The following is a 144,179-nucleotide window of genomic DNA, read 5'->3' as shown; positions in this document are numbered from 1 at the left end:
CTGCACATGCCGTCACTCGCCGAGGAACCTAAAGCACCGGCTTTTATAGGTTAGTCTGACACAGTTAGTTAAATCTCGGTCTGGATCAAACCACTTGCTGTTGTTTGGCCCGGGCAGATAGATTGTGATCTTGGATTATATGGTTCCACCATCATTACGTGTAAAATATTGAGTTCTGCAGCTTACAAATCCAAGACAAGAAAAGTGCTACGTAGGGTAACTGTTCTAGATACGCACTGTAGGGTCTACACAAAACATGGCAAAGGATCAACACAGAGTAGATGTGGAGGTATACTTACTGTAAGGCCCATAAAGTTTGAAAGTATGATTGTAGAGGCTCTTTGCAGCTGTGCATCATCTGTATACTTGTAACCATGCCAGCAGCACTGCTCCATCAATGGCAATGTTGGTCCGGACTGAGATATCTAGAAACCCAGAATATGACACTAAAACGGACTAAATGACTTTAGTTTTGAGAGATCATTTTGATTTTTCTCAAATGGAAACCAATCAGTTCTCTTATTTTCTCTTTGTTTATATATTTACTATCGCTCTCAATAAACTAAAGCGTTTTTTATTTGATTAAGTAGAATACTCGATTGCTAAAATAATAGCTGCAGCCCCCGTTGAGGGATCGTGATAATGGTGATTTGTATCGCATCATATTTTCTTGACTGACCTTAATTAACACACCTTTATCATATTGAACATTTCCTGTGTGGACCTCTAACATTTCTATTTAAGGTGCCCTTGCGCTAGATGTCAACAACACAATGCACATGACTCCATCAACATCAATGACCAACAAAGACTTTTCTGTATTCGTATAATAAAAGCCATTTGCCACTCAGCCCCGATGTTGCAACTGTAATGTCTTGATCTGGTTTCTGTTGCTCTCATGATATAAGTTACCCGACCATAATGAGTCACTCTCTGCAGCACAGCCTGTTCAAGCATGTGAACCAAACAAGTACAGTACGCCTGCATTTTGTTATGGAGGGCCTCACTCGTCACGTCTATGAACCATTGTGTTTTTGTTTGACACTCAGTGCTGAGAAACGCAACTTCCCGTCCCCTTGAAACGGGATTGCCCAACAGGATTATTTCATCACCAATTTATTACCAACCAATCCTGTCTTGGCGTGGTGCTCCTCTCAAACAGACAGACAGAAGAGCGGCGGACATGGGGCGCTGGCCCCTGACTCATCTGCTCTCCTGCCGATTCATCTCGTGGAAATGGGACTCTTCCTCATCATCGCCGCCTTTGATTCGTACAGAGGACAATTCTCTCGTAAGGGGTCTGTAATTAGGGCATTGTCTTTGAGGTTTGGAGAAAGGAATAGCGAAAGGATGCAGTCACAGCAGATTCAAGACGTTTCTCATGTTCAGGATGATTACAGACAGTGAGAAGGACTGCATGCGGTAGAAAGAAGAAGAAAAAAAGGCCCCATATTGTAATCTTTAGCTCCTATGAAGAGGAGAGAAGACATGATATCCTGAGATCAGACAGGCGAGGGAATACAAAAAGGAGTTATCACCACGTCGAGACGAGTGGTAATTAATTCATTTTAACATTTACTTTAACATTAAAGGTAAATCTTGACCCTGGAAGTAGTTTAACAACAATCCTGATGTGTAGTTCACAGTTTCCTTAAAGGAGCTTTCAGCCTTCACACACTCGTCTTTCTCAATGGATGAAGTTCAATCCAGCTCAGTCACTGATTTCATCCGTCTTAAACCACCAGGACGCCCCATGAAAGTTCACACCTTTGCACATCACATCCTTCAGGGCCAGCGTGAAAAGGAGCAATGAGGAATTCATAACTCGTCATGAATTGTAGAAAGAAAGACTTGAAGCACAAATTACAAACTTCTTTCTCTGGATGAATCGTAAAAAAACTGAACTGTTACAAGAGTGAGAAACAAAATTCATTTGTGCGGTACTTATTGCTAACGCTAAGACTAATATAGATACAGAGGTGAGCTCCTATGTCGTCAGGCTGATGAGCTTGTGGTGAATAATAGCTCTCAGTTCGCATGTAGCATACGCGCTAACAACTGCATCAGACAGAGTCCAGACCGAGAGGAAAAACCTGTGAGTGGAGGGACGTCATGAGGAGCCAGGCAGTAAAAAAACGGCGCGTATGTGTGTTGGCCAACCTCACAGTCTCATGGCCATTACATACTGATGAAGAGCTCTGTTGGGGTCAAGTCAGCAAAGCACAGAACACAGTGTTTGGTCAACAAAAAAAAGCTGAAATAATAATTTGGGTTAATTTAGCTGAAAAGCCTTCCTCAATGAATATGTTGGATGTGACTCAGGTAATTGCCATCCAAGCATAAGATGTTCTTGGCGCTCGTAGGAGCGTTTCTAGTGCGTTTCTAGTGTATTTTTGTTTTTTGTTTATCGTGCTCATGCAACTCTCCTATTCGAGACCGTATTGGGGCTTTATTTGGAACTCTGAAGTCGACTTTTCTCGATTTACTCAACGTGGCAATAAATATTAAAGCCAGTAACTTTAAACTAAACATCCATTTTTATATTTCAACTTCACAGAGTCTTTCCAAAATAAAATACGCATCATTTACACGGCGTGACAGGCGCATAAAATGAGACAGGATTGAAAGTAGAACTGGTGTTTGAGCATTATTGAAGCCGATAGTCATTATTGGCTCCGTATTTTGCAATATGGCAACGTGTGGGTGAAATATTGAGCTGTGAATGCAAACAGAGAGGATGCATGTTTGCAGAACGGACGGAAGGGGAAATAAAACTTGATCACAATGAAGTGAAATGACCTCGATTTGGGATCACACCACAGTGAGCGGAGCTTGTTCTGTATCCTCTCCAGTGATCACTTTTTAAATGCTTTTCCACGACATTTTTCCTCAACATTTAACAGATTTTCCACCTTCTGTTGCACGTCGGAGACGAGGAATTCCCAGACGAAAAAGTATCTGGAGAAACATGAGACATCTCTCTCCACTCACATCTGCATCCCCACATAACCCAGAATCCTCCTTGGTTCCATGCGGTAGCCTGTATATCACACGGTGCTTTATCGAGCCCGACCCCCGTGTGGGAGCGGGAACGACGGTCTCCAGTTAGTGCGGAGATAAAACTTCACAGCCGAGGGCCGGAAAGTTCGCCGCTGCGATTCGGTGGCCTGCAAGACGTTACTCATCATGGCTGGGGTGAATAACAGACCTCGTCCTTTAATGTGGGCTGTGTGATCGCGCCAAGCTGCACAAAGCAGCCGTTCAAACCCCGAGCAAAGTGTGGTTTCAGAGGAATCCCTTTACCCCGCTACCCGTAAGCCTCCCCCCCCCCCCCCCCCCTCCTGGATGCTGCCTCGCCATTTTATTTTTTTTAGGGGTACTGCAGATGTGGAGTTAGTGGCTGGCACAAGTTACAGTATAGGACTTTGTGGGCTGCGAAGCCTCACTGTGGCAATCAGGGGTGCATTGGACTGGACTGCAGACACTAAGTGGGCCGCTGCCAGTGCTTTGAACTGCGAAAATAAATACTGAATAGGGCTACGTTGTGCTAGCCAGGCTTTGAGTCCTATAGTCATCTGTCTTGGTGTACACACCGGTGGGAGTGTTTGCCTTGGACATCAGCCACCGCATGTGGTAGCTGATGTGTTTTTTTTTTGTTCTCGCGCTGGATCACGCTTTTTGAGGGCGCATTTAATAAAACTGTGCTGCCGAATATATATTAAAAAGAAGGGGGCAAGAATTCAGACTCATTCTGCACATGTGATAACTTTCCCCTCATCTCTGCTCTTGTCAAGGATGAGGTCTGCACGCACAAAAAACAGCCAGAGAAAATCCCTGCGCCTGGTAGAGACGTTTGTTTGGCCAGAGGATGTGGGCCACTCAGAGGAAGGAGGCAAACGAAGCACCTGGGACGGGTCGATCTGGATGTTTGGACGTTCAAGGGGAACTTGTTCGCCGGCCAACGCTCTGTTTCCTCACAGGGACGAGGGGAACTGACAGTGCTGCTGCTGTCCTGCAGCGCCGTGGTTTTTAAACAGAGAGGGGGATTGGATGTCGGAATGAAACCATTCGGGGGGGGGCGGCGTTTTGGAGGATCGTACACTTATAGGTCCCCCGTTACCATATAATGCTTCTTCAGACTCCATCCAACAATCATAACATGTTTGAGAAACAGCAGGAGCGAGGGGATTAAAATGGGAGCCTCTAACAAGGAGTCTTCCTTGTTAAACGGGGGTGGTGTTTGGGTTTAACGAGGTACAGGGAGGATTATAGTGTATGCCGTGCATACTTTGCACTCAAGACCCCGCTCTTAGTTTTGATTGGAATATCCCTCTGCACTCAAATGTTAGTTTATTCAGTTTGGTAGCTCTCCACAGGCTGAGAAAGTCTCCAGCATGTCACGTTAAGTGCATACATCGAGTTTGTGTGAAGGGCTTTGATTCATGCCATGTTACTGCGCTTTTTAATTCGACTGCATTCTGCTGAAAGACATTCGCAGTTGGGAGTCAGCCAGTACGACCACATTCTTCTACCGTTGGCAACTAAAACGCGGCTTCGCCCGAGCAATTGGAATAATCCTCAAACCCAAGTCCTCGCAACTGGCTTCATTTGAATTCAAACTGCATCTGGATATTCTGGCAGTTTACATGATAAAACTTCTACCGGTTAGTTTTTGCATACTCGTGTTTTATCACGTTTTCTCTCCAGCCGAGCTTTTCTTCGCCTCGTTTTCTTAGTTTGTGTCTTGTGGAAACATCATAAAACATTTTAATTGTTTAGTACAGTGTTTTTGTCCAATTATGGAACAGGCATTTTTGGAAATAGCACTTTTAATCTTAAAAAAAATAAGTTAAATATGGACTATTATCCCATTTTGGGTAGTTATTGTGGTCCAACTGCAAACAAAACAAGAAAAACAAAACATACAGTGTCACTACAACTGTCCCTACATGCATCAACTGCCCTCTACAACAAATACCCATTTTTTTTCAAGGACCTGAATCTTATCCAGAGCAGCAGGAATAAGCCATTCTGTTTTGTATGTTTCCATCCGACAACAGACGACCCCAAAAACTCGCTACACTGCAAAAGCGTGCTGCCACAGAGCTCAACGTGTTACTTGAGGATCCTGCTTTTACCGTCATGCCAAGAAAAGCCATCAGGTTCAATCAAACGCTGACAGAAAACAGATCACATCAAGACCCTGGTGACATTTTACGGTACGGAAGACGCCTTGGGCTGCTTTCAGAAATTTGCCCGTTTTTTGCTTTGGTGCGCAGATCGTGATCCAGAATCTGATTATTGCAACTGGCATCCCTTTTTTCCAGACTTTGCTCTCTTCCATCTGTCTGGAACAGACTTCATCCTGTTTCTACCCGTGTGCCATCTCCTGCTGTGGGTGGAAACCAAAACATGTTGGATACAAAAAAAAAAGAACCTGGAAAGATAAGCATTTGATAGGCAGTCCATCTTACGGAGAAACAGGTGTGGGAATAGTTTTACAGGCGTCTCTGTATATACATTTTGGAGGATCTAAGTGCTTCTTGTGTCTGCTGTTAAAAAGAATTCATGGCAAACCATCACAAAGAGACATAATGCTCATATCTCTGACATCAAGGTATTATGATCGGGATAAAAGAACCAGATGTTGATAATAAATCTAGATACCGTCAACTGTTTCAGCAGCGGAATTTCATGAGACTGATTTTGTAGTTTTCTCAGGAGGAACTTAAAGGGAGCATACTTATGTGCAAAAGATATTACTATCAATGCAACTCTCAAACATACCACTGTAGTGGCATGCAACGAGTGAATGCATTGTCTTAGCACGAGTGGGCCAAGAAGGATAACAAAGCCGAAAGAACTTTATGATTCGTGGTAAAGTTAGTCAACTTGATTGAGTCCACGCTGTTCATCGTAGTCGTCTCCACCTTGCCATCTACGAGAAGATGAGCCCAATGTGGTTTACACTTTCACATCACACTCAATGGCTCAATGTGGTTCATTAAAGAAACGGTGATGGCTGGAAGACGGGGGGTGACTGAGAAACCTGATTCTGGCAGAACAGTAGTTTACCAAACCCTTCTTGTCTGTTTGGAATTGAATCAGCGAGCAGCTGTTCCCGTGTTGAGTGACTGCTCCTCAGCAGGCCGTGGTTGTTCTGCCCGGTACAAACAGCCAGGCAGCGTTTGGCCGTACCCGGAGTGCCGCTAACCCTCTGCCACACACGTGTCTTTGATTCCTCTGCAGGGCTTGAATAGCAACATCTTCCTGACGTTGCAGATGTTGGTCATTAATAGCATATGTTTGTCATCTTTTTTTTCTTCATCCCGTATCCTAAAAGCTCTTGAACCACCTATTTTTTTTTATCACTTACGTTTCCTTCGTTTCTTGGAGGAACATCTGAGGGAGCGTTTTATGATTCAGTGCCTTGTTTAAATGAAGCTCACACGAATATATAGGGGGTTATAATATTGTCCTTGTGTGGAAGCTCTCGATGATAACTCGCGTTACAAACGGTCGCTTTTTAACTTTCTTCCTTGAATAATTAATGACAGAGACAAATGATGGGATGCTGGTCAGACTTCATGCCACTGCAAGGCTCCTGAGACGTGCTCAACTTGACTCTTGTGTCTAATTGGTTCATTTCGTTGTCTTTTTTTCTGTCTCTGCACATTATATACATAGGACAACAGGTAGACTTTTAGGATATTTATATCCTTGTCCTGTTTAATATTCACACAGTTTGAGGTTCTTATTCTTGAGTTTGTTGTTCCAAAGAGAGCTAAGGGCATATTTTTCCTATTATCATGATCCTACTGGTTGTGTTTACAGCTTTTGCATAATTGGCATGACGTACGGTTACTTGAGACACCGGCAATCTGAGAAACTCATTCACCGTCTGTTTGGGTCTCAGTCGGGGAGTCGGAGCACACGACTGGATTCGGTGTAATGAAAGCGGCACAAAAGTAACTCTGGCGCATTTATTTACTCGGGGTTGAAATTAGACATTTTCCAGAGGAAGGAAAGAGCCTGGAGAAATCACACAACAGATTCAAAACACATGCTTTGCTGCCCGAAACTCGGACAGTTGAAGTGGTTTAGAGGAATCGTATCCGTTTGCCTGAAGGATGCGAGCAACTGTAGATGACTGGAGAAATGTAGACACACTACTCAGACCATTCAGAGTACCTTTTATTTTAGTTTTGTTACGCTCCACTCTGTGTTCAGTAAATGGTCATAATGTACAGTATGTTATTCTGGATACTAATGCGTAACAATTATTCTCGTCTTCTGCTGTTTTGACACTAATGTACCTGTGTGATGTCAGTTAAGTGTATATACGGAGAGGCAAAGACAGAAACGATCGCACGGTGCTCCCCGAATTGTTGAAATGACCTTGTTGAATAGCAGCGAAACAAGTAACCCTTCATTACAGATTCTCTCTGTCGCACTGACAGACAAACGTCCCCCCCCCAAAAAAAAATGTTTTATTAAGAATCTCTTTTCTTTTCATGAAAGTAACACCCGCTCTTGACCAAACAATGGGAATTTGGTCGGACGAGAGCGCATCGTTACTATTGGGCAATCACTTAAAACCACATTTGCATGGAACTTGGACTTAAAGGGATTTCTCATAATTGCACTTCTACATTAATTGAAATTGGTGTAAAAATCTGCAATGTCAAATTTTGTAATGTTCCCTCTTCAGCCCATGTGTATACTGATCCCAGTACAGTACTGATGAATACCAATTAAACTCCCATATCAATCAGATGTGACGTTGAGTTCAGAGCTTTGTGGTCAGACCGGTTTTCAGTGGCCACATGTGATTTCATTGGACCGTCTTGAATGTTAATGTCTGTAAAACTGACAGCACTGTGAATGACTGCAGCGTTGGAACAGCTCGAGCAGATGCCACTATGACAATAGCAGAGCTTCTGTGGCTTTTTAAACACCGTCATGGTGCATATTACTGTTGTTTAGGAGTTGAGCCGGATTCTTGGCCGCTTCTCTTCCAACATTATTTACTGGCTACTGACAAACTCTGATTCGACTGTTCAGTAACAAGCTGCATGTACAGTAAGTTACATGACCGGAACTGGATCGCTGCTCACTCTGATTAAAAACATCAGAGCTCTGTCACATTGTGAGGGGAAAATGAAAAGTGAGCCATTTTATGAAGCAGTGTAACCCGAGAGCTGTATTTACATGGATTACTATTTTTCATTTCCCTTTCGCTTCATTTTACAGAATGAATCCATTCAAATCGGAGCACATATGATGATTTATTGGGACACGAGGCAACACAGAACCTCAAAGCTATTGCAGCTATGATAACGTAACATCCGATCCACAACACAGAGGCTGCAGAGAAATCCCAGCCACCATTTGAAAGCTTGCATCGACTTTTTCATCAAACAAAAGCAAAACAGTTAATCTGCCAGCTGTGAAAAATGGATCAGGTTTCATTCATCACAAGATTCTGTCTTTGGCCTTGAACCTGCGTTGGTAACGAGGATAAAAAACACACGCTTGGCTAAACTCTGCAGGTTGAATCCAGCACTCGTAGATATAATGCGCCGTAAATCTCAGATATCCCACTAAATATTTTAGTATGGCGTGCAGATAACTTTGAACGAGGAAGTATAAAGGCCACGCGAGCAGACACGGGGCGGGCGGGAGGTGGATGGGTCCAACAAACGGTGATCTTTCAGCCAGCTGACGTTTATTTATTTGTCACGTAACTTGTGTACTTCAGTAACGGCACTACCGTGGTTATTTAAACCCAAATGATCATATTTTCATGAACCTAACTAAGTAGTTTTGTTGCCTAAGTTCATTTTGAAAAGATCACGTGCATGTAACGAGCAGAAATTGACACGTGTTGCTGGCTTTTGTAGGAAAATGCACAAAAAAGTAACGAAAGTAACTTTTTGTCAGATATACGAACCGTTGCACGAGGCTACGTTGATCTCCGTGAACCAGAAAAGGCTGTAAATCAATGGGTTCTCAGCAGTGCTATATGCAGTCCCCGACAATGCGATTTTAAGACTGCTGAATGAAACCCACAGTGCTCACAGAGTGGAGGTGCTCCGAGCATTTTCCCAGATGCATCAGGTTTCACGACAAGGGCTCAACCTCTTCTGACACTGTCGCTCTGAACTGCACCGATGCACCCAACATAACGCCCGTTTACATCCTCATTTACAGCTTCTTTTTTCTCCTACCGGAAACCAGATCAGTCAAGCTCAGGTCAATTTCATCCTACCCCATGTAAACGAGAGGCAAAAAAAAAGGTAGTCCACTTCCTGTTTATAAAAAATAAAAAATGACCTTCCATTTTCCCACAAACCCTCTGTTTTCTCCAAGGCAATTGGCTTTCTTCACTTCCTGTCTGAGAAGCTCAATCCTCGACTGCAGCCTGACTAGCGGCGGATTATCGTCTGTATCTCTCTCAAATTAAATTTGCTGAAAGGAAGCGTCCGACAAATTAAGTTGGAAGCAGCTGGCATTGTGACGATGAGGACGCTGGCTTCCTGCCCTCGTTGGTTTGAGCGGGCTTCCACCGGCACCGGGTGGGCTGTCCCACCGCTAATAAAGCAAAGAGGGGCTGGAGGCGAGAGGAGGTCACCGAGACCCGGAGGAAACGGGGCTAACAAATGGAAAATATGTCTGTTTTGAAACAATAGTTTGGCTCAAAGCCCTCTCCCGTTGCTTAAAACGCTGATTTAGACCGTCTTTGTCGCTTTCTGGTTTCACTTTTTCTTGAAAGCCGTCTCTCTCTCCCCGTTTGGTCTCTCAGAGATTGAGTCCTCAATGCTTTTCCAGCCGCTCGACACACGACTGCACCTCACTGTTAGAACCTTGACGTTAGAACAACATCGGGGGAGTTATATCTGCCGCCATGCGTGAGCTCTGTGCTGTAGATCGCCAAAGCCTGCTGTGAAACCAGGGGCTTGATCAGGTAGTTATGTGGGCTTAGTTTAAATTAAAAGCAAAATAAACACTCAGAGCGTGAATGGCTGTATTTTGAAGCCAAACCAGGCGTGATCCCATGAACTCATTATTCACAAAACGCATGCCTGCTTGCATGCGATGCCACGGGGACACTGTGTGCGTGTGTGGTACAAAAATAAAGCTTCTAGTCGCTCTGCTAAATAGGAGTTGTGCGCTCAGGCTCGCTAGGGATTTCCTGTAGTCTAGTCTCCCAATATTGCAGGCCGGGCGGGATAAACCCCGATCAGGAGGCCCTTACTCTGAAACATGTGAAATCCTTGGCACGTCGGCTAGAGAGCCGTGTCAAAAACATATTGTTTGGCTCCGGCAAAGACGGCAATAAAGACGGGCGCGTTACTCCAGTCGTACAGTAGAGATGCATCACGTGCGACGGGAAACACCTGGTGCGTTCAGGCTCCCTGGAGAGAGGACGAGGCGAAGAGCGGCGCCGGGGTCAACAGGTGGATGCAAATACACTCCAGCAGAGGCCATCCAGGGTCGAGTGTGAATGAGAGACAAGTGCTTTTTGTTGTTTTCTCCTCCGAGTGTCTCATCTTGAAACGGTCACTTCTGGTTCTCATTCCAGCCGAGCAGTTAACCCTTCCACGCGTGACCTGTGCACCAGGGGGGGTCTCGCACAGATTTTAGTTAATGGCTTTCGTCTGCTTTCTCTGTGATTTTAGTGCTTATTTGGTTTGGTAGAGTTAGTCTGTGCTCCCATGAATGTGAAAAAAATGTAATAAAAAAGATGTAGCTGAACTCTTTCAAGATTTGCCCGTTCATTTTGAAATCAACCAACATGATGTCGCTTTGTTGGACGTCACGAGAACCAATACTTCGGTACCAAGTCGATGCCAGAATTATGAAAATGTGGCTACAGTACGATAAATACAGCTGCAGGATTCTCTGGACAGTTGAAGCAAACACTGTCCACTGAATGGGATTAACAGAGTTTTCATATCGGGTAATCATGTAAGCCGTTTTATTGGACAGAGCCTGAGTACATGAACGGCACAGAAGGAACATCGTGGTCAAGGGTTCTTCACACCATAGACTTCTTGGACTTAACCAACACGCTACCTTCGGATGTGGCTGCTGTCTGACAAATGTTCAACGGCACGACAAGCAAACGCACGCGATTCGACGTGAAAGAGGAGAGGTCCCCTCCCCAAAGCGATATAAAACAAACCTGGTGAAATGTTAACGGCACATGACTTTTCGTGCACAGACTTGGTTGAGAATCCACAGTAGGCTACTGTACTTCACAGTGGGACCCAGTGGGACCGCTGCACTCCTGGGAGTTGTTTAAACCGTCCCATGTACACTTCCTCTGTGCTGGGTCAGTTGAGCGTGAGCCGATGGAGTTTTGCGGAGGGCCTTGTTATTCCCGCTGTCATTAGTCTTTGCTTTGAACGAGGAAAAAAGAATGATATAGAGGCTGAAAGGCACGTGTTTGCTTTTGTATGCCACATGTCAGATGTTTCGACACGTACTGTGCATCGGGCACGTTGCGGTCACTGCAGAGTTGGTGGAGCCGAGGCCGCAGCGGTTTTGTCTCCAAGATGTTTGGGACGTTATATGAAAAAAGAAAATACGACTTTTGCATAAACAGGGTGCTATAAACCTGTAAGTTTATATTTGTCATTGTAATAGTGAGAAAATGTTTGCAAACCCAGTAAAAACTCAAGATTATAGATATTAGAACATTGTTAATGTGATTACTTAACTTTAATGCATTACAATGAATGTAGAAAACTCTACAAGATTATTATGGATATAAACTGCCCAACACTTGAGGCATTTTGAGGTTTATTCAACGTAATTTGTTTCTGTTGAAAGTTATTTGATCGGTCTTATTTGTTTTATTAAAGATTTTAGAGGTGGCGAGACACAGTAGCATACAAAGTCAATGTGAAGATGTGATTAAATGTGATTTTGTCCAGGGCTTTATGACTCCACTTCATACATGTACAGATCGAGAGGGAAAAGAAAGGACAGTGGAGGGAAGCAACAGAAAGAACGGAGCTTTCTGGTGATTTCTCAGCTGAAGTTGTGAGGTTGTGCGTTCGTTCTTTGCTCCTGTCGAAGTGTCCTTGAGCGAGACACTGAACAGCAAGTGGCTCCTCGGGTGTTTACAACAGCCCGCTGGTCCGAAATGATGATTATGATGAAATTCAAGCTCAAGGTTACTAAAATCCCACTCATCTTGTGTCTGAAAGCACCTTCGGACTGTCTTTACGGTATCGTCTGGTTGTGTCATCTTTCATGCAGTTCTTATCAGTCGTTTTATGAGTGAACCATTCCAGTTATTTTTGTTACTAGTTTATAACTCATTGTTGACTCTGCCTATCTTGAGCAAGGCACTCCTGAAAAGGAGACGTTTTAATCTCAACACGGCTTTTTTAGCTTCAACGTCAAATATTGTATGCAACTTTCAAAAGTCTTTAAAGTCTTGGCCTGCTGAGTTTCACAAGCCTAATCTTCACACACACACTGAAGACCTTTCCAAACAACACCACGGCGCTCTGAATCAATGAATGGACTAGTATTACCCCACACGACACCCACAGAACCCGAATGGAGGGGTTGCATGTCAGGAGCAGCTGGCGGTTTACAGAGAGACACCTGTGCGGATTAAGCTCCGGTGTCGGGTTGGGTTTCGTTCTCCCAGTGGCCCCCGAGCCGAGACTGATAAATGACTCCCGGCTCTCTGGACGCATAGCTTACTGACACACATCTCACAGACATGCAGCTCTGATTTCACAGTGGAAGTGGTCTGGATAGACCCAGATTCAGAATAGAACGCTTAGGTCATTTTGCCCATCTAGGAACCAGGACGGTCTTGGCTAAATATGGATTTGTCGCAGTCTTTTTTTTTTAAAAACTGGACCTCTGGAGGCCTCAGACGTTATTAAATGTCTTTTTTCCATCCATCTGAAAGTCTATACACTGCTGATTGTATCTTTAAGTGACAGAGTATGTTGTATGAAATGGTGCCGAAATGATCACTCGATTAATCAGTTACTTTATCGTACAAAATTGCTATACATTTACTCAATTCAGATTCTTAGATGTAAGGATTTGCAGCTTTCCTTTGTGTCGTTATGAATAAAATACCTTTCGATTGGACGAGGGATGTCCAATCAAGTGTTTTGTTGTTGTCCCTGAAGATGATTAGTAGGTCAACACTTATATTTAGAATAAGTTGAACTAAAACAACGCGACTCCTGAAATTGATCCCGCTGTTGGAACTGAACAAACGAGTGAAGCTTCCGTTACCTCAAAATGTATTGTTTTGTGGGTTTTGTACATGCTGCGGCCGGTAGCTCCCATGAATTTCTGCTACATTTCTGTCTTAATGTGTTTTTGTCTTTATTACTGGAGCACTTATTGAGAAGGAAGCGAGGGGATTGGATGCATTTGTGACAATAAATTATCCTTGAATAAACAATGTTTTACGGTTATATTGTAAAGGACTTCCTGGATGAGCGTCATTCATTCACCCTACTGTAATTCAGTACAGCATTTTTCACCTTATTTTTTTTATCGTCCTTATTAATTAAATACGTAACGATAAAGAGCAACAGGAAATATGGGAAGGTTGACGGGCAACAACAGCCCGTTGAACCCAGTTCGCTCGGGTTGCATGGCATGCGTTTTAAAGCGCTGGGCCTCCCGGATGACGCTTTTAATGGTTTTCTAGTTGCAAAGGAACAATTTGTGCTGTGCATCTTTGATGATTTTGTGCTGTGGCATCAATAATGTATAATAAACCACGGGGGTGGCATCTCCACATCATTTCCACACAGGAAGAGTTAAAAACCCCCGAAAAAAACAAACATAAAAACAATACTGGGCTGAGCACTCAAACCTCATTTAGTCTATGAACCTGTTGCATACCATGTCAACTGTTGCATATATTTCACATTATGAAATGCAGATCCTCCCGTCATTACGTCATTCAGAGGCCAAATAAATGAAAAGACAGCAGACCGTGATGGATTGCATTTTAAACCAAGTCAATATGTCTTTTCAACTCTTTTGCCATCTTGTGGTGATCACAACTGCGTCGACTTCCTGCACTTAATCCCGACATGAAAAGTTACACCTTTTGATTTAGTTGAGGACTTCATGCTGGCAAAGAAAAACAGGATGAAAGAGAGAAGACGGAGCTCGTGGACCGCTGAGAGACGACGACTGAGCCTCAGGAGAAGTCTGTGGAAAACAGACAATAAAGTAAACACGCTACACAGCTGTAAATATCACTCACACAGTCTAGGTTATCAGGCCAACTACACACACACACACACACACACACACACACACACGCGCCAGAAAGTTGTCCATCATGAAGAGGAAGCTCGCTGCCAAAATGTAGAAATCTGACCTTGAAGCCAAACTGCAAAAGCAGAGAATCGTGGAGAAGAAAAGAATGCCGTCCAACGGTATTACTGCTCGGTCAAACCAGAGCAGGTCATTGAGCGTCGAGTTGTGTGGCTTCCTTCATTTTTGATGACATTTCTGTCTAATGATCCCATGAAAGCAAACGCTACATACAGCATACACACTGGCCCTGAGTGAATGCACTCGCCCTCACACATGCTGGCGTGACCAAGCCCTTCAGGTGTTCAGGTAGCAATCATGACGAGATCGTCTCTCGTGTTGCGTCACGTAGGGTTGTCATCGCCGACGGCTTCTTCTCAGCTTAGAACACTGTTGGCCTTCGTGTTGAGCGTGGCTCGCTCTACTGGTCAGTGGTCTAGCGGGGCACTTTGTTTAGGAACCGGAGGGTCGCAGGTTCAAGTCCACGCATGGACCAAGTACGGATTTGAGGAATGGCATACTGGCGCTCCAAACACGAGGAAAGGTCAAATGCAGAGGCCTAAATATGTTGTGTACAATACAATCTGTGACATAACATGATTATGATATCCTGGGATAATCACTATTAGATGATCTGGTGACAGTTCCATACGTTGTAGTGTTCGTCGATGGTGCTAAATCTTTTGAAAACTACCCTCAAGTAAAAGCATTGGAGGACTTTATCTCCATAGCTTTGTGTAGAAAACACTTGCATACCAACCCTAAAGTCGACCCTAAAGTCGACCCTGAAGTTAACCCGATGCGTTTAGTCACAGTAAATGTGTCCGTCACATCCTATAATCCCATAACAAACGCAATAACAAAGTCTATTCTTTGACTTATTTTTCCCACAATGCAAACTCTTTGTTTCAGAGCTCCAGAAAATTTCACAAAAATGTTGCTTGACGGTGGGGTTAAAACGGTGGGCGCGGACTTCTTTGTAGTGCTAGCAGGCATTAAAGACGCCTCGCAGCAACACAACCCAGTCAGCTATAAAATAAAGAAAAGGATGAGGAGGGGAGGCGAGGGGTGGAAGTCCCTTGACTAACTGCATTACTGCACAGTGAAAGGAGTCAGGTGAATAGTTTGGGAGGACACATGTGAGCTATGCAGTTCAAGGCTGACGCGCTGTAAAAGGAGACATGTGAGACGGCGTGCGTCTGCAGCGGTAGCAAACACAACCGAGGAGACTCGCAACATAAATCGAGTCCACGATGATGTCTTCGGATTCCTGCCAGAGCAACCCCCCCCCCATGAGAATATATTCCTTGTGCAACGTCTTCATTTCATGTTCCCAACGTGAACAGACAGAACCGTCCTCCTTTGGGGGGGGGGTTGGTCCTGCTGGATCGACTGTTCCAGCATCCAGTTAGAGCACATCTGTTTCAGATGCAGAGCTAAGACTGTGGCCAATCATGGCTCATTATCATTTCAAATTGAATTCATGCTAGACCGTGTTTATTATGCATTCAGAATGTTTATGATATAGGCAGAAATAAAACTGGAGCTGCACTTAATTCGAAAATAAATGACCCAAAGCAGCCCGGTTGTGCCCGTGTATCACCTTACTTCTGAATTGGGCCTTACTTCGAATGGAGCATTTTAGGATTACGTCGTGTGGGATATTCGGATATTATTCAGGATTTTAGGAGCATTCTTTGGACACACGGCCCGTTTCCTCTTTACGACCAGCTCTGCGCGTTGTACACAAACCAATACTTGGTGCATGTAAACGTAGTCGTGTGAAAACAGAATCAATATCACTTGAATGTACAGTTCTCCTCGGCATTATGGGGGTTTAAAGTTACTGTTTTGGTTCACTCTCACAGCAGCCTTTTCATTTTTTTGGCCACAAAAAAAAGCTCTAAAAGCCACTTACACTACCTACTCAGCACCAACTCAGCACAGGATTTATTGACAAGAAGAAACTGAATATCACCAGACTAACTTGTTTGAAAATCAGAATTAACAGACAGGTGTTGTGGTTCACCACAGGTCCAAACAGCTTCCTCTTGGTAATGTAACAGCAAAGTGATGCATGTGAATAATTCAAACACGAGTCATCCGCTCTTCTTTTCGGCTCACAATCGCTAATTAGAGGAAGAAAGAGCCCTAAAATGCATCTTTTTATAAGTTCCAGTAGAGCAGACTTAAATTTTTGCCCGAATGAACCCCTCTGCTTGAGTTAGACGTCAGTGCACAGTTCAGAGGCCGAGCCCAGCGGGTGAGCTCCCGCCACAACAGAGTCTGGCCTTTGAAAGGATTTGAAACAGTTCAGATGGCGAAGGGGGCAGGAAGTAGAATAGTGATGGCAATGCTCTTTAACACTATAATCCTATTGTCAATTTCAGGGATTATTGTTCCTTCATTAGTGTTGTTTATATGTGTGTGTGTGTGTGTGTAAGTGTACAGGGTGAATGAAGGCCATGTCTAGTTAACGGATGAACCAAAAGAATAAGAGGCTCACAGTCAATTGCAGGTCAGTCCCTCTAAACCTCTGACAGCGCTTGTTGCTGTGTGGGACATTTTCTTATGTTTCACCAACAATCCTGTGAAAACAGGAAAGTGCAAGGAGGCCAAAAATAGTGTGCAAGGACCAGATATGACCCTGCAGGAAATTCTTCATTTTCCTCCTGTGGAGGTCCAGCGAGTAAACAATTAAAAAAAAGGCATTTTCTTTAGGAATTTGAGCATTCGTTTTACTGCAAAAATCTTTTGGACGCAGAGTTGCATTGTAGCTAGAAAGGAAAAATAAATAAACAAACATGATGTCAACCTTGTTCAACTGGTCGGTGCTAAAAGAGGAAGCTCACACTGAGGAGTAGAAAGCCGACACTGAGGCCAACCTGCACTTGAGGCTGAAGCTTAAAGGAATTAAATTCAATCAAAAGTTATTAAAAAAGGTTTTGAGTTTGATCGTCCAGCATGAGTTTAAATGTCCAGTGTCTGCGGTTACTGTTGAACTGCAGCTTAACTTGTCAAGTTAACCTTTAAAATGTATCGCCTCACTCGCTATGGCTTTTCAGATGCAATAAGCTAGTTCGTTACATATCGATATTTAAAAAACGCTAAAGCTCAGTTTCTTATTTCTAAATAATTACAATACAATTTTGTCCAACGTGACACCAACCACATTAAAACATCAGCAGCTTCAGCTGTGATCTAATGACAAAAAAGTCGGGGTTCATTGAGGTGAACAAAAGGAAAATAGTCGCCTTTGTAAGCTGTGAGCTGAACCAGGTGGAATACAAACTCATATTCATTTCCTTTTGATAAGCCTCTGGAACACATTAATATCACTGAGGTCTAAAGCCTCCATTTTACAGACCGTGTATCCATACTTTAACAACAGCCATTGTTTCGGGGGCCAAGTAGCCAAAATAGCTTCTTCCTCAGTGGTCCGGACGGGGCTGGGAAACGATGGCCCCGTCTGCACGCAGTCAGCCTGCCATGATGAACGTCACGCAGATGAAAGAGGAGGGAGCTGTGTTTGTCCTCAGCGAACAGGTGGAAACATTAACTGCAGTTGGCAGGTTGAGCGAACAAGCTGCAGGGCGTTTGCAAGCTTTCTGGGATGTGCGTGTGTGTATATGTGTGTGTGTGTAGTGTGGCTAATTAATCACAGAGTACTGACGGAGTTAAAAGGAGGTAAATGACTGCGCTTCTCCAGGAACAACAGAAATAAATGGGCGTGAGCTCCGTAATTGATTCCTCATTTTGACGGACTTCAAAAAGCAGCCGAGAGTTGTTTTTTTTAAAAATCAGATCACAGTTCTGGATGAGTCGTAAAATGTATCCGACAAAAATTAAGAAATGTTAAATGAACTCCTGGAGGAGCCCAGATTCTCCCATTAACAATGTGGGAATATGATAGCGTATGCTCATTAAGCACATTGAAACACTCGTAGAAATGCTGTTTTTGGGTCGGACGTTCCTTCGTGTCTTTGGGTTTGTTTTACATTCATTCAACAGTAACCAAACTTTTGGAAAGTGGCATAGTCTCGCTGAGATGTAGAAAAAGTTAAGAAAAAAACTGGGGAGAGGATGTCTCACAGCACTTATTGAATTCCCACTTTATTCGTTTACATAGTTTTTAAATAGCCACCATGGCAAACATCCGACATCCATTCAAACTATTTAGTTAACCAGGATGTCAGGCTAAACAAAAGGAGGCGATTGGATGTCAGAGTTGGTCTTGGAAGTATGAAGTACGTGTCACGCGTAAGCACTTTATTTAGACCGTAGATATTTGACCAGATATTGAATGCCCGTGTTTGAGATAAAGCATGTTTGCAGTGTTTATGCGATCTTTAATATCCGACCTGTTTGTTTATCGTGATGGGATTCGATTACCTCGCCGAGCTTTCACAAAGCGAGCCCTTTGTTGATGCTGAGCTACAATCGGTGTCCAGTTGTACCGGCTTTTACATCATCAACAAAAAATCTTTTTTTTAGCATTTCAGTTGAGAAACTTTCCGGCTTCAAGGGCATGATTAATGATTAAGAAGGAGAACTTCTCATCTTTTGAAGCTCTTAGAGACATCAAAGCTATTCAGCTCATTGTTAAACTCTGCTGTGCTTTAGGATATGAACTAACACTCCGACTGCATTAAAGAGAGTTTCATTGAATGTGGGGAGTGAAGAAAACTGGCAAGTGAACTGGAAAGCTGTCAAGAATGCATTTCATTCAAGTCTATTTACACTACGAACGTGTATTCAGTTGGGTTTTAATGGAGTTTAATCCTGAATTGACCATGTAAATGTTTATAGTCACATACAGAGTTTCCCTAAGAGACCATTCATGTTTGAACTCATCTTAACCAAAAATACAATTCATACAGCATCATGTGGATCATAACATATGAACTGAAGAGGGTGCAATGTTACAGCAGCTTTTTACCCCAAAAACTGAATTTCACTGTATTCATGGAGAAGAGTGACCGGGTGTCGTGTATTCGCTGAGGAAATCCTAACAATAAATCCATAAGTTAAAAATGAGTTCATATGGGTCACCACAGTAAGAATACGATGTTTAATCCCTCAATGGATAAATGTTAGTCCGTCACTAACAGTCCAGCTGCAAAAAGAAATACACATGTTTCAGCAAAGTGCAATAGAGTTGTTCATGACCACTGTACATAGAACTCACTAGTTTGATTTATATTAAGGCTTAAAGTGATACATAATTAAGAGCGGGGCTTCTTTGAGTGACGGGTGGCGTCTCAGGTCGCTAGCTGCATCAACCTCGGCTCCACCTACAATCCACCTTTGGATTAGCTGGGAAATAGTGGTGATTGGAGAGAGTTGGACTCCTGGTTGTACCGACGCCTCAACATATTTACTAAATTGTTTTCAGTAATAGAGCCTAATAGAGTATCTGAGGAAGCATTATTTTGAACTTCATGGCTGACCTGACCTCCATGTCCCCCTGTCGGCCCAAACCTGCTGAGCTTTTCAGACTTAACATTCACATCTCCTGTAGGCTACTTTTGTTTCGTCTCATTCACACTCACACACACACACACACACACACACACACACGGTCTTCTCCCAAACCCACGCTAACAAACAGAATCCATTCAGTGTTTCTCTTCTAACTACATGGTGCCCACAAGCATCCACTCTCACGATGGAATGTGCTTTTAATCCAAAACAAAGAGTTCAATGAAGGTCCCTGTCTGATAAAGCTGACATTTATAATAAGCTTGATGGTGGCCTAAAGGTTAAGGACTAAGAGGTCAGGAAACAGTATGAGCTTCATCTGACCCCACCATAAGAACCACCAACCAGATAGGGGTCCTTGAGCAAGGCACTTCAAAAGGAAAGCAAGTTGAAATAGACCATTTATCTCATCAGTACGTCCATGGTAGGTTTCAACAACTGCCAAGCTCAGAGCAATTCAAACGCCACAGTTTGGCCTCAGTCTTCTCCCAAAACAATTTTAGTGATTGAGATCTGAACGTGTAGAGTTCCAAAAAAAGATCCTAAAATTGCAATCCACTTTCTTTAAAAAAAAACAAGCACAGACGTTTGTTGGAACCAAGCGGCTTTGAGTTTACTTTGGGTCAAAAAGTCAAGAGATTCCCGGCACCGTTCAAAACTTACCGTCTGAACTACGGGTTCGGGGACGGGATGAGAACATTTAAGAATTCGGGCTGAACTGATTATTTTTGCCGCTCAGACAAAATCCATTTAACTGCTAATTGGCCACCAGCAGTAACCTGATAATCAGACTAAACTTACATTTGTGTCACCACATTCATCCGGTCTGACATGTTCATGTCACCGGATTTAGTTTGTTCAGAGGCAACCAAGCTGGGGACGAGGAGCATCAAAGAAAATGTGCCAGATTAAGTTGTGTATTTCTAACACCTTGTTCAACTGCCTCACCATCATCCATGCTTGTTGACCTTCGTCACTCTTTTTGAATACAGCTCGGTGACCAGTTTCCAAACTCAAACCAACTGGTGGGAATAACCGTCAAAGGGCTCAACATCAGATCCATTTGGAATCGGAGATGTTGGTGGCGATTTAGAGGTCTACAACACACCATTACGTTTGCTAGTCCTGCATCAACTTTGCTTTTCTGCTGCTATAACGATGAGTAGATAATTATGTACTGTAATATTACCTGGGCCCGGCTTGAGATCACTTCCACATCGAACATAAAAAGTGTCTGCAGCTCGGTTACGATCATATCTTCCCCGCTTTTCCACTATTTCTTTCTGCCATCGTGAACCAATCTAAACCAAGCTGGGGAATGTTCCGGGAATGACGATTAAACGAACAAAGAGCAACCTGTGCAATGATTCAAAACAAATGGGCAGAGTGAGTCGTTGCCAACATCTATAACTGTGCAGGAGCATTTAATGTACAGTAAAAAGTTAAGTCTGTTTTGCACGACGGAAGTGCACCTGTATCTCTCCCCACAGGTCACTCAGCGATGTGACAACCATGGGCTTGTTTTGTCTCCAGTTTCCCGGAGTCCTTAATTAAATAATCCAAATGGGATTAGTATGGAGGTCTTTGAAGTCACGTGTTCTCTGCCTCGGGTAAAAAAAAATATCGAGACACGGTGCTTCTTTTGATCAGTGCAATCAAAATCAACTTCGGAGTGGTCGCTGTCTCAGATTTCGGTCCCGGAACAGAAGCTTCCGCATGGCTTCATCTGCGCCGCCAAGGCCCAGGGATTCCCTTACGTGCCGCAAAACGCGTTACGAGCACGTAACTGTAAACTGTTCATCTGTTCCATGTCTATGAGGTAATGCGTTCTTTAATGAACAAGTTTAAGGAAATGAATGTATCCGAGGTAAGCTCGATCGTGCACTGAATTGAATGTGAAACTTAACATCCTGCCTTTGAGAATGCGCAACAACAACAACATCTTATTTCCCAATCTCCTGGGGTGCAGCTGGGTGTGTATTTGCCCGGACATCTGAGCTAATTAGCACTTTCTTCCTGGGTGTGTGTGTGTGTGTGTGTGTGTGTGTGTGTGTGTGTGTAAAAACTTGTTTGGAGGAGAGTTCAAAGTTATTGAGAGGAGACGGCGCTTTGTGTTGCCTTTCATCGCGCTGAAGAGGCTGAAAGGAGTGAAAAGCGTTGCCATGACGAGCTCAGTCATCTGCGAAAGTAAGTGCCCGTGTATTCTCTCTGTAATTAACATGTAAACACACGCTATGACGCCGAGTAAGGCACTCACACAGTCTCGGACGATGAGCTGATTTTGTGAAGTTTATAAATACTTTATTTATCTTTACCAATAAAACTACCAGTTGAATCGTTAATTGATACATTTTATTACGTGTAAAAAATGTCCACGTGTTTTGTCTAAAACCCTCAGACAGTCAGTTTACAGTGATAAACAGATAAAAGCAGCAAATTCTCCCGTTGGAAAAGCTGCAACCAGCAAAAGTTTGGCTTTTTTGCTTGATTAAAATTATTAATTGATTACCAAAATAGTTGCCAATTAATTTATCAACTGTTCCAATTTATGGACTATATCGTTTCAGCTCTAATCTGTATATAGAAACGGAGATATGGGGCTAATCTCACGACAGGATATTCAGATTAACACCTTTGTCTGTAGATGTGTCAAACACTTCCCACTCGTCTGATTTGAGTCTTTATGAAAACAGTGAGGATTTAAAACAGATTTGGACAGTCGAGTGTTACACTTTCTTCATTTCGGTTTCATGACAGAAACGTCTGGCACGAAATGAAACAATGGCACGAAGACGTTGGCCATAACGAAACGCAGTGGGCCCAATCAACTGTTCCACAATCACACGCTCAGGTTAAGCAATGTGCGACGCATCAAAACGAGACTGCTCGCACATGGTGGAGTAACTGTGGTAGCTTTTGATGTCCCGAGCGCCTCACAAGCTGATTAAACACAGCGTTTATAAAGCCTGTGAAACACTGGAGATGTCTCTCCGCAAACCCAGCGGCATGTGGCGTCGCAGTAATTAACTTATTAAGTCCTTAGTTAGATGTCCATCCTCTGTGCAAGCTGTTGCGAGGCAAATTCATGGCTCAAATTAGATCCACGGCTTATTACAGCCGGAATGGTACGGGGCTAATTTTGCATGGCGAGTACAAAGTCAACCGAAATGTTCTCAGCAAGTGTGTTTGTACACATGGACCCGTTTAAGGCTGAAACGTGGTCCTTACATAGCGCAGCGCTCAAGGAGTTATGGATTAGCCTGTGACATGCAAACAGGTGCACACTGCCAGAAATATCCACCGGCTAAGCTAATGTTTACACCCGAGTCACAGCAGGCGTAATGATTAGCATTCCACACCCCGTCCAAGTTTCCTCCGACTGTATTAGCAACATTACCAATCCCAATGTCACGCTTTGTGTTGATGTCCAATCAGCTCCTTTGAATAGCATCAAGATGTGTTGATTCAAGATGCTGGGGGGGGGGGGGGGGGGGGGGGGGGGGGGGGGGGGGGTCAGACGGTGAACTGAAATCAAAACTTCGCATGATCTTCCATTTTGTTCCCTTTTATGAAAATCAGATTTATTTATTTTTTTAAGACATTTGGACAGTTCGGGTCTTTATAGCTTTGGAAAATGTTGGTCAAACGTGAAAAACAGGCGGTTATTTGCTACATTAAACATAATTTGCAGCAGAACTTCCTTTATTTATGTAAAGCAAACTCATCCTGAGAGTGAATACAGGACTTGAATTCATAAAGTGGGAATATGACTCCAATCCATGAAAATATGCCCGTAAAACAGAACACCATCAGCCCCAACAACACACGGGTCAGATGAATATATATGAATCAAATATAATCTTTAAGTTGCTAAAAGGATATTGACTTTGTGTGTTGATTTTGGCGGCCCCTGTGGACGAAAGTGGTAATGCTTCCAAGCACCAGACTCCCTGGAAAACCTTTCATTTAACTGCAGGGTCCGACAGTCTGACCCCCTCAGTCCTGTTTTGGGACCAGTTCTCCCGTGCCTCCCGTTCTCGGTGGTGGCTCCCAGCGGTGACCGGAGGATCAGCGAGGATCAGCTATCCTCTATCTTAACTGATGCAGGTCATATAGAGGCATCAGGATTAAATTGAGACGGTTTCATAAGCAGTTAAAAGTTCCTCACAGTAACCTTAAGGAATAAGTAAAGAAGCCAAATCTGACCAAGCATTCGACTGCAACTTTGTGATGAGTTTCATTCTTTGGTGTAATTGAGTAAAAATAGTTAACCGCAACATGATTTCCGGTAACAGATATTGCTGCAGAGTTTTTATTTTATTGGCGCTTTGAGCACCACAAGCAGAGTGCCATCCAGTTCCATAATGTTGGAGAGAAGAATCTAAGACTACTCATCATTTAAGTAACGTTATCGCTCTCCTCTGCTCTCTCAGGGTCACAATTAGCCTCGTCATGTGTGGACGTCACGTGAAAGCAAGCTGCCATGACGCTGACCCACTAACCCAGACCCGCCCTCGGCTCAGCGCCAAGCCACATGGTGAGACCTGCTGCAGCCACACACTGGCCGGAGCTTTCAGTTCAACGAAGGAACCGCAACTCCCCCGTCAGTAGAAACGCGCCTCTGAGTTATGGCCAAAAGACACGCATCTGAAAAAGGTTTTCCTCTTTTATTTTTTAAGTCATACACCTTCACGTTGTTTTAAGAGGACTTGAATGCCTTGGTGTCATTTTATAAAACTTTAAATTCAGAAGAAAAAAACCCACTAAAAACTTCAATTGGATGTTCCTGAAAAAGCAGCAGTGCACATTCCAAACATTATGTATGAATGCTTGAACATCCATCCTCATGTAAAGGATACTGGGAGTAGAAGAATGCTCGCTTGTGTCTTTCCATTTGCTCTTGACCTTATCTGCCATGCCAACATCTTAATATACTTCTGCACAGCAGGTGAAGCTGTTTTTATGCATGATTCTGTACAGGTTCCCTGGAGATCGGGTCGAGGAACACTTTTTCTCCCCCCCATTTAAAGAGAGAAAAATAGAGTTACGGATTTAGTCTTAATGCACAATTACTTGGTTGTCTCGCAGTAATTTGACAGAATGCTTCTGCAGGGGAGGAATGCAAAAAGCAGCACTTTCACAGCAACACAGGGAGAGTCTTCAGGCACGCTACGGTCATCACAAGCGTGGTACTTAACTTCACGAGGGAGAGAAGTGAATTTTAAAATCCGTGAAATCAAGGAAGTAACTGATTTATCGTGACAAAGACGGAGGCATCATTGAGGAATGTGAAAGAGAGAGAGCGGTTGTGCTGTAAATACTCTGGTATCTCTGCTGTCGGGTTAACACAGGGCAGGAGGTTAATCCAGATGATGGAGTTTTACAGATTGCTGTCCAAACATTGGATTGTTAGATTTGCTTTGTATCTCCAGCTATCTCTACCCACACACCAGGGGTTGGGTTTTTTTTGTTTCCACCACTTTGGCTACTTGTCACAGCCAACAGCTAAGTAGAGTAGCTTCCATTTGTCTTGTTCCTGGACTGAGTGAGTGAATTGGTTATTGATGCAACAGAAACTCAAGAGAAAATGTGACTTTAACACACTTTGACAGGCTTTAAATTACTCAGGATTAGACTGCCAATATTAGCAAAAGTACTGTCAAATACACTGCAAGCACCAATACGATGGAAGTACAGATGAGATTTTACTTTTTGAGATTTCATTTCAATCGTTTCTTTTGTTGCCAGTTTGTAAAGCCTTGAGAAGTGGTTATCCCACCAAAAACAACTGCATTACTTTGGTTTTCAGCTTTTTAATGACTTTTCCATCTTCCCAAGAATAAAATTCTGGTGGAAACAATGGATCCCCATAACTTTATTTAAAAGTTTGTGGCAGAAATCATGGAGAATTTGGGCACAGATTATAAGATCTGGCAGCTTCAACCTGAAACCATCAACTGTATCTTCTTTCAAAAGCCATGGGTTGAATTACTCGGCCTGGCCTGTACATACACTTTCCTGGTACTCTTTTCTATTTCGTTTCATTATCACAGTTTGGATGTTGGACAAAGAGCAGAGCGAGCACATAAATGCTGTTGGCTGGTAGCAGAAAGAGCTTGCGGACTGAGTTTTGCCACTATTTCAGCTTCCATTTATAGTGTGGCAGCACTTCCTGCTATTGTGTGCCAGGAAAACCCAAGCCCTGTTGGCTGCTCTCTAATGTCCTGCCTCTCTTATCCAGCCTGAAAAATCACGCACGCACACACACACACACACACGGGAGGCTGCTTTCTTGTGCACACCTAACAGTGTTTTCTCAAGTTGACAAAAACTGATGCTGAACCACTCAGAGAGTGGTGTGTGGCCGGTCCTCAGCAGAACACCCGCAACAGCAGAACACCCGCAACAGCAGAACACCCGCAACAGCAGAACACCCGCAACAGCAGAACACCCGCAACAGCAGAACACCCGCAACAGCACAACACCCGCAACAGCAGAACACCCGCAACAGCAGAACACCCGCAACAGCAGAACACCCGCAACAGCAGAACACCCGCAACAGCAGAACACCCGCAACAGCAGAACACCCGCAACAGCAGAACACCCGCAACAACAATATTTGGTAAAAAGGTGGAATGTGTGTCAAAACACCATTTTAAATGAAATATTGCCGTGCTGCAGAGATGTGCAGTTCTACACATCAGATTCAACAGATTCCCACAAAACAATAAAAATGTTTTCATTAAAATGAGAATAATAAAGCATGAACATTTCCTCTAATATCTCAAATCATATTGCAATATCAGTCAAAAAGAATTGCATTCGACATGCAATTACAAGAGTAAAGCAAAGTGAAATATAGTTCTGTAATGCTCTACTGAATGTTAGGTGGAGAAAATAGTCAGCAAACGTGTCTTTAGTTATGTTGATTTGGCCAAAAAGCCAAAGAAATATGTAAATAGGCAAACGTTAACCTTCCCAAATCCACTTCACTGTTTGTATTTCGCTAGATTGAATGCACCAAAAACAACAGTCGAAGTCAAAACACTCATTTAAACACCATTACATCATGACAGCATCTTAAAGCAGGTAGCAGCCAGCAAGCATGAGGCAACGAGCTCACCCACATCAAGACACAACACAGCACACATGGAAAAGCAATGCTCATAGTGCACATACGAGGACAGTAGCGTAACAGCAGGGGAAAGCAGCAAACAAGCCTTTAAGTCTGTTTAATGGAGGCTAATTAATCATCAGCAGCCTCGTTAGTGGACCAAGCACACAAACACCACCTGAACAGAGCAGACATGCCTGTTAGCATGACACATCCAGTTTACCTTGCTGAAGTGGAGCAGAAGCCTTTTAACAGAGAAAGTGTTGAGCTGCCAACCGGAAGGCCACCGGAAACTCCTCCGTCTTTGTGGGCGTTTGAGGCCAACAGGTGATCCAACAGGTGATTCAGGACACTGACGATTAAACACTCCGCCTTTCTGGAGAGGTGCGTTGGATTTACGTCGCAGATAGTCCAGTCTGTCATGTGTGGGTGGAGCAATTTTTTGGTGCTGAGGGCAAGGAAAGAGTTCGGACTTTAAAAACAGGTAGTGAGACGATGCAAAGTCAGTCACCTGACATCAGACAGGTGTTAGACAGGTGTTCCACTTCCTTAAAACCAGACTGAAGGTAGAAGTTTAATAAAGTGTTTGTGTCTGAAGTGAATGGATGATAGAACTATTACACGGCTCAAACGTTTATAGAATGTGTCAAATAGTCTACAATAATCAAACTGTTTAACTTTGGCTCGTGTTTCATACATTATAAAACATTTTGCTGCTGTGGATGAACAGATTGTCCTGTGTTTCTACACATGGCTGCCATTGTGTGTCCCTAACTTCACCTTCCACGAGACAGCAGGCCCCTGAGGACTTTAATGGGACTTTCGTTGAGTGAAATCCACTCTTCTGGCCTGCTGTTTATGGAGAGTAAAGTTTCCCCAGAGGTTGCTTTGATGGTAAAGCGATGAAACAGGGTCCAGGTTGGAAGTGGAAGCAGTCAGACGTCTTGGTGAATAAAGGTCATGCATGCTGAGCGAAATCCTTTTCGGATCAATGGAGCTTACGGACTTAAAAAACGGTTCATTCAGCTCCTTGTTCTGCAGAACTTGACGCAGTAATGCTGACACCGGCATCTACTGTCTCCAACTTTGATGACTTAAATATCTTCATGTCTCTGATGAATCATTTTGCTTTTGCCAGCAGAAGTAGCTTTCCATACTTATGGCCAGAGGACTTTTGGAGGACCAGTAAACCTATCACGATGCATAATATACGCCCTGACTCAAGATAACGGCACGAAGCTCAGGAATTTACTGCTATCTAATAACCCCGGAGACACCTCCGGTTGCTCAGTCGTAAAAAGAACTAAATGTAGACCATCCTGACTGAGACAGATGTAAATCCAGGCCCGTGTGGGTTTCTGTATCTGAGGTATCCATCTGATCAGATACTGACATTGTCCAGGCAAAGACAAGAACCATGTGAGTCCTTTGAACTATCTCGTAAGAATACCTGAGCAGAATAGACAGACGATCGACTTGCTCAAGTCCTGGGTAAAAAGAAGCATAAATAGATCCCATAATTGTTTTTATATGTATAGACTTCATGGCTTTCTGTCTCATTCAGAACTCTTTTGACAGTCCACACCCTGCTGCCAAATCTCAATAAATCTATAAACCAAATGTCTCTCCGGCTCACCTCGCCGTCCCCCCGAAGACGGTCTTTAAGTATCAGCGTGTACTTCATATCTCAAAGAGCTGAAATCAAATAAGAGGACGATGCAGGGTCCAAAGAAAGCAGATTGTGAAGGAAGGAATACGAACCAGCTGCAGAGTTTGGAGGCTCTTCACAAGACTCTCACCACTGAATTTAAGCGCCTGGAAATATTCAAGCAAAGCCTTCTCAGCTGACCAGCTGAACTCTCAGATGCTGCCTCTGGCTTTCTACTCTCAGAGCACTTATGAGCCCATTCGACATACATTTTGTACAGTAGGATATAATTATACCGTTATGGCTGCATATCTGGGCACGTAAAATCAATCATGTGTTTTTAGATGTCAATAACTGCTCATCGCAGGAACTTGAGCTGGAAATTACCTTCAGCTTTGCACACATGTACAGTACATTTGTAGTATTCACGGCAATATGCAATTTTCAACTCTCAAAACTCCGCGTGTTTTGATTTATTACCGTCGTTTTAGCGCGGCTGCCTCTGTCGGGACTCTCAGGAGTTTGACCTGTAAGCTAACTGAACATTTTTCCAACCACTGAGGAAGTTTTTGAGCACGGTCGAGGCGATCATCTGCAGCACATTTGAACTAAACAAACCAGAGCTCCACCTACAAGCAAGGCACCGTCAAATATGAATGTAAAACTGAAACGACAAATTAAAAACTGTTTTAATTCTACAAAAAAAGAAGCAGGTGCTCTTTTATTTGTATATGACAACCATACACATTTGTACTAGTGATTCAATATATATATATATATAAAATATATAAAATCTGAGCAGTCTGAGAACCAACAGCTTTAGGAAACTGCAGAATGAGAACCAGAAGAAGAACCAGATGAGGAACTGATCCACCACTGATCCTCACTGACAGGCTCGTCTCACCTTCTGTCATTCTCATGTCTACGATCATTCTTATATGTTTCAGCTGAAATCAGATTTTGCAGAATACATAGCTGATGTTTAAACTGATGACGATGTCTATAATTTTGGAACTTCAATTTTGGAACTTCAGAAATAATAATTTATTATCCTCATTATTCATTTTGTGGGAGCCTTGTTTTGTATTGTGTCAATTATGTGTCCATACTTGAAGTAATATGTGTTCACTTGTGGTAATTCCCCTTTTCGCACAGTACAGCTGTCCCACTGTCAAATGTTTGAGGTCTCTCTCTCGCAGACATTCCGAGCCCTTTATAAAGACTTTCCGTGACATTGCATTTGTGCAGACTTTGCCCAAGGCAATTACCCACAATTCATAGCAATGTGACGTTAATCACTGGGTTAGCAGCTAAAGCCGGAGACGGAAAAAAGAACCAGGTAAACAAAGGATGGCACATGCGTATTCTGCCTGATAAATCATATTCATACAGAAACATTAAGGATTTAAGATGAAACGTAAAAACACAAAAGCAGAGAAGTCCCTGTGGGTTCATGTGTTAAAACTTGCATTCTCTCTGCTGACCATCAGGGGGCGACTCCTCCGGTTGCAGAAAGAAGTCTGATTGTATTGAAGTCTGTGAGAAAATGGCTCATCGAAAAATGACTCCTTCCCATGAGCTCAAGTTGGCAGCACCTATAGCTGCCAACAGAGCCAGAGAGGAAGTTAGACAGCAGGTTTATAAGAAGACATCTCAGAGTAGCACACGTTAAACTCGGATTACAGCGCTGCATCACGCTGAACCGTACCCGGATTTTGTTTACAACTCATCCGAATGACTGTGATGACTCTCAAACTTTGGATGTGTCCTTTTATTATAACACTTCTCCGGAAGTACGTTTTTTGCTGATAAAAAAGTATCCAGTTGCAGGATTTACAAGAGACCGATACCTTCTTTATTATGGAGCCGTGGAGGGACGAGGCAGGGAGGGAGGTTTTTTAATTCTGGATGTCATTTTATAGATCTTTCCAAAAGCCTCCCCGCTCGAGCAGTCTCGAGCAGTGAGCTTCCCCAGCTGGAGATATAGAAAGGGCTCAATCCAGCAGGACCTGCAGTAATCGAGCTGAAGCTTGTTGTGGCAAACTGTGTGGGCTCGGAGGGGATGCTCAGCAGAGGTGAGCGCATCAGCGGAAAAACCTGGGTGGTACACTAAAAGGGAAAGAGGAGTGCTTGTTCAGCATGGATTCCATCAGTTATCGACTCTTCCCCTAGCTTGACGTATCACATGCAGGAGAGCATTATCATCCCATGCATAAATAAGGGCGCGAAAGCGAACCCCGAAGAGGCATCTGCTTACATTGGCAGCGACTACGAGACCGAGTGGAGCGGTTCAGCGGCGGGTCAGCCGTGATAGGAGCTTTTCTGAAAAGCAGGGCTGAACTTCAGCATCTGCCGAAAGTGGAGAATCGTTTCCCCCCCCCCCCCCTTTTTTTTTTACGCATGATTTCATGGTGGCTGATGAAAAGGGGGGAGCGATGTTTGGTTTTCTTTGATTGATCAACGTCGAGAGGCGGTGTCTTCGACGCAGACATTGACCTCCAAGCAAACTCCCTTCAGCCATGGGAAGCAGACAAAGACACTGTTTTAAACAATCATTCGCTTTTATTTTACTCCATTCTTTCCCTCTTCTTTGTTTCCCTACTCCTCTCTCTCCTTTACACAAAAATAATATATATATAGATGTACATATTAGTAGTATATATTTACACATTCTATATTACAAGTTAGCCGACTTAAAGAAAAAGGGTCTTCTTGTGTCATCTTTGCTAAACGTTAGGGGAGCATCCAAAAAAAGTTCAAAAAGAATGTATAATTTAATTGTATTTTTTGTTTTTATTGTTCACTTCTGCCAGTAGAATATCCTGAAGACAACCTGCACCACTCAAAACAACTCCTTACTCTAATCTATAGGGACACTTATTGGGAATCAGTGTGTAATTTTGGCATTTTAATGGCCGAATGACATCAACAGTGACCAAGGAAAAGATTCAAGATTCAGGACGGGACGTTTTCATGTTGCGTGGGAACGCCATCATTTAACCTCATCATAATCACGGTGAGCTGGTCGGAGAGGAGAGACTATATATCAATCAGTGCGGGTGTAGTTCCCAGACATACAGATTCTGTCTGGATGTCCATCGAGGGTTAATGGTGGGAAGCGGTGGTGAGATTTTGTTTCCATTTCTGGACACCCTGGTTGGTCTGATCAAAAACACAGTTTCAGAAGACGCTGGGAAAGAACCATGATCCAACCTGATCCTCGCCGCCTTGTTTCTGTATTCAACAGTGACTTCATAACCCAAACCAGACAGAGCAGAGAGGCTGCCCTTTATGAGCACCATCACGGAGGACGCCTGGAAAACTGTTCTTAATATTTAGAAAAAGCTAAAATCAATTGAGTTCCCATTTAATTGGCAAACCACCAAGTCAAAAACAAATGTTGGTGGCTGAATAAATGCTGACGTTGATGGCTGTGACATGAGAGGTGAACTCAAGAGAGGTGATGCTGCGTTTACTGTTTCTGTGACGATATCACCATCGTTTCTGAGATAACACATTCATTCTTTTTTTGTCTCCAAACAAAAACAGATGTGGATTCTGTGCAAAAGGGAAATATTTATCCAGCAGTTTTAATTAGCGCAGCAATTTCACTCCGAAAGTAAGCATGTTCATCATGAGTCGAGCACTCTAACACACACACTAAAGAAAAATCCACAAAATGCGAAGAAGAAATGGACCCCCCCCCCCCCCCCCCAACAATGTGGAAGCAATTCATGCTAATTAGGCTTTTATTTATGGTCCAATAATTGGGTGCATTTGAATTGTTGATGTTTTTTCTGCTTATTTTTCTCCCCCCTGCGCCCCCCACCATCGCTCCCTCTCTCAGGGAAGATCAAAGCGTGCGCCCTTGAATAGATGTTAATGGTGCATGGCTGTCGTCTTGGTCCTGAGTCTCTGAGATCTCCAGCCAAAGAAAAACAGCCAATTTGGGGTCTACGTGGACACAATTAGCACAATTTGTGTGCCCCCTTTTCACGACGGCAGTCCCATTTAACCCGCGGGGAGGGGGCTCATGACGTCACTACGATTTTCATAACCTTTACCTCCCTTCGCCTTTTCACCGCGTCCGACCAACCATATTCATCAAACTGTCGGCTGACGCGGCGGAAGCATTCGAAACTAAAAGTAGAGCTAATTCAAAAATAACGCACATGATTCGGTAGCCCTGCCACGACATGATGAACTGTGTGATAAACGTAGGCGTGGAGGGAACTTGGAGCTGAGGAGCGACGTTTTTGTCGAACACAAACAGCAATCACACGCAGCTCGTCCTTCAAAATGTACAAATCAGCCCACCCACAGACAGGGGAAGCGAACAGGGAAGCAAATCATTTTCTTCTTCTTCTTCTTCTTTTTTTTGTTCGGTAGTTGCTTTGCATGGCCGCAGCCCGAGGCATTGCTTTTACAGTCCGTCTCCCTCCTGAATGTAAATGAGCCAAAGTGGTGCAGCCCGGACTGAGCGGAGGAAACAAGGTGCATTATGTAGGTGGGAGGTAACCGAGCCATTGAGAGACAATAAGCATGAAGGCCGGACCTTTGGAAACGACGCGGAGGCTGCCGAGAGCGAGCCTGACAGAATGAAAAGATTAAGACTTAAGAAAAGATAGCAGGGCATGGGAAAATCCAAAGGGAACCGGGGCGACTGAAGTAGCCAATGAGCAAGCGAGGGACAATGAGGCAATGAGCGGTTTTTCTTTCTTTTTCTTGTGAAAATGAATGTGCTCCCATTAGCTGCCAACGCGTGCACGCATTCCTCCATACCTAAAAAGTGTCGTTACTTCGTGCGTGACTTTTGTTTCCCGCTGCACATACAGACGCGAGGCTGTCAGCAGGATGAAAGACGACTATTCAAACTACAAAAATTCCACCAGGTGTTTGCAAAAAGAACGGGGATCGGTCGGGGGATTGCAGATAAATGGCCGCCATGTGCAAACGAGAAGCCCCATGTTGTGCTAAAGGTTTTAATGTGCCGTCTTTTTAGGTGTTGCTGTTTTTACATACATTCAATCTGTATAGTTCTGTCTGGTTTATATACTCAAGATAGTAAAAAGTGATGTGGAAATGGCAGTAAAAAGGTCACAAACTTTCATTTACGCACAAATTTCCTCTCACACCCATTGCTAAATGTTTTTTAAAGTGGACCCCCAGAAAGAAACTTTGGTAAAACACTACTGTAGCTCCATCACAATGCTGCCAATGCTCGAGCCACATTTTATATTTAGGGAACCTATTTTCCACACTGGTGCGTTGTGACATTTAGCCTTTGCCATTTCCTTGCACAGCTAATAACCATCCAGAGTTATAAACCAGCACATGAGATGCAACAGACGGGTCAAAGGCAGCAGTCACAGCTGCTGTTGTGTAGAGTATGTGAGCTGTGTAGAATGACTGGAGAAACAGACAAAGTGTGCTCAACGACTACACAACGTGAAGCTCTGTACGGCCTCTTCAGTCTCTATGGGACTCCTCCTCAGTCCTAATATGTTAACTTCTGTTCAGTGGTTGCAAAAAACAACATGGCGATGGCCGTAATCCAAGATGGCGACGGCAAAACGCCAAACTTGAGGCTTCACAATGGAATGTTTTAACGGGTTAAAAAGCATTCAATGTGTTTCATCTTTATTCTCCCCGAGGGGAAATCCTCTTTGTAGCAAGATGCATAAAAGCAAAGAACACAAAAAACAAGGCGTAGTGAACGACTCAAGACCCATGAATTCTTTGTAACATCTGTAAAGCTGCACTGTAATAAATAAATGGAGTATAACCAATGACCTAACGACCTGGTGATGAACAAATCAAGCAAAGAAAAGAACAAGAGATCTACAAATTCCTGTTTACAGTGAGTGTGACATTGAATTGTTTTGATATGAGCTAAATCTGAGGTATCCCTGTACTACATTACAGTGCAAAAAGAAACATTTGATTTCCTCCTTCTGCTGATGGTTTTCTGATTGTGGTTTGGCTTAAGCAGCAACAACCTCCCTCAGTTCATTGCAGATGTTTGTTATGCTGAAGTAACATCTTGGCAGCATGAACCAGCATTGTTTTCAGCTCTACAGTCGTCTTCTCCCAAAGTCAGCACACAACAAAGACACGCTACTGTCCTGACCAAAAATGTGGCACCCACACACACACACACACACACACACACACACACACACACACACACACACACACAATGTGACATATCCCAGGTAGAAATACACAGCTTTCCTTTATTGTAGGAAAGTACAGTTGATCACGGAGGATAATAAGGCGCTGAGGTTATTTGATGTCATTAAAAATTAGAGAATAAACTCTTTTACAGCCAACATTATCAAACAACATGTGTGCGCTTGTTCTGAAGTGGCGTTTCTCCCCGGCCATCCAGAGAAGTTAGCGAGCTTTAGACAATGAATTAAAAAACTGTTGACAGCATCAAAATGTCTGGTCGTTGCGTATTCGGTTGTCAGAGCTCGATATATCAACAGTGGACTTGAGCTCTACAATTCAGATAAAGCAACAGGTGTTTCAGTTTAATTAGTGACCATGTTAATTGGTGACTTTCAGCCTAATGCGTATTAAAATAGATTGAAGGCTTTTGAGAGGACCCCTTCATGTTCCGTTTGTGTTGCTGCCGTCACTACGCGCAACCGCGACACGTTCAGCTGAGAGTCACCAGTTGACACGGTCACTTGTTGAACCGAAACACCGGCGTCGTCTACGGCAGCAAGTTAAACGCGTCGACTACCACTGGACGGTTTTTACCGCCCGTTTTAAAACTCAATAATGTCCAAACTCTGAGTTTATGTCACAACGTTCTGTACTGAAACAGCGATAACGCAGCTGAGCATCTGGTAACGTTACACCTTAGACTTCTCCACTGAATACAGATTGGGTCACTAATTATTGAGCCACTTGCTAATGTGTTCTGCTCACTCACTAATAGCACACCGATCTGGAAAGGCAATGTGATGATGTTGCATTTGTGATCTTTGGTGGTTATTGTCCCAGTGTGGCTCGACAAGCTGTTGCTGCCCTCCATCGTACTTCTGTTACCAAACTGTGCGCACACACACACACACACACACACACACACGCGCGTCGTCATTGTTTGCAAACTGTTAAAGCAGGGATTCCCAAAGTGGGGTGCGCGCACCCCTGGGGGTGCGCGAGCTGCCTCTAGGGGGTGCGCGAGAGGAAAAGTGTAATGGCGGTCTGATGGTGTAATAATATTAAATATAAAAAAAAATGTAATTTTAATTTAAAAACTGTCAGGTGGGACATCTGAAGCTATCAGTCGTAAAAGAGGAGAGGGACAGAGAGAGAGAGAGAGGAATCGGAGGCGAGGGGAACGGAGAGGTGCGTTGGGGGGAGAAGAAATCGAGCCAGAGTCAGAGGAAGATGAGACGGCGCAGACTGGGAAAAAAAGAGGAAATATGTTGAAAAGTATCTGTGTCTGGGCTTCACTTGGATTGGCAACGCAGATTCCCCAAAGCCACAGTGCGTGGTGTGCAGTGAGGTTCTGGCTAACAGTCTGAAGCTCTTATTTACGTCGCCACCTGAACACCAAGCATGCCAGTGCAAGTCAAAAGCCCCTTACATATTTTAATATCGAAATTGGAGGAGTTACAAACCAGCCAAAAACAACTGGAGTCTCATTCATGTGTTGGGTCTATAAATGACGCACTACGGGCTTCATATCTGGATACAGAATAGCGAGAAAGGGGCTACCGCACACAATCGCCGAAGACGTGTGTTTGCAAGCTGCCAGAGAGATGGTGGAATGTATGATTGGGGAGAAAGAAACAAAAAAGTTGGACATGATCCCGGTGTCCAACAACACTGTGTCGCCGCATCGATGCTTTGTCCGAAGACATCCTGGCTGCATTAGTCGCTCATTAATTGTAAATTAAATGTGATAATCTGCCTCTGAGCCTGTGCGTGTGTGCTCGCATCCGTATTGCTCTTTAAAAGTGACGCCTTGTGTCACTGAAAGTTATTGAAACTTTGTTGCAGTGTTTCAGGGCGTTTTCACACCTTCAGTTTGTTTGCTTTGTTGCAGTTGCTCCTTTGTTCGGTTTGTGTTCACACTGCAACATTTAACAGCGGACTAAATCTTGTAAACAAATGCCACGCGCGAGCAAACTGTTCTCTCATTGGTCCGATTATTATGCGGCTATGGAGTGGTCTCGTGTGACGTCACAGTTTAGCTGTCGGCCATGTTGGAGTACACACAAAGCCACTGGCATGCACGGCTGAGTCGCATAACCTATCGGTGGTGAACTTTTGTGCTGTCTTTGGTTGTGGCAGCAGAGCTGATAGAGACAAGAAATCATTCTTTCGTTTGCCAGCGGTCATTACACATCAAGGAAATGACACGAAGGAGCTATCCAAGCGGCGTCGTGAGAAATGGCTGTCACGCATCTCTCGAGATATAAAGGAATGGAATTTGGCGTACACTCGAGTATGTGCGGATCACTTTATAAGTGGTACGTGATTTTATATACAAATTCGTTTGTGAACAGTATTTAATAAAGGAAATATAAATTAAACTTTGACATGAGAAGGTTACCGACGCTTCATCGGCCCGTGACAGCAGTCGGTACCAGAGACGTGTGGAGCGTGTACAACAGGCGAAACACAGAGATGCAGCCTCAGCATTGCTTGATACGAGTTTAACGTCATATATATATATATATATATATATATATATATATATATATATATATATATATATATATATATATATATATATATATATAATATGTGTGGGGGGGATGAAGTTAGGAGTTAGTTGAAAGTGAATTCCTACACACACAATGACGTGCACGTACAATGTAAACAAACACACGTGTCTGTTTGCGCTGAGTAAACATTGAATATTGCTAAATATCTGACCAGATCTGTATATATTTACTCTTCCAATGACGAGATGAGAATTGTCGACGACCGTTGCTTTGACGTCTCGGACCCATCCACTGACAAACTGATTATAAGCGTCGAGCCCTTTGTAGCACTCCAGCTCGTCTTTTGTGTAAGGACTGGGGGTGTTCACGAGATACGTGTAGATGTTGGCGTAGTTTACAGATGGAAGATAAGTAGGATCGGCACTGAAACCATCTGCACTCATCGTATAGGGATCCAAGTTACCAATAACCTTCAATTTGGCCAGGTAGCGAACCTTTGATGCACTATCCAGTGATTCAAATTATTGTATTTTCGCCGCACTTCCTTGTTTACGCGCCGCCATGTAGGATCTGTATGTACTCCAACATGGCCGACCGACCTCGTAACTAAGGAGATCGTGACGTCGGTGAGACCACTCCATAAAGGCTTAAAAGGCTCTGTTGCTTCTTTTTTTTTTATTTTTATTAAGGGGGGGGGGGGGGGGGGTGCGCGAACCCGGTCGGGATGTAGAAGGGGGTGCGCAGCCTAAAAAGTTTGGGAACCGCTGTGTTAAAGGGTTTATTGCAATATTGAAGCATTTTATTTAATTCCCGTAGCGAGTGTAGTTGGAAATAGTCAAGATGTTGATGCAAGTTGCAGAAGTGCAATTAAATAATCCACTTCCTCAATCAAAGACCAATCTTGACTAATCATGATTGCTGTAATCGCAGTTATTCAACCTTGTAGCTTAAAGCTTTCTAAATAGCTGCTACGCTCTTAGTTTTTTAAATTCTGTTTTATATATGTTGCAGAAATACACCCTTTTATTTCCTCCATAAAACTGCGGCGGAGGCCTTTAAAGCGGCTGTTGCAGCAAATCAGTGGCCGGAGGAACGGTAAACATTTAAGTAGCCAGTCCACCCACACCAGGAGTATTTGGCCACATGGAGACTTCTCTGTGTGTGTGTGTGTGTGTGTGTGTGTGTGTGTTGTATTCTGGTCTTGGGCTTTTGGCCTCGCCTGTGTGATTTGCTTGTTGACCATCATTTATGCAATGCGTTTGTGTTGTAAGCCATGGATCACGAATGATACGTACCAGAACCCTCTTGGAGACGGTTGGACGGAGTTCTGGTCCAAACTGAACCCCAGTGTGACTAAAGACCTGCAGCCACAGAGTTTAATTTAAATCCTCGATACGAGCCGAGTGCAACTGCACGGACTTGTTCGCTGAGCACCGCGTGGACATTTGCTGCGATGCGTCTCAAGCGCTCACCGTCTTCTCGTCAAGTCTGCGAGGGAGTCGAGCAAAGACGGGATAAAATGTTCTTCAACAGGACTTCAGACCCCAATACCTTGTAATCCTATTTCTATAGCACATTTCTGAACAGACAAGGAACAGATTAAAAAAGACAAATGCCAAAGACAAATGTGAATTTGGACATCTATTAGTCTAAAAGTGAGAGAAAGTCTGGGCATTCTGATTCAGGAGTTCTGTGTCTTTCCACACATTGGATAGCAGAGATGATTCAGGAAACGTCCACAGTAATGAGGACTCAAATGAAGTAGAGACTCCCACGGCAAAAACAATGTTTCACTTGGTTTAAAATAAAACAAAAAACCGGCACACGATCGTACTGAGAGCCAAAAAACACGGCTCTAAAAGCAGAAACAAGCAGCGAGGCAGTGAGCTGCCGGTGGAGGAGTGTTTATACAGACAGAGGCTGATGACAAATGTGGAGCAGCTGTGTAGACAGGTGAGAGTTCAGGTGTTTTAATGCAGGAAATACAACACACTGAGGACAACCAGTGGCCAGGTGAGGAGTAGCAGGGTTTAAAAGGAGAGAGAGAGAGGTTTGTGCTGAGTAAATTGAGGGATTACAGTCAGATTAAGAGGAATCTGATGAAGCTTTGAGAGGATGTGTTGAACAAAGAGTGCTTCATTTACCTGGTTTAGTTTGAAAAATACTAAACCAGATGTAATGTAATCCCACGTCACGTGACTACCTCCTTTTAGAGCTGTTTTGGCTCAGTCAAGGTGGTCAGTAAAGTTTCGGGCCATTGAACCCAAACAATGAGAGAAAAGATCTGATATGAGGAAGTGCAGAGCCGCTACCAGCGACGCCTTTCACATTTCCGTTTTCATTTGATCTGTTGTTGATATAAAATATATTGCTAGCGCAGCTTTAAAGTTTTGTCGCTGCAAAATGAACCCACAGTTGATCCCGGCTCGTACAACCCGCCGACAGGGTAGAATTCAACAAGTCATTGTCCCAACATCTGCTTCGTCAAAGCAAAAGAAACCAGAAGGACCAACTGAGGGAGAATCCTCTCTCCCCCAGCGTAGCGGCAGCTGTGCTGGTTGCCAAACACACAGTGAGTCAACCAGCACTAAAGTCAGCAGCACCCCCCCCCAACCCCAAATTAGAAAACAAAACTCTGAAATGGCTGAGGCAGCAGAATGTCACACAAGGGATCAGGAACAGATGTGCTGCCTCTGCGAAGCCTGACGGAGCGACTCCCTGACAGCGCGGCGACCCTCGAGCCAGGGGTCTCATGATGACGGGTTAGCCTGTTCAGCATCCATCGTACACTTCTGTAGATGTTCTCAAGATGGTGGCGAACCAGAGCGACGCTGAATCCAAGTCCCGCGATGCTGGAGGAAAAAAGAAAACCCCACGGAGTTTCACATTCAAAGACGAAGGAAAGGCGCTTTTCCCAAAGATAGGACCGCCATCGTCTTCCTCACACACACACACACACACACACCCATTGTTCTCTTTCATTTTCCCAACGGTTCCGACTCGCTGAAGCTTTCATGTGTGTTGAAAGGCATCGGCTGGCTGCAGTACACACAGCATTGAGGAGCACTTAGCGAAGACGAGCCTTGCAGCTTTGATGCAGATGTTGGAAAAAAGCGGAGAGCGAGCGCTGGGATCGGGCGATAATTTGTGGAGCGTGTTGATGTTGTTTCACCGGGGCGAGTTGTCCATCAAGCTGCAGAGACATCTGAAGACTCCGCTAATGAGGGGAGGCACACTGAGCGGTCTGCTGGCAGCTGAGGATGTGGGTGGATATTGTTCAGGGGAGGGCAAGAGGTGAACACTGAACACTGTGACCCCCTGACACCTGGAAAAGTGACGTTGAGCATTTAGTTTCAATGATTGGCGGGAGTACAGCAAGGCACATGTATAGGGACACTGATTGTGACCTTAATTAAAGCTTCTAAGGTCCTCGTTGACTGTCGTATGAGGAAGATACAAGACTACCTTCTGGATTTTTCTGAAGGTCATCTGTGTTCATGTACAAACACCACGACATGGACTCTGTGTTTGGACTTTATTGAGTTTTTAAAATGGGTGCTACAAGCAGTCAACAGTGGCAGTCAACAAGCTAAGAGTCCTGCAGGAATGAGTCAGCAATTTAGCAATTCCGGTTCCTTTATCTCAAAGTCAATGTTTTATTTTTGTTAGATGTCTGAAATAAAGTCGTTCACTGAAGCTTAAGGGACTTCAACGAAAGTCTGCAGTCCTCTCAGGACTTTTTAAGCTTTTACGTGTCAGTTGCTAACAAAGAGTCTTAATGAGACGACTAAACGTCCTCACCAGAACACCAGTCCTCCTTCAGCTTAGTGGTGGAGATGTGAAGTCATGTGACCGTGGTGCGAGTCCTTTATAGCCTCATGTTGGGTTTTTACTTCCGGCGATTGCGGTCACATTTCAAAGATCATAAAAGTGGTGTTTGCCACATCAATCACATCGGCTGGGCGATGATGCTCACTTCCGGGTTCCATGTGATGATTTGCTCCTTTTTTGTTTTCTTTTTATGTCACTTGAAAATATGGTAAAACAATTGACAGATTAATAGATAATAAAAATGAGCGTGCTAATAATTAGCTCTGGACCTGCAACCATCGATGAAGCGGTGAGAGATGAGTTTTTTGTTTTGAATATCTGGATCTTACAGTTGATGAAGTTCACTCTCATTCACGTTTTTCTTTAAAAACATTCACAAACCAAAAGTCTCTTAAAGTCAACAAATGAGAGCAAGAGTGAAACATGTTCTTTGTTCCAGCAGCGAATGCGCTTTTAATTATGAGTCGTTACAGTGAACCTCTGGGAGGCGCTGCAGCTGTTTGAGGACACTGAAGCTCAGAATAATCAATCTTTATAAACAAGCTTTCGGGGAGATTTTTCTCTCTCTGTTTTAAGGAAGTCACTCGCAGCTCAGTGCCACATCCCTTTATAAATACTGGGGAAACTCTTGAGTCAACACGGAGATCATCTTAATGGGAATTATGTTTTGATGACATTTGTGCACTCAGAGGGAGGAAAAAAAAACACACAAAAAAAGTCAATACTCTGTGGGAGCTCCGTGGGAAAATCCAACCGCGGCCCTTTCGCGCCTTCATTCAAGATGAATACGCTCCGTTTGGGGATCTCCAGAACACATTACGTCCGACTTGTTGGTACCACAATTTGTTCAAATCTCATCTGCTCGAATTTCTTTGAAGCACACGCGATTACTTTGCTGCGAGACGTGTGGTTGAGCATGTTTCTTGAGTCATTACTCGCACAAATAGCTCGCCGCTCGATGAAATAGCACCATTTGAGTCGACAGGAATAACACGCGCTGTATTTGTTCTGAGGGGTCCATGTCCTGTAATGTAACGTGCAATGTTCGCACTCAGGGTAAATACTGCAATTAATCCTTAAACACATCATAAGCTCCTCTGCCATTCTGCAAAGTCCAGCAGCCATCTGGATAATATCCAAAAACAGCACTTGTGGAGGAAAAAAAAGAAACACCACCCTGCCTGCAACAGAGTCATGGCAGACAGATTCATGTCAGTCCTCGTGAGTGTTTTACATCCCGCCATACTGTCGAACAATGTGCCCTCTGTGTATACAAGCTGCTCCTGCTCACCTATAGGGAGGAGGTGTGGAGGGGGGGGGGGATGCTGTGAGGGTTTATTTGAATCCATCTCCTATTTACTCGCCCCACCACCACCCACCCACACTCTCCTTATCATTGTTAGTGTTATTATTATCTCGGCATCAGCGTGGTACAGCCTTTCGTCAACAGAGCTCCCTGCAGGACCGAGGGCCCGTGGTAATTTACCCAGACCCGAGGCTGTCGCTCTGCGCCGAGTTTCTCTCGTGGCCTCTCTCCCCCTCGATGACAGAGAAGATAAGCATGTTGCAAAAAAAAAAAAGCAGTTCTGCTCAATAAGCCAGATGTAAATAATGGTTGAAAGCAATATTGGGCCTTGCGTCGCGGAGTCCGCTTGATGTTTTGCTTGGCCGCGAGCGAGGTGGCTCAGTTTCATTCGGGTCCTGAAATGCCTTTTTAAATGTTTTGTTCAGACCCAGTTACATTTAAAGACTGCACAGAGTGAGCCTTGAACATTTCAATACCTCACCAACCCAATGATTTCAGCTCGCAGGTGACCATTTTTAAAAAACTGCCAACGCTCACATGCATCTAAATCAGTTGCTGACATCTGCAGGAAAGAAAAAAGCTCCTAAAACAGCAGCTTTTTAAATAAATACTTTTTTTATTCTGTTATTGGCTTTTTACAGGTACAAAGCATACAGCATGTTATAGTTTTATCAAAAGTGGAAAATACTGATGTTACATACGTAACAAATGTAAAAAATAAGTCTTCAATCTTACTTTCCCCGAATGTAAGAACAATACATTTCAGCATATGAAAATATCCATAAAAACACAGCTTAAGTAATTTAAGTTATTAAACAGTACAAAAATGTAGAAACCATACATGTCAAAATAATGGACAAAGACACCAACAACAAATGACTCCATGACTTCTCATGAATTTAAAAAAAAATGTACACAAGTTCATAGTGTTTTAGTTGGGGACATGTTTATAGGATCCATACATCATTAAACGCTTGGCTGCTCAGAAAACGCACAATACACTACCCCCCCCCCCCCCCCCCCGCCAAAAAAAACCTCCTCTCCTCCTGAACTGAAAAACAGAAGAGGAAAAGTCCACCCCCCCCCCCTCCCCCGTACTGAAATCCTCAAATGTCTGTAAGGCAGGGGACATGATTAATCCTCACTCTTGGAGCGTTTAGCCAGTCGTCTGTGAAAAAAACCACCACAAAGACACGGAGAAAAGGGATCACGACATCGGTGGGGTCGGACCGTACCGTGCGAGCGGCGCGCTAACTTCCACGCCGAGGGGCCGCGTCCCGTCACCTGCAGGTGCAGTCAGATCAAACACACATGCTTCCTTTTTAAGTAAATAAAAAATTGGCCCCTAAAAAGACGGCGACTGGGAGTTTCCTTTTTTGCTCGGCGGCCCCGTTGGAATTCCCTTCACGCGAGCGTTAATGCTGTCTACCGTCTTATCTCTCAGCTGTGAATGCGACAGAAGTTTTGTGAGGAAAGGAGAGGCAGTGCTGGCAATAGAAAACAGAAATGTTTGATCAAGATAACAGGAATGGAGCTTTGCAGTCACTAAATTAAATTCAGACATGGATGACATGTTGAGCCGCTCAGTGTCAATGGATACGTTGTAATGAGACCTCGGAGAGGTGAATGCACGATTGTGCAGTTGACTTTGGACCTTGAAAAGACTGGTAAACTATTCCAAGGTGGCTAATGACAAAGTCTGTCACGTTACAGGTGCCATTTGTCTGCCTTACTGCATTAAAAGTCGTCTTTTAATTTCGGATAAAAACAAAAACATGTAGTCCAATGTTCTCTTGAAATATACAGTCTTCCTTTTTTCGTTTTGTTCAAATGGAGAACATCACCATTTTCGACAACGTTGTAATAAATAGTCTCATACATATTGCTCGGCTTCTCCTTCGTTTAGAATGGTCACCGAGCCATCCCCACTGTTCATTTCAATGTCATTTGCTGCCGCGTTCTCGGGGAGCAAGGCCAAGTCCTTGAACACATCTACATAATGTCCGAAGCCGGGACCCCAGTTCAACAGATTGTCCCAGTTGAAGCCCCCAGGTTGCTGGCCCATTTTGTGGGGCAGGGTGTAGTGCTGCTCAGTAGGGTGCATCTGGGGAATGCCAGGCCCTCCTTCCGCCCTCCGACTCGAGTACCTCCTCTGCTTGAGCCTCCCGCCGTAGTCCTCGTCGTCGGCGTCTGACTCGTTGACCTGCGAGAGCTTTGGAACTCTGGAGCTGTAAGACACCGGCTTGTCCCGGTCGTACTCCATCTCCGAGCAGGTGAACGAGTCGTGCGAGTCACTCTCTGAAGAGGACTCTGGGGCCGGGATGCCATCAGCGGGATTGCGGACCCTTGACAGCGGCCTGCGGCAGTCCTCCTCCGAGCTGGAGCGCCCGTGGTCAGCGCTGCAGATGCTGGGGTTGCGTGGGCGCGGCGTGTTCAGCCGCTCCACTTCCTCGATGGACAGCCCCACGGGAGGCCCCGTCTCCAGGGGGATCTGCTCGATCGGCTGCTTGAGCCGACTGCCCGGCCTGGATGCGTGGCCGTGGCCGGCCATGGTCTGCGGACTCTTGCTGCGCCTCCCCAGCCGGGTGGCGTAGTTGAACATGGGTGGCGGCTGGCACATGTCGTTGTGCAGGTCCAGCGGGCTGCCCTCGCGGCGAGCCAGGTTGAGCTCTCTGGTTGGGGTGTTTCGGTAAAAGGAGGACGGCTTGGTGAACGGTGCCGGGGAGTGTCTGGAGAGAGGGTTCGGGGTCGGGCATGCTGAGTGGGAGTGGCTGAGCGGGGTGGACCTCAGTGCCTGGGTGTACTGAGGCTGGTAGGTGTAGCTCGTCGCTCCGAGGGGTAACGGGGACTGTCTGGCGAAGCCCAGTGGGCTGTGTCTCTGGATGGAGAACTTGGGCGTGTGGCTGCGGAACTGCTTGTAGTGTTGGATGATGTCTGCATCTGAGGGAGCGATGCTGCTGGCATTGTCTATGTCGTAGTGTTCAATATCTGCCTCTGGGCCGTTGCAGGGGGCGCAGGGAGCACTGGGGACGGTCTCGTTGTTGTGGGGGATGTCTGTTTCATCATAGATCAGATAAGGGTTCTCCCTCTCAATGATGTCCGGTTTGGGGTTCCCTTCTGGTTGTTTCCGTACAGTCATGTCATCTCCGTACGGCGGGATGTTATCCGGGTCATCGAACGCTACATTCTCGCTGCCCTTTTTCTTCTTCTTCTTCTTCTTCTTCTTCTCCTTGGGTTTCTTCTCCTTGGGTTCCTTTGGCACTTTGGTCTTGTTGCGGCCCTTGCAGTGGTTGCACAGGATCAAGCTGAGCACCACCAAGGCGAGGAAAGCGGCGCAGCTGCCAACGATGGCGGGCACCGCCCAGATGGGGAGGACCATCGACTCCGTCGTGGGGCTTGGGCTGCAGACGAACCCGCCGTTGTTGGCCGACTTGCAGACATTACCCTGAGGGCACTGGACGCCCAGGCAGGCCACCAAGGTCTCGCAACTCTTGCCCGTGTAGAACTCAGAGCAGACGCAGGTGAAACCTGAGCGGGGGTCCGGCACACAGCTGCCGTGGTTCTGGCAGGGATTCGAGCTGCAGTCGCCCGGCGGGACACACTGGTACGTGTACCACTGGTTGACGCACATCAAGCCGTCCCAGCACGGGCTGCTCTCACACAGGTTGGGACCCCTGCAGCCGATCTTGACGGACGAACTGGTCTTCGTTAAGGCGACGAGGCCGTGTTCTCCAGTATAGGGCAGGTTCTCCCCATTGTACTTCACATAGGCCAAGCAGCCGTCGAACCCTGCAAATGAACAGCAGAGAGAAACTGGTTCAGATAACAAGAAGCAGCCATCAGCAGCTAACAAGCACATAACGGCGGCCTGGAGGGGAATCATTTCCGATTGCCACCAGACTGATTTTCAAAATGTCTGCCGACGCTGGATTGCTTCCTTGTAAATAACAGGAACGCTATAATTAGAGCTAAAGATATTTTGTTTAGACGGGAAATTGGTTCAAGATTAGGACAAAACCAAGAAGTGAACTCCTCAGATACTTAATAAAGAAAAAAAAATCAATCACTGGCCAATTTGATTTGATTCAATATTTTGCAAACAGCGAGTCCATCGTCAGAGCCATTGCAGCTTAAAGACATACATCTGGGTTGAATGAATGTGGCCGTGTCTAATTCTGTGTTTTCCTTCGTGTGTAGCCCAACAGCACTGCCTCACCGATGTAAATAGATTTTTATTGAATTCGTCCCGGTGCAGATTAAATCCATTTGTGCTTTCTTCATTAGATTGAAAAGCGAGTGCACAACAGACGCACATCGAGGTAAAGGCCGGTTCACAGGCAGCCGGCCACGAATCTGAACACGCTTGCTTTATTTATGCCCCGTGTAAAAAAGGTCCACAAATAATTCAATTTGCTCATTTTTTACCATATTACTGCATAGTATTAGGTTAGTTTTCCCTCCCCTTAAATTTCAAAAATTTACTGCGTTTCATTACCTCCCTCTGGAAACCCCCTCTTTCACCTTTCCCAAACAGCTCATGCTCAAGGACATCTGATCTGTGATTTAAGTCGAAACGAAGATGAGAGTCCGTGGAAATAGGACGAAAAACACCAAAAGTTCTCGAAGGCGGTTCCAAGACAAAGTCAAATTAAATCAATATTAGTTATTCTGTGCATGAATGACACTCTGATAAAGGAACATTTATTTAAGTAATGTGAAATTCATAGCAGGTAAATCTCAGCAGCGGCCAGAGTTTTGTTGGACGGCCACCAAATAGGGTCAGCAGTTTGAGCAGCGGACTATTAATTCATTTTGGGGAAAAGAAGGGGGTTCGTACTGGATTGATAGATGGAACGCGCAAAAAGACAAAGTAGTAAAACAAACATTTTATTGTTATTCTATTTTGGATGTTTTCTTTCCACGAGTCTGAAAGAAGACGTGTTATGGAAGTCTCAAAACTGACCAGTGTATGTAAAACCATGTTTCTGCCTGGAGTCAGGAGCAGTGGCTTGCTCAGTGGCACCTCAGTTTCGTCGATGGCATTTCTTACAATGCCGGCACTCAATTATGGACAGAAACGCCTTGATCTGATGACTTATTATCCCAACACAAGAATTACACCGTCGAGCCTCACCTGCTGCAGTTTTCTGCTGAGCGGGTCCTGGTGGGATCCCGCCCAGGGAAAAGGTCACGACGCTGAGGCCTCCAAAGTCCTGGGTGGCATGCTGGATGACCCTCGTGTGGCTGCCGTCTACCAGGAGCACCGTGGCCGAGCCGTTCTTGACCAGCCGGAGCGTGTGCCACAGGCCGTCTGACAGCACCGCGTCCCCCACGGTCCGCTCCACCTTCCCCCCAACGCCCGCATCTGAGATGTAGTGGATGTTGCCATTCCTCAGCTGAGAGAAGGAACAGAGTAGAGATATGTCTGTATGTTGGCATCCACATTAAACAGCACATCACAGATAACATCATAGATAAGAGATGAGTACACCGACTGGATAAGATACTCGATAAACTGCCCGATCCCTGAATCTGCATGCTGTTGTAATTCTTAATTTGAAGCGTATGATGAATAATGTTCTCTGAGTAGAGCACAATAAGGCAGCTTTTTCAGATTAATGCACCGGTTTATCATGTCAGCATCAATCATGAACCACGAGAGAAAGTCTTCTCTCAGCCTCCACAAAAACCATACCGCCACACTGCACCGCTTTCAGGATCTGATGTCGAGGTCAGAGATCGAAAACAAAAATGCAGCTCGCCGCTCGTAAATCTTCCTCCTGTGGGACGCGCCGCAGTCCATCATGTTCTGCCGACTTGTGCGTGGCTAATGTTATTCAGCCAGATGATGACCAGAAGCTTGCTAGGAACAAATTCAGAGACAAAACACTCTCGTTCAAACGCCCACTGGTGAGGCGGCCCTCCAGAAACGAGAGGACAGCGCACGTCTTTAAAAGAAATGAATCAAGCCCACTTTGGCATGGACAACAAATTTGCGGCTTTTTACCGTGTATGGTAATCTCATACAGTACGCGTACTCCTCGCTTCGATGGAAAAGTAATCCGGCTTTCCTCCCTTTTTCAAAGACCCCAAAGAATCAGCAATGATAAGTAGCTTCCGGAAGAATTGATTGAGAATGGGAAAAGCGGAAAGTCCCTCAAGCCAAAGAAAACTGCTCGAAAGCTGGAAAACCAATCATGAAGTTTATCTATTAAACATCTTTAAACAAGGTTGTTTTTTGAATACATCAGTATATATAGTTCAGACTCAACATGTGTACATATACTGTGGGTATTCCCCTGCTGTTTTGCTCTTTTAGGCGTCATAATACTTATAATACTTCCCCGGACTGTTTTAGAAGCTGTGATGGGGATTCGATGAGCACCAGAAGCTGATCGGAGCCGGAAAACAAAAACCATACAAGAGACGAAGTCTGATACTGAAGTGGGAAGGGGTCGGTGGTGGTGAGGGCACAGGGGGTCTAAAAAAAAAGGAAAATTGAAGAGGACGAATGAGCGCTCAGGCCTCTTTGGGCAGCTGCCCGGGATCAGTCAGGGGGGGGGAGAGGAAGGTGGCTGAGTTTACCTAAAGTTCAGAATCAAAGTTAGCAGAGCTGAGAACATGTATGTGTGTACACCATCACGTTCACGCTCATATACAAACATTCAGGGGACCTTTAGGTGTCAGCTTACTGTAACGTTTGCACACACACACACGACTACAAATGCTTTTTGTGATACAACAAATCATCTGTCAGCCATACTGCAGAACCTCAGCTCTGTCATCTCAAACGAGTGGATGAGCTGATTTGTGTGTTGGCACCGACTGGAAGCGAATCATGATCATGAACGAATTATGAACGAATTATGACTTCGCTAATGAGCCTCTCGAGTCTGTGAGTACGGCTCGTGGCTGATGCTCACGCTAGCGATGGATGCTCTGCAAAATCAGCGGGCCAATTATTTTCTGCTTAACGTTACGTTACCTAACGTACTGTTGTATTGAAAATATTATGGTTGTACTGTATATTTTGATGCTATTGGTGGAGGTTGTGTGGCATTGACATGATACAATGTATTCAACTTTAGCTCAGTAACTTTAAAAAATAACACGAAGTGCCTTAAAAAAGATTGTCTTTGGCTTCACACAACATTAAAAACACGATAGTACTGAAGAGGACAAACAGCAGAAACACAGTAAGTAGAAGTGGGCAGGACCTTCACTTACCTCGACTGAACGTTATTTAAAGTTTGATGAAGTGTATTTTAATTTGTTTTAGTTGGAAGCCTTCCTATTCTTTGATCTGCTCCTGTTGGCTCTAATAATTAGTTGTGGTGTGCTGATAATGCAAACTCCAGACTTCCTCCCATGACCACTTCCATGAAAGGCTTTTATTGTGAAACCACGGCCTGAGGTGCTGCGCTTCATTATTTAGAGGTCTGAATTACTAAACAGTGCATGAGAGCGAGAGAGAGAAAGCTGCATTTCTGTAAAAATTTGAAAGTATTTGGGAGAATTGGAACATTATGACGAATTTACCATATGAGCCATTATAGTGCAGTGCAGTCTGTATAATGTTCATACTGCCACATGTCAGTGTACACTTCCTCTCTCTCACCTTAACAGTGGTGTAGTTGCTGCTCTCCTGCACATGCAGCAGCGTGCCGGTCTTGCTGCGCGTCCTGAACTTGACTTCCAGGCTGCTGGGGCCGGCGGGGTCAGAGGTCCCGCCCTGCAGTGACCGCCTCAGGAGGACGTCGCGTTTAGGGCCCTGCTTCAGGGAGTAGTCCAGACGGCCGGTACCGTCCAGGGACAGGGCAGTGTCTTCTGTCATGTCTGTGGGAGTAAGACAGAGAACATCCTCAATCCTGTCCGACTTCACACAAGCTTCACAGGCGGCTGTAAAAAACTGATATTTCCACTCCGGCACTGGCGGACACTCGGGCCCAAGGCTTTGAGCAAGACACTGACACCAAAAGTATACTCTCTTCAGAGCTTCATCTAAGCACCTGACATGTAAATGTAATCCCCAAACATTGATGTAATGGTGTGTATTTATTAAATGCTTATTAGCTATAAAAACCCTAAACTTTGCCAACATTCTAAAGCTACAATTCTATCATGTAGAGGCAATGCACTGTTGTTATGTGTCGATCCAGAATTTCACTTTCACTTTCAGTTCACATACAATTAGATTAACCCGAACAAGTTCAAAATATGTTGCTATTAAAAATATTAATGAAAACCAAATATAAATACGTTTTTTTGACATTTCCCTTCAAAATTAGATTTAAACAGACAGTTGTGTCGGCAACGCCGTCAAACAGTCGGTGGGATTGAAATGTTTGTGGCTTATAATGCTTTCCATTAAAACTATATTTTGTGTTTGTGCAGAACGCACCAAGTCACTTCGCCATGACACTGACTGATGGGTCAAATTGATTCAATTCCCTGTAACCACAGGACCAGGATGAATGGCAGCGTCTCAGTCACACCACCGGTATTATGTCTCAAAATCTTCTCATAAACCTCATTTCTTCCTTCTGTGGAGAGGATGTTCCTACTCGTCACTCCCTGAACTCCCTGGCATCATGTTTATTTTTCTCTTGCTGAAGAAGAAACACATGAGAGAGCGCGCTCCATTTTTATAAGAGGAAAAGTGCTGTGATCCGGTTTTGTGCCATAAAGCAAACCAGCACATTTCCCACAAGATCAATCCCGACGGCAGACATGGAGAAACCAAGTGCAGACCTCTCAAGCTACAAACTGTGTTTGTTACCAGTAACAATATGAACTTTTCAAAATAAACGTGGTATTGATTACTGGTATCATTGTTTACTTACACAGTAGCTACATGTTTCTGGCGGTTTGCCTCAGTGTCTCTCAGTCTGTTTAAGTTCTCTGATTTTGAGTATTAATATCACTAATCACACAAACACTTTAAATTAAAACGCATTTATGTGGCTCGTGTTAAGCTACGCAGTGCAGTTCGAGGAGGGAAGAATCATAAATAATCATGATACAATATTCCTTAATTGTATTGCTGAGTGCGGCCTCAGCAATAAAACTTCAAAAGGCATATACTTACATTTCTCACAGAATTTTCCGGTGAAGCCATCCACGCACTGACACTGCTGCCAAGACCAGTGGTCCAAGCAGGTGCCCCCGTGTCTGCAGGGGCTGGCGGTGCAGGCTCCTTCCATTCTCGGACATCTACAGACACGACGACAAACACAACGTCAGTTTGACAAGTCAGCCGATGAGCCGTGATTTCTCTCTGCTGCGATACAAAAAACCCACAAAGAACCCCGAGAGGATTAGCATATTAAAAGATCTGTTCTCGCCTCACTATTCACCGTCAGGACAGAAAAGAAAAAAAAATCTCCGGAATTCTGCAATTGGTTTCCCTCGTCAAAAAATCGACCATTTGTATAAAAAAACCCCAAAAAAAACCACATCTTTTTAAAAACTCCCGAGAGGGTTTGGGAGTGTGAACAGATGTCCCACAGCGAGAGTCGAGGAGGTTAGAGAAGACGGACAGATGGGAAGAAGAGGGAGATGATGGAGAGAGGGTGAAAGCGGGAGTAAAAGGGTGGGTGCGGGGGGGGGGGGGGTTTTGGGTATGCGGACCTGTCAAGGATGCCACGCGATGCCAGCGCCTGACTGGGCTCCAGCGGGCGGCCGTTGACGGCGAACTCCATGATGCAGCCGACAAAGTCGTGGGTGGCGACCTGACCACGCCGATGAAGGACGGGTTCTATTGACCTGACGCCTCCAACCGAGAGCCTGTTGGGCTGCACGTCCAGGATCCTGCACACACACACACACACACACACACACACACACACACACACACACACACACACACACACACACACACACACACACACACACACACACACACACACACACACACACACAAAGACTTAATTGCACGCAGACACAAAAGTCCATATGCACAGAAATCAGAAAAAGCTTATAAATGCATTCAAGTATGCATGCACACGCACACACACACTTATACAGAAAGACACTGCGGGTCATCGAGTTTCACAACAACAGGGTCCCGAGACCCTCACAAAATAAACCTTCTGCTCTCTCTCACACACACACACACACACACATGTACAGTGTCAAATGTTCACCCCACAAGGCCTGGCTCAGAGCGGTGTGTAACGGCAATGGTGACCCAGTTATTCGACGAACGTTTACATGATATATTGCATGTTTACAACAGATGGCTTCATTTTGATCTTGAGTAACTTTTTGTATCATCAGCGCACAGAAATTTACGAGGATTGCATTTTTACTTGTTTTGTGATTCGCTTTCATCCAGATACTTTCACAGTAAAGAAGTAATAAAATAGAGCTGTGTTGTATTCTGCAGTCTTAGCTCAGCTTTGGGAGCAGAATTAACCTCTTTGACAGAGCCAAACTCAACAAACACACGGTGTAGATGAACATATCTGATGAAAAAAACCTGTCAGACTGAAGCTCAATATTCAATTACTTAAAACAAGAAAGAAATGCAACCAGTGAGGAGTTGAAAATCTGCTCATATGTTCCCACAAGGTGCAGAAAAACTATTGGTTCTGTAATACTTTCCACTTTTTAGCCAAACACGGAAAATGTCATCATGCGTTGAGATTTTCAAGCCTTGGACCTGAAACTGTCAACCCTATTGTAATGTATACAGTTGGATCATAGAGACAGAACATCTGTGTGAGTTGTCTTACCAGTCAGTGTGCACTGCCACATTGCTCACGGCGCAGTAGCCTGGTTCCTGGTCATCGCCACACAGGTCCACCGTCAGGGATGCAGCCTAAAATATTACAGAAACACACACACACACACACACACACACACACACACACACGCACACGCATGTTACGTGTGATTGTCTTAAAGACAACAGCTGTGAAGTCACACTGTCTCAGTCAATTATTGACCTTTTGACACAACATCTTTAAACAACAATTTTCCGGTAGACTGTGGTTGACGTAGTTGAAGGTTGTAGCCGCTCTGTTTACTTTCATTATAATCAGTGCCATGTGTGAGTGAGTGTGTCACTTCTGCTGGTTCAATACAAACTGTTCTCTTCCAGATGTCGCTCAGCTAACTTGAGTTTTAGTTTAAGTCAAAGTCTGTGGGTGGAGCCGAATAAGCTCTTTGGAAAAGTAGAGTTATGGTGGAGTTGCTCTTTCTAACTAGCTAACTAGCCTAGCAGGGCTACTCTATAGCAATCTAGGTGAGGTAGTTAAATAGACAAAAATGGATAAAAAACCCCATTTTAAGGAATAATGTAGAACACATACATGCAGGTTCATTAATCAAAGCAAATAACAAGAAAAACATAGATAACAGTGCTGGTACGTGGATTTTGTTAGCGTCGGACACCGCCCTGCTAGCAGTTTCACCCTGTTTCCAGTCTTTGTGCTAAGCTAAGTTAGCTGCTGGTGCTATAGCTTCACAGTTTCCGTAGAGACAAGAGAGTGATATTTCCCAAAATGTTGCCCTATTCCTTTAAAAAGTTATCGACACAGAATTCAGAGCTGTTGCCTCCACAGGGCTCTCAACATGGCGACGGCTCAGCCGGCGGCTAGCAGCTAACGGTGCTGACAGCGCTAACGATGCAAACAACGGCAACAGCGCTGATGTAACAGTGTGAAGCTAGGGGAGAACCGGTTTGAGGTTTTATGAAAGCGAAGGAGGATTTGATATCAAAATATTCAAAGGGATCTTATTTGCAACATGATTTTTTGCCTAAATATAACTTGATTGTGTTCACTTCTGTATCACTGGAACCCATGCAAGTGTGCCAGACTAAATATCTTCTTATGCACTGCAGCATAACTTTCGCTCCAGGGTTCTGGTTTCACCCATTGTGGGTCACTTCAACCGCTACAGTTATTTCTCCCAGAGTATTTCGGCCCTGTTGTTAATGTAAGCTTTGTCCACCAAATGGCATGTCGGCCAATTATTTTTCATCAATTCATCACGCCGGTTGACGGGCGAGTGGCATGAAAAAAAAAGCCATACATTACAGTGAAACATTTCCTATTTCCCGTTAATGGTACTAAAGCTTTCGTCCAGATGTGGGTTATTCTCTCTCTCTCTCTCTCTCTCTCTCTCTCTCTCTCTCTCTCTCTCTCTCTCTCTCTCTCTGAGAGGAAATGACCCTACCAGGAAGAAAAGAAATGGGCTGGTGAGCAAAATGTCCGGAAAAGTGTGTGAAAGTGTTGAAAAACGGGGCAATCACGCTCCACCTCTCCTGGATCACAAGTAAACACGGACCACACTAGGCCTGGATCTCCTACACAAATCACCCAGGAGAGCACGACCCCACCAGGGGCGCACACACTCACACACACTCTCGCTCACAGCACGCTTGAGTCCGACACATGGACACTAACATAGCCGTAAAACACACAACGAGGCGAGGAACAACGGGACTCGCTTGTCTCGAACACATTCGTGACTCTCTGAAGCGCCATTAAGAGATTCCGGACCACATGAATGTTTCATTAACGTCTTTCCCTGTGATGAAAGGCGCTACAGCCACGACTTGAACACACTGCTCTCACTGTCCAGGGCCTCACACTGTGGTGGAGAATATATCAGAATCAGAATCAGAAACCGTTTATTGCCATCGTATGTTAAACATACAAGGAATTTGACATGACGGGACATATACATCTCAACGAACCCCCCTTGGCAATTAAAACCCGAATGTAACACAAACTGATTTTGTTTTTTGTGCTTGGCTGTCATCGAAGGAAATGTGAAGGAAGCGCCTCTGGAGATCATTGTTTTCCCCGTGACTAATATAATGGAGGGAGCATTGCTCTTTGTTGTGGTGCGGACACTGAATCAAGGTTTTCTGCTTGTTTCTAGGATAAATAATTCAGCTCATCAAAGGCGTATTAGTTATGATCAAAGCATTGCAAAAATCTCAGCCACTCAGGATAATCCACAGATGTAGCTTTTTATGGGGAACTATTGACCACCGGATGTGAAGAACAGTGAGAAAACACTGAATGTACCCATTAAAAGACAACAACTGCACTGCTCTCACATTCTTCCTCTTCTTGTGCTTTCAGTCAACCGACACAACCGCTAAACTGGTGACTTTTAGCAACTTTTGAAACTAATGCTATCTACTTTGATTTAAAAAGCGCTGGCCACACTGATATATATATATATCAACAATGGATTAAATGAGTATGTATCATGTGAAAGGGGTCCCCTTTTCTTACGTCTTTCAGCTCATTATTTGGGTTTTTAGGACCCACAGATATTTCCAATCAATGCTGTGCTTACAGCTTGTTGCACTCCTCCCGAGTGCATGACCAACAAAGAATAAATCAATGAATTCAGGTTCAAACAGCACAACTGAAACCTGTGATAATGTCATGCATATCCGCCTACACACTCAACACATTTCTTATTAGATACATTGGCAAACTGCTATTTTGTTCTGACCCTAACATGAGCTCCTGTTGTGAAACTCACTGTGCCGAGACATACTGTCAAACTAATTTGACGATTAGACGGTTTTGGACGATGACGTATAATTACGACTGTAACAGAACTCTCTGCTCCCTCTGATTACTTGGAGCCTTCGAGATGAAGCAGTGCGCGACCGTGTCCGTGGTTTCTGTCTGCTTTTGACATCGGCTCAGAATCCAGGAGGCAGAAGGAAACAGACCTCGAGCCTGACCACCGAAATGACCCACAGCACCTTCTGCAAACATAGTGTTCGGGTTCACTTTATATTTCTGTCTCGTTCTCCGAGAGCCGTTACACGACCGCCTCTGCATAATACTCGCTGAGAACAAGATGCGGACAGAATCACAGGTCTCGACGTGTGCTGTATTCCTTTCCATCCCGTCACTCTGCACCATCTCAAAACTGACGATTTAACGATTTTACCAGCTTCCTATGAAACTCTCGGCGCACGGTGGGAAATGACAGATTTGAAGTCCAGCAGGAGAGCTACATTATAGAAGCATTGACAGGGCCTGGTCGGATTTTTTTCCAACTCTTTCCTTGCCACTACATTGCTGGCAGAGAGAAGCACAGGAGACAGAGTTTCAACCTTCAGAGCCATTTTGGATCCTCGTATTGTAAATCACAATGAGCAATAAAGTATAATTACAAACCATGAAAACCATAAGCTGAGCTACCCGTGGTTTCAGGGTGGTTTAATTATCATCTGATGGTGCAAAACAGAATATAAGGCCACATTTGGATGCAGGTTCCAGCTATAAAATCCCAAGACAAACACTGTTAATAGTGCAGCACACGTTGTAAGTCCATACCATGAATGTTTTTGCAGCTAAACCCATAAGAACTATTAAGCCACGACATTTTTCAAGAATGCATGATGAAAAACGTTTAACATGTGATGTAATTTCTATGATTTAAATAGCCGTGCTTACCATCCCAGCTCTCCTGGCGATGACTGTGTGGAAATGCCCATCTGAAACTTTTATCATGGTCATCAGTTTATAAGTTCCACTTCCCAAGTTGAAGGAGAAGCGCATCCGTCCCTCGAAGACCTCCAGAGCCAGGAACTCCGCCTTGTCTCCGGTCTGGTTGTCGTGGTTGTACATGAGCAGCGCGTTGCTCTTCAGGGTAGCAAACTTGATATAGATGTAGTTATTGTTGGGATCCAGAGATGGAAACTCCATGTAGGAGAGCTCCTCAAAGCCATAGCTGTTGAGTTCACAGTGTTTGCCGAAGACCCCTGAGGACAGAAACAAACCAAAAGAGGAATCAGAGAGGAAGCCAATGAATGATTCACGGTGCTGCTGTGATAAAAATATCTACAGATAAAACAGAATCTTTATCGAGCGACATAATAAGTTCTGTATTTGGTAATAACAAAGCAGATTTAGATGCTGTCAGGTCATAATCTCGGCTCCTCGAAAAGTACTTTTTGCCCAAATTGGAGGCCTTTTGATGATAGCAGCAATACAAATCATGACAAATGGAGAGACAAAATGAAATGTCCACATTTAAATCATGGATTAATAATATCATAACTTTCTTTTGGGAGACTGCACGACTGAAACATCTTGTTTTCCACTTTACAGACGCTCACTTATACCCTGAAAAGTTTCCTACTATTACTTACCAAACGGACAATGACAGTAATATCCATCCACCCGATTCTGACAGGAGCCGCCATTAAAACAAGGGTTACACTCACAGTGATTGATGATGGAATCACACGTTTTGCCTGGGTTCACACAACAACACAAATTAAAATGGATGAGGTGGCAGACAACACAGGAAAACCCCAGAGGGGAACAAAGTTCACTTCCCCCACAGGCCAAGTCATGCAGGCCTTTCATCACCTCACAGCTGAGAAATACACTGCAAAAAAAGAAAAAAATCTGGGCTCCAACAAATCATTTGAAGTTGTAGCGTGTTTAAAAAAATTGTTTTCGCTGAAACAACCATCAAATTTACAACATGAAGATGTATTTTCATCTGTTTTAGTGCAGTTTCTCTGATTCTAAAATGTTTCTTGACACAAGTGATGCTATTATGGAATAGAAATCACTTGTCCAAGATGACATCATTTGCTCCAAAACATCTTGAAACTTCCATAGGAAAAAAAGAAATGATCTCATTCAATTGGCAGAATTTTTCTCACTAAGAATAATTTGATTTTCAAACTTGCTGCAAGATCAAATAACGTTTGGACAAGGCTGTTTTTTTTTGTTTGCAGAAAGACAAACGGTTGCAATGTACATGTTACCATCATGATAAGGAATGTGACACTGATAATAAAAAATAAGACAACAAATGATCCAGGCATGGCACAAAACAAAACAAAACTGACAATGAACTTCTGCAAATATATTTTAGGTTGTAAATCCTGAGACAAGTTGCTTAATGGAGATTGATTCTGCTGGCAAAGACCAGGCGGGGGAAACAGGAACTTTAGAGTTCACTGTGAAGGCATGCAAACTACTGTAAGTCAATAGGTGCATTTCTTCACGAGGGTCATTTATCTTGATGAAATCTAAAAGATTTGTGGTAATTTTCTATAGTCATAATAAAAAGGGACAGTAATGACTTGACTTGAGGCAAATCGCCTGCCACGGCCCGCTTTGAAAATGTCTTTCAGATGCTGAAATCAGCGGCTGGACAACATGCAGGATGGAAATGACTGTTCTAAGTAATTTCACTTCAAATCCACTCCCATTTTATCGAGGGTAATAACGCAGTGTATTCATTACATTTCCAAATGAAACGACCTGATTGGATCTTTCATAAAGCCGCTCATTTGTCATACAACTGAAAACAGAGCCAAATGAGAAAACCTTGATTCAGAAGTCCTTGTGTGTACAGTTGTATTAGAACTGTATCTGTGTGTGGTCATAGCTGCATGCATATGAAGGCACACAATGAAGCCCCCCAACTAGTAATCCAAAAAACAAACTGTCTTTGGCAGCCATGCTTGTATGCTATGGCTACAACACTTCTTGGAAACATTCAGAAGCAAATATTTTCCTTGGACACAAAGCCATATGTGCTTGAGTACATTATTGTGTGAGTGTGTGTCCCCACATGTTTTTTTTCCCCCAAGTCTAACAAGGGTGACTGTGTGGCCGGACATAAAATGTGACTCCTGCGTGTGTAGTACCTGCAAAGCCGGATTTGCAGAGGCAGTTGAAGCCGCCGGGGAAGTTCTGGCAAAGCGCCCCGTTCTTGCAGGGATTGGAAAGGCATTCGTTGACATCCCTCTCACAGGCCATCCCGGTGAAACCGTCAGGGCAGGTGCAGGAGAAACCCCCCACCAGATTGTGGCAGGTGCCGCCATTGTGGCAGGGCGATGGCTGGCACTCGTTGATGTCTGTCTCGCACAGGGCTCCTGTGTATCCTGGCCTACAGCTGCAGGCGTAGGGCTGCAGGGGGTGGTTGGAAACAAGGATCACTGGGACACTTTCTTCTGTCTTCATATCGGGCCCGACACTGAGACGCCTCTTGCAGCTGCCTCCATTCTGGCACGGGTTGCGCGTGCATGGATCATGGTCCACCGCATCTATTTGCACCCCGCTCTGTCTATATAAAATGTCTTTGATACTTTGGAAGAATGTAGCCACACCACTGGGGTTGACATATTGTCCGTGGCCTCGTTTCACAGCTGCCATTATGAAAGTCTGATTGTTGAGTTCAAATGCTCCATAAAGCAGCACCCCGGTGCCTAGTCCTGCTAGCTGAGAGTTGGCAATGCGTAGGAAGCTGAGGTAGTGGTTGGTAAGGAAACTTTTGACTCCTTGAGAGTGGAGTCGAATTAGTATGCTGTTGTCCACTGTGGCATTCGTGAAACCCATGAAGAGGACTCGAGCTGTATTGCTGACTGAACCGTGGACGCCATCACTGCTGCGGATGGTTAGTTCAAAAGTTCCATCTGTTGAGCGGGCTTTAGAGTTGAGGCTGCATGTTCCAGTTGGGATATTAAACAGACCGGAGGATGGGGGAATAAGGGAGCAGTGGAATCTATCCTGAATGTCAGGGTCTTGGGGTTTGACATCTCCCAAAGAACCTCCAGGAAACATGTTCCCAAAGTAGTGGACAAAGATTTCCATGGACCTTGGCTCTGAGGGATTGTCGTTCTGATCGTTGATTTTGACGTGAATTGTTCCTGTGGAGGACATTTGAGGCACACCAGAGTCCTTGATCACAACAGAGAGGTAAAAGTCGCTAATCTGTTCCCTGTCAATCTCCCGACTGGTGGTTAACACTCCAGCTGGACGAAGGCTGAAGTAGCTGTTTGCAGAGCCAGAACCGAGAAGGCTGAATAGGAAAGGGCCTTGGTTTGGTGGTAGATCCGTGTCAGACGCTGTTAGTGTTGTAACGGCAATGCCAGCCCTCTGATTCTCCATTACCTCGGCATAGGCGATTGTCAAAGTTGGACCGTTATCATTGATATCTTCCAGATTCACAATCAGGGTGGTGCTTCCAGTTGCAGGAGGTGTGCCAGTATCCACAGCAAGAACTGTAAGGTTATACACAGGAGTTGTTTCTCTGTCAAGCTCTGCAGCCACGGACACTTGGCCAGTTTTTGGGTTGATGGTGAAAACATTCTTATCAAACTCAGGAGCAATGGAGTATGAAAATCGGCTCCAGCTCGGGACAGAGTCTGAGTCCTCTGCACTCACAAAGGTAACAAGGCCACCAGGCGATAGACCTTCACTAACCTGCACGTCATACAGTTCTTGGGTAAAAACAGGAGGATCGTTGGCATCAAGAATTGTGATGTTCACAAACACCTCGTCAATATCTGCCCCCCGGATGCTTCCGGCGTTCTTTGCCAACACCTTCAGTGAAATCTTTTCCTCTTTCTCGCGGTCCAGAGTACCCGTGACATAAATCTGGCCTGTTTTCCTGTTGATGCCAAAGCCCTTCTTTCTACTCTTCCCAAAAATAAGGTAGTAAACCACTCCATCATGCCCTTGGTCTCGATCACTGGCGAACACTTCCCCGACCACTGTGCCTTTTGGAGCAGCTTCAGATATTTCAAAGTAGTACTGTTTTGAGACAAAGCGGGGTACGTATTCATTGGCTCCCTTAAGCTGAATGTTGACATTGGCGAAGCTGCAGCGCTCCTCGTCTGGGACATTGAAGGCCTTCACTGTTAAATGGTAGACCTGCTTGGCCTCGTAATCCAAGAAGCCCTGGGTGGTGATGGTGCCCGTGTTTGGGTCAATAACAAAGAGGTCACTGTCTGATGACTGTATCACATAAGCCATGACTGCGTTGGCTCCCGAATCGCGGTCCGTGCCGTTCATTTTGACCACAGTGGTGCCACTGGGAACATTCTCCTGCACAATGGGGAAGTACTCGTCGGGATGAAACACGGGAGGGTTGTCATTCACATCGGTCACATGTACTGCGACGGAGACATAGCTTGTTTTTGCAATCCAACCACCATCAGTGGCTGAAACTCTAAGATCATGTTGTTGCTTCTCTTCGAAGTCCAGAGGGTGAGCCAAGGACAACACGCCCGTCTTACTATTAAGCGAAAACAGACCCTTGTCGTTGCCTGAAGTAATATTGTATGTGATAAGGCCATTCATTTCTTTGTCTTTGTCTCTAGCAGACAGAGTCCTTATTGCCGTTCCGACAACAAGGCTCTCAGGTACGATAGCTGAGATTTGGCTTTGTGAGAACTCAGGTGTGTGGTGGTTTTCCTCCGTGACTGCAACTCGAACTGACGTTCGCGACGACAAAGGAGGATTTCCTCTGTCATTGGCTGTGATGTCGATGAGGAAATATTTATTCATATCAGATGTGAGGGAGGAGGCAACAGTAATCCAGCCACTTGTTTTGTCGAGCTTGAATTTACTAGAGCTGTTTCCTCCTGTTATCAAGTACTCCACCTCAGAATTAAGGCCAAAGTCTTTTTTGTCGTAAGCTACAATTCTAATCAGCCTGGTGCCAACCTTGACACTTTTAGTGACGGGAGTAAAGTAGCTAGCCGAATCAAACTCGGGCGGATTATCGTTGCTGTCTACAATGTTCACAATCACAGTCGTCTCACTCATCAGAGGCTTGACTGCCCGGTCTGAGGCTGTGACAATGAAGCTGTGGCGGTTTATATTAATGCTACTAGCACCCGTTGAGTTTTGATACTTTAACTGCTGCTTCACAAATATCTCTCCAGAGCTGGCGTTGATTCGGAAAAACTCTGACTGGGACCGAATGAAATAGAAGATTTTGCCGTTGAAACTCTCGTCAGGATCTGTGGCAGACACCTGTGTGACCAGGGAGCCCACCTCCGTGAGCTCAGGGTAGTCCAGGTAGTATGAGGGGCGACTAAATCTGGGGGCGTTGTCGTTAATATCCGTAATAAATATAGTGACATCTGTGCTTACTGTCCAGCCAGAGTCATGGGCAGACACTTTAACAATATAATGACCTGTGTCTTCTCTATTGAGTGGCCGGCTTATTGTTATGTCTCCTGTGTTTGGATTGATGTTGAATGGAAGGCTGGTGTCTGTAATTGAATATCGGCTAATGGCATTTGAACCAGCGTCCTCGTCTGTGGTGGTGACCCTGGTGACAGTGTAACCCACTGGGGCATTTTCAGAAACTGTAGCGCTGAAGATTTTTGAAAACCTTGGGGCGTTGTCGTTCACATCCAGTACGTTGATTAGCACATTGACCACTGTGTTTTTGGGTGGCAACCCACGGTCGGTGGCTTTGACTTTCAAAGTGTACTGAGCAACCTTCTCCCGGTCCAGTGGCCTGGTGGTTCGTATTTCACCAGTCGCTCTATTCATGCTGAAACTGTTCTCCTTGTTGCCATCAATGATGGCGTATTCAAGCTGTCCATTAGGCCCGCTGTCCAGATCGAGAGCAGAGACCATCAGCACCCGCTGGGGCGAAAGGTTCTCCAGTATTTCAGCGTGGAAAGGATCCTTATCGAACACTGGGTGATTGTCATTCACGTCCAGCACTGTTAGTTCCACTTTCTCATAAGAGGAATAAGGTGGAAAGCCCTGATCTCTGGCCTCAATCCAGAGAACATATTTCTGAACGTGCTCATAATCTAAGGGATGTCGGACAGACAACTCGCCCGATAGCTGGTCAATATGAAAGGCGTTATCCAAGTTGCCGCTGGCTATGTAATATGACAACGGCCCACCCCTCATAGAGGACCCTGTCACCGTTGTGACAACGTGGTTGGTCGGATGGCTCTCCGGGAACGTGAATGCACGCTCCTTCAGTTTGATGACCGGGAAGTTTCCTCCAGTGACGAAGCGGACAGTCACGGTGGTCGTGTCTGTTTTGGGGTTAGCTCCGCCGTCTTTTACGCGAACCATGAGGGTAACTTCTGAGCTTCCGGTTAGCTTCTCATTGGCAGTTATGGCACCTCTGACGGGGTCGATCTTGAACCTCTCAGAGTTGCGCCCTACCAGGGAGTAGTGCAGCTGGGCGTTGGAGCCTGAGTCCTCGTCGGTGACAGTAACAGCAAAGACCAGGGACCCTGAAGACACAAATGAGTTTTTATGATAATTTGTCTTTATTTTAAAGATGCTGACAATGCACAAATCTGCATAAAATATGTACATGATAAGAGTTCTCTCTTGTAAAAATAAAGCCTTATTTCAAAAAATGTAAAATATATGTGTTAAACTGGATGCCATGTTTGAACAAAAGCAGAAGGCTCCTTTCTGATGACAAATTAACTTAACCTGGCCTAAGAGCACAGCAACAGTGAGATCAGGTGTCTTCAAAGGCAGGTACTGACCTGCTGCAGTGGAGGCGGGTATGTGGGTGACGTAGGGGTGGTGGTGGAATCGTGGAGGGTTGTCGTTGATGTCGGCCACCGTCACGGACACGGTGGCGGAGCTGGACAAGCCCTGGGGCTGTCCTCCATCTGTTGCCACAACCAGCAGCTGGTAATTGTTCCTGTCTTCTCGATCCAGCAGGGAGCTGGTGATAATCTGTCCTGTAGCCGGATTGATGGAGAACTGGCCGTGTCCTCCGGTCAGACTGTAGCTGTGGGAAAGAAAAAGTAGGACAAGTTTCAGTGAAAGCTTTGGGAATTTGATGAGGCAAGATAACAAATTGAGTTTGGATTATTTGTGATCACAGTAATGGATTCTGTCAGTAAAGTCATTTCTGATGAATATCCTTTACTTGTCCGGAAAAATGCGAATACACTCATTTCCAACATTCAGGTCTAATGCAAAATCAATCTTCAATTTGTATTCGTGAAAACCTTCCAAAACCTGCTCGAACTATAATCTGAGAACTGCTCATTGTTGAAAAAAATAGCAGATAAAATACAACCTTTTTTTTACTGCACCTGCATATATGTGTTTTTTTGTGTTCCAAATACATTATTACGGAGTGAAATAACAGTAAAAAGTATGAAATCACACATAATCCCTCTTTCAGTTCTTACAATTCTCATAATTACTTATTTTCTGTGGCTATGGAGCGACTTCAGTTTCTGCATCATGTGCACATATTTAGTTACAGTGAATAAATTGTGTTAAACAAGTGTTTCGAATACAAACACTGGCCATCAGGTGTTCCATAAGCCATTTTCCTAAAACAGTTTGAACATATTGTTTGCTGCACTTGAAGGCTGAAGGCTCTTGTTCAGTACTGTCATGATGTGGTCTATAGAGGGCACTGTTTCCACCTTCACAAAAGCACATTTAATAGAAAAATATACCCAATAATGGCCACCACATTGTACTGGCTTGACATCAGTTCGGTTGGTTAACGGATTTAAGCATCCAGCTCCACATTGTATCGGATGCAGCCACTGTTTTCTGCTCCACTGCTCACAGAGAGCCACTGTGGTTCAGGCTGGAGAACTCAAATCAAAAATACATGACAAACAATACGAATAAAAGACCACATAACATGCAACTCTGAGGACTGAGGGGCCACAGTCTTTGGCTTCCAAACTAATATCATGTTTCACCAGCAGGACCCAGACGTAATGTAAACTGACACATACATGTACACACCAGTGCATATTTTGAAAAGGCTCCTTGAAAAAGCATCGCCCTCCAGAGATGGGTCGACAAATTACAGAACACCGTGTGAGAGCAGAGAGGATGCAAAGCTTATTTGGACATAAACTGTCCAAAGATCCGAACACAGTCCAGAGACAAGTCCAGGTTTGGGACTTGTCTTTAATGGGCTGCGAGGAATCAAACTAATAACTGAACGTAACCAGTTCTGGTCTCCGTTAAGGGCCTCGAACCCCCGATGTGCACAACTCATGCTGTCATAGACAATTAACATCGTCATTATCATGTTTTGGGAAACTGGAGCGCAGTGCGTACCCCCCCAATGTGCACCCAGTGGGGTTTCGGAGGAGGGAGGACGGGTTGGACTTGAGTCAGTGTCTGGCATGAGAGAGACCGGCCAGAAGCTCGTACATGCTCCCCCATGGAGGGGGCTGCGAGTGTGATAAAGCCGAGGTCCGGCTTGAGAATCACGGCCCGAGCAATGACTTTGAGTGTTGACTAAAACTCTGCACTCTGCTTCTTAACTCCTGTCAACAATTGCAACATCGGCCTGGAATTTCACAAAGCTGGTGATGAGGTAAAAGGTTGCAGTGAAGGCGTGAGGAAAGCCAAAACCCAGTCCTGTACGGCCCTGAAAGGATATTTGCACACCAGGGAATCAAAGCAAAGTAAAGCAGACATGATTACGCGCTGTAGTTACTGGAACTACATAGATCTCCTCTGGATAATAAAGAAATGCAGAAAAAAAGAAAAGATTGTATTCCTGCGTTAATCTGTCAAATAAAGTACAAATTAAAATAAACCTTCAGTGCAATGATCGACTTTTTTTTCAGAAGTCAATGGAAAAAATAATCAAACTATGAGGTAATTTCTGGTGAATGCTTTTTCTTATTTTTCTTGATGAAATCTAAAGATTTCAGTAAAAAACATTTACTTTTGTTTTGTATGTTCAGGAAAAGACATCTTCACATTTAGACTATTTTAAGATTGTATTTTTGGTCATTTCAGGACATCATTTGTGCCCTTTGCACCTTGAATGGCCAGAATAACTACACCAGTCTGACCCTATTCTTAGAAATAAATTGGATTGAAAGAGCTTTGCAGTGCAGCAGAGACCAGGGGGTCATGAACCACAATGTGCCAAGTTTGAATTTGGGAACATTTGTTGCATGTCGTCACACATTTCTGTCTCAACTGTCTTATGAAAGCATAACAACAAAAAATCATTTGTGTCTGGCCTCAGACTCCTCGGTTGGGAAATATTAACAGTGCACGTTAAACTTACGTTTACGTTTAATTCTCGAAAGTCTCAAATTACGTCAGCTTAAGTTCTTTTTATGTCCATCCTCCGTTATTGTAAAGCACTTTGTGGTGCATTATTTTGTATTAAATGTGATATTAAAATAAAGGTTATTAATTTAGTAAGACACTTATATTTTGATAAAATGTTTTCAAAAGAATAAAAAGGAAAACCCTCCAAAGTGAGGACATTTAGACTTTTAGTTCTCAAAAAGAAGACTACAAAAAAGTGTTTTCTAAAATTAAATGCTGAGAGAATAAGGAACCAGAGAAGAGCAGAAGGCCTGAGGGTACCTGATCACACCGTTGACGCCCACATCTGCATCGGAGCTGTTGACCAGCAGCACGTCTGCCCCCGTCGGGGCGTTCTCCATGACGGTGGTGTGGAAGGAGGAGGAGGTGAAAACAGGGACGTTATCGTTCACGTCGTCCACCACGACCGCCACCGTCCCCGTTCCGCTGAGAGACGGAGAACCTGGAGGTGAGAGAAGAATAAGGTTGAAAAAACTTTCAGTGACAATAGCGGTTAGCTTTTCCTTCAGCGAGGAACTGCCTCGACGGCCAGGACAGAAGCAACTCATCACACTTTCCATTCACATGACAGACCTGAACACGGAGCGTTTTCTAACTGACAGAATTAGGAACTCCTTTCTCGTGCCACAGCGAACTGGTGAAGGGGGGGACACAGTAACATGTGAGCAACATTAAGACTCCCATTTTTGACTTGAGACACAGAGACTTATTGCACATGACTTGTCATCTGCAGCGAGACTCACATTGAACCAATTCATTCTCCTGCGAGGGTTCAGCCACGGTATTCCTGCTGCGTTAATGCAGGCAAATTTCCCTGGCCACCGGTTTGGGTTTCCATCGGTCAGACTGCCACATCAACGCAGCGCAGAGCACTTCAAACGGGCTCAATGTCTCTGAAACCAAAGCTTTCAGGCGTCCTTCCTGGGGGCTTGGACACACATAGATTTCATTTCCACAGCGAGGTATCTATTTTAAGGTGCACGCCACTGAGCGAGTTAGTCTGTGGAATTTGAGTGAGGGAGAAGTGCTATTTTCAGCAAAAATCGAACCGTTTTTCTCCCCGAGCGGGTGACGAAAAGGGGCTCGCTGGGCCCCCGGGGGGGATGGATTTAAATCAATAGCAGATGAAAATGAGCCGCAATGCAGAAAAAAAGATTGAGACATCTGCATGCTTGAGCTGGTCTTTATAATCCATCCTTAAAAGGCACGCTGCACTGCCTGATATATCTTCCAAACATAAACACACGTTCAGTGTAGTTACTGAAAGTCACAAGGTGGGATTTGGGGACATCTTCAATAAGGCGTGGCGGTGTTTTGAGCTGTTAATGATTTGCATATATTTACATCGCTTATGAGGACAGGGAGCACCTGAGGACTGAGAAAAGCTGCATGAGGATCTGTTCCCACCTCTAACTTGTAGTTGTTCCCTCCTGCAGCTCTCTTCAGGAATCCATGTGAATGTGTCAGCTATAATACACCCAAATAAAAACATACACAATCCCGAGCTTGCGTCCCCGTGTGCCTGTGTTCTCAGCTGTTGAAAACATCAGATGCTTGAACGTGTGTACCGTAGGGGCCTGGATTAATAAGAGACAATAAAAAACACTTGGACGGTGGCCACCAAAGATTCTCTCCTAATGCGGAGCTGTGCAAAAATGTAAACATGAGGAATCTGAGAAAAGAAGAGGGTGTTGAGGGTCAGAAGAGAAAGCTGGAGGGACACTACGGATCTGTTGCTCCAACAGCGCGGATTATTTTATACATTTGATCAAAATAGGGCAACAGGCTCATCAGATATGGTGCCAATTCTTCTCATTTGGAAGTGAGATGGATTATCTTTCCCTCGGCAGACAACACATGACTATACGTCACCAAAGGAAAAGGAACATGAGCATCACTGAGAACCTTTCTGCTTTTAGACACATTGACACTTATTGTCCAGGCACTGGGATTAGACATGAGGTATTTCAACTGAAGCGATGTGAGCCAACATAACACTTTGTTTCAGACTTCTTGACAACTATTGGTTGGATTTCCATTAACGTTGGGACAGACATTCATGGTCCCCAGCGGATGAATCCGCCTGACTTGATTGTGGTTTGGGTTAAAACAAGAACGCTTGTTACATAACTGGTGTTAGTAAAGTCCGGAAGTTACAAAACTACTCAACTTAGAGTTGGTTTCACGCTGGACATGAACAGAGGTCGCCTGGGTGAAAGTCCTGTGTTTGCGTGACCCAACCATCCTACACAGACTTCCCTCGCAATTTAAACTACGTCAGTTGCTGTTGCCATCTTGTAATGACTCAGGTGGGTTTACATGGGAGCTAGTTTGCGTAGGGCGACTCATACAGATGCTAAAGTGTACCTCGTGCATCGGTATAAGACGCGGAGGGGCACCGACTTCGACTGCTTGGCGCGTTGGGAGTGAGACGTGTTGGCAGAGTAGGACAAACAGTGTCCAACCAACTGAAGAAGTGTCCTCGGGAAAGAAATGAAATTCCCCCACAAGCTCTGCGGCTGCTGCTAAATTGCTGACACTGACCTGTGACCTCCCCGTGGGCAGAGAGGAGAAACATTATTGCGGTAGTTTGGAGACCACCTTCTTTCGGGAGGACAGGGGGATTCCTCACAAAATGAGATTTGGGATAGTTTACTGTAACATCACTTCGCTGCCTGGCTTTGTGATAATAAACAGACATTCGACCGTAAGCTTGACATGCATCCAGGTTTACTGGTCGGAACAGAAGTGGCTGACACGGGCTTTTAGAACAAACAGAGCTGAATTCCAGAAGCAAAATAAATGGCACAAACAGAGGTAACAGTAAACAAATGTTTCATCCCAAAGGAGGAACAGAAACCATGAAACACTAATCTTTCATGACTCATTACCAAAATGAGTCATGTGCTCTGCAGCTAAGACTTTTTTGGAGAATCCTGTTTATAACCAAATATAGGCAATATTACATTTCCAGGTGATTATGTATTTCCACCTTTACAAATATTTGTGATGAGGAGAACTCTGCTTACAAACAAATTACTCCAAAACCACCGGCAATGTATACAGGGGACAAGCATTTGGTGTCGAATGCAAAATAATTAGCGGCGGCCGAAACACAATCCAAGCGGAAAATTGTGGTATGAGAGTCTGGTAGCATCCGGTCCATACTGCATCCTCACGGGGCTGTGACGTAATCAAACGTCCACAACGTGGCTAAGTGTCCCGAACAAATGCAGTCAGCGGGATCGCTTCGTCAGCCTCGTACTTGATTGCAGCTGCGTCTAATCCGCCATGCGCTTGAGCCCGCGGCGTCACGCGTTCAAGTGCGCAACCTGATCGGATTGACACGAGTCATCATTCGGTGAGGTTGCCATGGGAACAGATTAGAGAAGCTCCGCCTCCTTCGGCGCTGATCCTCTTGATTGGGATGCGATCCCCGGTCAGCAAGGTGTCTGTATCACTTTAAGTTAACCGGCGCGGAGCTGCTGCTGCCGGGCAAAGTGTGTTTGACAGTCAGCGGCTCACTAAGACTGTTGTTGATCAAAGCAGTTCTGAGCTGATACTCCAGTGGCTCTGGGAGCCAAGTGGCTTTGTGTACAAACGCCATTAGCTCCCACCAAGAGACGGAGGGAATGAAGAAAATATTTGGTTTTTGAGCATCGAGCCAGCTGCTGTGTTTGTCTGAACTCAAACTGCCTTCAGTTGTGCAGTCAAAAGCATTGTTTCCCCACCAAGAGCGGAAGCAGGCCAAGCTACGAGGCTAGCCCAGTGTGTGTGTGTGTGTGTGGAGCACACTGCCCTCCTTCCAGGCATTTCACTTTTGAACAGGATGTGATGTCACAACCTGTTTACTGCCTCGAGGAGAATGAACAACCTCCACCACGTGACCTTTTTTGACCTGCATTGCGTCTGCCACCAAGCGCTACAGAGCCTCCGAGGCACAGGACACTGTTGCCCGAGCTAATCCTCAGTAAGCATGGAGCACAGACACACCCCCCTCGGTGAAGCCTCAAACACCACCTAAAGCCCCCTGACGCTCCTCTGCGTGACTCTGAACCCGTGCTGACCCCGCCGTCGTCGTCGACAGCCGTTGCTTCAAACGGGGCATTTTTCACGTCTTTTCTCGGTGTATCACTTCTCACAGCATCGTGCGCCTCCGTGCAGCCTCAGGACGTGCCTTCTTAGCCTCTTGGGGCTCACTCGTATCGCATAACCCCTGGCAGCTGTCCCACCCCTCCACAAAACCTGCTTTTCCAACGTGTAAATAGTTCAGATCTATCTTGTTACATCGCGTGGGACGACAGATTTAGTCATCAAGGAACACTATATCCTGGCAGGTATGCAAATGTATGTAAATGACAGTTGTTTCAAATAGCTGTGGCGAGGGTGAGACATTCTTAAGATTCATACGACGGCGGCTGCTGCTAAATAACGGGGTCCACGTCGCAGCTGAGCATGTCGTCTGTTTCCGATTCTTACATCTCTTCCACCGTACCTGTAATAGCAGGAGAAACTGAAGACTTTTTATGATGTAGAAAACAATCTCCATGCCCTTCCTCTTTTTTTGGGAGAAGGAGTGACTCAACAGGAGAGGAATGCTCTGACAATGCCAGCATCTCCTCCAAACAGTCTTTGCTGGAATCTGGAAAAGCTGAGGGAAGAGTGTCAGGCTCAATGATTGAGACGACTGGAGTCGAGGCGGGCGTCACCGCGTACGCCGTGGCTCAAACGGAGTAAGGTGGGGGGGGGGGATATGCCTACATTTGGCAGTGCGTAATCAGGCTCGCTGCTATATGACAAATGACATCATTTTGCCATGGAAAGAGAGCCGGTGGAAACTTGCAGCGCAACGGCAGCCGCCTACCGGAGGCTGCCATGCGCTGTGGTTACAAAGGTATTTTTTTCCATTGGCCAAGCCCGTCCCCAGACCGACCCTCGCTTCTTTTTCTTTGTCCAGCAGTTTTGTAAATCCATTTTTTCACAAACGGAACCTGTTTCATCTACCTGTGACGTCATTCGACTCGTCACGAAACAAAAGATACAAATGAGGAGATCACCGACTGAGATTCAAAACCATATCCGGTGGCGCTGCTTGTGCATGTTCGACAGCAGCGAACGAGTGTTTGCGTGACCATCATGCTTTAGAGACCTGTGATTCGCAGATCACCCGTTGGCCAAACAGATAAGGCAATCGATGCACTACCTCACCGCTGTCTGGAGCCATGAGCATAATCTTATTTCAGGGGTTAATCTTTGGTTACTTAGGAAAGCAAACTGCCGCAACCCGACACTTCTCTCCTGGTGATTACAGCCTCACTTCATCTGTATTTAACGAGCGCCGAAGAGTTATCAACACCATCGCTCGAAAAGTAAACTGTGTGCTTTTACACGCGCAATTTGGCTAAGAAAGAAAGTTGTTTTGGAAGCAAATGCCACTCATCGCTCACAGTCCAGACGAGTATGTGCGTGTATATCTGATCCAAACTGATCTTGGTTATTATTGCACATGAGGAAATGGGGTTTGGATCCAGAGAAGCATGCTCTCTCAATCAGTAAAGAAAATAGTGGACCTTGGGGTACCGCGGTTCCACCAGGTGCTTTTGCCCTAGATTGCCGTGCTGGAGTGACTGAGCTCTGAAGCGGCACGGATACCACAAAAGGATAAATCTGAACTAAATCCTGTTGATGACTCCGTCTCTAAGACTGAGGGTATTCTCCATGGGAGCACATCAGACTGATGGTATTCAGATCACTGTTTTTCTTTAAATCCTATGAGCAGCCATTACACTATGGGATGAAGTAGGGGGACGCTGGCGCCAGCGCGCCTCCTTTCACACAAAGCAACTGAATCCGTCGGGACGCTGGATTCCTCCCAGCTTTAATTGAATCTCGAAAAACACCATTACACCATTTAATTAAACGCAGCACATTCCCTTCAGATCTGGACAATGACAGAGATGAGGCAGCGACAACCCAAACAGATCCCTCCGTTTGATATTTCACAATAACCCCGAAAGAACTTAAAAGTGCTTGTTGAACTGGCGGCGGGGAACGCCATTCAATCCCCCGTGCTAATATTTCATCGCTGAATCTGAGCGGTTTGTTTCGGCATGGATCACGTTTGGAGAACCCAGAATAACCCCAAAGATAAATAACAAGCTTTCAGGACCCTGAGACTAAACGAGAGCAGCTGACCATCTGTTGCCTCCTCTTCCATCCTACAGATCCACTGACAGTTCTCTCTGTAAGCCTCTCAACCCACAAAGTATTGTCGAGCATAAACATATGGCAGAGTCTAAGCACCTTATTAGTGTCCATTACCACTGGACAAATCACATTAACCTCCAAGAAGGTGGCATGGCCATACTCTCTGAACCGGAGGGGGTACAAATACATGTGTTGGTGCCGATTAAGCGATCTGTTTTTTGACCGCTGCAGCTGCTACACTGCTGCGAGAGCCTCGCAGGGGGGGTTGATTTGAGGGAAACAGCAGCACCCAACCTCCTGGGAAAGGCTGCGGGTCGCCCTGAGTTGCTCAGTCTAAGCCGTGCTAAGAAGCAGGTTTGAGTGTCTCTGCTGGCACAAGAGATAATCTCTTCCTACAGCATATGACTGACGGATGTTTTATCAAACTTCGACAAACAACGGTGGAGCTGGGATGTCCAAACAACCGGATTCATTCCAGTCCAGGACAGGTTGACTTAGGGAAGACGGATGAATGTGCAAATTTATGAGACAGCCCATCTGTAGCCTAAAGCTTAAGGCTAAACTGTTAATTACGGTTTATGGACTGCGGCTGGATTGTGCTCTTAAGGGACAGCGTAAATAAAACACATCATTACTCAGAGGAGGGGGGGGGGGATAGAATTGGCCTCCATCAAGGCAAAATTGACATTTTTCTGCCTCTGAGAACCTGTTGCTTTGCAACAAAGCTTCTTTTAATGCGACCCCATTCGGCCCCCATGAATGGCCTCGGCGGAGCTGAGTGCAGGGTGCGAAGCTGTCCCAGGGCACAGTTTGCCAAACACAACAGAGCAAACAGAGGTTTTCTCACACTTAACAAGCAAGAGAGTGAAAGGGATATCTGAGTAGAACGCTCAAAGCGGCCGGTATAAAGGGGAAAGAATATCTTCTAATAATACGGCACTCTCAGAGGCATTCGTCAAATTAAATCTAATGCTATACCGCTTTCCAGTTATTTATGGAGTGCCGCGTCTGACTGCTTTTTGCATAATTTCTTCCCCATATGTCACGGATGGGGTTTGGCGGTTTGCAGGCAGGCGAGGGGAGCATATCGACAGACTACAAGTGCTGCTTTTTCCTCATATTTTAGGGCCTGTGGTGAAATTTGATGAAGTGATGTGCCTTTTGTGTTTGTTTTTTTTACAATGGTGCTTTTATTTGCTGTATTGTTGAATTTTTGGAAATCCCTATTAAGCAGTGCATCTGTGGAACATTCTGTACTTTTCTCCGACAACAGAGCAACACCAGCAGATCATAACCAGTGTGAGAGTCAAGGACACGCACTGGCAGCGTCACCCGCTCGTAACACAACTCTGTAATGTTCATGCGGCCACATGAATCTGAAATATGACACGGGGAAAGTGCTAACGAAAGAGAAAAATATTCACACACAATATAACGTAATGCAAGTTGTTTAAATAGAAAAGAAAGTCGTGAACAGCTACAACGAGTTCTGGTAAAAGCAGCTTTGAGAGAACTTGAAGTGATAACCAGAGTCCTCAGAGAAAAACTGCAAATAAACATCATTAAAAAAAGTGGATTTTGCCAAACCAGTCTTCCAACCCACACCAGCTTTACTTACCAAAGCTATTTACACAAACACTCAGATGGAGCTATTGTTAAAGCGTACCAGGGAGTGGAAAAGAGAAAACAGGCGAGAGGAAAAAACTCTGCAAGCTGCACATTGTTGCTGCACAGTTTTTTTTAAAGAGCTAATCCCGAATGTTACTGCTCTGTTAAAGTTCACTTGAGGAACCTGATATTTTATTTGGCTAAGTCCTGTGTTGCCACTAGACTGCAGACTGGCTGAAGCCTTCAGAAATGGACCCTATTAAAGATTTATTGTGGCAAGTGTTGGACAGTGATCTAGCAGTGGCCGCGTTATCGGTGTGCGTACAGGACTTCATTTGCTCTAAATTTCTATTTGTTTAATACGCCAGAGATGAATAGATACACGCTCTTTGTTGTTTTTGTTCGAGATTGACGGATCCGTATTCAATTAATCAAGTCAAGAGGAAGCAGCTCGAGAACACTGGCGGGTTTATGCACCAGATTCATGGGAGCCATTTAGGAGAATAACAGACCCTGCTTTAAAGTAGGGATGGTCATTCTAATTATTTATCTGCTAAGCGGCCGATTAGCCCCCCCAAAAACTCCCCCTCACCCACCAGTCAAAAGGCCAAATACAAACAGCGTGGCACTACGGAGCGATGTGCTGGAGGGATGTGACAGACATGGGATTTTCTATGCGGCCGTATTCCGCCATAGCAGGCCTGGGCCGAGGGATTCACTGTGCCTTCCCTTTGATAAACGTGACCGAACACGGTGCAGGTCAATGCGTCCCGAGGACACTCTCAGCACCACGTAATGGTGTTTTTGCATGTGCACGACTGAGCAGACATACAGATGATACAACCTTACAAACTAACCCATGAATAGAATAGATGATTATCCATGTCAATAAACAAAAACACAACAATAACAAAACGTCTAATTGACTCGAGAAGCTGTCCCTGGTGATGAATCATTAATAGAGAAACCCTGAACCCTAAAAGTCCCTCTTGCTTTCCAAGGCTGCTCCATCATATATATATATATATATATATATATATATATATATATATATATATAAAGCTTCTGAAACAGTTCACAGAGAAGTATTCACTTCATATGATCCTTACATTTATGAGCACTGAAAATAATTGAATTGTTTATAGAATGGCTCAGCCTGGATGGATCAGCCTCGGACCCCGCAGCCGCCAATGTCTCCGGCTATCTGCACTACTTGTTCACTCAGAAATGTTGCAAACAACTTTCCATAAACAAGAGAGAGAGAGAGAAGGAGAGAGAGAGAGAAGGAGAGAGAAGGAGAGAAGGAGAGAGCGAGAGAGAGCGAGAGAGGAGAGAGAAGGAGAGAGCGAGAGAGAGAGAGAGCGAGAGAAGGAGAGAGAAGGAGAGAGCGAGAGAGAGACAGAGAGAGAGAGAGAGAGAGAGAGAGAGGAGAGAGAGAGAGAGGAGAGAGAAGGAGAGAGCGAGAGAGAGAGAAGGAGAGAGAAGGAGAGAGAAGGAGAGAGCGAGAGAGAGAGAAGGAGTGAGAAGGAGAGAGAAGGAGAGAGAGCGAGAGCGGAGAGAGAGCAAGAGAGCGAGAGAGAGAGAGAGAGAGAGAGAGAGAGGAGAGAGAAGGAGAGAGCGAGAGAGAGAGAAGGAGAGAGAAGGAGAGAGCGAGAGAGAGAGAAGGAGAGAGAAGGAGAGAGAAGGAGAGAGCGAGAGAGAGAGAAGGAGTGAGAAGGAGAGAGAAGGAGAGAGAGCGAGAGCGGAGAGAGAGCAAGAGAGCGAGAGAGAGAGAGAGAGAGAGAGAGAGAGAGGAGAGAGAAGGAGAGAGCGAGAAGGAGAGAGAAGGAGAGAGCGAGAGAGAGAGAAGGAGAGAGAAGGAGAGAGAAGGAGAGAGAAGGAGAGAGAGCGAGAGCGGAGAGAGAGCGAGAGAGCGAGAGAGAGAGAGAGAGAGAGAGCACAGACATGTCCCAGGTCTGATCTTCAAGTTTCCTCTCAACAAGGCGCCTTGTAAAACACCTTTAAGCGGCTTGTGTGGATGCCACATTTTGGAGTTGCTGCGCACAGATTTTTAAATAATGGCAGACGTTTGGCAAATTCTGCTGCTCTGCCGAGCCAGAACCCATAATGGGAATCGGCACCCGGTGAGCTCTTTTGTATCCATCCACTTCTTGACCGCTCAGGCTGCGATTAATCGGTTTACCGTCACCGCAATGAGCCGGGAAGATGGGACACCATAGCAGAGCACACAATCACGTCTATGATTCATTCATAGAAGAAGTCTACGAAAGCTAGGGACTTAGAGCACATATTTCTGATCATAAGCCATTTAGCATTTGTGTTAAAAAACACACAGTTATCTCCTCTGCTCATGTGTCACGCAAATACCAAATATGACAACATATTCTTCAACAAACAGACAACTTATGTTTGACAGAGTAATACTTGTACAGACTGAATTTTTGGGCAGTGTCCTTTTTTCTTCCCTCTCTGTCGTACCGTGTTTTGGAGTCGGACTAGTAGCAGTGCAGGAAGACGAAGGCAAACGTTAACATGTAGAGATGAATGTCTGTGGTTGCAAATGGGTCACGGTCGACAGCAGAATTGGAAACACGTCTGCACCATCCACCTTCGACGTTTCCTGCCAGATAGCGCCTGGGAGAACCATTTCCCCCCGCCGTCTCAGCCGAGGCCTCAAAAATGTGAGAAAATGCTGCTGGGTAATTTGGCCTGTACTATCATTATGGGTTTTTTGATATTTTGATGTTCTACCCAAAATCCCTCTTCTTCTTTTTCTTTTTTTTTTCTGCCTCTCACCAACATCGCAATGAAACATCCTGTCAAAATATTTTGGAATTGTTGTCAGGGTTCTAAATATGGAGTCCTTGTGAAGCTCACAAAAAAAGGGATCGAATCCTAATTAGTATGTTCGCTTTGTTGGGCAACTTTGTCCATGTGGCACAAACCTCTGAAGAGCACGTGAAGCAAGAAAACCTCGACGAAGCTCGAGGAACAAGAAGCCTTTTTTTGTAAACGTAAGACATCTGAAGATCGTATGCTGCTGCTCAGTTTTTGATTTACATCCTCATATCATGAAAAAGGACATAATCTCCCCAGCAAGTATGCAAATATTTCACTGACCATGTAATAGATAGAACACTCACATGCAACATTGTCTCAATTCTCACCAAATCCTGTGCACAGTCAAAAATACACCGCGTTATGATCGGTCACATGGTCCGTCCCAGGAATGAGACAGAACCACCCTCAGACCATGGCGGCCGTGCCAGAGCAGCTCGGGGGAAACGTATACTTAACTGGGCTACCATGTGATTTTGGCTGCGACGGGGATACGCATGTACTCCTTTAAACTGCACATTAACTGGCCTCTATGCAATAACAAGGTAACCTTTTATCTGGCTATAACAAGCTCTACCGCCGTATCCAAATAAACAGAGGATGCTGTTCAATTGAACCCGCTGAAAGGACTTCTGGGGAATAGGTAAAAAAAACACCCAAGCTAAAAACTCCCAAATGTTTAGTTTATTGTGCCACACGAAAAAGAGCACCGTGCACACTGTGAACTCAAAATGATGTTTGTTGACACTGCTGTTGGTTTATGAAAATTGTCTTTTTCAGCTGGCTTTTGCTGGCTGATTACAAAATATGTTTCCAGCTTTGCAACAGATCAACAATGGCCATGTAAGGACACATTCCACGGAGCTCAGTCCTCACCAGACAGTCGTGATAAGTTGAAGAAGTTGAATGTGGTGCGAGTTCAGACGTAAACAACACTATAAACTGAAACATAAAACTGCGAGGCCAGCGTAAAAACATCGTGTACTTAAAGAAAGGAAAGTCAGACATGTTGAGATGGAATCAGCCGCCCTCGCGGCTCAAACCCTCCGCCGCGGTCTTACCTGAGTCGGTGGCTGTGATCAGCAGGACGTATGTCCCCTGAGCCTCTCGGTCCAGAGTCTGGGACACGCTCAGCTGACCGCTGGACGACAGGCTGAACGCGCCCTCGTCGTTCCCGCCGCTGAGCATGTAGCTCAGCTGCCCGTTGGCACCTTGGTCGTCGTCTCTGGCAACAACCTGGAAAACACAAAAACAAATAAACAAATAAACAATTAAGAGGGAGCTTTAACAGCATGCCAGCAGTGGTGAAAAGTAACATGGACGAGCCTTAAGTACACTTTAGCTTCTGTGTTTTAAGTGCAAAATAGGATCAAATACAACGAGAAAGACGATGTAACCTGTGAGTCACAACTCTTCTCCGTACATATTACAAGTTTAATATATCAGCAACAAAACACTCTCTTGCTGAACACACTCAGGTGTTTTGTCACGACAGCATTACGTGGTCTGGTTATTTCATTGTTTCAACACTATGTTTGTTAATGTCAGCTTATGTTGTGACTGTGTGATTCTTCTTCTGCTGCATTTATGGGACAAAAGCAAATATCAGCAAAAGTTCCATCGTTTTGTTTGAAGTCAAGAACCTGAAAATGATGTTTTTAACTTCTGTACTGTGACGTTTTCCACAGTGAAACTGAATATTTGAAGGATGTACAGTTAAAAGATAAAATCCATTGCATCTGATTGGACCCTCCACACAAACCTCACTTGTCGCTAAAAGTTGCAGATCGATTGATGTGCGGATGTCATTATATTATATTGGATAGAACGCTGATTGGATTTTCATATAAAATGCAAAGAAATGAATTCATGAAATAGGTGCTCAAGATGACCGGTTAAAAAGTACAGGTCTTACTGAGTAACTATTTAGTTACTTTCCACCACTGGAGATCAACTTGTGCTTCTGGGCTGTACGAGTTGACGTGACATCTCAGTGGATTAGTTGACAAGTGATCTTTGGAAAGAGTAGCAACAATGGCTTAAGCACCATATTCACCAAATCAAAAGACAACATTTTTGCAGTTTTCTAGCAGGTTTCCTTTTTGTTTTTTCCCCCCGGGTGTGTTTTATTTTGATAAATGCATTCATAAAGCCAACTACAGCTGTCAGTAACCCAGTATGAGCCTTTCCACTGAAGCAGCTGAGGGTTAATCACCATCACGGTGCTGGGCGGCACCATGAAGGTAATTGTTGAGGGAAGGAAGATCATTACTTTATTCACTTTGTCCAATCAGACTGTCCCAGGGAATCCACAAAACAACACTGAGTACGAAGCTATTATTCAGTCTTGACTTTTCACCCTCGTTAACCAGCATTAAACGACCACATTGCACTGGTGAGCCTAAATGCATTGTGGGGCTCTCCAGCCCTCCCTGCCGTGCATGCCGCAGACGGCCAGGTTAGCACACAGATGTGTGTTCTTGTGTGGCAGAAGCCCACCGCGGCTGGACCCCTTCCCCACCACATAGCTGGTGCCCTCATTTCCTCACAAGGTACACAAAGTGGAAAGAAAATGGAATTGCGCCGTCACTGGAAATCTCTCCTTCGCTTCCATTTTTTATACATGGCTCATTTAGTCACCAGGCTGCGTTGGGACGTTAATTGCCCTCTCGTGCAATTCAGCCCCGTTTCATATTTCGGTGAAATCCTATAAAGCCGTAATTGTGCCAAGCAAATTGCAGTCATATATCATTTCTATATCATTTTAGCTGCGTATTTGTCATGGCATTCAGCAAAATAAGACCACCATGCTGAGTGGTTCAGTGCACCGTTATGAAGCACATACCTGCACTTATTAAGTTCGTATTACTACAAATCTGGTTAAGGCATTAACTTATTTAAGGGCTTAGAACTGTCATTCAAAACACTGCCTTCTTTTCACTCAGGACGTCCTGTCTGTGAATGTTAATGACGTCCCAACTGCTTAAAATGTTAATGAGTGTCTTGACAAAAAGAGAGAAGACACACTGACCTGCAGAATGTTTTTTGGGAGATCCTCAAAGTTCTCCTGAACATTGACAGTGTAAGGAGAGAGCTCAAACTCAGGTGAGCAGTCATTCACGTCCACCAGCACAATGTTGACCGTAGCACGGTCCACCCTGGGGCTGCTGCCTCGGTCGGCGGCTTGGACCACCAGTGAATAGGACGAACGCGCCTCGCGGTCCAGCTGCTTGGCCACCGAGATCACCCCCGTAACCGAATCGATTCTGAAATCTGAGTTGGTGTTGCCTCCTGAGATGGAAAATCGGATCTGCCCGTTGGTTCCCTCGTCTGCATCGCTGGCGAACACCCGGATAACATCGGTCCCGGTCAAGGTGTTCTCCTCGATCTCGATGTCGTAGATGTTCTGCGAGAAGCTCGGCGTGTTGTCGTTGACGTCCAGAACCATCATAGTCACATCCATTGTTGAGGACAGAGGGGGTTCGCCTTTATCGGTAGCTACGACCGTGAGGGTGTAGTTGGAAAGCTCCTCGCGGTCCAGTTCCCCGACCAACCTGACGTCTCCGTCGATCGTACCGATGCTGAACTTGTTACCGAAAGGTCCTTTGAGGGAGTACTCGACGTAGCTGTTGGGTCCACTGTCGGGGTCTGCGGCCTGGGCAGTGAACACGACCGTGTCCACCGGCGTGTTCTCCTGGATGTAGGTCATCCTCTGAGAGGTGAAGGTTGGCGGGCAGTCGTTGACATCCAGAAGGATGATGGACACCTGGGCGGTGCTGGTGAAGCGGGCCATGGGAGGAGGAGCCAGGTCGTTGACCGTGATCACCAGGTTGTAGAAGGATTGGATTTCTCTGTCCAAGGCCTTCTTGGTTTGGAGGACTCCGTCCTTGCTGATGACAAAGTGGCCCTGGGAATCTCCAGATGCAATTCTGTAGAGGAGCTGGGCATTCAGGCCTGGAAGACATAAAAAGAGGGAATCAGAAGACAATGATAATGATACCTGAATTATTTCAAAAGGTTTGGATAACGGCATGTTGGTCAGCTCCATCTTCAGCAGCTGTAAATTCTGTTTGGTAAACTGTAGGACTGAACAATGATTGTTTCATTCAGGATGAAATCATGTTCTGAATAAAACCTTTAATTGTTTTGTCAACAAATGATCAGAAAAATGCTAGAATATCCCAAAACCCAAGGTCCAAACCATGACATTTCTTATTCACCATCATGTATGACAAAGAAAAGCATAAAAGCATCACATTGGAGAAGCTTAAATGCGGTAAAGCTTTGGCATTGCTGCTTAAAAAAGTGACTGAAACGATTTGATTAAAAAAAGTAGTCTTTGCAACTCCAGTAAACTGAGAGCATCGCTGGTGCGGTCAGCCTAAAGTGCTTCCTGCCAAAAGATACTTAACATCAACGAGACAGACTCCGTCTGTATTTTGCTCCCACGGTTAAATGTGTGACTTCCCTCGAGTGGAGAACGGACAAAACCTGGAACCAAAATGAAAGTTGGCCAAACAGGAGGACTCTGCGGTTAAGTAGGAGGCTCGTTCTTATTAAATCTCCTTTTCCTGTACATATCAGGCGGAGAGTTTGGGTGTATTTTTAACTAAAAAGCCTGTCTAGTGGCACTCACGGTGCCAAAAAGAAATAAATCTACCAGGAACTATTGAATATGGCCGTGAATTAAAAGAATAGCCAGATAACAAACAGTGGCGGAGGTTGAATGTTGATATGTTTGACGAGCGTCTATTGTTCCAGATGTGATTGTTAAATATCCTGTATGCGTATCAATCATATGCATTATCTCCATCCATTTCCACAAATTGTGCCTGTGCAGCAGCAGCCGGAGCTCTGGCTGCTGCTCTCCAAGTAGACGATGCATTCATGTGCTGTAGCTCGACTGATCGCTATCAAAAGACAAAACACTTCCTAAACTGATAGTGGAGGTTGTGACACTTTGGAAAATCCCCCACGATTGCAACATTTATTTAAAGACGGTGTGACCAAGTTGATGGATGTTGTGAACAGTCTATCCTTGAAATCACGGCCTAATCCGCAGCACTGCCCTGGAACTGGGGGTTGAAATGAGCTTAAATTGAGCGTCTGTAATTCAACTCAACGGGGTATTCATGTGGAAAGCATCGGCACCTTCCCACACTCAGGCGTGTATTTACAGTACACAAGTAATCCCTGATCAAAAGCTTGAGTGCTACTTCCATCCGGGTTTAGGCTGCGCTGTCTAGAGACAAAGACTGGGGGTCGGGGGTCAGGGCTTAGGAAGTGCTAACAATGGCGGCGTTTTCATTTTGACAGTGAAGAGCGGCCGCTGTGTATCTGCAGAGGACGACGCGGTCGGATCATGTGGACGGTGGAGAAAGATGCCAGCCTCTGGTTTGAGAACCAGGCAGCGTATTTCCCAGGAATGTAGGTCACAATAACCACATTAGGTCTGGGTGAAGCGGTAATTACAGCGGAGGAGAGTCGCGGTGACCGTTCAAATACCGCACGGCACTTCACATACATGAAACCTGGAACGCAGAAATAACTCACGCCACTTAATCACACGGCGTGGCTGTGTTTCATCAGGTCATTCATGCGCGACGCGCAGAATCAAAAAAATTAAATGTAGGTTCGAGAGCGTCTGTGTAACCAACTGTCATAACGAAATGACAGGCCTGCATTAAATTAATGTGCTTTGGCGAACTCACACTTGATTTATTCAGGAGGAGAGCACATTAAAACATTCTCAGAGAACTTTTAAATATAGGGACATCTCTGGTCTGACCAGAGTCCAACTTCATTGAACCACAATTTAGATATTCCTCTTCTGACTTATATTTCTTGCACTAATTCAACTTATCCTGATTTGGAAGTGTTGCCGAATGTTTCTAAATGTAGTAATAAAAAAAAACCACACGTTTATTTTTGGCCTCTTGAGATTTTATTGGTAAAATCATGAAGGAAAGTATTTTCTGACAATTGTGATGTTTAACGATTGTCAAATTGCCAACTAACCTTACGATTTAACAAAAATATATTAATAATAATAATATTAAAGCCTCAAGATGCAAATAGATTAAGCAGCTACTTTTCCGATAAAATGTAAAAATCGATGCACAAATGATAGAAGGGCAATAATAGAGCCTGATAAATATGGCTAAAGTCATTTCTGAAAGTATTGTTAAAAATCCTGCCAAATAACAGAAATATGAGTTTAGTGTTCTTTAAATTCCATCTCCCTCATCGTTTCCCATTCGACGTACCGTCGTCAGCATCACTGGCCCCGACAGTGACGATGCTGGATCCAGGCGGCAGACTCTCGGAGACCGACGTGCTGTACACGGTGGTGTTGAAGACGGGCGGGTTGTCGTTCACGTCCAGGACGTTGAAATACACTCTGACCGTGCTGGCCTGCCCCCCGCCGTCCCGGGCCTTCGCCGTCAGAATGTAGTACTGCTGCGTCTCGTGGTCCAGCGGACGCGTCACGTTGAAGACGCCCGTCACCGGGTTCAGCAGGAAGGCCTCGTCCTCGTCGTCCTCCTCCAGCGAGTAGGTGACCTCTCCGTTCACCCCCGAGTCAGAGTCGCTGGCCAAGATCGCCGCCACGATGGAGCCTAAGAGGGTCAGACGGGTCGTAACACAGAGGCCAGAAGTTAGACTTTCGCTTTCTTAACTCGCTTGGCCTGAACCAAAGCCAATCCCTGGTATTAAACTGATAATGTACGGATGAAAATAATGCTATAACAGCTAAAGATGAGGTGTCTTTATTCGTATTTACATAATCATATCTTGATTCCATTCTTCTGTCATTTTCCAAACTTTCTCTCTCTTTCCTGTGATCGTAGCGGTGAGAGGGACAGAGGAGCTGGGCCAGACAGTTGTCAGTGTTGTTGTAAACCCTGCCGGTCGCTGATAGATTTCCATATAAATCAGTTACTGTTCCTTTGACCTCTTAAACTCTTTTAATTTCCCCCTTCAGGAAGGTACAGAGGATTTGGGAGAGCTACAACGCTCTTAGTAAAATGTTTTTATCAGAAAACTAAAAAGTTTTCTCATGAAAGATACTCTTATAAACTGCTAAAGACGCTGGTCCTAATAATTTGAGTTCTTGATGAGCTTAACAGAGCGGTCTGAGCGCTGCCTGTCTGAACCCACTATGCATTGTCAGTGGGTTTTAGTTTGCAATTGGACGCGTCACTGACTGACTAAGACCTCACCCGGCGCCATGTCTTCGGGGATATCGAAGGAATACGTGGCCCGGGAGAACTTGGGCGTGTGGTCGTTGACGTCTTTGACGGTGATGTTCAGCCTCATGTCGGACGACTGCTTCCCGTCGTCCGCCCGCACCAGGAGGGAATACTTCGAACGGCGCTCCCGATCCAGCTTCTTGGTGGCCATCAGATCACCGGACTCGGGGTCGATCCGAAAGCTGTCGTCTGCCCCGCTGATGATGGTGTACGTCACGAGAGCATTGGGACCCTGAGGCGAAGGCAGGAAACGTGATATTATCATTTGTGTTTTCGTGTTCATTGTTTCAAATAGACAAACCACTTTAATTCAATATTTGCTGGCTACTGTACATTTTCTAAATCTTTTTATCAGTGTTCAGAGTAAAGGAAGGGGCGAGTAAGTTAGATGCCGAGTTAGATTACGAGTATCAAAGCAAGTGTAACCGGGTAGGAAATGAGTTCACAGCACATGTTAGCGTGTCACGTCTGCACATCAAACAGCCGACGTGTCCAGCATGAATGAAACCCTTCTGCACAGAGACACTCCGTGAAGGAGCGGCTTCAGGTGTCAAAGAGGCCGCGCAACAGATCACAAATCAAGACAGAGGAAACGCATGTGAAGGGATTAAAACCAGCTGACCTGCACAAACAAGAGGCAAACTACAAACTCCATGAAGAAGTTGAAGTCCTGCACAAACATGCTAACAAGAGAATGAGCTGAAACACAAACTCTGACATAAAAACTCAAACAGAACAGAAACACCCTCATCTTATTCATGTGAATTGTTAATGTGAATTTTTTTTTCATTCAATAAAGTTAGAGTGCAGTGAGATTATTTTGGTAACAGGTTCTATGGCGCCCATGTCTATAATGCATGATACACTCTACACTTTTAATGCTTTATATTCTATTCATAGCCCTGTATAATTAAAGTTAGAACATTATTTGTAACAATAATTACAACACATTATATATCATTGAAAAAAGACTCATAAGGTCAAGTATCATCAAAGTAATAAGTTACTCTCTCAAAATATAGACTTTTTTCCTGACATTACAAAACTGGGATCCAAAAAAATGTGTTTGTTTGGGACAGAGGTTGAGATTCAACTAAACTGGTAGATTTCTTCGCTTGTTTTTAGCAGTCAGGGAGACAATAAATACTTGATTTAAAGGATATTTTAACACTGCAGCGACTCTAAACACTTTGTACATGTCAAAAACACACTACTTTTACATTTTAAATCACATAATGTATTCTAAAATGTCTCATTCATACGCAGAGAAAAAAGGAGCAGAAGCTGAACGCCGATGTTCTGGTGAGTCTCGCTCTCTCTCTCTTTGAACTTTTGGGGGCTATAGTGTTCCTCTATAAATGCAACTAATAGATCCCCTGTTACCTTGGACGAGTACAAGCGCCGTGACACATGTGATCGCCATAGCGAGAGGCTTTGGAATAGGAGAGGCGAACCGAACGCGATATGACAACTGAATGGGCCCGACGACAGAGCTTGACATTTATATTTGTGCCGGGGAACAATCAGAGATCAGACAACTGTCTCACTCTGTGTCGTCTGATAAAAAAAAGAAAGAAGCAACATCAAAAAGCTGCTGCTGTTCAGCGGGATAAGGTTTCCGGTTACAGCCGGTTAAGAGCTAAGCTAAAAGGGACTCTTTCAGCTGTGCCTGATGTTTGTGTGGTGCTTTCTGATCCTGCCTGGACAATGGAGAGGCTTAAACAGAGAGGCGTTGCATTCAGCTCGTTTCTGTCTCTGCATGTCGACACATTTACTGCCTTGCTGGACAATGGTGCTCTCACGACCAACTGCGTTTTACATAAACTGTATGCATGCAGTCATGTTGTCTCTTGCGTCTCACTTCATCTGGAGCTCTCAGGCATGTATTTGCTGAGCCGCCTCCTGAACTGAGCAGTCTTCCGTGGGAACACGAGCGCTCTTCCAGGACGTTTGCATGAAGTTTCTGATTGAGCCCAGATAGATTTACAACAAGGCGTTCTTTTTAAAAGGGACCACAGTGTGTGAAATGGCAAAAGTATAATTTATGGACACAGGTATCGCAGGTTCATATCATTTCTGGAACGGACCAGAAAAGGAATAAATTCTGTCCGTCACAGAGTCAAATTAAACGACTTTCCCTTCTATCTTTAACAGACTTTGTGCATAAAACCAACAGGTCTAGCCATGGCGGTCGTTGGCCAAAAGCTTTAGAGGGGAGTCAATATCGTAAGGCCAAGTTCATGACTCGCTCTTATCTCTTTCCCGTGGCCGGTTTTTACGACGGGGTAAAAGCTCCGTCTCCTTGACCCTGTCTCTCATTGCATTACCAGAGACCCGGTCAGAGATCCAGGCCCAGTAAAACAAAAAGAAGGAGAGGGGGGACCAGGGGGGACCAGGAGGAACGGAGCGAGGCCCCGCTCATCTAACTACCCCGCTGTCAGTAATCAGTGACTCCAGATCTGGCAATCCCATCAGCCACCTGGGCTGCAGGCCCGGAACCCAACACCCGCGGTTTTGCCAATTAATTTTCTGATAGGGTTCAAAGGCAGAGCAAGGGGGGGTGGGGAGAGGCCGAGCAGGGGATCCATTCTAGACCACAGTCCAACACACACACACACACACGCACTCACACACACAAATATCTGTGCGTTAACGCACCAATTCCTCCCTCTCTCTTTGCTAAACTAACATAAGTAACTAAACTAACATAAGTAATTAAGATCCTACACACACTCACACACTTACGTACACAGTAGTTGCCCTCTTGACCTCCACTTAAGAGTTTGACTACTTTACAGCTTTGGTTGTTTGGGGGGGGGGGGGGGGGGCAGAAGGAGACTCATTTAGCCGATGAGTGGTTTTTGGGAGCGAGCAGCTCGTATGAGAAGTGAGTGGTGCGAAGCAGACAGCGCCGGCGGGGATAGTGAGGCTTCCTGTATGCAGCAGCAGCGAGCGCGTGTGCAGGCCAATCACAACACAGACTCCTGAAAAACAAGCAACGTGTTGCCACTGACAGCTTGAACATCAAAAGCCTTAAGAAAGGAAGAGGTGGACCAACCGGCTGCACGGCGCATTCACAACTGCAAAACAAAGTGTCTTGAAATGTACTTTGAGTGGGCGTGTGAGCTCTGGAACACATTACTGTTCACTTACTTTCAGAGGCCGCTCCTAAAACAGCCATTGTTGCACTTTTCTTCATTAAGTAAGGTTTTTTTTTACCTGTGCCATATTTTCCACATGAGGTCAGAATTCGAATAAAACCTTCACAGTTTTTTCTGTCAAATGAGGTGAGAAACATTTTTTCAGAGAGGCCTCGCCTGCATGAGACAAAAGAGCTTTAACGTTTATATTGGTTTTCTTTCAACCTCTTCCTCCTCTTTTGGGGCTGGAAATGGACCAATAGCAAAAACCGGATGCCTAGAAACAGCATTTTAATACCCTCACACATGAATCCCACATGTAGCACTGATAAATTGGAAGGGATCATTACGATGTCTGAATTCAGCCCCGTCAGCTGGCCAACAGCTTGCACTCTTGGCTACTCTGCGCTGGCTCACGCATGTGGCTTTCTCAACGAGCGTTCCGTACGCTCAGTGTCAGCCCAACTTAAGTTTCCTGCGTAAGGATGTGGGCAACGACTTGGCTGGCCTCGTATCTGGCTCCGAGTGAGAGCTGGAGTGAAGTACAGGCTTCTATTTAGCAACCTATTCATGGCAGACCTGAAGTTTGGAGTAAACATCTCTAGAATCCGTAATTCCCTACTCTACATTGTCTTTAAGTGTCTGGATGCTTTCCTTTTGCATTTGAATCCAGGAAGCAAAATGTTGCTCCTCTACGAGTTCTTTAACTCGATCGAGGAAGACTTATATTCATACCTGTGCATGCAAAAATAAATGCTTCATTTTCAAAAAAAGTGTCTAAGATATGAGGGAAAAGTGAACGACTGCACGATTTGATTTCAATACCATATGCGTTCAAGATCAAAGCTGTGAATGCTTTGGCGCTAAAAAAAGAAAAATAATCAAATGATGTCCTTAAAATCCCCCGACTGAGAAGACTGACCTGCTTCCAGGGCCGAGATTTACAGTCAGTAGAGTATTCTGACAAAAGGAAAATGTCCAGAAGTGAGACTTTCTACGACGACTTTTCTCACGTTCGGAGTGAAGAGAATTGGCGGCGAGGCGACAGCTGTGCAATAAGTTAACATTAAATTTGATTCTCTCTTTTCTAATCTATCTCCCCTCTATGACCCGACTTTTTCCGTTGTGTCCTTTGGCTCAGGGTGAGGGACTGCAGACCTTGGAGATGCCGGCAGAGCCCCGCGTCTCGCTCACAGCAGGATTTCATGTCCACATCCTGCCTAAAGCAGTTAGAGATGGAGCCTCTAACGAATTGAGAGTGATGTAACGTGAACTATGGTGGCCGCGGAGGGACTATCAGAGCGGCAGGCCCAAAAAAAAATCAATCGCTGGCCGTTCTCCTCCAGGCTCTGTGACACCGGTGGCCTCGACGCGTCTCAGATAACGTCAACATGAGACGGACAGAGACAATTATGTGTGTGTGTGTGTGTGTGTGTCTAGAGGAGAAAATTGTATGAAGACAGATTGATTCAAAGTGGCGTTCTATGTGTTTGTGTTGCCGTGTGAGGGTGCAAGGAGCACAATCTGTCTCGGCCACCCTGTGTCACTGTGCCAGTTAATTGTACTGTACACTAATTTTCTAATGTCGTGTAATGTTGTTGTTGTTCGATTAATCAATTTAATGTTTAGTCCGTACGTTGCCTGAAATTTCTTTTCACAATTTCTTATCTTTTCCTTTTTTTGCTGCGACGAATAATGGAAAGAGTTGTTGATGAATTAATGAATTAATCATTTCACCCCTTGTCTAATTCGATGTGTTTTACACTAAAACACTAAAACCTCTAAAACTCCTCCTGTGCCGCCCTTCTCTACCCACGTTGAACAACTTCTGAATGTGCACATAATTCCTGTCACGATCTTAATGTTGTTTCAATGGCTTTTCTGCCCTGAATGTCTGCAGTTTTCCTTTTTTGGCATGAAAACCATCCAACTTAAAAAGATACTAAACATCGACTTTATTCCATTATTGACAGCTGCGTTGGCCTCAAAATCCCATTTGAATCTATAATTTTCTACACTGTAGGAGAAAAAAAGGGAGAGCTTCTTTTCAATTTAAATCACTCCCAGGATATCTATTCGGAAAGCAGTGGAGTGGAAAACGGGCAGAGAAAAGTGCAAAAACACTGTCAGACAGAATAGAAACTGGGGGAGCCATTACCTTGTCTGCATCCGTGGCTGTTAGCTGCATTATCTTGAAGCCATCTCCGACGTTCTCCTCAATGGTCACATCGAGAATATCATTAGGGAAAACAGGCGGGTTGTCGTTGACGTCCTGCAGCGTGATCTCCACCTGCAGAGGAAAAATAAACACCACCGTTAAAGCTCTGCCTCACTCGGCAGGCTGGAGAGGAAAAGCTTTGAAATGATGAAGTGTGGTATATTGACTTGAAAGGTCAAGACTAAGGAGATGGAATTATTATTTTTCCTAAAGATTATTTATTTAGATTTAATAGTAGAATAGTCTGCTGATAAGATCTTTTGACATTGGTTTTACTGGATAACAATTATAGCTTTGAAATACCAAAACCTTGGTGAGTTAGTTATACAACATAAACTAAAGCACTACATACTGTAAATGTAATTATTATGGTGAAAAAATATATATAGATAATAACTAAAGTTAACTGGCCTAGTTTAGCAGAATTGCAGCAATGTTTTGTAATCATTGCACACCGACTAGTTAAGGCTAGCTGGTGAGATAGCATTAGCTAAAGCTATTTCACCCACTTCATACGTGTTAGTCAGTGAATTATCAATTGTTATGGTCCATCACCTTAGTTATTATGTTTATTAAACCACATAAACAGAGCAGTAACTAAACGTAATCACAATGGAGAAAGGAAGTAATACCAGAAATACGAGTTCTACCATAAGGGTAACTCCTAGCTTAGCATAGTAGCAGCAAAGCTAATTGTTATCATTGTAGCATCCGAACGCACATCGACTAGTTAAGGCTAGCTGGTGACCAACTTGTTTCCTCTAATTAAATAATGAATAATCGATTTGATGATATATGTTTTAACCATATCAACGAATCCATAACTAAATGTAATCATCCATCCATCCATCCATTTTCCTCCGCTTATCCGGGGTCGGGTCGTGGTGGCAAATGTAATCATATGGAGGATAAAGACAAACCAAAACTAGCCTAGCCTAGCCTAGCTTAGCTTAGCGGAGTAGCAGCCACTTAAATCTCCGCCTAAACACTATTAAATTCATGTGATTTGAGGTGGCAAAATATTTATAAATCACATATCTAAACATTTTGAATTAAAGATGAATTATTATTAATTCAGTATTAAACTTACTCATTAGAGAAGAAAGCTGAAGAAAAAACAAGAACATGTGTGTTGATAGGCTACCGTAGTATTAGTACTGGTTCAGATACAACAGCCCACATCAACTCCCATCAACTAGCTAGTATATCAAGATAACTGTATTGTGGGTAGAACTCATATACCCTACTGTCACTGGAGATAATCAAAGTGGCATTTAACTTTTCCTCATTTTACAAAAAAAAAGATCTTGTGAGCCAACCTAAGGATCCCCAACGGTTCTTTCACCGCACTTGGAGAACCCTTCGTCGCCATCCTGGTTTGCGGTAAATATACTACAAGTCCAAAAGTATGTGGACAACCCTTTCCACATCGCTTTGTTTGTGCTTTTCTTTTTCATGGTTTTGGATATGGCCCCTTAGTTTAGATAAAGGGAAATGTTATTGCTCCAGCATGAAATAGTCTATACAATAGTGTGCTTCCAACTTTGTGGCCATTTCCGCTTTTAACATGACAATGCCCCAAATGCAACAAAGCCAGGTCCTTAGGGAAAGGACTTTCCCAGTTTGTAGGAACTTGACTGGCCTGCACAGATCCCTATACTCCCACCCTACCTACTACAAGAGCAATATAAGAGCAATGCTTTGTATGTCCGATCTCATTTACTGCTACAGTTCCAATTGGAAGCAAACCAACCTACTTGAACCAGCCACCTATAGCGGGTCGGAGAGGCAGTTGAGCTCAGCTGTGCAAATGTCTGAGGGAAAGTGGAAACCCCGGAGACAGTGAGAGTGAGACATTTACGGTTTCAGATGCTCTGTGTCTAATGTGACGATATTATATTTCCACTCATATCCCACAACTTAAAACTGCGATCCCCTCCGCCTCATCCACTAACCCAAATATGCATTTCAAAGCCGGTAAACACGGCTCGCTTTTTGAATCATAACAGACATTTTGCTGCGCGTTCTCTGTTTATTGACTCTATAAATATGGAAAAGCCATGTTTAAATTCTCCAGTGACAGTATCTCCATTAATGTTGACAGTGATTATGGTAATTCTTGTGCCAGGCGTCACAAGATGCCCCAATGTCTCTTTTTCGCAATCCCCCCTCCCCCTCTGAAACACACACGCAGATGAAGCTACGCGTCAGTGAGATGAAATAGGAAATAGAAAAAGAACAGTTGTCAAAAGTCGACAATGGGTGCAGCTTTTTGAGCCAACAAGAGTTTCCCAGCGGGCATTTATAGAGCAGACAATAGGCCTCAAGGCCGTATGACCACAGAGGTGTGTGTGTGTGGGGGGGGCTATTGACAGGAAAGGCAGACTCCACATGTCCCACAAATGTGGATTGCAGCCGAACAGTAGCAGGAAACTCTTCGTAATAGTTGCCACAGACTCCTTTTGTAAAAAGGAAAAAGAAGCTCAGTTCATTAAAGATGACCCAGAACAAAAAGCTTGAGGGAGCTGAAATGGTGTCAGTGTCTGGCTGAATAAAATATGCTCCTTGCTGTTTACTGCAACCGGGCAGATCTGCATGCGTAAGGTCACAATTAAAACCCGTCGCCGAACACTTAATTCATCCGATCTGCTTGTGCCAGGACGAGGATGGTGTCCACTTATTAAACCGACTCCGAGTCGGTGTCTGCATGAGTGGAGATGATTACAGGAGAAAAAGACAGATTATGTCCCGGGCACCAGCGATGCAAAAGTCGAACACAAATGAGCCACAATGACAGCGGCTCTCGACTCAACTCGCGCCCGAGCCCAGGGACCGGGGCAAAGTCAACAAACAATGAATATTTATCTCCCGCCCTGTGTCCCCCCCTTGATGTGTAAATAATGCAAGGCCCACTTCAGAGGAGTGAACTAATGAGGGTAGAAGTGCAGTTTTGAGAAATAATTACGCTTCACGCATCCCGTTTGCATGACCCAGACTCCCACGGGACGGGAAGATATCAAAGAGCTTTGGTGAAATATTCATCGGAGGAAGAAGAAGCAAGGTCATGAGGGGGGGGGGGGGGGGGGATGAGAGAAGGGGGAAGAGAGGTTTTGTTCCCTCTACCTGCGGACCCAGACGCCCCGGCCGAGGCAGGTGAAACACATTAGTTTACAAGGTAAAAGATTGTGTTTCACGAACTACTGTTTCAAGTTGCAGGGGCTGCCAACTGGCTGCCAGAGTTTTATTATTTATGGGGAGGTATGAATGATTCACGCGTCAAGTGGTTCCTGAGCGCTGTCGATTATGAGACCTTAAGTGATGGAAGGTATTTGTCCAAGAGGTCGGAGACTACAGCTCGTACTCAGCTGTGATGAATGAATCTCGTCACAGACTTCAGCAGAGCTTGGATGATGAACGCAGTACTGACAGGTGGGATAATTTAGTTGTCTGAGTTTATGTTATGTAATCTAGTCTCCTTTCATATTTAATACCTCAGTTCAGCCATATTTTCAAAAAGGCGTATTTTTCCACTCACCTCCAGTGGTATCGAGCCACGCAGCTCGATATTTTGAGATATCTGGAATTCCTGCAGTGACCCCAATTTAAAAGGGGAGAATACATTTTTTGTTATGCTCAAAGCATGAGAAAAATTCTACAGCAACTTGTTTTTCCAGTAAAAAATGACCTGGTTATTTTGAATATTGCACTGACCTCACAGGAACTTCCAAGCAAAGAAATAGTCCAAATGAAAACTGTTGAGGGAGAAGTCTGTGGATTATGACCAAAGAGTAACCAAAACATTGATTCTGGAAAGAAATGCTGTGGTTAAGTGTAATGTGTGATGCTTTGAGAAGTGCAAATGAAATTACATTAACCTCAACTGTATCAGGATGGAGGTTTTAAAGGAGAATAGGCACACAATACCAAAAGCATCTGTGTGGCTGAGAAAACACTGTTTTTGTAATTTGGGTAAACTGACCTTTAAAAAAAAAGTATAAAAGTATCGCTGTATCATTCGTTCACATGCTGTTAAAGGGAAAGTGGAAGTGAAGCAGACATCAAAGTACAGACACTTCACCTCAAGAGTAACGGAATACACCAAAAATAACTTCTCCGTCACACCAACACACTGTAATGTCTGACGTGAGGAGAAAACGTTCTGGTTACAGCTGAAGGTAAAAGCATCACCTGCGTCCCAGGGCGCAAACAACCGCTGCTATTCTCCCTACATCTGAAAAAGAGGAAGTAGCAAAAGTTTTCATGTTCCCATTTAAAAAGAAACGTCTCAGTTCTGCCAAGACCTCTGCAGAAACAGAGCGAGAGATCTATCATTTGAGCACAATCCCAGGAACACATATTTTGTCAGTTACCCACTCAGATATTTCTAATAGCCGGTCGAGGGTCCAATTAATTAAGAGAGGAATGGTTCGCATTACAGATGAGTAATACAGTGCTCCACTGAACACCACAAACATTTTAGTAAAAAGCTTGAAATTCATATTAGTAACACAGACATTTCGTCCAAAAGCAGGAGAAAAAAAGTGAACTGAGTGCAACTGATGCAACAGTTGGCCTGTAAATGTTGAGCTCATCTGATCATAAAAACTGGAGCAGGGTGCGCCTCCTGCAGGAAACGATCATTTCAAAATGATTAAATGTCTCATTAGATGCTGTTGACGGGGTCAAGGGTTGGGGCGACTTCCAGCTCTCGTTATATTTGGCCTTCGAGATTGAACGATTCCACTTCGCATCATGTGCACGTGAGGCGGAGTTGCACCCAATGTGGCAAAGAAACTGAGATCACGAAGCAATTCCAAATATAACACTTCATCACAGAGCCAGAATCATTTGCTGTTCGGAGGAATTAGTCAGGCTTTGAACAGCTAAATGGCACAAAGGAATTTTTGCAATGCCGTAAAATAGAAAGATTGTACAGATTCCACGACGTATAATAAGTAAATAACCAAATATAATCCAATCTGAGGTGTGATGCACAGTTTGTTTAAAATGACACAATGGTAAGCTAAGGTTACGTCGGTGTGATGGCTCAGCTGGGGCCTCGTGTAACGTGAGGCCCGTGACCGAGTCGCAGGCTGGTACAGCTTGGGCTGGTTAGCAGAGTATTCCAACAGAAGCAGAAAAATACAAAGAAGGCTCCAACTGCTGTGTGTCTCCAAAGGAGCAGGAGAGTCATCGCTGGGCATCTCATATGCAGACGGAGCGTTGACGTCCAACCTACTTCCAACCGCCGCCTGCATAACTTTCGAAAAGCCGCACCCAAGCAGGTCGGTAAGGATGTCCCAAATGATTCCCACAACTGCTTCGGAAAAGTATTAATTAACTACAGTAACTCCCTGCACATTGGAAAATCATACGAAGTCCCTGCTCTATTTAGCAGCCACTGTGTTGGTAAATGTCCTCCTCTAAACGGTGAAGATGGATTACCGACCGTCTAGAAAAAGCCCAGACTCTTGTGTCTGTGTTTGCATTGCTTAATCTGAAAACCGTGTGGCGTGATCCACGCACATCTGATGAATGCTCTGCTGTATCAGGAGAGAAATGTAAAGTCGGTGATAAAACACCACATTCAACAGAATGAATTCCCCGCAATCTCCAGAGATGTGTGGACAAAGACCATTATTATTTCACTACATCTTCACTTCCTTCCCGACCTCTACTTGTGGCTGTTTCAACTGTTTCGACAGAACCTCGTTGACTCTTTATGGGGAGTTCTGAGGGGTCAAGGACGCTGGTAAAAGTGCCATCTCGGCTCTGTCTTTTCACAACAAAAGGAAACGCAACTGAATAATCGAGACGAGGTCAAACAGATCTCTTCCGTACGGTTTCTTTAACACGTGTACAATTGCGACTGGCTCGATCTGTCAAACAACTGGCTGCAGAGCAATTCCGACCGCAGTCATCGGGCTCGGCGGAGTGCATGCGCGCTCCGGAGACAGGAATCTGAGCGTGCCGGGGATGGGAATGTGCCCGGGAAATAAGCAGACAAAGCTGGACTTCGGCCAAACCTCAGCGCACTGTGCAAGAGAGAAGTCAGGATACGATCATACACCCCCCCCCCCCTCCCCCCAAAAAACCCATCTGCAGTTCCATGGAAAGAAAAAAAACAAGAGTGATTAAGAGAAAGAGACAGATAAAACAAAACAGGAGAGCCTGCAAACGATCACAAAGCACCTCGGTTGTATGTTACCAACAAGAGGGGGAGAGAGGAGAGACAATGTCGAGCAAGTGGTTTCAATAAAGGGGATCACTGTCCTCTCGGCGGACCACTTCACCAACTGTTAAAAGATTGTTTGTCTACAGCATGCCCCTTCAAGCCCCCTGCAAACCCTTTGCCAAGCGAGGTTCCCTCTGAGCACTTCTTGTTGGACACAGAATCCAACAGAACGAATAATCCCAACGGGTCATCTGGACCAGCGTATTGTTTCATAGAGGTTCTGGGCCCGCAGACATCTCCTCACACACGGGAGTGGAAACAAATCATGACAGATTGCCGATTTAAATGGCGCCAGCATCCGGGGCCATGAGCGGTCCAAACTGTGGTTCTTCTTCACTATAAACAGCCATAACTCTTTCCCTCTTATTCCTACCTGAGAGAGTTAGATGGAAAGTTTAATTCCACCTTGTGCAAGATCAGAGTAGAATTAATGGAGGCGAGGCAAGATTTAGCTCTCCTTGAAGCCCGAGCGCAATTCAAAGCCATCACCGAAATTACCATAGCCTATTAAATGCATCGTGTTCTGTATCCCTGGATTACGAGGTTAGAAGAACATCAAAACAAGCATTTTTCTCCTTGTGAGATGAAAGGTAAAAAACAAAAATAATTTGCCTATTTGTGAAAAGTATGCTTTGAAGATGCAAGAAGGGAAATGTATTTTCTTTTCATCAGTTATCTGTCTTATTTGGGGACTTCTTAAGGAATGGAAGGAGACCATAACTGGAGTCAGCCGTCTATCGGTGTTGGTGCCACTGACTCTGCGTGAGTCTACGGCCTTATCACTGCGCTCTCTCCACAATTACCTCCAATTACGGCATTCAAATCATGCAGACCATGGAAAGGGGAGCGACCGAGACCCTAATAACCTAAAAATAGATCAAAAACATAGCGATTTTTTAACAATGTCTGGGAGTGAAAACCTACAGATTCAATGCATATTACCATTTTTGGACACTTCTTAAAGTTGTTTGTCTGCATTTCAGATCAAAATATCTTACTTCTGTTCCTACTTCTGATGGCTTACTTAGCTGAAAAACATTTTACATTCAACATGAAATAAGCTCATTTGCAGTTTTCAGATAACAATGTCAGCTTTTCGAACCTTGACGGCGACGCATCTTTACAAAGGATAAGAGGTAAGAGAACCTTTTCCAGCCCGTAGAGAAGCATCTAATCCTTCAACTGATACGGAAGGAGGAAAAATCCCCCAAATTGGAGACACAAGCTTCGTCTTTCATCCGACAGCTGCGATATAACACATTGCTACGGCTTGAACTCTCCAGAAGTATAATGAAGTAGTCAGACTCAGCGCCACCTGGACCACTTACAACATAAAAAACATATAGCTAACAGGATAATACATCAATAATTTAACGCACTGAAAGGGAGTGAGTATATTTCATGATTGGATCTGTTTTTCCACAGCTATGTACTTAAAAAAGAGATTTGAGTCTTCAACCACTGGTGATGTCCAAGAAAGTATTGTCTTCCTTTGATGCAAATTTTGAAGTGATTTGTCTGGACCCATCATAAATATATGTAAATAACGGGGAGATTGTTCCAAAGGGCCCAGCATGAGCGCTCAGGGGGATTTCAACAGATAAATGCTAATATCAGGCATCTTCATCTCAAGCCACGGTTGCTTTCCAAGACTTCTGGGAGATCTGCGAGAGGCTTTAAAGTCTATTATGGCAACCATCTCATAGTTTCTGTCAACCAGTGATAAATGCATGAGATTTACAGGAGCTGGTGCTGTCTGAAGAGACGAATTAGCAAAGCATCTCAGTCTGGATTTGACCTAATTATTATCAAGTCACATCAGAGATGACATCTCTCCCCCAGCGCAGTAAGATAATTCCGTAACCTAGAAATTAACGAAGGTTAAATAATTAGCCGACTGTAACGTTGTTTGTGGCTGATTTAATTATCAATTCGTTAGATCTGGTTTCCATCATGGATCGGGTTGGGAGTTCAGAGAGCTTCAAAGGAGATGTTGTTCCCAGACTTTTCCCTGTTTACTTGTTTGTTGGTGACTAGATTCAGGGTTCAATCCATTATATTTGTCTCCTTTAGTTCTATCAAGTCAAAACACAAAAAAATGTTTTGTCAACGTCCTGCAAGAATGTCATAAAGTTCAGTTTTCCATTTATCTATTGAACTGAAGTTGAACTGAACACATCAATGGCTGGCGGAGCTCTTTGTGAATAAAAATGCTGAGGTGAGAATTCTAAAAAGATGATACTTAACTGCTGTTTACTTCATTTAAACAAGCATGAGCGGAGGACAGCGAGTCAGGAATGTAAGTGCTTGTGTGTTTGGGTGGTGTAGAAACCAGCTTTAATCCAAAACAGGCCTCGGATTGTTGTGTGAAACCCCGAGCAGCCCCTGTTTATGTGAAAAACCCCTGCAAACATTAATGGTGGGAGGAGCAACAGGGTGGGGGTGGGAATGGTGTTTGAGTGTGTGAATGGCTGGGGGGGGGGGGGGGGGTCATGCAGTAGTTGATATTGTGGCTGACCTGTGCTCCAAAAGGAAGCCCAACTGCCACTAAAAGCTCCTGCTGATCAGACGACAAGTAAAATAGTAGCTTAAGAGAAAGTATGGAACAATGGAGAGAAGTTTGGATGCAGTTCGTTGCACTTTGATGATGTTACATATTTCGAATGGAATAAAAACTACAAACATCAGAATAGGTAAAATAAGGTCCGTGGTGAACATAACCGGAAGAGATGTAAATGTTTTGTTCTACAATTTGTCAGTAAATACCCCTCGTGTCATAAAAAAGGCAGATGCTAACAAGTAGCCAAATGACGCTAACAAAACATCATCACGTCTAACATTAATCTACCTTAAGCTTTTTACTTCAAGCGATTGCATTCACGCTTACAAAATCCTAAAAGTCGTGTTCATTTGTGGAGATTATCTTGCTGAACGTGTAAGTGTCATAAACTTTTGTTTGCCACAGAGCTTTTTTTCTGCAATAATCCCCAAAAAATCCCATTGGCTTGTTGTCGAGGGAACTAATGCGATGTTAAATTCCAGACTGCCCTACAAAAATACGTCATCCCTGCAGCGCTCTATCCTGTACTAGTTTGCCATTTTGACAAATATGCTTGTTTGTGTTTTTACTAAGAGTTAGATAAAATAGCGTGTACGGAGTACGGAGCAAGAGCAGGGAAGTGGTTAGCTTAATTTAGCTAAAAACTGGAAAGACAAACAGACAAAAGCAGTTTACACATCCATCTACTGCAGCTGTTTTCTGCAAAGAAAGTTCTGATAAAAACTACTGAGTGCCTTCAGTGCCAAACGCCAGACAAGCAAAGTTAGCTAACGTGTTAGCAAGGTAAAGACTCAGATATTTGTCTCAGGAGATGGAGCAGACCAAACCAGAGCTAAGAGGAGAGTGAATACTGCACTTTCATCAAGAAAAACACAACTTCACGTGAATAATAATGTGTCAGTAGGCTCGGTACCTAATTCGTTAGCCGTAACAACTTTATAGAAGCCATTCTGTCAGTTCTGAGTTCTTCGGTCCCGAGAGGCCAAATTGATTAATGCAGCCGAGTCACGCTCTTAGAAATACTGCTCAACATCACAAGTCAACTTGGTTATCCCTGAGCCAAGAAATCACCTTTTCTTTTTTAAATTTTGCTTTATCGTCATGAAAGAATTTGCTCTTTTTGGCGCACCATACATCTGCCGCGGTCATTTAGGCCTCAGCAGGAACCAGCTTGGCAAGAAAAGCCGATCCGACGACATTCTGAAGGGCAAATGCAAACGAAAGAAATGGAGCAATGTTGATGAATTTAACATGAGGTGGCGTAAAAAAGACTTCTGCCAAATGACTTGACAATGAGGGACAGTTTCCCCCCCGCTGAGGGCCATTCATGGAAACAGACTGGAGGACCCTGAGATAGCTCTGGCCCTCTTTTCTCTTTCTCACACACACACACAGATACAAACGGATGAAAATGCTAAACTGTGCACCAATCACACGGTGGGCTATGCTCATTCATACATGTGTGATGGTAAGACCACCCCTACCCCCCCCCCCCCCCCGTCACACGGCGCACATACCTTCACATGCACTTCGCCACTACAAGGAGGTCTTACAAGGCTTCACATGTTTAACTCTCTCTTATTATCATGAAGATGGGCCTTGTAGAAGTACCATCCATCTTAATTAACAAGCCATTTGCACTTCAGCCTCCGAGACGAAATAGCATGGGAAGAAGTCCCGTGGCCAAAGACGAACTCTCGGGCTCTAAGACATCATTAGCGGATTAAGGAAAACAAATTCAATGGCCTTCCCATGTTGCCTGCACATTTCATTATCTCCCACTGTTCATGGCAATTCCCAGCCTCATCCTTTGCATTTAACGGATGCAATCCAGAACAGGCAGATTTTCTGGCTTTCCAAAATGGTCACTTCACTTGGTGGTGTGTGAGTGCATGGGGGTCTTACCATTGGGCCTGTGTCTGCAAAACAAAAAGGAAATGTTTCAAAAACAGCCTTATGGGTAATTCGCCTTCACAGCCATCGCTTTTTTCTTTTCTTTTCTTATTTCCTTTTTTGTCTGGCGGCACGCTTGAACGCAGCTGAATAGCCAAGAGACAATTCGTCTCAATTCCCCATTCAGGAAACCTACAGAGACTATTAATTGTCAACTCATAAAGGCCCCATAGACGCCCCGTGAGAGGAAGACTTTTTTTTCTCGCTCCACGCCTCCTTTCTCTCGGCCTCTACTATCATCCATAACACCTTTAGGTTCTCTCCAGGGTTTAGAGGGTCAGCGTGTGGGGTCAGAAGGTGATGATTAATTCCTCGCAGCAGTTGCATTGTGGGAGCCCTTGGATACTCTGGGGTCAAAACCCCCAGTTTAGCACAAGGGTGTCATTTGTTAGTTGACCTCTTCCTGCAGCTCTGACATGTATTTTGCGGCTCAGGGGAAGAAAAGCAGAAGAGGGGACAACTTCTGTTCTTCATTTCTATCACTTGTTGTTTGAATAAATTCTCCAGACTTTCACCTCCCCAAAAAAAGGACAGGCAGCCCAGACAACAAGACTTGTGGGCATTTGGGAATTTGACAGAAAGAAATACTCAGACAACAAAAGAGCAATGCTGTCCTGAGTTGGGAAGTGAAACCAGCAATCACTCAAACAAAGGGCTTCTTAAAACGGTGAACACCAAAGTCAGACAAAGTTGGTGTTTACAAGCGAGGAAATTGTTTAGTCTAGCAACACAACAAAAATAAGTCATTATCAATATCTGTGGCAAACAATGTGAGGATGAAACACAAGATATACAGCGTGTCCCAAACTCACTCCACACCCAGGCAAACACACAAACAGAGCCCCGACAAGTGGCATATTAATTCAACATTTACACAACATTTTAAACAATGCAGGAAATCCAGGAAAAGGCAGAATGTGTTCGTAACCAAAATCTTCATGAGATGTGTTTGGACTGAACCGCTTCGGATAACACAAACACACACATGTTCCTGCAGAGAACAAACACGCAAAAGGGCAAAAACCTGGAGCTCATACTAGATCTGCTTTCAGTTTCCTGTCAGTGTTTGGGGCACAGATTTAACAATATTTCCCGACAAAACTGTCAGAAAAAACTCCATGTGACCACGAACAGAGCCAGTATCGCGTTGTGTGTCAAAAAATCAAAACATTGGTTTGACGGTTGCATGTCATCCGGGGCAGGGAGGAGAAACAAACGCTTCTAAAGGTCTAAGCTGGAGGACGTCTGGCTGGTGTCGGTCAGTGCAGAGAAGAGGATTTAAGTCGGGCTGCGCCGGGGTAAAAAGGGCTTACAGTGTCACATATGATCGAGTCACCGACAGGAACAGTCACCACCTCCACCCGTCCAACGCCCCACCCCCTCCCCCCTTCACCGCCACGGCCCGGTATGCATGGACGAAACCAGCCACTTGGCGAGACGGGACAGAGAAAGAGAAGAGAAGAGGGGATGAGGATGGGGAGGGGGGGGGGGGTGAGAGAGTGGAAAAGGGGAATGAGGGCAGCAATTGAGAGACCAGAGAAAGACAAGTGAGGCCCGAAAGTCAATTGGGCCTCTTGTCTCTCCCCTCTGCTCCTTTTCTGTCCTAACTCGCCCCTCCTCTTACCCCCCCCCCCACCCTCTCTCTCTTATTTGAGTTTCTCTCTCAGCTGTGCTGCTGGTTTTTGTGGATTCACTGAGAGAGGTATTTCAATGACGACCAAAACCATAAAGTAAAGTTACAAAGCACAGAGAGACACAGTAAAAGAGTAAAACCTAACAACTGGACAAGAGGATGTCAAATGTGTACATATTGTAAAGCCCTCTGAGGCAAATTTGTAATTTGGGGCTGTACAAAAATAAATTGAATTGAAATTCATCCAGACGCTGCTTTTGCTATTGACAGATGTGTTCGGGTCATAGATGGTATTGAATGGTCCATTCAATTTCTATGCTTGACGACACTTGAATTCTTGAGGAATCCCTAAATAAAGGCGTGATAATGAAAGAAAAGAATCTGCTATTATCTGCAATATCAGCCTTCAATAACCACTGTGAGTCAAGCTAAAGTCCTTCCATTCCCTCCGCTCACATGCACGTCCCTCTAGTCTCTCCCTCTGTGGGTCTTAATTCCTGTTTCTATTTTTCCACTGCACGCCAGAGCTCCTCTTTCATTTGACATGTAGCTCAGATTCCCAGTAAATCCAGCTCTGGGCCACCGCTGTCTATTCCTACCTTAAACAATAGCCCAAGAGTTAAGAAAAAAAATGAGACGCTTCTAACACAATAAATGCTGCTCTATATCTCCATTAGGTGAAGTATATAGCACACCAGACTGTCACACAGCGAGAGGTTTATTTTCCATCACGGTGATTCCCATCTGACTCGGCGCTCGGTTCGTCAGTGGACCGTTGGACTCTCATCTTTCGGCCCAGGGAAGAAGGGTTCCGCTGAGCAGACATTCAAGAAGTCTGCTTCTCATTCAAACAGTTACGTAGATTCACACCTGGGGAGCTGCTCGGTGCGTGCACAGCCCTCTACTGTTGGCTACGAGACGCTAAGTGGCTTCCTCAAGGGCACCGAAATGTTATTTATTGAGGAGGTGTTTCTCATTCAAGTTCTCTATGTTTTTACAGCGTGTCCAGAAATGAAACAAACTGTGGACTCTCTGGTTGTAGTTTGTGTAAAGCTAAAGAACCACAGTTCTCCAAGTGCAAGTAGCTAACTGGGAACTCTCGTCAAAAAGAAAGTGAACATCAAGGTATTTTGTCATTTGGATTGATGGTTTAGGTTCCCACTTTACCTCGACAGCTGTGAGCTGATGGCTTGTTTGAACTTTCATTGAGCGAGCTAAACCTGCTAAAAACCTGCTAAGAGTGCTAGCGCTCCACTGCAGAGTGCCTTCGTCTTACATACGTATCCAGTGTAAAAATGTGTTTCAATCCATGAAGCTTTAAGTCAAGGAAAAAAAACATCTACGTTTGAGGAATGTTTTGATAGTTAAGTGTATTTCAGAGAGAGCCTCTCTAACGCTGTAGCTACCGCCTCTCTGCATGTCTCCACATTGTCTAGGAATGCCTTTTCACAGCACGGTAGCCCTTAAGACTCGGTAGGCCAAAGAAATCTCTCCAGGGCAGCAGAGCTTTTTTCAGTTTCGCCCCCGAAGCGCCATGCGGCGTTCTGTAATACGGCGATTCAAACTCGTTGGGCTGCGTGAGGTTTAATTGAACCACAACCTGTTAATCCAAGGAAAGAAAATCAACTAATCCAGATTAAGGTCAGCCAGACGGGGAATGGAATTGTCAAAAGCACTCCCCGGCCTGCTGGGCACCTTTAAGCATCGGGCTCGTTACAAGAAAGCCAAACATGCTCACGGGAAACAAACACCACGCGGGCTGGAAGGGTTTTGTCACGCCGTGAGAAGATTTCGACATAATCTCACAGCAATGACTGCTTGTTTCTGCTCAACTAAGGATCCAAATCAGGAAGAGATCAGTGTGGGAAATGTGTGGCTGGACTAATCCGTGAATTGCAATTCTTACAAGAGCGCTGTTAGGTCTCCGAGCAGACGGAGAGCTGTTTGTTAGCGTCAGCAGATGAGTTTGGCATTGGTTTCACTCTCTTATCTTTTGCATTAAAGGCAAACACACTTTCTCACTCAGTGCTTTCTCTCACAAACACAACTCTATCTGCATTTCACCGTCTCGCTCCTTATCGCCTCCCGCCGAGGGGGAATGGCCGCGCCGACGACGTATATGAATGAACGCAGCGTTGATAGGCAGACATTCTGAAATAGTTCTCCGTTGCTCTGGTGACAAATCCTTTTCTCAGAGAAAATTGCAAGATTATGTCATTTACGTTCATCACATCAATGCAACAGCGGGACATTTGGTCCGGGCTCACACAGCGTTCCCTGAATACCGATAAAGTGTGTGAAAGTATAAAACAGTGAATGGATTAATACAGCATACAGCTTATACACGTAATGGGGACGAATCGGCGACTTAGCATTTATACAAGAAGTATAAACACATTGAATAAATACACTAACATGTAATTGTACGCAGCTCCAAGGACATTTTAAAGTATTTATTAAAGTACATTATTTGTTAACAATTATAACTTTTCCTACAAAGAGATATTTTATATTGAAAAATGTTTTTTCTAAATACATTGTCAATGATTATCTGTCTACATGTCAGCAACCTGTGATTGAAGCCCACTGGAGGAGTTTAAGCTGTGGGCAAATACATAAATAATAATAATAATAATAATAACTTTAATTTAAATAAACACCGAAACCTGGATACGACTACAATATTAATGATTGCTCGATAAGGGCGCGTGATGCGGTGTGCATTTGATATTTCAATGTACAAATAAACTTCACTTCAGTTCATTCTTGATCTGTGAAATAATAGTTTGACAAAAAAGCGATGGTTGATAACTGATTAAGGATCAATTCAAGTTCACGTTATCAATAAAAAAACTTTGGTTTGCTGCCTTATTGTGTCGTTCTGAATCGCTGTGGTCCGTTGTAGTTCAGTTATTCGGGTACAGCATGCACAAGGTTTAGAAACGGCCCGTGGCGCTTTGAGGTGCTTTGCATCATTCTCTTGAGCGATGACAAATGGCATTAAAGTGCTGCACTTTAATTGTGTTGCCAGTTGGCCCACTCTGGTATGCAGTGATGACCACAGAGTGTAAAGTGTGTGGAGGTAAACCCACATCAACGTAATGATATAGACAGGTCGTATTTTTATCTTATATGTTTTGTGCAACACTGGTCCATAACACGATACAATTAGCTCTTAAACTACAAACAAAGTTATGTGTTCAGCGGACAGATCACTTCATGTTTTCACATCTCTCTCAGTAAATAACTTCAAGGCTCTAAAACAACAGATGTGACCACTGCTTGATCATACATCACAGCTGAGGACGGTGAACCGGTGTTCCAGAGGTGGACATGGATAATGCGTGCGATACACCTTTGAGTGATTTCAGGTGGGACTTGACTCTGAACATTTATCCACAATGTCTTCATTTTTTTCAGGCAGCTGTGTTTGGAAAAGGAAACTATTCGTCACAAAAAAGAAAGCAGGAGTGATATATGCTCACCCCGACTCTGCGTGTGACGTCTCATCTGCGGCCGTTCTCATGTGCGACTGCACTCAGGGATCCATCACGGCCCAAAGTGACAGATCCGCGGCGCTCGGAGGCCTCTGCAATTAGTGCATCGGCAGCTGGGGAGACCATTAGACACTCCTGGGTGTTTGCTTCATCTCCTTTGTTTAGAGAAGGCTGAACAGCACGGACAAATACAGCCCACTAATGAATGGTGTCTGTCACTGGGAGTGGGGACGACTGGTGGGAGCCGGGGGAAAGTTTTTAAGGGCACGATGTGAATTTTGGGGCAAGAGAAAAACACAAGAAAGGCTGAAGTGACGTCAAATAAACTGTGGAGAGCCGTTCTTGGAAAATCGTATTAAGACGTGTAATTTTTGCAGATGTTCATTGTACTTTGGCCAGGGTTAAGAAAATAAGTGCTATTACAGTGCTGCCATTTGTCTTTGGAGATCTTTGGCTGCAGCCTTGACTGTGAGCTATTTAGGGCCGTTGTGGCGCATGTGAGGCAATCAAACCCCAAATGTGGACGTAAAGTTGGCCCTGTTCACTTTTGTGTGCGTTCAGGCTCCGCATTGGAGGATTCAAGTCACTGCATGGGTCACGTCGCTGTGTGTGTGTGTGGCCACTTGCAACACCCCCAGGTAGGATCCAAGTCGGTGACGACGGTGAAACGGTGAGGGAGTCTGAGAACTGTCCGCCTTATCTTAAAGAATTAAGATAACCCAGCAGTGAATCACTCAACATGGTCTGAGGCGAATCTAAGTCCTGGATTCTGCATTATCTCACCTACACTCACACACGCGTATGAAAACAAACGCAGCTCACAGATGCCATTTATCCTCGATGAGTCAAACTGAGGGCAGGGAACGGTGTATGCACAGATGATAAAAACCTTTACGGCCAATAATACCCTAAACGTCTGCTTTAGGGAGAAACAAAGAGATGAGACGTCATGGCTTCCAAGAGAGGGACAGACATATTCTTCTTCTTCTTCTTCTTCTTGAGTTCAACAGAGATTGTAAATGTAATCCATCCAGAAAGGAGTGCACTCCTCTCTGCAACCGACTCTCGATGTTGTTATTGGCCCTGCAGCTGGCAATCGAAAAAAAGTGATGCTATTTCCTGTCAAACACTCTCTCCTCTCTCTTTTTTGTTTTTGTTTGGTCTCTCTTCTCTCATCTATTCCTGAAATGCTACACAGTAAATATGTTGATTCTTTGGTCAAGTGTGGGCTGGAAATCGAAAGGCCTGTAATCAGTTTTCCAAAAAACCTCTCCCGCCTTCGCTCTGCCAGGCTTTATTTCTATCTTCACGACATTGTCCAAAGTTGGTTCATCAGGACCTCCAAACCCATGCTGCTGTATGATGGTGAAAAACTGTCAGTACAGGTCTGCTTTTTGGTCAAATTAAACACACAAAGTATTCAACTCAACATTCTCTCCCGACATTAAGATCTAGTCAATGTCAAATTCTACATTTTGGTAATTTTCCACAAGTGTATTGATGCTGCCCATAACCTATGACATGAAAACGAATGGGATAATTAAACCACGATTGAAACTAATTAAACGTTCTCCAGCGTCCAGATTTAGAAGATAAACAGAGCCGAGCCAGATTTAGCTCAAACTGTAATCGACTGTGGCCGTCATGTCTGTAAATCAACTTTGCAACCCGAATGTGGGATTTACAACCTGACCAATGCGACACACCGCTGGACGCTATATGCTCATATAAGACATTCTATACGTGTGAAGATTAACGGCCGAGGATAAAAAAGTTGAACGCTACAATTCCACAGTTGGTTTTTTCAGAAAATATTATTTGAAATCCATGGCAGGTTTGGATACAACAGCTGGCCTGATTATCAATCAGAGGACTGTTTATAATGGACAGAATAACCCACGAAGTCATCCGTTTACTGTGATGTCGAGAGCAATTTAGATCCAGAGGAGATGTGACAGTTTTTTTTTTCTCCATTTCAGAACATGATGCCTCAAAGGAAGAAAAGCTTTTAGCGGACCACTCTGCTCCAAATGACTTGGAAGAGCTCTGCGTGGAAAAAAAAGACTCGAGTAGGGAAGATCTGAGATGGCACCAAGAGTTTCCAAACTCTTCTGCAATTTGGAACAGAGCAGAAAAGAAAAAAGAGAAACCTGACAAAGAGCAGCTGAGGCTGAAACACGGCTGAATAAACCCCACAGCCACCCAGAGCACAGATATGTTTCCTCTCCACTTTATTGCCTTTTGCACATGCGTGAACTGACCCCCTCCAACACTTGTCCTCCTTTGCTTCTAAATAAGGGCAACAAAAACCCAAAACAATCCCTGAGTCACAATGCGATGGAAACAATACCCCGTGGCACTGCTCCGTGTCAAACCACTTCAGGCCAGACCGAGGCGACGCGGGGCTGAAGGAGGTCGGAAAGTTAAGTCAGCAGAAGAAGGGAAGGAACGCAACACAAGGGTGGCGATTGTTGGAATTCTCACAGCGCAGCCAGCCCGGCTTCCTGTTATTTGTTTTGTAGTAAATGCTGAGTCTCAGGGGGGGACATGACTGACCGCGCTGCCGGACACAAGTCGCGGTCTGTCCTTCTGACCGCCGGTGTCTGCATGGCTTAGTGTGCGAGTGAGTGTGACCGCACGAATGTGAGTTAACCGCGTTTGTGTCCGCACTTAGTTCACCGTTTCTGAGCAATTAAGGTCGACTTGCACGCAGTGATACTGACTTCGGAGTGATTTGATCGTGTTACTGAATTTGTTTCTCAATCTCTCGCACCTGACTCCAGTTGGTGTACACAGACGCAGAACAGCCCATGGATGGCGCGCTGCAAAACGGCACATATGGAACGGGAACAGTTCCACCATGTCGTCGGTCCAAGCACGTGAACCTCTGGTCCATCTTTGTGGCTTTGCTGTTCCTTCGCAGTATTTTCTGCCACTAAACAACCGACTACAGAGTGCGTAAAATCTTCTTCCTGTTGACACCGGCATGCACACGCCCAGTGGACCTCAATGGTCACGTGATATGCGTTTTTCAGGAAATTATTTTGAAAACGGTGCTGAAACGCTCGTGTTGACGGAAGTTGTCGTAGTGTGGGTGTGGCTTAAGTCAACGCCAACGCTCTTCTATGTGATGCCAATAAGCTCTTTTCTTTCTCGTCTCTGTTGTCGCACAGACAGCGCAGTAGGAGACACACAGAATGTGCACCTTCAGTTTCATTACACTTCCTCATGCACACCTCTGTATTACAGTGTTTACAGAAAACATTTAACAATGTGAAGAAACGGTTTCACAAAGTAAACACCGACAGCGTGCGCCGCCTTTAATGCAATCTGTGCAGATCCACACTGGAACCAACACTGCTGTGGTGAGTCAGCATATTAATGCCTTTACCAGTGAGTGATTTGACCTAACAGCATTAAAAGAGTCATACAAGTCTGCCGCTCTCCTCCATCGGAAACTAATGGGCCGGGGCCTTTTCCTCGCCTCATTATCTGCTCCTTCTCAAAATCAGAGAGAGAGAGAGAGAGAGAGAGAGAGAGAGAGAGAGGAAACATACTTTTTAAAATGAGAACGAGGGAGTAAGAGAGACAGAAAAAGGAAAAAGTTGGAAGTGGTATGGAGGGACGTGGAGAACTGTAGAGAGAGAAGAGAGAAAGCAGCAGAACAAATAAAGAAATAGCAAAAGAAAGAAGGAGAGAAAAGACAGCGTGTAAAAGGACGAGAAAAGCGGCAGAAAAGAAACAGAATAGAGCGAGATAACGTAACGATGTAAAGGATGAAGAAAAGGGACAAAGATTTTTTTTTTAACTGAGAAAAGACAAAAAGAAAGAGGAAGAAAAAAAAAAGAAAGTAGTGCGCTGAGAGCAGGCCGAGCAGGACTGAGCAGACTCCACGGCGTGAGTTTTATTGTCTAACTACTTAATTGTAAATAACAGGCCTCAGCGATGTGAACGGCCATTCATTCGCCCAGACAGAGTGATTAATCCATGCTGGGCTTTGGGACAGTGTGCAATGTGTGTGTGTGTGTGTGTGTGAAAGAAAGAGAGAGAGAGAAATAGAGAGAAATGGAGAGAGAAGGCTCTTTCTTTCCCTTTCTTGTCTCTATCTCACTACCCTGCAGGTCCTAATTGGTTAATTTCATAAACATTTCAAAGGGGCGCTCACTGAGGCCCTCTCCTCCCGTTTACTGAAGGAAACCAGGACCCAGTGTAGCATCGCTACCTGCAGCGACTCCGGCCTTTGTTGCAGAGGGGCATGAGAGTCAGACGGCGACCGCGGGGGTTCCTTCACAGGGAAATACTGCAGGGAGATAATGGGCAAGTCGCTCGGGCCAGACTGGGAGGGAGCTCCGCGGCCGGCTGGAAGCTGGTCACTTCCCAGTGTTTTGTCCATGGGAAGAGTCTATGACCTGCTCATTATTTCCTTCTGGGGTGCTGCCGTGGTATCATGGCTAACAAGCTGGTTGGGGAATTGAGCAAATCAGATGTGGTGCCTCGAGAGGTGTACTCAGTTTCGTGGCAAACTCATTGCAAGTGCGGGAGCCGGTTTGCTAAATTTCACACTATATGTGTTCATGCACCACTGTCATCACAGACAATGCCTATTCTGTGTGATTCACTTGGTGTCTAAAGTGACCGATTTAAATTTTGGCACAACTACATTATTTCCATACAAGGGAGGTTTATTTGCCAGGAAGTTGTTTCCTCTATATGAGGCTGAACATAGATTTGATACGCTTGAAATAGCATTCAATGAATGAACCATAATTGTGCATTACCCAAAAAACAGCCGATAATAATTGGATTAAACGGCCGCCCTTGAAAGTGGTGCAGTCAGACATCGAAGCGTCTGCATCAGTTACACTGCCCGCAGGAGTCGCCATGTGAATGCTGCTCTTTTGGAAAAGAAAGGCATTATGGAAACCTCGCTATCAAAGCTCGGGATCAGAGTATTTAAAGTGTTTTGCCCCTAAAATGAGCAAGCCAGCCGGGGCTCTGGGGCCGTGTTTACACCCCCCCCCCCCCTTCCACGGCCAAAGTAGACCCTGCATGCACGTCTGGTCCCCGGAGGAGATACCATCGAAGCCCCTTTCTGTTGCATGCGGCGGGCGTATTGCTACCTTTCCACCCACCTCGACCGATTGTTCCTTTCATTTATTTATGTACCTGATTTTACGCTGCAGCATCAAGCTTTTACGAGAGGAATTCCAGCCTTTGTACGGTGGAGGGCCCTTCACAGCAGATAAAAACGCAAAGTATAAACACGCTCCCATTAGGGAACTGGCGGCCAACCAGCCCTTACCTCAAAGGGATCTGTGTTATCTGCAAAGCGGCCTCGGTCTGCGTCCGAGTGATTCACTACAGGGACCGCTGCGGTGGACTTTGAGATGAGCCAGGTCTAGGTGAAGCGGTCTAAAGGCCAATCTGTCTCCATAAAATTGACTTGCTCGGCCGAAAATGAAAGAACAAGTGGTGTCAGCATGCTTGGATCCATGTGTATCTCCTCTCAGAGTAATTCTAAACTTGCTGTGTGTGAACTTTGCGTTTTAAGTGTGCATTAAATCAACAAGTATGAGCCTCATGGACCATTAGAAGAGCGACATTCTCACGAAACAGCAAGACACATACCTAAGAAGAGACTGAATCTCCCTCTGGTGGCATTTGTCTTTGAGCTGTTTCACTTAAAGGTTGATAAATATTGTCCTGGGTTTGCTACTAAAGGGGATTTTGAATCGACCCCTCATGTGCAACACTAGACACTTTACAGTTATATTAAAGTGTTGCTGAGTCTTTGCCTATCTGTAAATCAGGTGTGTGGAAGACTGACATCACACGTAAAATAAGACCAACAAAGCAGCAACTAAATCTGAAGGAGTTTCATAAATGACGCAAGCTGGCGATAAAAATTGGAGACTGATGCACCATGGGAATTGTGTCCTGCTGCTTGTCTCCGTTGTAGAGCCTTATGAGAAGCGTATTTCAAGTTTTCAGTTAGACTCAAAAGCATCGAGGTTTGTGGTGTAGTTGGTTTGAGAAGAGACAAAGTTGGAGACAAAACTGTAAAGAAAATGAGCAACCAGATAAAAAAGTAGTCTGCAGAATGTGAGGGAGCAGAAAACTACAAAATACAAGAAGCCGAAACACAAATATTCACATCTTCAACTTCCTTTCGTCTTAACTTTCCGTGCCGTTAGCCATGACCACTGTTCACATTTGCATTCACATTTACGACTCTGCAAAAGCCATCGTATTTTTTTGCTGATTGGGGCCGCTTATCAGTTGCTGTTCCCAACCCGGAATAAATCCAGAGGATTAAAGGACTTAAAAAAATACTTTTTTGAGGGTGTGGGGGGGGGGGGGGGGGGGGGGGTTTAGAGGGAGCCGACTGGATGAAAAGAAGTCGGGGCCCATAGAAATGCTAAGGAAGTGGCCCTCTTTTTTTTTTCTCCCCCCAAGTCGCTCGGGGGTAGGAAGTTCCCAGCTCCGCCACTTCATTAATTCATGCTATTTAACAAGCAGGATTGTGGTGGGGCTTCTCCGGCCCCCTTCACACTGGAACCAACAACAGTGCCATCAGTAACTGACAACCCCCCGGGCGGAGGGGCTATGGCCTCCGGGGTCCACGCTGCAAACAGAGCCACGGGAAGCAGAACCTTGCCATTCAAGAGTTCAGCCATTATTTGTCATCCCTGGTTGCTCCCCACCATACACATCCCCAATCACGGGCCTCCGGGGGTGGACGGTGGATTGGAGGATGAATCTCCCCTGTTCGCTATTAGGACAGAATAAGTTCGCTCGTCGGAGGAATCAGTATGCTCATCCATAACTACGAATTAACGTTCGCTGACCACAGGGTTTGTGAGACGCTGTGAGAGTCCAGGTGGCGAACCAAATCATCCAAACATTTATGGTGCTTTCTGTTACGTTTGTTGGCTAAATGATTCACGGAGTGTTTTCTCTTCCAAGAGCAAAGAAATAACCAGCGCTCTGTCCAGAAGAAATTTACAGTCTGTCAAAAATCCACGAGCATGAGTTCATTGAGACGGTTCTTCACCGATGGAGCTGATTATGTCCCAAATGCTTTCATCCGTTTCGAAAAAAACACAATATTGATTACAAAACCAAACGTCTGGTACTTTAACTTTAAGGTTGTTGATATTTTCACTGAGATGCAGGAGCCTGAGCCTTCCCAAGCCTGAAAAACAAGAACGAACCCTTTAAAATGCTGCCAAACATATATTAGTAAAACATTGATAAATGTCTTTAAAGTGAATAGAGATAAAACGTCAGCAGTCACATTCGTGTTGGTGGGTGGGTGCATGGATTCATGTTCTTATAGTTCTTTGCTCTTTCGAAATATTAAATACACACGTAAAGGTTTTCAGAAATATGAACTAAATGCTGCCACCTTAATACTGACAAGGGCAGTGTTGGGAGCTGGAACTAAAAAAGAAATGAAATGACAAAGTCTGCAGGTTATGAAGGAAACACAACTGTAAGATACAAGACGTGACACAATCAAGTAGACTTCATTTTAAAACTCTAAATAAGAACTGAATATCCAGAGTGCAATGAATGCGCCCAGTAATAAGATGCACGTGTGGGTTTCGTCCGACAACATGCCCGCGAGGGGAGGCGAGCAACTACGATTACGGAATCACAGCTGAGTTATCCTCTTGGGGAATTATTCAAAACGAAACCGCGTTAATGCCTATTTGAAAGAATGTTACCCAGAATCCTTTAGGAGATCCTGCCTGGGCCCCACATCACTCACCGTGCCTGAAGGTGTTGAAACCGGGGGTTAGATTCCCGTGTCTGTAACCTCAACCTCTAAATTGCAGTCGGCCTCAGCTGTTCCGATCCGCTCATTTATTATCTTGCACAACCGTCGAGGGACGACGACTGAAAATAAACACTGCGCATGGTGTTATATTGTCAAGTGACATTATCTTAAGTCTGTTATCTATTATGGTGAGACCGTAATGAATGAGGGTAAAAAGCGTACATGGATGATGTCTTCTCACAGCCCATTAAGCCCAAACCGCAGGCGCACAAGATGAGGAGAGACGGCGCAATTTTGCAAGAGGCGGCCGCAGGCTCCGATAGCGGCTCGGCCTCGTCTCTTAATTGCTAATACAGTTATTAAGGGATGCCAATGGGGAGACCACCGGGGAAGGATTGTCCCTGAATTATCACAGTTGCCTTTCAGGGCCGTGGAAATCCTCTCAAGGCCAGTGATTCAGTGTCACACAAGGCTTTTATCGTCGTCCCACTGGGGCCCGGGAGGATCCCCACTAAGACCCACAAAGCGGCACACCAACCGCACACACACACACACACACATGCACAAAAATGCACAGCGCACATGAGAATCCACATGAGATATGACGGTTGCTGTAACATTAAATCACTTTCTCTAGCTGTGTCCAAGCTTCATATTATTTATACAAAGGTTTTGAGTCTATAGTGCGTTGAGTAAAGTGCGTTTTTTGAATCGTGCTGTTAGAGCTAAAAGTATAGGTTGATTAATTGACATGTCAATTGTCAAGAAACTGATCAGCAACTATTTTGAAATTGCTGACATCATTTTTTCAAGCAAAATCTGAAAAGAAAGTATTTAATCCTCTAATTTGTCTTATGTGAGGGTCAACTGGAAATATTTGGGGAAACAGTGGTTTTATTTTTTTTTTTACTAATTTCTTACATTTGTTCGACAAAACAATGAATTAATTAATTGAGAAAATAATTGGCAGATGAAACAAAAACGATTCTTAATTTGCAGTCCTATGAAATGAAAGGGGACAAAATCAAGTACACTTAAAGATGCAAGAAAAAACTCAGTGTAAAGTACATACTGTGTGTACTGTACTCTTCTATGCAGAAGATACAACCTGTCTTTTCTTCGACTCTGCAATGGGATAGGAATGTTTAGTTGGAAACAAAATTGCCACGGACATCCAGAACTTTCCAACAAGCCAAACCGCAAAAGCGTCATACAAACAAATACTCCGATACGGAGAAGACAGAGAAAATTGATGGCACCATTTCATTTTCAGAGGTCATCTTTCAGCTGAAACAGATCTGAGCAAAATCAAAAGTTATGTTTATTCTTCAGATGTACACAAAACCAAATGGGAAGGCTTGCAATTAATCCATACACGTCTCCTCCTTGAACCAACTGGATTCCCATTACCGGGGGCTAAATGTATCGTGACTGAAAAAATAATTAAATGTACCATTTAGATGACAAGCCTCTTGTCTCCATGTCTCCCAGTTTTAAACATTTCCCAGGACGAGACACATCTTTTCTGAATGAAGTAATGAACATTAAGGACGCTCTTGCACACATCAACCTCAATTTTTTTCAGTTTTTCTTTTCTTTTTTCCACCTGGCTGATGACTTTAGCATACACGGATGGGTAGAATGGGTAGACGCTACTTTTTTCCCCTTAGCCAAACAAGAGGAAATGCCTGGGAATTACCTGTTGGACCCAAGAGATCTCTGCAAGCCCCATGCCAGGGCAAAATTGCCGCAGTGAAAACACTCACTTTAACAAACAAAGACAGAGGAGGCTCAGGTCTCGAGGGCAAAATTCGCTCATTAATTCCACTTTGCTCAATTTTGCACGGTTTACAATGAGCGCTGAGTGACAGAGTTTCCTACAAAGACAGCATTGAGACATCTTCACTTCTGTGGCGAAAATCGTTAAAAAGTTTGATAAGACTACTGTCACGCTGCTGGAGCAGAGAAACGGCCACATTGAGCGCCAATTTGGCCCGGGAGAAAGTTTCCGATCCGCCTCCCCTCACGACAACTAAGGCTCAAAGAAAAGAATCCTCAACACACTTTTCCAAATTAAACGCAATATGCCGTTACATCTGATTGCTGGAGTGGGCTTTGCTGAGCTGACCATCAAAACGGTTCAGCGCTTTTTAATGTAACCGGTGCTGCCAGGAAGGACAGCGGCGCTCAATTAATTGTGAAAAAGGAGAGCGGACATCCTGCAATAAGACTTTCTCGGACGTTCCTGTCAATAGGCTGTGAATTGGGATGGAAAAAGGAAGAAGAAACATTTTGGCTGAGCTGATGTGTCACAGTTCATGACTCCTTTTCCCCTAATTCTGCTCCTGTATTGTTTCATCTGAGTCAGTGTGATAACTAATGGTGGAACAGAAGGACCAGGCGTCCCTTTGAAGGCAACAAAAGGCTTGTGACATCTCGGCCCGGCGAGACGTAATCTCGGCGGTCCCAGGCTGAGCCACTATTAGCACGGCAGCAGCGGTGCTTGCACAAACCTCGACTAAACCTGTCTGATTCTCATCTAACACAGAGGGGGTGGGTGGGGGGAGGTGGGGAGGCTCAGGAAAAAAAAAAAAAACTCAAGCCTAGACTCAATACAGACACTGCGCCACACAACTCGCCTGGCAGGCAAAGCTGTCACCATTCAGTTTGCACCAGTCCTCCGAAGAGACAAGCCAGCTACGAAAACAGTCTGGTTGGTGCCTTGAATCATGAGGAGTGAGGGGACAGAGAGGGGAGAGCCGCGAGTGAGGTAATCTCAAGTTAATGGAATATGATAAGGAAAAAGTGTCTTTCCCAAAACAAGTCAAGATGACAATTGAAAGGTTTGTTTTAATGGACTTATTTTTGGGTGGAGGCCTTGGCAGTGGTGGGTGAGATGAATCTTTGACCCCAGTGTCTGCAAAGTTTCACTTCTTCTCAAGTGGGACAAGATGGGGTTTTTTTTCTCCACTTTTTCTTTGTGTGACCCATTTTACCACCTCTACGAGTCCACTGCGCTCGCTCCGGCTGCTTTTGTGTTCTTACCCCCGCCCCTCCTCTCCAAGGGTTTAACCTCGGGTCACCACCAACTTCTTAATCAGTTCAGCACATGACCGTTCCTTTCAATCCCCACATACCAGGAGAGAAGCACTCCCTGATACAGTAAATTACGATAAAGAGCTCACGACCAAAAAAAATCGAGGGACCATATCCCCGTCTGAAAGCAGGGGCCCGGATACAGCAATAGAACAGATTTGGGTGTGGGGCGGCGTCGACGCACTTCTCCAGAAAATCCACACTTCAAAAGGAGGCAGTATTAGATTGAGGGGGGGGGGGGGGGGTGATTGGGTGTGTGGGATGTAAAGAGGATAGAGTCCCTCGACAAAGTCTGCCATGCCAATGCACTGTGGTCACCAAGAGAAAGGAAAGAAAAAAGAAAAGAATCTGAAGGGAACCAAGATGTTAATGTGTGTGCTGTTCACCCAATTCTTTGAGGATACAGGCCCGAGTTTCAAACAGCCTAATGGTTACCAGTTGGCTTATCATCAGTTTGATGTCCCGGAACTAAAATTCATGGACTGTGATCTCCTACTGGCAACACCACCAGGATTTCCGAGTGCTGGAGTCTCGATTGTGTTCTCGTTATGGCTCTTTCATGGGGGGGGGGGGGGGGGGGGTAGTTTCCTGGGTTAGCCAAAGAGCTCGAAGGTTAGAGGTCAAAAAGTGCTCAGAAAGGTTGGAAGCCAAGTCAGGAGGGGTTAGAGATCAGCCTCTGCATTTGTATTTCTTTTGCCTGCCCATAGACTCACAGGGTCAACCCCCCTTTTCTGTTAAAAACACCAACAGCAGAAACTAGCGGGCTCGCTTTTCATCCCACATCATCTCTAAATCCTTCGGTTTAGCTCATTCTTTTAAGCTGTGGGATAATATAAATGAGCCTGACGATCCCCATGATTATGTCCGGCTGATGACATATTAAAATTCTGTATCTTTTTGGTATCCAGAAACAGCAAAAACGATGACGCTCTGAGGTCATAGCCTGGACCGAGTTTGCAACGAACAGCGCAGCGGTGCATTCTTCAGCATCAAATCAGGTTTCAAACTATTTTTGGCAATCCTTGGCAATGTATTAGTTGGTGTTTTGGAACACGTTGGAAAATACAGACACCAGAAATGATTCCATCCTTCACATATCCTGGACGTCTGCCCAGACTAAGCCCACATACAGTATTCATCAGGAGGGAAACAGAGACAGGGCTTACTTCAAAGAGAGGCCTCGATAAGAGTGACCAGATAACCTTCAACCTAGACTGGTGTACTAGACACTCATGAGCATGTAAAAACAAGAGCAAGCACTGAAAAGCAGGACTTGAAATACAAAAACGTTGATTCTACAAATGTTTTTTGAAATATCAGCTAATATATGCTCATATTTTCAGCTATTATTTAGAATTTGGACTATATTTTATTCACCGAGTGTTTCAAATAACAACATAGGGTTGTAACGGATCACAAAACACAGGATGCAGCCATGGTGCCCAGACTGGCACCAATGGAAGGCTTGTACCCACAGTCTACATCCGTCAGACTACTTTCTATGTGATCAGTCAGGTAGACGTATGAAGTAGCTTAAATGGAGACGTGCAAGTACCACAAAGCTTGAGTAATTGTAGTTGGTACCACCCCATACTGAGCTTAGGTATCTGTATCGGAGGAGACAAGTGGGATCAGTTCGTGGAAAGGAAATGACACTGACAGGACGATATCGGGCGAGTCTAACCGCTACTTGAGAACAGAGCCGAGGCTTCCCGTATGGCCTCACGACGGATACAAGGGAAGAGCACTCTCCTGCAAATGAAGATGACAAACAACCTCTGCACTCAGAGGCGATGGGCCTCAGAGAGGAGGGTGTCGGGGGGGTCAGAGAATGAAACGGCAACACCTCTGCAGCCACTTGACAGGATGAAAAAAGAGCGGGAGACGAGGGGTGGCGGGGTGTTTGAGAGAGGGTGGGAGTAGCACTTGAGGCCAGAATGGAAGACACAAGCCTCCCAGCAGCAGCAGTCAGAGGCAAGGGGACACAGGGGCTACTGTTCCCATTGAGGTCTTTGTCTCCCGGGCGCTCTCTTGTTTTTCCTCAGCAAACCGTGGGCACAATGAAGGCGGCATGCTCCCCTCCCCTCATGCAAAGGGCTGTCAATACTGGACCTATCAGACCCTGAATGGCCGAATCAGCCTTCCCATGAAAATCAAGTCAATGACCTGCTTCCCCTGGCTCTCCTCCTTGTGAAGTGGGTGACAGCTATAATTTCAATCAGTAAAGCAGAGGGAGAAAGAGAGAGAGAGCAAGAAGAGAGTAATGGAGAGAGAGAGAGAGAGAGAGAGAGAGAGAGAGAGAGAGAGAGAGAGAGAGAGAGAGAGGGAGAGAGGGAGCTTTCTCACATGTTGCTGAGGGGACTTTGCTTCGGACTCGGCATCCTCATATAAAATGCATTAATTCCTTCGCTGTGAGCTCACCGTAAATGATTTGATTGTGGCCGATTCGACATAGTTTTCCGAGCTTCCCCGAGCACCATAAAAATAAGAAAGGGAAAACATGATGCTGGGAATGCTAAGACAATTTTGAACCAAACATTTAACTTCAGCCTTCTGACCCAATCAAGTGGAAGAGAAGACAGGCTTTGTCCACCTTGGCCCATCCAAGAAGAGTTAGCCAAGGGAGGGTGGGGAGAAAGGAGGAAAAGAAATGTAAAGATTTTGCCAAGCTTTTGTCACGCTTTAAGGACTGGCTTAGTCAATTGCTGTCAGATCAAGAAGACAGAAAGGAAAACAGCCGTGGTTGCCTGATGTAAAAAAACACTTTCTCTCGCAGCCAAGTCGGGAGAGTCCCCATAGACAGAATTACACAGTTACTTTTAAAGGATTTGCATTTAAAAGATTGCGTACAGGCCTGAATGCGGGTCGTTTCCCCGTGACCATAGAAACACTAGAAAAGGTGGAAAATTCAGTCCACTGAACTTTAAACGACTTTATTAAAGTGTCACTAATCAGACGTGAAAGACATAAGGTTTTAGTGTTTGGGCAAACTTACAGAAAAAAAACAAAAAAAAAGCTTAATGACCCGTTAAGAGCATTACGTTGAAAAGCCGTGTTGATGTCCCATTCCATGATAAAGAAAGGAGCATTGCTCATGTCAGGAGAAAAATTAATACCCAAAATATTCCAAGAATTTGACTTCAGGAATGCTGAGGAATTCTGATATCAGACTAGAGTTATTATAACGACCCCTTAATACCTGCGTCTTGTCTCGTTTTGTAAATGTATTATGAAGTTGCTTATTTTTTGCCCACATAAAGCAAGATATGCTTTTACATTTAAATACAGGATATCAGTGCCTCAATTAAAACAAGTATTTTTGGATCCAGACGACGATTGACACTCATCTAAAAAGTCACGAGCCGTAGAAATGTAACCTAACACTCTTTTACAAATTACAGATGCTAAATGCTTGATTCAAAAACTTTCTGACATGCATTTCCCCCAAGAAAGAGACAAATTCCTAAGCAGAAAATTGCGACCATTACAGCGTAATGGGACAACAACCCAAAGAATAATCCCTCGCTAACAATGGGGAGGTTTGAAAAGACTCCTGTGAGTCCTGTTTGGTGTCTGCCAGCGGAGAGCTGCATTTTACAGCCACCGACCGACGATGTAATCTCCGCTCAATGGAGACCTGGAGAGAGAGAGAGCCTCCGCACCGGGGTCTCTACCCCCTCCATCCATCCATCCATTGATCTATACATCCCATCCATAAAGAAATGGGGAGACCTCATTTCCATTCGACACCGACTGCGTGGAGGGGAAAGAATAAAAGTGCAACAAGACAGGGAGGGCTTGAGAGACGGAGGGGAGTTTGGGGGTTGGTAGATGAATTAGCATCGGTGCTACAGATGAAAAAGAGCCTCTGATCTTCCAGGCTGGTCCTAATCATATACACCCGAAATGAATCATCCCGGGAGTTCTCCCAAGTTAATATCAGTGCACGGACTAATTAACGCGAGAGCGAATTGATGTATGCAGAGCAGCGGAAAATCAACAAAATAAACAACCCCAACAATGGGGGTAATGAATGCGGGTTAGGGTTAATTTGTGTCATAATGATATGAATTTGATTTTATGATCTGAGCAGATTTAATGAGGGAAAGAAAAACATTTTCTTTTTTGAAGATGAGGTTTTCAAACGGTGTGTTGCTATTCTTTTCTTCTTCTAAGCATAGATCCTGAATAATGTGCTCAAGAAAAGAAAATCTGACAACCAACCAACATCACAATTTCTGCTGCGTATTTGCCCAATTTAACTCTTTAACTACACATGTGCTATATGTATGCTTTACATACAGTGCATATGTTTGCGAACCGTTTTCATATTGTTGCTGTAAGGTTTAAGTTGTCTGGATGTGTTTCCTTCCATTCTATGTGGCCATTGTTTGACTCACGTACATTTCTGTACGCTATGAACTTGAACAGACACATTAATCTCTATCATATGCAGACTTGAGGTTTTCTGTGTTGAATTACACAACTCAGGGTCAAGTCCACGAATATATTTGTGTGTGATTGGAAACCAATGGCCTGGAATGGTTTACAAAATGATTAGCTACTATGTCTAATTATTTATTTGTAGTAAATTGACGATATTACCTTTATTCTTTTTGCTGACCGAGGCGCTTCCTCGTCTTACTTCCGATTTAGAATAGAAGAGCCGATACTTTGCTTAGCGTCACCAGCTTTAACATCCTTCACTGATCCCAAAAAATGTTTTTAAGCTTAAAAAACGTTATTATTCATATTTTGTAGATGAGAAAGTAATCATTTAGATTCCCAATATGTGATCAGTTTATCCAAATGATGCCTATTTGAAAAAAATAAGTTTTTGCAATAACTATACTACTAAACTGACATTTTAAGCTAGCAGACAGATCTGTTAAAATGCTTTTAAATCACATCAATAAAATGTATATGTATTAAAATTCTATCTTATGACTTTGAGAACGCCGCCACCAGCCATCTACAGTACATTTAAATTTGAATATATACTTGGCGTCAGTGTCAAATCCACTTCATGCTCCAACATTTGCCCCCGTAGTCATCTAACCCCCCCCCCCTCCCCCGAGGGGAACGAGGAGGTAGATATACAATCCCAGCTCTTGTGAGAGGCTGGCGTCATTTTTTTGTGTTAATACCAAACAGCACCATGTCCACTCCACGCAGCCTTCATATGGAGTTGAACACCGGGGGCAGACAGGGCATTTTGACGGTCCGCGGATCAAACTGGTTCCATATGACCACAGCTGGCATTACTCCAGGCCTGGGGCAACCTGACAGTCCGAGCAGAGGGCCCGTGCAAACTCAACAGCGGGGGGTTCGCGTATAAAGCCCGAGAATAAATCTTGAGTTTCAAAGACGATTCGAAATCCGATGCCAGTGCCGTATTACTGATTGATTCCCATGAAGAGAGTAAAGATTCCCACAAAGCGTACACTTGATCTCCTACATCAAAGCTATAATGAGGACAATTTTTGCTAAAAACAATACCGCCGTCCCAAGACATGAAAGAGGTAATCAGAGCTATATTTCCCATCTCTGACAGGATAAATATCACAAAGTCACACATCACGCTGGAGAAGAGTTTTGTGAATGAGGCCCCATGAGTGTGTCGGTACGCTTCTCAACAGAGGCAGAACGTTTCGCGAAAAGAGCAGCAAAGTGCTGGTCTCCACAGGCCGCCCATGAGGGACAAAGAGAACATACCGCGCTGTTTTATGGCCCGGCCTGCAGCGAGGCAATAACCACATCATTACCAACTGCGCCTCAGCCTTGTCAGACGTCAAGAGGAATAAAAGAAGCATGCAGAGTTGACGCTCGGGCTGCCAGTCTACCGCGCCGTCGGACCCGGTCACGCATGTGCTCGCACATGCATACACACAAACGCTGGTCGGCTTGATGAACCACCATCGCGCTTCCCAAAAGGGTATATTCACACCGATACACACTTAAAGAGACACACATAGCGGGTTGTTCAGCTGCCAAGACGAGAGGCAGCGCTTCCGCTCAAGTTCTGCCAAGCCGGGTCAAAGGCCACGCGATTCACTGGGAAGGTCCTGAGAGTGTCGCTTTCCGTTGGATCGCTCGCTCGTCATCGAATAACGGCATCAAGTGGCACGGAGCCGCCGCAAGATCATGTGCAAATCCGCAAAAGGAGGGATTAACGCCGAGGCAGCTGGCGCGCTGGATGACTGCAGCGGTTTTGAGGGGGAAGATGCAAACACAGTCAGAAACACATGGCTTATGTTCTCCCTCACACACACACACACACACACACACACACACACACACGTCTGGGATTTCTCCTCTGCTAATGCCTCTCTCGCTTTCTGCCATCTTTCTCTTAAGAATGTTGACGTCTCCCAAGCCCGAGCCGTGATAACCCCGATGACATCACGAGGGTTATTTTCTGAAGACGTAATAACTTTGCCCTCAAACACAACTGTTTTCATGGGATGAGCAACACTCCCCATGACGAGTCAGTGCGGTTTCTCTTTAAAAGGACAGTTCACCCCAAAATTCCATATTCCTCTTCTTACCTGTCGTGCTATCTAAATTGTTTTGGTGTGAGCTTCAGAGTGTTGGAGATAACGGCCGTAGAGAAGACTGCCTTCTCTTCTTGTAGGAACTATAGTTTCCACGGTCGAGTTTTCCAAAACTGGTGAACTCACACTAAAACAATCTAGCTAGAAAAATAGCCCGCAAGAGGAAAGTTGTGTATTTTTCCTTTTTTGGGTGGACTGTCCCTTTAAAATCAGATTTTCTGCCAAAAAAAAGAACTCTTGATCATAATTTGTTGAAAAGTTAATTTGCATTGGAAACAGGTTTAAATACTTTAAATAGATTTTTGAATTCACAATCTGTAGGTTTTTTTTGCAGTGAGATGAGCATGCTGAGGCAGATTCTGAGGGAGCTCAGTGTAAGTTTCACGTGTTGTGTTGTTGCTGTACACCCCCATCTCCCTCACAACGTACCTCCACAGACCTCTGCAGACCTCAGTGCAAGTGAATCCCTAATGGCAGCAGATGGAGACACAACGTAATATCTGATCACCCGCCGTGTAATACCATGAAGAACACAATGTCCTGGGAGGCAGACTTCATTACGATCTGTCTGTCAACAGCCGGCCAGCCAAGTTCAGAGAAAGTTTTGGACGTTAAATTTTTCGGTGGGCTGCTATTTTTTTTTTTCTTTCCTTCATGTCGGGCAACGCGTCAGTGCCAGAGACGCCAGGCATGATAACTGCAGGAAAATGAGCAGAGGGCGCCAATATTTGGTCGACAAAAAGCTATGCAAGAACAGTGCTGTTTAAGGCTGAAGGCACGTAATGTTATAATGACATACGCAGGTGAGCAAGCAGGCACACAAACACAAGCAACACATACATTCAGAGTAGCCCAGTGTTTGAAAGAAGAGACCATAACTGTCAACTTTCAGAAGACACTTGGTTATCCACACACACACACACAATAGAGCCTGCTGCAATTAGGCCACTCCCGCATTTGCATAGGAAAATCACAGAGTGGGCAAAAAAGAAAAAGAAAGGAAAGCAGACATGAAAAGAGTAAAAATAACACGAAGGTAATGGAGACCAGAGCCACAGCTCAGAGCTCACAAACGGTCACTCTTTCTTTTCAGTTTGCTGCTTGAGATATCACCAGCTTTAATAAAAAACATGTCTGACAACAGAGACGAGGGAGGGCTCAGGTACCCCCCCCCCCCCCCCCCCCCCCCCCCGATTGTTTGGGAGAGACTGGACCCGCACATCGCTGCCCAGAACCCTCACCAGCTGGTTTCAATTAAACAAGCCCAACTGGAGAGGGGAGAGAGGAAGGTCGCTTTCACCAAAACGGCTAGCTGTTTCGGAGCCAGGAGTTCTTTCCGCTCTCCGTTTCTGACAGATCGGTCGTTAGAAATCTGTGCAAACACATTGTTTTGTTTTTATTAGACCCCCCCCCCCGCCGCCATGCACAGCCACACAGTTCACCGGGCAAGATGGGGATGTTTGAACCCAAAGCTTGCATCCAGGGTGCTCTATGACATTTCACTGAAACAAAAAAAAACAAGATTATTGCTTTGGAAATACAGAGCAGCCGCGCCAGCACTCTGATCCAAGAATCTCCTTGAATGAGATAATAATCCTCCAAAGTGAGGCTCATGCTCTGCAGTTATTGTCTCGGTCACCACAAGCTATTTTCCCCGAGACGTTCCACTCGGCTACGTGCTCAAACAACCGCAGCCTTTCTGCAGAACGACCCGTGGGAGGACGATGTGCACACGCAAGTTAACGAGGAGGGAAGCCTGTGTGCTGGGGAGGCTCTGTAAGTCAACTACGCTGCACAGAAACACCTGATGAGAAGCACCTGTCAGTTCAAGAAGAGCTCAAAGGGTCAGTTCACCCAAGTGAGGAAAAAAAACACGTAATCTCACTTACCTCTAACATGTTAAAATGCAGATTTTGGCATCATTTGGCCAGTTTTGGATGGAGAACTCTCAGAGGCAGATGTATCAGAATCTGGACAAATAACAATCAAACTACCTGCATCCATGGAGGTGAATGAGAGAATGTGTTATTTGTATTCAGGTGAACTGACCCTTGAACTTCAGGTTCTCTTTTTTTATCCCTCCTTATCTTTGAGACACTATCACATACATTCTGTTGTTCCAGCTCTTCAATGGAGCGAGATGATGTTTACACAGAGCGAAGTATCGAAACCCGACACTCTATTTTTTACAGATGCATTATTGCAATAATACGTAGGGATGTTTTAGATGATTAGCACATCATTTATGCACTTTTTTGCCATTTTTTGGAAACTTCGGGATCTCCACTAGAGTTTGTAATAAAGTTCTGTGGGTTTAAACAATGTTTGGCTGCACAGCAAGGCTTCAGCACTAATTGCACACTGCTGGGTCGGTGGGGATTTAGAGGTAAATAACACAACACAATTACCTCTTTACAAAGAAAGCTATAAAGGATTTGAAAACAAAGGGAACAAAGCATGAAGACAATAAGAAGCTCAAGCTTATAAGAATCACGCTTTGAATAAATAAAAAACAGATATAATCAGGGGAAAACTCGATTAGGTCAGTGGATTGGCACGGTCTGAGAAAAGGCCGACCAGCTGCCAAACAAAGAGCATGAACGTAATTATGACCAACACTCTCGCATGATTTTAAGAATCCAACAACTTGCACAGAAATCGAGTGCCGGAAAAGTCACGCTGGGACATTTTGAAAGCAGAAATATTTCAATTCCAAAATTGAAAGCAGCTGCGAACCGACTGTGGCTTGGCTCATTCTATTTTTTTTTTAGTTAGGACCTTCACAGCGGAACGAGCGAGGAAAAGACTTTGAAAGCTTGAAAAGCAACAATCACAACAACACACAACTAGAACACAATTAAAGAAAAAATAAGCTCGGTACAAATGCTGAATCACGATATGGTTAACCTCTTAATAAAGTGAGAGCGTGTGCTGCGCACAGAGCGGGAGCTGCAGTGGATCCCCTGATGGAAAACTCATAAAATAAGAGGGGAGATAACAATAACACGGGCCCTCGCTCGCTGGTGCCAGTCTGTCTTTGCCTGTCTCCTGCCTCTGACACTAAAGCCCTACTCCAGCCCTCCCCCCTTTTCCTTCCCTCCTTCTTTTTCCTCCCTCCATCTCCCATCTCGCTCCTAAATTGTCCGTCAGGGCTGTGGGAGATACCCCTTCCTGCCACGGGGTCGCTCGTCTTACCAGATGAGGTGTGTGTGCGCGTTTCGGCGTGTGTGTGTGTGTGTGTTTCTGTGTGTGTGTGTGTGTGTGTGTGCGTGCACATGAGAACTCTGCGCACGATGCAGAAACTGCACACCCTCTCTCTCCCCTTCTCGTTGGATGTCCCTGTAGGAGGGAGGATGTGCGAAGGAGGCGACCGCACTAAATGTCACTTCGGCGGTGGCCGTTGATGGACGGCCAGCGGGAAGTGAGATGTGCAAAAGAGCAGGAGTTCGTTTTGTTCTTTTTTTTAAAAGACAGAAAGAAGATAGACAGAGGAGAGAGACAGGTCAACGAGGCAGCGCGGCGAAGCCCGAGCTCCGAAAACAATGGAAATGGGCTGTGTGTATTTCTGCATGTGGATGTGTTGGAGTGTTTGTTGATGCTAGAGAGCTCGGTAAGTCACGTGGAAGAACAAATCATTCTGTAGCTGGGATCCATTATTACCGCCGAGAGCATGTGCCAAAATCAACCCTCCACTCTCCCGCCTTTCTCTCTACCTCCCTCCGTTTTACAAGTGAAAGTAGTGGAACATTTTCTTTTCTTTTTTTCTTTTCTCAAAGCTGGACAGACTTGGGCATATTTTATGGTCCCTTCACAGTCAGAGCAGCGCAGAGAAGAGTGATGAAGAAATCTCTGGGATGTAGTCATACTCAGGCAAGGATTTATTTCCCCACGTAGCTCTTGCTCGGGGGAAATGTACGACCCAAATCACAGCTATACCTGATCATTCGCACTTCAACTGCTCCCAATCAACCTTGCCGCGGTTGAGAGACTATAAAGCTTGGAAACTTTAGATCACAGCTTCTGACGGACCGGTCTAACTGCGCTTGAAGAAATCCCTCCCCGCCGGCACAACACGGTAAAACGGCTCCATTTTGATCACGCCATTTTGATCTGCGGTAAGGAGAAAAGGCATTCCCGGCGGAGATTAATACTATTTCGGTCGCACATTTGGTCCGAGCATGTGCGTTCAAGTCGGAGCAATGACCCCTCCCAAATGAGGCGTGACAATCAAAGTCACAGAGGAAGAGAAATGTATCTCTGATGTGAAAATAAACCCGATGATGCAAAACTCTGCGGAGCATGCACAGCTCTGGCCGCATTCATTTATTATTCTAACCCATGGTCTTGCATTGACTTTGCATGAGGCAGAAGGGGGGGGGGGCAAAAAATGAAAGAAAAGAAAGACTGCGGACAGTCAACCGCGGAGCTGAAAGACTTTTCTTTTAATATACGTGCACATTCCCTTTATAAACATAATTTAGTGGTAAGCCGAGTTTAAAAATAGAGTGTGTAAATAATTTATCTTTCAACCTGTTTAGAGTAGCAGCAGGGTGGAGTTACCACACCAAGACAATTCACTTTGCCACAGAAGACAATACAATGAGTGCTACAAAGTCGAGACGATAAGAGTTCTATCTCAAAAGGTAATTTTGTGCGCTTTTACTTTAGTTTACTTTCACTAGATCTGACAATATCTGGATTTTTACTGATTCCAGATCTGGTGTGTTGAACATGGGAAAGAAAGAAAAGTCTTTGTCGCTGCTTGTTGATGGAGAACTTCCAATCAGGGGGTTGCGATCCCCACGAGAGGTCACCACTAGTGTCACTAGATGACTAACAGGTTATACAAGAGTTTAAAAAACATTCCCGGGATCCCCAAATTATGTTTCTCCTTGCATCAAGTGTAATCTTTGTTATTTATTTATTTTGCCACTTGCCAGCCTGTTTAGCATAGGAAAAAAAAGTTGGCGTTGTACGTTTCTGCAAAATAAAATGTGGATGTTTCTGGATTCGGTCAGAGCGTGTGACTCAGTATATCGAGTGAACTTTGAATGAAAGTTGCGTCGTTCAATAACGAGTATATCAAGCAAGATCAGGGCGGGTGGGAGAGGTGGTGGACGGGTCAAACAAACACAGGACTTTCACCCAGGCGACCGCAGGTATTATTTAGTCAACCTAGATACGTTCTTATGGTCGTTACATGACGTTTTTAAGTTGATTGTTACGTTTAATTGTTACGTTAAATTGCAATTCTAACGTTATCATTTCAATACAAACTATGATCTTTTTTCTTACCTTAACAAAGTAGTTTTGTTGCCTGAACCTAACCAATCCTTTCACGATGTTAACCATGCGTCATTGTACCTTTCTGCAAGCATGATAAAAGGCTAATATGAAATGCAAATTAGAAACGTGTTTTTGGTTCAGAAACATTGAAATTCAACGTATCCAGTGATTTCTCGAAACGTACAATGCCAACTTTGTTTCTGTTGTTGGGGTTGCATTTTCTCTTCGGTTGAACTGGTCAGGAACACATTGTTTATAATAAACAGTCAAAAGCCAAAAAAAAGTTGGCCACCACAAATTAAGGTATCCAACTAAATATAATTTATATATCATCAAATATGAGAAATATACATTTTAGTATCAGTATCGAAATTCCTTCATTGTATGTACCCAGCCTGAGCCATGATCCAACGTCATGGACAATGAATGTGACTCCTCAGTCACTTGAGCAGGTAACCAGCCATGTACAAAGATCTTAATCTCTCCTGAAGCTCGGCCTGGTTTGTGAAATACCAAAAGTGACTTAACAGCCATTGTGGCTTGTGGCCAAAAAAAAGTTAGTTTTGCTCTTTCACTTCCAGCGTGACACTCGGCTTAACTTTAAAGAACATGGCACGGCGGAACAATACGACCCTGCTCCCGACCTTTCAGCCCCCAGAGTTTGACAAATGTGTACTGTGAGCTGTGCCAGTCGCTGCTTTCTGATGAGAAAAACAAAAGCAAACATGGTGAAATGTGAAACAACTACGGTTACAACTTCAGAGACTTAAAGCCGTGAGAGCTCGACAGACAAAAACCCAAAGAAGCGTAACTTTAATGTCCATCTGAAGTGGTCAAATGAGCTGGAGAGCAGCCGTAACCCTTCCAAACAGAGTTACACTGTTCCACAAAATAAATGGAACAAGACAAACACGAACAAACAGTCTTGTGTAAGAAAAGAAAGTCATTAAGGCTCAGTTTGAATCTGCAGAAAAGCAGTCACAAAGTATCCCAATGATCATATTTGACAGTAACATAATCATAATAATCTAAATGAAACTGAATTATTTTGACTGTTAATACCATTTAAAGTCTTCCTGCACTTGAGAGGGAGTTTGAACTTGTGGTCAGTGTGTGTGTGTGTGTGTGTGTGTGTGTGTGTGTGTGTGTGTGTGTGTGTGTGTGTGTGTGTACGTGTGTGTATTTGGCAGCATTTGCTTCCACGCATCTATGCATGAGCGAATGTTTATCCAACTTTTATGGCGATTGTCTCGTAAAAAGCGGACGGCCGCTCTGGGACAACCTGCGCTCACCCGCAGGTTCACCCGGATCGACCACCTACCAGGAGGGCCGAGCAGATGCTCACCTCCTCGATGACCATTTCCAAAAGGCGTGTCCAGACGGATTACTGGGTGAATTATTACCCTGGTCACGGTGGGACTGGACTGTTACCATCCTTTCTCAAGCACATGAGCACACTTACTGAGACACATGCACAAAAAAAAAATCACAATTAGACCATGAATTACAATACACGAGGAGGCAGTTTGTTCTGCATCGTTCCTCTTCCAGTTGTCGTATAATGTCCCTTCCGAGGATCATTCAGTTTTAATGCTAAGCTTGTGTATCAATCCAATGTAATCAAAGCGTTTCTTTTGTGTTCAGTTTGATTCGACAAAGAACAGTAAATGCTGCACTTAGGGGGCTATCAGTATCACTGTTCGACCTTTCTCTGGGAACTGTAGTCATCAATATTTCAATTTGTATTGATACTCTCACACACACACACATAGCACAGAAGCCAGCATCCGTATCGTATTGTCCGGCCGCTCATGACCTTCTCCTTCCTGCCTCGTTGACCTGGCTGGGGTTTTATCTCGCCCTGCCCTCCATCTTCTCTCAAGCTCCGATATCGCCTCTGATGTCCGAATCACATTTCCCTTCATGTTGGATGAGGTTCAGCATCACACAAACACGGGGAGAGCAAAAGAGGGAATGAAAGAGAGGCAGAAAGAAAAGCAGACTTTGAAGTTCGTCGCCAACAAGATTCATGAATCAGACTGCTCCACAACACAGAGAGAGACACAAACAGATTCCCACAGACACAAAGCAGGCAGGCAGACACAAAAGAGATGCAAAGACAGAGAGATATACAACTTAACTAAGAGGGGAGTGTATGTAACAGAGCTGAAGACATGCATAGCAACGCTTATTTCTATATCGGCCTCAGTCATCATGCATTCCCTGATTGTGATGTCCAAAAAGCACACGACAGGCAGACACAGCGCTCCCACCTGCCTCGGGACATGATCAAGAGCCCTTGCTTCTTCCTTCCCATGATTCCTTGCAACGCCGGCTGTGTCTGACCCTTGCAGGACCCTCCTACAACTGTCTCCCTCCGCCCCTCCTTTTCCTTCATTCCCACAACTCCCAATCACGCCATCTGACATGTCCAGAACCCTCCCAAACCCTTTTCTTTCTTCATACTCAAACAGCTCTACCGTACGTCTCTCACTGGTGATGGGAGGGGAGGAAAGCTGGCTGACAGGGGCATCCATACACACTCCTAAATCTGCCAAGGCAAGACGCTGGCACAGACCAAAAGAATAACAAAAGCCTCCTGATCCGCGGCCGGAGCAGTGCAACACTTTATCTGCGATGGCAAAACAAAGGAAGGCCTGTTGAACACTCCGACTGTGTTTACTTTCTGGGGAGAACAATGCCTTTAAGAGGAGGGGGCAAGGACTGATGTGGCACTTGCCGGCCTCTCCGAAAAAACAACACTTAATTTTGATTCACAGTGAGTCTAAGAAAAGAGTTGTAGCAGTCTGGTCTGGAGGGGCTGGAGGGGTTGCATGTGAGGTGGCAGATGAAGGGAAAGAGTATTTATTCTATGTGATTTTTTTCCAATGGTTATATTTATTTCTTTAAAGGAGTACACCACCACGTTTTCAGCATAGACTGAAGGGGACATAGTCACCTCGAAGTCATTATTTGTGGACTATCATTTTGAATCCTCGCGTTTGGTGTTTTACAACCAGAAGTGACACGAGAGGATGGAGCTAAGTTCTACCGAACGCGGATTTTAGGCGGGCAAAATGTTAAAATTACCTTTCACGAACTGAAAATACACTAAAAAAGGGTTTAAGATGTCAGACTCAACTCTCAGACCGGGCAACGCCGTGATAGCAACCTGTCAATCGCAAGGTAGCCCCGCCCTAAAGCATACCCTGCTTTATGTTCTATCTGACTCTAAATGGACAATAATTTACTCAATGAACATACTTCTCGAAGTGCCTTCTGGTGCCTTGTCTTTCTAGTAACATCAGCAAAGATCATTCTTCTTGGACGCAAACGTATAAACATTTTAAAAAGTCGAATTGCTTTCCAGCACATTGCACTTTTGATCATAGCCCAATCAGTGATATGCAGGTGTTTCGTCTTCAACAGCTGATGGGAAACACCGGCTGTCACATCACTGATTACGTTGAGGCCAAAAGTGGAATAGATCCTCGAGTTATGGGGGGGAAAGGTTTCCAACTCCAAACAAGGACATTGCAGGATGTGCTGAATCAAAACTTGGAGTGAAATTTAAAAAAACATCCTCCTGAACTCTCTGAATGGAATCTGGATTCACCAACAATGGAGGATTCTGCTGCCAAGAGATTTTCTCTCATAGCTGTTAATTGTACCAGCTTTAAGAGGAGGAAACACAAAGATTTCTGGGTGATGAAGTCATTTGCATGACATTCCAAGACACTTAGAAGCTGCTGAAGTAAAACAACTAAATATGATCATTTCAATTTCTGTTATGCATTTCACAAACACTGGCTGGCTAAAAGAAATGCCCAGTGCACATCATATGTGACCCAGATGTGAGACTAAAGTCCCATCGGTCATGCAACGACAGATCTAATCAACAATCACTGACAATGAAACTTTCTAAGATGCCAAGAAGGTCAGGAAAAAAACAAAACCCTCTTTCCACTGCACGGCCCCGAGTTGTTTAAGATCACGACCGTCGATAACACATGTCCAGCCAAATTCTCTTTGTTTAACTATTTCCAAAACATCACACATGGTACATAGGAGAGGGAAAAAATGCCAGCTTTCCCTCATGCATGCAATCAATGGGGAGAATGTGAAAGGGTCACAACCCCAGGGGTGGAAATAATCCCCCAGTTGCTACCGGGTATCTGGTGTATAAACACTGCACTGGAAAAACATTAGTCTAAGTCTGAAGGTTTACACTATTGTACCACACGGTCCTTTGAGAGCCTGTTGACTCAGGAGATGCAAATAGTATGAATATGACCTGTGCATTTTGCTGATGAAACTACGGCTGTAAAGACATTTCAGCACAAAACCGGCCCACATTTCCAAATGTGGGAGGTCATTTGAATTCCTCCAAGTTATTAGATCTCACGCTTCTCAAACTGGAGAGGCTGACTCCTCAGCCAGGTGGCGTGGTAAAGTCATTTCTCCACGGGGTGAGAAAGTTCAAGCTTAGCATGAAACCAATCTAGAGTTGAATGTTTGGGAAGGCGAGCACTGAAGCGCTGTATTCTCTCATTAGCCCGACAGTAAAGTCTGCAGGGAAGCAGATTGCCATCTTCGCTGCAGGCAAAGTGAGAGAGCATTTGATATTCCCATTTGGCCCGTGCACAACTTTAAGTTAACTAACACGATTGTGCCAAGTAATCCTTGATTTCAATAACGTGTTGAGTTTGTCTCCAAATAACTGATTGCTGTATTATATTTCACTTTCAACACTCGCGGTGGTTGAGAAGGCATCAATAACAACTGGCAAAGACATTCCGCTTAAATCATTTCACATCAGGCATTTTGGAAATGCGGTAACACAAAACACATTTCTCAAGGGACGAAGAAGCTTACACCTTTTTGTTTTTGCTCTGGGAAGTCTGTTTTATATGCAGCGTGTGTGCCACCAGCAAGTAATAATATGGCATTTTGAGTCCTGGTTAAAATTTACGAAAACATATATATAGACTCACATTTGTTTTTCATTTGACTGGTGGCCTGAGCCACCCGAATGTGGGTTTAGGGTTCCTGCATTACACTTCAGAGAACCTCTTTCTGTAGGGAAAGCCTGAAAAAAGATGCATCGCATAATTCAAACTCAGTGGACAGCTTAAGTTTCACTGACTCTGCCCTCAGCGTCTTTTCACAGAGTCTTAAGAGGTCACCCAATTTTAATGGTCACTTATTGCCTGTGGAGCAGTTCCCTGTGGTACAAAAAGGGACCCCAAGACCACCCCAGTGTCAAAACAGCCTCAGGCTCAAAGTAATACTGGCACTGATGATGCATACCTGCACAGGAAGACCTTATGAATTACTCTCCAACTTGAGACACTGGGGAAACCATCGAGGGGCCTTGAACCTGAAACAGCAGCCCTGAATGATCTACGTCTACAGTGGGGGAATTAAAATGTGGTCCTTTTTTTTTGATTTGTGCGGTTCATATCCGCTGACAAGAATATTTCAGTTTACAACAGCAGCAGGAGAGGAGCTTGTGCAGGCAACATGCAACACTCATTTCCCTTTCCAAGACTGCTCAAATATCAGAGGCACATTCAAGATGAATTGTATGTTTTTGGAAACGGGAACAATCAAGTTATCTTGCCAACGAAGGCCTTCTTACTCATGTCTTAGAAAACTATGATTTAATACAAGGCAGAACCATGTGTAAAAAAAGGAATTTAATTAATACACAGACAAATGCAATAGGTGTCTCTGTTTTATGTGTGACTTTGACAGCCTCACTCCCCTTTTTCTTCCCCCCAGTCCAAACCTTGATCTCATCATACTTATTCCATCCAAATGTCTCTTACAAATGCCAGTGGGTGAGTTCATGCCCTCTCCCTGCCAAACAGATCAAATAGACCAATATAGCTAAATACAATCTGGCTTTCCAGAACCTTCAGAGAATAGAAAAGTCAGCAGTGTACTCACCTCAGCACGCTGCGTTCTGGGCTGGCTGGTGTCCGTCTCGATGGCGTACACATCCACCAGGTAGAGGTCGGAGCCTTGTTCTCGGTCCAGCTCTGCAGCCGTCTGTATCACTCCAGTGTGCCGGCCGATGGTGAAAAGGCGTCCCACGGCTTTTCCGCCACTGCGAACAGCCACGATGTAATACTCCACTTTGGTGGCTGAGCCCCGCGGGCTTGAGGCATCCAGAGAGATGACGTTGGTGCCCGGCGGCTGGCCCTCTTTGAGGATGGTGATGTACTTCGGCTGGGAGAAAACGGGCCCATCCAACCCTTGGAGGATAATGATGAGCTCAGTTCTGGAGGTCTTGCGGCTGCCGCCGTGGTCGGTGGCTGAGACGGTGAGCGTGTACATGAGTCGGGACTGTACCAGCTGGGAGGCCAGACGGATATCTCCGCTGTATCTGTCCATGATGAAAGTGTCAGAGTCCCCTTCCACAAGCTCGTACTCCACTTCTCCGTTTGCCCCCTCATCGGGGTCAAAGGCCAACACTGTTGTCAGGATGGAGCCGATGACTATGTTGGGCTCAGCCACGAGGGCATTCTGGGTCATGAAAGTGGGGACATTATCATTTAAGTCTGTGACCCAAATTGTGACATTTTTCAGGGCAAAGCGGCGGAATTCAACTGGAACTGCCTGGTCGGTGGCTTTGACTGTCAGCTCGAACAGATTTGAAAACTCCCTGTCGATTTCCTTGCTGGTGTATATGAGCCCGGTGCTTGAATCAATGCTGAAGTGGCCTCCCCGGGGAATCTGTTGAACAATGGCGTACTCCAGCTCCCCGTTTATGTCTGCATCTGTGTCGTGAGCTGTGATGGTCATGACTGAAGCCGAGAGGGGAAGATTTTCAGAGATGGATTTGAAAATGTCACCAGGGGTAAATATGGGAGGGTTGTCGTTAAAATCCCTGACTTGAATGACCACAGGAACGGATAAGGAGCGGGGTGGTCTGCCGTTGTCCTGTGCGGTGATGTTGAGTTTGTAAAGCGACTGAGTTTCAAAGTCCAGATTTTTAACCAAAAAGATGCTGCCGGTGTTGGGGCTGATGCTGAAAGTGCCGTGGTTGTTTGTGGCTGTGATGCTGTATGTTATGTCGGCGTTCTGACCAGAATCTGCATCAGTGGCGGTCACCGAGGCCACCAGCTCCCCTATCCTCATGTTCTCCAGGACGTCCACAGACAGTGAGGATTTAGGGAAGGAGGGGGAGTTGTCGTTCTCATCCAGGATGCTGATGCTAAGCATACAGGAGGAGGACAGGGGCACAGCTCCAGCGTCAACAGCTGTGATTTTTAATGAATAGGAGGATGTAGATTCATAATCCAGCTTTCCTACTAAAGTAATTTGTCCAGAGCTGCTGTCAATAGTGAACTGTCCTTCCTCGTTGCCCTCGGAGATGTGATAATGAACCAGTCCGTTTTTGTTCTCATCCACATCAGAGGCGGAGACCCGCAGCAGTTGAGTCATGTTTTGAGCAGACTCTGAGATGGAGGCCTGGTAAATGTCTTTAGTGAATTTAGGAGGGTTGTCGTTGATGTCTCGAATGTAAACTTGTACTTTGGCCTGGTCTCTGAGGGGCTTGGGGAGACCCTGGTCCGACGAGATGACCACGAAGCTGAACACGGCGGCGCCTCTTTGTCTCATGAGCGTCTCGCGATCAAACTGCAGCGTGCTGGTCAACTCCCCAGTGATGGCGTTCAGCTCAAAGTTGGGCTGCGGAGTCTCAAATGTGTATCTCACCTCGCTGTTTGGGCCAAAGTCCTTATCCTCGGCAAAAATATGGCCAGCCAGCGACCCCCTCTTCTGCTCTTCCTCAAAATGAAACACATAATTGGTGCTGTTAAAGAGGGGACGGTTGTCGTTTACGTCATCTACAATCACGCTGACATTGACGGTGGCACTTAGCGGCTCCACAGCCCGGTCTTTGGCCACAACCACCAAGTTATATCTGTCTTGTATCTCCCGGTCCAGCTCTGCTTTGATGTACAGCTGCCCATCTGGAAAAATACCAAACAGATCGCCTGTGTTGCCACCGGCGATGTCGTACATAATCTCCCCATTGAGACCAGAGTCTTTGTCGGTGGCCTCCACTTTGAAAAAGCGGCTGTTGACAGGCTCAGACTCCAGGATGATGACCTCGTACGAAAGCTGGTCAAACACTGGCGTGTTGTCGTTGATGTCATAAACGCTGACGATGAGGATGAGGCTGGAGGTGTGCCGGGGGACCCCCATGTCTGACGCCATGACCTCGATCTCGTAAGAGCTCGTGGTGACCTCCAGCGGCCCGGTCAGCGTGATGAGGCCGTGCTTCTCATGAATGTGAAACAGGCCTTTGGGGTTCTGTTTGAGACGGTAAACCACCGCGCCGTTTGTGCCTTCGTCAGGATCAGACGCTTTGGCCTGGAATATCACGTGACCTGTGCTCCAGTTTTCCACTGCACTCACATGCTCCACGGCGTGAAAAAAACGAGGGGCATTGTCATTCAAGTCCTTCACCGTGATGTTAACCGAGGCCTCTCCTGTGATCTCCCCAGCTCTCGCTACAACCTTCAGCTGATAGAAGCCCCACTCCTCTCTGTCTATCTGGCTCGATGCTGTGATCTGACCTGCGCTGTTCACCAAAAAAAGCCCCCGCTGGTCGCCTGAGGTGATCAGATATGAAATGTTTGTGTTCAGATCAACAGTAGTGGCTGACACGGTACCTATAACTGTCCCGATGCCCACGTTTTCAAACATGACAAAGCTGTACACTTCCTGGCTGAAGACTGGGGGGTTGTCCTGTGTGTCTATGACAGTTACAGTCACTATGGCCTGGGTGTGTGAGCGCAGGCCGCTACCATCTGCCGCCGTCACCTGCAGCTGGTAAGCAGTCTTCTCCTCTCTATCCAGGGGCACAAGCGTGGTAATTTTCCCTGTGTTGCTATTAATGCGGAATTTGGAAGCATCCCCAGCTGTAATTATATATTTGAGCGTGCCATTTCGGCCTAAATCGGGGTCTGTGGCTGAAACGGTGGTTACATAAGAGCCTGAGGGCTCGTTCTCTTTCACGTTGGCAAAATACTGCACCGGGTAGAAAACCGGCCTATTGTCATTAATATCCCTCAGGGTGATGTTGACTTTCCCTACAGAGTGCAAAGGGGGGCTGCCCGCGTCTGCTGCCTGGATGTGAAGTAAGTAGGAGGCCTGGTTCTCCCTGTCTAGCTCCGCGGCCGTGCTTAATCGCCCCGACGAGGCATCCAGGCGGAACAGCTCCTGGACACTGGCTGGAGTCTCGGCATCAAATGAGAACCGGACAGTTCCGTTGGCCCCGACGTCGTCATCTGAGGCCGACAGCACCAGCAGCTCAGTGCCGGCAGGAGCATGCTCCACCAGCGAAACGTGATACGTGCTCTGCGTAAATGTGGGCACTTGGTCGTTCACATCAGTGATGTTAACTATTAGTTTAGTGTAAGACATCTTGGGCTGCAGCCCCTGGTCTTTGGCACTAATGTTAAGCACAATTTCAGACGCTATCTCCCTATCCAGCGACGCGGCGCTGGTCACCAGACCACTGTTTTCACTGATGGAGAACCAGCCCAAAGCGTTTCCAGACACCAGGGAGTAGCGCAGGTTGGCATTCTGCCCAGAGTCACCGTCCGTCGCAGAAACCCCTTTAATGTAGCTGCCTTTTGGTGTGTCTTCACTGATGTCTACCCTGTACAGTGTCTGCTGGAATATGGGTGGGTGATCGTTGATATCATTCACAAAAATAACCAGACTGGCGAAGGAGGACCTCGCAACAGGCGTGCCGTTGTCCGACACCGACACAGTCAGGTTGTATGAGGAAATTCTCTCTCTGTCCAACACACTAGCCACTTTAATCAGACTTAAATTGGGCACGGGGGACGTGTACACTTCAAAGTGCCTCTGCTCGTTGCCCCCTAAGATTGAAACCGATATGTTGCCGTTAGCTGTGGGGGAGTCCGAATCTGAAACGGTGAGCAAAGCCACGACTGTGCCAATCTGTGCGTTTTCATCGACGGAGGCAAATTTAGAGGTTGTGGGGAAATACCTGAACTTCACCACCGGGTCGTTATCGTTCACATCTAAAAGTTTGACCGTGGCTTCTGTTCTGCCTGACAGGGCGGGCACCCCGTTGTCTACTGCGTGAACAGTCAGGGAGTACTCTTTCTTACTCTCATAATTCAAACCCTCTTTTATAATAATAGTACCGGCTTTGGGGTCAATTTGGAAAGGTGTTCCCTCATCTAAAAAATACCTGACCTCAGCATTGGCTCCCTCATCCTGATCCGATGCTGTAATCTGCAGAATACTGGAGCCCACTGCTGCGTCCTCAAAAACACTGTTTTGATATTGGTCTTGATCAAAAATAGGGGGGTTGTCATTTATGTCTTGAATAGTGACGTTCACTTGCAGGTAACCAAACTTTTTCGGGTCTCCTTTGTCCTCCACTTCCACCAGGAGCTGGTAGAAGGGAGTGACTTCCCTGTCCAAGCCTCCAGTCGAGACGAGGTGCAAGAATGCCCCCTCTCCACTAGGGTTGACTGTAATATCCAGGCGGAATTTCCTCTGCTCGTTGCCTTTCACTATTCTGTACGTGGTGTGGTCAACTCCGTTACTTCCAATGTCAGAGTCCGTGGCGGTGTCCAGAATCACTTGCCGGCCGCTGCTGGCGTCCTCCTTGAAGGAAACGACAATCGAGGTGTCTGGAAACACCGGAGAGTTGTCGTTAATATCCAAAACCACTATCCGGACCTCGGTGGGGTACGTGGGCTGGCTGGACAGCACCACGACGTTGATGACATCACTCTGCAAGAGCTCCCTGTCAATCACCGAGGAGGTGTAAATGACTCCGGTGGTGCCGTTAATTGCAAAAAGTTTGTGGCTCTCGCTGAAGCGGTACGCGAAGCTGGGCTTGGTCTCTATCGTGCCCACGTAGGTGCCGACGGGCTGCTCCTCCAGGACCTGGAACTCTTGACGGACTTGGCTGGATGCGGAGTACCGCGACAGAGTCCACAGCGCCAGTAAAATCAAATGAAACCGGCCCAAGCCCCTACCTGTGAGCGCCATGGTCAGTCAGCCGGTCCCCCCTTCCTCAGACAGAGTCCATGGCTGTGATGCATCCACTTCACTCACTAAAGCATTGCATTCCAGCAGATGTGCAGGGAATAAAAAGAAACACCTCAATGGTAAAACCCAGCAGGGACTCTTTCCACAGATATACTGTCCCAAAGTACTCCACAAGTGTTATTCTGTATCCTGCGCAGCGGTTCGATGCAGCAAAAATGCTCCTTGAATGGAGAGAATGAGTCCTGCAGATCTGGAAAGTTTCAATTCAACTCCGCAAAAAAGCAAAAGAACAGGCAGGAAACTGGCAATCCTTTGAAAGATGAAACAAAACTCCCTCACTCCTGGAAGATGCGTGAACGAAATGAAAAATAAAAAAAAGTGTATCCAAAGTTAGCGCGCGAGTGAGCGGCGTTGAGAGCGAGCAGGCGGCTGAGCCTATGCGCACCGTCCCGTGGAATAACGGCGCTTCAGTCATATTGTGCGCAGGAGTCCCTGTAAGTTAGGACAAAGCTGGAGCTCCACAAACTCCCTCCCATCACTGATCCCATTGGATGCCGGTGCTCCTGCCCGCCCCCCTCTTCTCTCTATTGTGCTGGAGGGGATGTCAATCAAAAGAGACAGGTAACGATGCCCAGAGCGCTCTTAATTACCCCACTAACAGATTCATGTGTGTTAAAACGGTTTTAATGGGCTCAGGACACGAAAGCCTACAGAAACACACATCCTATGACAGAGATCATGCTCACAATTAACATGTATTTTTAAATACTTGGAATAATAGGAGGTGCTCTATAGACATTAAATGTGTATCGTTGCTTTAAAATCAAATGTGAGGAGCAAAACGTCATGTTTGGAGTGGCATTAGTATAATGAAACCATTAAAATATGATCATATGATTCAATAAACATAATTATGTTTATTACAATTTTTTGTAACAACAACCCAGTATTTAAATACAATGGTCTAATTGTGTTGGGTAATTTAAATGATTTGCATTGTAGATTGTACACTGAAATGTATGGATTTTTGTGTACAATCAATGTGGTCTCTTCAGTTATTTTGGAGACAAATGTTATTAAAATATGTATGTATATATATCTATATATATATATATATATATATATATATTTATTTCTCAATTGAGGTAGGTGTCTAATAAAGCTCAATGTTAAGTGTAATTTCCAGAACTCATAATTGCCATTGAGATATTTGCATATAATTGAAGGCGCAGGACGCTTCATTTTATGGGTAAGTAGCTCCATCTACCGGCCAAATGATGGTACTTCCAGCCAAAATAGATTTGAGTAAAACTGTCTGAAGAGCAGGAGGCAAACATTTAAACATTTGATGAACTTTGGTGCTGTGTTCAGCAGGTTTTTTTTGTCTTTAGTCACGTGTGAACAACATGTTAAAAAGTATGGAAACACAAAGTTATTAGAAAATACCATTTAAGAGTAGATCTTTCTGGTAGAAGTTTTTGGATGTAAAATTATACTCGTGCAAAAGTATTAGTTCGTCCTGCATGTGATGAAAGGTGAGCTGAGCCGTAGCAACAATCTGATCCGATCATTATTTTACTGCAAACGTATCGGCACATGAATGTTCTTGTTTCTAAAGTTCCTAAACTACAACTGACACGAATGAACAGATCCTCGCCCTGCAAATTAGAAATAGTGATACAACCGGATCTCCCTTCATGTTCAGGGGAGTATCGCTGTTTTCTCTGCAGGATCATCAAATCCTCAACTTGGTCAATCAACATGAAATGCTGTTGAATAAAACATCTTATCTGTTTTTTACTGTTCGATGAAAACCACAGATTAAATGTATATATACATATATGAAAGTGTAAAGTGAAATTTAAATACGCAACACTGTTATTTCAAAGAAAATAGATACAGTAATATATATATATAATAGTATAAAATAGTATGTATTGGTAAAAATAAAACTGTATTTGGACAATTCTAAATGCCGTTCTCAGATTTAGTTTTCTGTTGTGTACGTCTGCTATTCTTTACAAAGCTCTCTAAAGTGACAAACATTGTAACTTCCTAAAATGAGTCTCGTCATGCAAACCTTGAAACTTACCTCAAATTAAGATCCATAAATATTTCCCATTTCTGCTTAATGAGCAGATCATTTTCATATCTGCATATTATTTCATTCAGTTAAAAGATTGTCATTTTAGCAATATGGCTTCATATTCAGTCTTTATGAAGTGTTCACGTCACAGTTCTATGGAGTAAAGACAGTAAGTAGAAATAAGGCAGATACGAATACTACTACTGTAGTACTATCTTCAATCACTTTACCATAACAGACGTCCCAATGAAGTGCTTGCACGTGGTCATTAATTGCACTACCTTCACTGATTACAATGTGATTCAATTCAAGGCATTAATCATTTCCAGAAACATATTTCAGCAAACAGGCCCAGTTGAAATGAGTTCATTGAAAAGTCTAATTGCAGTCGGAGGAGCTGTTTGAATGATACGTAGATGATCTGGGAAGAGAACTCCTTCATCTGTCCTGTGAAATAACATTACGGAGGATAATTACAACCCTCGTAGTTTACAGGGACGTAAATGTTTACTCAGGCTTTGGTATTATGACAATTTGTGGCTTCCGTAATCAGGCCGTCCGCTGCCTGGACGTTAAGTAGGACATGAGTCAACGAGTGTAATTGAATTACAGAGTGGGCCGGACTGGTCGGTAGCATGACACACACACATTCAATGTTTTGGTTGCAGACAGAGCATCAGAGTATCAGAGTAGATTACACCGGCTAAGCCAGGAGCTCTCAGGATGCTTTTGATAGAAATATCAAGTTGTGTTGTTACCGAACCGAGCATTCATTTTTACATGGAGATGTTGATCCGATGGGCTGCACCGACATTAAAAACACATGCAAATACAGCAGCAAAATGACAGTCAACGTCTGTATATACATTTATTTTACCCTATGATGGAAATGCTGAGATTGTTTGGATTGCCGTTGATTTGGACTGTTTTTGCTGTGCATCAAATAGTTAAGCCTTATTTCTTATTTCTTATTTCTTATTTCCAAAGCAGCCATTCGTGCACCGTACTCCTCTTCTGTGAAGTGGGAGGAAATGAGATCTGACCTTGAACTTGAACTTGAGTCAAATAAAAGCCGAGGTCAGATAACGAGACGCAAACCGTCGTCTTTTCATTCTGAAGCTCTCGAGAGCAGCTCATAGTCAGTCCCGTCTCGTCCCCCAGGACTCGTGGAGAAACACTGTCGAGGAGGGTCGATTGGTACTTGTTTTTCTTTTTACAAGCAGGTCATTGGTTTCAGTCTCAGGCAACAGGAGTTGAGCTGAATAGGCTTTTAAAAAGCGAGCTACAGAAAGGTCATTGTGTGGCTCGGGCAAAGTGAGAGCCAGCAGAACAACACTCCTTTCTAATGACGAGTGTGTGAAAAGCCTTAACGCTGACAGTGGATCTATTGCATGTCTGTATTTGTTTGACATGCTTCTGGCTTTTTTAATTGTCGTCCTACTCTAATGTGAGGGCCTGCTGTTTCCCAGCGCGCCCGACCGTCTCCCACTTTCCATCTCCCTCGTCTGCTCACGCTGAGAAACTCTCGGCACGGAGGAAATAAATATCAATCGGCGAACTCCACCGTTACTCGGGCGTTGTATGACATATCGCCTGCGCCGACATTTGCCAAACAAACCAAACAGTCATTCATTTCGGGGTGGAGGGCCAAACATTGCAGCCATGTTGAAATGTAGATTTACAGAATACAAATATTTTGATAAAACGCACAGGAGGTATTTGAGTATACTTTCTCACTGGAGTGAGTCAGAAGGGAACAGGGTGGGCTGATGACATGAGATGGATCCCGGCACTTCAGAGCCACAACTCACCGATGAAGCTGCCAGTGTATGATCTAACGTAGCTTTCATCACTTTGTGACGGTTGAGGCAGATAAATACATTTTATCTGCCTGTGGCTGTGGATGGATTACTGAACAGGCCGACCGGGCACAGGCCCAGGAGCCCGAAGTGTCAGGGGCCCCTCTCGCCTTAACATACTAAATGCCACTCGGAGAGACTTACCAACCAGGAAGCGATTCAAAATGACCACAAATATACAAAAAAAACACTGCAAAGAAAAACAAAAACACTGCAAAGAGACCAAAACATCTACAGAGAGATGAAATTCAGCTGCACAGAGACTCAACATGACTGTGGAAAGGAGCAAAACAACGTGAACACGAAGCAAATACAAAGACACTTAAAATGATTATAAATAGACTCAGCAATGACTCACATTACATCAGACACTTTATTCCTTTGATTTCCTGGATTCATTGAAAATCCGTGTTTTAATACACTACATAATAATTTGTATCTAAATGAAAACAATGACGCATGCGGTGAAACGTTGGAACTATACATGCAGTACTCCAGCTGACCCACAGGAGTCACTGTTGTATCATTAAACCGCTCATCTTTGATCAACTCTCCACAGTAGCAGAGCAAAGCAGGATGTTTATTTCTTTAAATTCATTTTCCCCCTTATACTGTTTCTTCCTCAGGACACTGGCCTGTTTAAAGCAGAACCATGCTGATGACAATCTGGAAAAAAAACTAAAAAAAATGTGTCTGAGAGTCCAGAGGGGAATGACCGGCTCTCTGCCTCTTCATCTCACAAAGTCCTCCAACATAGTGATGCCAAGATGTTACGCCACAGGCACAGAGATATTATTATCGAGTTATTATTTATTTTTTCAGTGAGTCAGCAACATCATGGCATATGTGTCATGAAAATAATTAGCGCAGTTAATTAGCAAATTATGCGTTTTGTTTATTTTCGCAACATTTTGTGATGATGGAGCGGTCACTGCTGTGCCTTTGACTAACTGGGCATAATTGGACAGTGGCATATAGCCAGATATTTAAACGGAAATGTTGCAGAAAAATACATAATTAAAACTGAAGACATTATGAAACCTAATAAGATGTTGATTTGAAGGGTTACACCAACACAAA

General features: G+C 44.7%; 1 protein-coding gene across 1 annotated transcript; it reads right to left on the bottom strand.

Annotated features, from left to right (window-relative positions):
- Positions 1–43,501: 43,501 nt before the first annotated feature.
- On the bottom strand, positions 43,502–139,154 carry fat4 (FAT atypical cadherin 4; the record flags this gene model as incomplete). Its single annotated transcript, XM_079268029.1, has 17 exons — positions 43,502–46,181; positions 47,527–47,788; positions 50,011–50,228; positions 51,481–51,605; positions 52,023–52,202; positions 53,129–53,214; positions 56,834–57,141; positions 57,532–57,636; positions 59,053–63,402; positions 63,667–63,917; positions 66,503–66,683; positions 77,956–78,130; positions 79,926–80,848; positions 83,161–83,511; positions 84,115–84,376; positions 89,443–89,574; positions 134,052–139,154. 17 exons carry the CDS (start codon positions 139,152–139,154, stop codon positions 44,266–44,268), a joined length of 14,928 nt encoding a protein of 4,975 aa, XP_079124155.1. The 3' UTR covers positions 43,502–44,265.
- Between the last annotated feature and the right edge of the window lie 5,025 nt (positions 139,155–144,179).

The sequence above is a fragment of the Melanostigma gelatinosum genome, assembly GCF_949748355.1.
Source record: "Melanostigma gelatinosum genome assembly, chromosome: 5".
Lineage (NCBI taxonomy): Eukaryota > Metazoa > Chordata > Actinopteri > Perciformes > Zoarcidae > Melanostigma > Melanostigma gelatinosum.
Note: the sequence above shows the minus strand (reverse complement) of the source record. Positions and strands in the feature narration are given on the sequence as shown.